Source organism: Anguilla rostrata, chromosome 16 (assembly GCF_018555375.3).
Source record: "Anguilla rostrata isolate EN2019 chromosome 16, ASM1855537v3, whole genome shotgun sequence".
Lineage (NCBI taxonomy): Eukaryota > Metazoa > Chordata > Actinopteri > Anguilliformes > Anguillidae > Anguilla > Anguilla rostrata.
This window is the reverse complement of record NC_057948.1, coordinates 32717078-32831313: the sequence shown is the minus strand read 5'-3', so window position 1 is coordinate 32831313 and position 114236 is coordinate 32717078. Positions and strand designations below refer to the sequence as shown.

Sequence of the window (114236 nt, the reverse complement as noted above, 5' to 3'; positions counted from 1 at the left end):
CACACACGCACACTTACACACACACACACACACACTTACACACACACCCACAGTGAAACCGGGCCAGTGAGTTTTTGGGGATAATATTTTGGGCTGTGTGAGAGAAAACCACCCCACTTGCCTGCTGTGCCATTTTAAAAAGCAGCGTGTGTTGGAAAGACGCAGGTCAGGTAAGAATCCAGGCTGTAATTTGAATTTCCTGCTTTTTCGGCTTGGTGAACTCTTCAGTACTGACGGGTATCTTTAGCCTTGTGTTTATTGTGGCCTGAGTTTTTCTCCTGTCCTTCCCGTAGGCGTTTGTGGCGGAGTCGATGCTGATCATGGCCACCGTGCTCCACCTGGGGAAGTCCTCGCTGCCCAAGAAGCCAATCACGGACGACGACGTGGACCGCATCTCGCTGTGCCTGAAGGTGCTGTCCGAGTGCCCGCCCCTCATGAGCGACATCTTCAACAAGGAGTGCCGCCGCTCGCTGTCCCACATGCTCACCGTCAAGCTGGAGGAGGAGAAACTCTCACAGAAGGTACAGACTCAGTATTGACTCCTCTCCTGCTCAGACTCAGTACTGACTCCACCTGCACAGACTCCATACTGACTCCACCTGCACAGACTCCATACTGACTCCACCTGCACAGACTCCGTACTGACTCCTCTCCTGCACAGACTCAGCACTGACTCAGTACTGACTCCTCTCCTGCACAGACTCAGCACTGACTCCTATCCTGCACAGACTCAGTACAGACTCAGTACTGACTCCTCCTGCACAGACTCAGTACTGACTCCTCTCCTGCACAGACTCAGCACTGACTCCTCTCAGCTGGAAATTGAAAATAACTAAAAATAAAAGCTTGTACATATTCGTCTGTGAGGTCGGTTGAGCGTTGACACATTCTCGATGCCGCTCCGCGTGTCTTTCCCAACGCAGAAGGAGTCGGAGAAGCGGAGTGTGACCGTGCAGGCGGACGACCCCATCTCCTTCATGCAGCTCACTGCCAAAAACGACACCGCCTCCAAGGAGGACCAGTTCCAGCTGAGCCTGCTGGCTGCCATGGGAACCACCCAGAGGAAGGAGACGGCCGACCCGCTGGCCTCCAAACTCAACAAGGTCCGTACCGTTGAGTCTGCCGCAACTGCCCATTTCACTGATCCTGGATCAGTCATAAAGGAGAGAATGCCTGTCTCTCTTTAAGGGAGACCCTCACCTCACCTTGAACTGAGATCAGTCGGTATTGTGGGGCCTTTGCCATATTCTCCTGGCTTACTGCTAATCTTGAACACAGAAGGAAATCATTTTACAAATCTAATTATTTTTTTAAAAGTATTGATGATTATGTGTCTATACCAATGTCTCATGTTACATTTAAGCAAAATTGATAAGATGATATATCAGAGAGGGGATTGGCCTGTTCTGGCTATGTTTTTGGTGGAGTGATGTCATTGGTGGAAAGACAGTTCCTCCCAACTCTGAAAGAGGTCACAGTGCAGTCCAGACGTTCCCTTTTTCACTCCGGGGACATGGGGAGGGTGCCATACCTAGAAGCACCAGCAGGTGGCCCTTGTGATCCAAATCAGACTAGTCTGGACTTCTATAGCCTAATCTACTGAAAGAGTCTGGCTTGCCCATTTCGCCCCAGTCTGCCAGGGAAAGTAGACCGAGACTCTCATTAATATTTCAGCTGAGGATGTAACCCACAGTCTGGCACACTCATGTGTAACTAAGTCCTCAGGAAAGGAACAGCACAAGGTTTTTTGAAAGCCATATATCACTGCCTGACCAGGACCAAGAGGCGTAATGTGAAAAATAATTTGTCATGGTGTTAGTAAAAATGTAATTGGAAAAGTGAACACATCTCAAGTGGGTGTTAAAAGTAATTGGCATATTCCAAAGAATATTTGTCGGGCAGTGTGTGTGCAGGCTGTCAGGTGATCCAGGTGTGTTGTGTTGCAGGTGGTGTGTGTGTGTGTGTGTGTGTGCAGGCTGTCAGGTGATCCAGCTGTGCTGTGCTGCAGGTGGTGTGTGTGTGTGTGTGTGTCGGGTGGTGTGTGTGTGTGTGTGCGGGCTGTCAGGTGATCCAGCTGTGCTGTGTTGCAGGTGGTGTGTGTGTGTGTGTGTGTGTGTGCAGGCTGTCAGGTGATTCAGCAGTGGATGCTGGTGGGTGGTGTGTGTGGTGTGGTGTGTGCGTGTGTCGGGCGATGTGTATGTGTGTGTGTGTGCAGGCTGTCAGGTGATCCAGCTGTGCTGTGTTGCAGGTGGTGTGTGTGTGTGTGTGCGTGTCGGGCGATGTTGTGTGTGTGTGTGTGTGCAGGCTGTCAGGTGATCCAGCTGTGCTGTGTCGCAGGTGGTGTGTGTGTGTGTGTGCGTGTGTCGGGCGATGTGTGTGTGTGTGTGTGCAGGCTGTCAGGTGATCCAGCTGTGCTGTGTTGCAGGTGGTGTGTGTGTGTGTGTGCGTGTCGGGCGATGTGTGTGTGTGTGTGTGTGTGCAGGCTGTCAGGTGATCCAGGTGTGTTGTGTTGCAGGTGGTGTGTGTGTGTGTGTGTGTCGGGCGATGTGTGTGTGCAGGCTGTCAGGTGATCCAGGTGTGCTGTGTTGCAGGTAGTGTGTGTGTGTGTGTGTGCGTGTCGGGCGATGTGTGTGTGTGTGTGTGTGTGTGCAGGCTGTCAGGTGATCCAGGTGTGCTGTGTTGCAGGTGACTCAGCTGACTGGTTTCTCAGACCCTGTCTATGCGGAGGCTTATGTCCACGTTAACCAGTACGACATCGTCCTGGACGTGCTGGTGGTGAACCAGACCAGCGACACACTGCAGAACTGCACCCTGGAGCTGGCTACTCTGGGTGAGCCCCCCCACACAGGCACACCCCCCCCCCCCCCTAATGAGCTCATCAAGCTCTGATCACTGGTTAGACATGGCTGACCTTCACGCCTGGTGTGTTTTGAGGGGTTTTTACAAATCCTATTGCGATTACCCCTTGGCGCAGTTTGTTTACAGTACTATGACCAAGTTGACCTTATGGTACTATGAGCCTGACCAGGTAGATGTGTATCTGACGGACAGTACCTGTGCATTGTGGGAAGGTGTTAACGTTCATCCTGTGAATCTCACAGGTGACCTGAAGCTGGTGGAGAAGCCGTCTCCCCTCACCCTGGCCCCTCACGACTTCGCCAACATCAAGGCCAACGTCAAAGTGGCGTCCACGGAGAACGGCATCATATTCGGGAACATAGGTGAGCGCCGGCGGGCCGGAGCGGTCCCGCTCAGAGCCGTACTGAGGCGGTACCATCCGTTAGGTTCGGTTAGCGTGCGCTCCAATCCAGAGAGACTTAGTGTGAGAGATCGCCAGTGTCAAGAAAGCAGCGCTTAGGCCACAGACAGTGCACACTATAGTACTAATGTGTGTTACTGTGCTGAAGCAGAAGCATGAGCCAGGTTAACTGTGCCCACCCAGAACCATGAACCAGGTTAACTGTGCCCACCCAGAACCATGAGCGTGTTTAACTGTGCCCACCCAGAACCATGAGCCAGGTTAACTGTGACCATCAAGAACCATGAACCAGGTTAACTGTGCTGACCCAGAACCGTGAGCCAGGTTAACTGTGACCATCAAGAACCATGAGCCAGGTTAACTGCGCTGACGTAGAACCATGAGCCAGGTTAACTGTGCTGACCCAGAAGCATGAGTCAGGTTAACTGTGCCCACCAAGAACCATGAGCCAGGTTAACTGTGCTGACCCAGAAGCATGAGTCAGGTTAACTGTGCCCATCAAGAACCATGAGCTAGGTAAACCCCCCTCCCTCTCTCTCTCTCAGTGTACGACGTGTCTGGAGCAGCCAGCGACAGGAACTGTGTGGTTCTGAGCGACATCCACATCGACATCATGGACTACATCCAGCCGGCCGCCTGCACCGACGCAGAGTTCCGCCAGATGTGGGCGGAGTTTGAGTGGGAGAACAAGGTAAGGAGGGCGTGGCCAAGGTGTGGGAGGGGAGGAGCCCCAGAACGGTCCCCCACAGATGGATTGGTTGGAGTGTGCGATTGGAACGTAGGTTGGGGCGCAATGTAAATGTGTTGTTTTGACCTTTCCCTCCAGGTGACGGTGAACACGAACATCACGGACCTGAACGATTACCTGCACCACATCCTCAGCTCCACCAACATGAAGTGCCTGACTCCGGAGAAGGTAACGTGCACCTGCACCTGAATTTACCGTGTGTGTCTGTCACGGAAAAGATCAGCTTCAAACAATGAAAACCAAGGTTCACAGATGAGAAGACATGTTTGGTCTGTTGAAATCGCTCTAATAGGTGTATAGTACGTGACGGTGATGCATGTGTGTACATTTTTTAACCAAACTAACACATATGTAACTAGGGCCTTAGACCAGGCAGTGATATACGAAGGCCTGTGTGCATATACCCCCCCCCCCCAGGCTCTCTCCGGGTTCTGCGGCTTCATGGCTGCTAACCTGTACGCCCGCTCCATCTTCGGGGAGGACGCCCTGGCCAACGTCAGCATCGAGAAGCCCATCCACCTGGGGCCGGACGCACCTGTGACCGGCCACATCCGCATCCGTGCCAAGAGCCAGGTAAGCCCTCTGCACTGATCCCAGACCAGTCCGGGACTCATACTGCCTCAACAGCGGCCACAGTCACATCCTCTGCACTGATCTCAGACCAGCTCAAACTGCCCAACACCGGCCACAGGCACATCCTCTGCACTGACCCAAGACCAGTCTGGGGCTCAAACTGCCTCAACAGCGGCCACAGTCACATCCTCTACACTGATCTCAGACCAGCTCAAACTGCCCAACACCGGCCACAGGCACATCCTCTGCACTGATCCCAGACCAGTCTGGGGCTCAAACTGCCTCAACAGCGGCCACAGTCACATCCTCTACACTGATCTCAGACCAGCTCAAACTGCCCAACACTGGCCACAGGCACATCCTCTGCACTGATCCCAGACCAGCCCGGGGCTCAAACTGCCCAACAGTGGCCACAGTCACATCCTCATGTCACATCCCCAGAGTGAAACATTGAAAGGAAAATAGTTTGACATTTCTCTTTCTCTCTCCCTCCATTCATCCTCCATCTCTCATTTTATCTCTTCATCCTCTACCTTTTTCGTACTGTGCACTTTCTCTTTCCCTTTCGCTGTGTCTCTGTTTCTGTCTCTCTTTCGCTCTTGCTGTCTTGATCTCTCTTTCTTCCCCCCTCCCTCTCTCTCTCTGACTCCTCCCCCCCTCCCTCTCCCCCCTCCCCCGCCCCTCTCTCTCCCCCCCTCCCTCCCTCCCTTCCTCTCCCCCCCCCCCTCCTCTCTCTCTCCCCCTCTCTCTCTCTGTACAGGGCATGGCGTTGAGTCTGGGCGATAAGATGAACCTGTCACAGAAAAGGAATGCTGCGTAGGAAGCTGGCGATGGACAGACCAGCGGACGTGTTTTTGGGCCGGGTGGTATTTCCCCCGCTCCTGCTCGTGGCTATTCCCTCGCTTCTCCTGCTCTCCTGGTCCCTTCTCTTACTCCCTCTCTCCATGGAAACAGCAAGTGTGTTTTTTATTTTTTTGCAGATCAGACAGCTTGTTTTTTTTTGGGGGGGGGGGTGTGTTGGGGGAAGCTGGTCTGCTGTCATTTTTTAAGTGATGTTTCTGGCTGTCCTGCTCTTAACCACTGCACCTCGTGAATAAACCCTCTCAAGCTTCCCCGCCTGTTGTTATTGGTCCTTGTCTGACTCTTGAGCTGCGCTGTGATTGGCCGGTGTGAGGTGAGGTAAGAGCACGCAGAACGCAGAAGAGGCTCCACGCGGCGCTGGGCCGTTTGCCCTGCTGCTGAGGTCACGCTACTCCTGCACGTCTGTAACTCCTCCCACCACCCATCCCCCCCCACCCCCGCTCCAACACAGGGTCCCAGCGCGGGGTTCCGGGCTTTAGGGGTCTCTGCAGGGGGTCCCGGGCTGGGTGTCGGGGTCCCTTGGCTGTAGGGGTCCCAGCACGGGGTCGCAGAACAGAGGCACTGAGGGTCAGCAAGGACTGGGAAACCCCAAATCCTAGGCCACTTCTGAGCCCTGAGTCTGCTGCCTTCCCCCCCTCCACACTGCCCCCCCTGCTCCCCCCCCCCCCCTTGTCCACCATCCCATCCCTCTGCTCCAGCTCCCCACACCAACCCCTCCCTCCACTCCAACCCCCCCCCCCCCCCCCCAGCCCCCCCACCCAACCCCAGGAACGCCACGCCACCTCTGGATGCTTCATGCCACTCTGAGCAGATGGACTGGTAGCTGAGCTGACCGTGCCTCATCTCTATGAACCCCCCCACCCACCCTGAGCTCCCCCCCCGCCCTCCCCCACCCCTCCACTGAGCCTCATTTGTGAAATGTGCTGTATAAATAAAATTATATTTAATTTGATTTCTGATGTCTCTGCCCTTGCTGAGTCAGAGCAGAGCAGAGCTGGGATGTGGCGGTAGTGGCTAACATTAAATTATATTTTCTGTAAACACTTTTCAAATGAGCTTCATCCTGTCAAGCTACACGCGCATATTAATTATGTACCGCTTTAATTGCTGCCAACTCCTACTTCGGCTGCCGTAATTAGCTTGAACACGACACCTCTCAGAAATGCTGCCGTTCCTTTTCCTCAGTCTCGGGTTCTGAGGAACACTGGAAAACAGCCTTCGTTCACCCGCCCGGAGAAGCTGAACTTCACAAGCCGTGCCTCGTGTGTGTTAGCGGACGCGTGACAGCGGGGTGTGAGCGTAGAGCTGGAGCCCACTCCCTGTCAGGTCGCGCTACAAGAGAACTACAACAAAAAAAAAACCCCTCCATTTTCAACATGCACTCTAAGGTAGATTCTGCTTCAGGTTTGAGAACAGCGGCAGAGACCATTGGCTGAGAGCAGCGTAGTGGCAGAGACCATTGGCTGAGAGCAGTGTAGCGGCAGAGACCATTGGCTGAGAGCAGTGTAGCGGCAGAGACCATTGGCTGAGAGCAGTGTAGCGGCAGAGACCATTGGCTGAGAGCAGTGTAGCGGCAGAGACCATTGGCTGAGAGCAGCGTAGCGGCAGAGACCATTGGCTGAGAGCAGTGTAGCGGCAGAGACCATTGGCTGAGAGCAGTGTAGCGGCAGAGACCATTGGCTGAGAGCAGTGTAGCGGCACAGACCATTGGCTGAGAGCAGTGTAGCGGCAGAGACCATTGGCTGAGAGCAGCGTAGCGGCAGAGACCATTGGCTGAGAGCAGCGTAGCGGCGGAGACCATTGGCTGAGAGCAGTGTAGCGGCAGAGACCATTGGCTGAGAGCAGCGTAGCGGCAGAGACTGGATTGGATTACTGCACGTTGTCGCTACTTTGACCTCCTCCTCCGTGGTGGAGCCACATCAGACGGACTGCCACCGCTAATGTCTGCACTTTGAAGACCGAGAGAACAGAGGAATTTAAGGTCACCCCGGTGCCCCCCCCCCGCCCGTCTGAGCACGCTCACAAACTGTCTCCACCCAGGCCAGTCGCCGGTAGGGATCAAAGGGTCAGCCAATTAATGAAGCGTGATTTGCATGGTGATTATAGCGGTTCAGCCAGACATAAGACACAAGATGCGGGAAGTGATTTTTTTTTTTTTTAAACCTGCTTTTAAATAAATAGATGCATTAAAGAGGGTGGAGAACAAGATGGATGAGGAGAGGGAAACACATCTAGACCTGGGTCCTTGCACATAGCGCAAGCTGGTTAAATGTACATGTACTGTCTGTTGACCGTGCTGCCATGGATACTGAATATTAACGACCGGTGCTCCGTTATTGACTTGTCTTACTGGCTTCCTGCTTTACTGGCAGTGCTGCTGTCCGCATCCATTGGTTTCCGTTCGGTCATGTGACAGGTATTCATTGTCCCGTCATTCTAATGAGATATGTGTCACTCAGGCGACCAGAGTGCGCAGATCTGATTCGGAATGGACTGCTTTTAGTTTCCACTTCCCCTCAAATTGTCGTTACGTTGGTAGTAAAATTGGAAGGTCGGGGCGGGGGGTGCCATTATGGCCTATGGAGGAAAGTGGACCCCATGGTCCATGACCCCCCCCACCCCAGCCAGATTAAGGTGGTTATTAAGATTACGGGGTGCTATATGTGGCATAGATGTAATAATAATAATAATGTTCCAGGCTCTGTTCTAGGCAGTGTTTATGGATGCCCTGCTGAGCCTTTCTGGGGTCATCAGGTGAGTTTCTCACCTTTGTGAGCTCTGCTGGTCTCACAGCATCTATAAACAGCTCTCTGTCTGTCAAACACACTTAAAGTCTGACCAGGTCTGCCGATAAACAATTAAACTACACACTTTTGGTTGCTGCCTCTCTGTGGCCACAGGTCAATGGGCTAGAGCAGTAATTTTGCTTGTGACAGTTCCGGGAACTGTGCTCGCTGACAGACTGACTAAGCAGCTCCCCTGAAGGAAAGACAGTGTTCCCGTACACCACTAGATGGCAGTGGTAAATGGACTGCATTTATATAGCGCTTTTACCAAAGCACTTTACAATTGATGCCTCTCGTTCGCCAGAGCAGTTAGGGGTTAGGTGTCTTGCTCAAGGACACTTCGACATGCCCAGGGCGGGGTTTGAACCGACAACCCTCCAACTGCCAGACAATCGGTCTTACCTCCTGAGCTATGTCACCCCCAGTGCATGAATGAGTTCGGTATGTGCCTATAGCATAATAAAAATCATTGCTGCTGCTTTATGACCCTCTCGTGTCAGTATTGTGAACAAGATAATTGCCGTTGGTAAAACAAATGTAACAGTATTTCTCGTTGTTTCAGAGACACCTGTAGATCTCTGCCACTTCAGGGATCTTGTTCAACGTGTGAGAATCAATGGAAAACTTTGGCTTTCCCATGTCTAACTTACAAATCAGACATTGTTTTTTTAGCAGGCTGTCAATAGACATTAACTGTACACACTTCAACCATTGTAGAATTGCAATTCATTAGTCTTCTTTTCAGTGTCTCTGTTTGGTAACCATCTTTCAATGAATAACGCCAAATTTTAGTATAACTTACAAGAGATCAATTACACAGTAAGTGCGGTGTTTCCCAAAGCGTCAGCATATGTCATATTCTGAAAATATTCTGAGTACGTTCTCCTGGTTATTTTTGCTTTTGGATGTATAGGTTTATACTCAGGTGTTTGCTTGAAGCGCATGCGTAGCATTTCCACTTCTGCAATCACGCACTTAAAATGTTGCGTGGGCTGCTTATTTCCCTTATAGCTGCCGAGATTTTTTTCATAAATTCTTTATGAATTCAAACAGCTAGGATGGGACAAGCATAAATAATGTGAGACAATTAATATATTCTGAACGGTAATAAAATTCATTCATTCATTCAGAGGTACACATTTTGACACTGAATAATACAAAGTATAGCTTACTGGTTAGGCAAAGTTGACCTTTAACTTCTGTCAACAGTGCGTCTTATTTTATCACTGAGAGTATGAGAACATGTTGGCCTACCACATTGTCAGTATATTTAGGGCAAGGATCCTACACTCATCCGACACTTCAGTTTGAAAAAATCATATTTAGCTTAGTCTAGGCTATATCCTGTATTGAAGATAAACTGACACTCCTCGCAATTCCACTGTATTTCTCGTGTTGTCTATTTATGTGAATAAATGTCAGTGTATCAAAATACGAGATAGTAATCTTATTCTATGAACTGATTAGATTAACTCAGTTTTTATTCTGTAGTAATTGACGTGCTCTCTGATGCATATTCATAAAAGCGGCGAAACCTCGACAAGGTCCTCTAGCGCCGGCCATTTGTAATTACTGATCGCCGTGTCTGCTTCGCGTCCTGTTCACAGCGTTGCAGTTGGTGGCGTTTTCGCAGGAGGGCGTATGGACTAGGCAGACGTGCAAAGACTGCTGTGTGTACTTTTTTCTGAGACCGAGAAAATCCATTCCGCGATACTGATTCTGTACGGATTGTAGCCTACTGTAACTAAAGAAGACACACGCGTGTTTTTTTTTTCTTCCGTAGCGTTGTTCGATTGAAGGCCTGTCATTCAGGGTAGTGGGCATCCGCTCACTTGGTGTAAGAACAGCGGCGAGTGCGGTCGTTTGTCCCCGATGGCTGGGTGGAAGGACGGCTCGGTGCAGGAGAAGTATCGACTGGTGGTGGTGGGAGGCGGCGGTGTCGGGAAGTCAGCGTTAACTATCCAATTCATCCAGGTCAGTAAGCACTCGCAGGCGAATGTGTGGGAATCCAGGAGAGGGGTGTAGCTCACGCTGGGAGAGGGGGGCTTCATAAACGGAGCATTGGGTGAAATCTGAATGGTGGCCTCTAGGCCCCTGTTTCTGAGACTTGCTTTATGAAACACGAAGATTTATTTTGGGGAGCACACAGCAACAAAAGTTTTGGTCCATGGTGTGGGCTTGTGCGAAGTCGCTCACCTTTAAATATCGTTCAGTTTCGAAGTCGAGCACAGCGTAGACTACGCGATCGCAGGGGTTGCCTATGTGTGTGACATAAGATTTAAAGATTTAACTAGATTCCTTTGCCTTTTTCTGAAGTGTTAATTCACTAGCTTGTGCTCTGGTTTTCACGTGATTGCCGTTTGTTCTCCAGCTCTGCTCACTCGTGTATAGGCAGTTAGGGGTTTCAAAGCCGACAGATCAGCGCATGTTCCTAAAGCGAGAACGACGCGAAACAACCCTCTTAAATTCCCATTCTAAAAAAAAAAAGAGTTTATGCAAATTATGTGCGATTATGGAAGGAAGACCTACTAGTTGCATTTGTCATTAACATTTTCAACAAGTGTGTCGTGTTTTTGTAACTTCTAGACAGGGAGACGTGGAGATTTTTTTTATTTACCTTGACATAAAACATTTGCCTTAGGGTCTGGCGATTCTTGTGTAAACAGTTGTTAAAGCGAAACCTTAGACCTACAAGTGCCTTTTGTTCTAGTGCATTGTCTATTCATGTGGAGAAGGATACAATATAACTAGTACACAAGTCGGGAAATCGTAGTGTTATGAAATGTTACATTTCAAATGCGCAGTTATAGAGCTGCCTAATGTGACCTTTACCGGCAAAAAAAGTTTTTCTCTTCTAAATCACTCTCTACAGTCGAAAATATTTTAAGGGTCAGTTTATATTTAGTCGCGACATCAATTCCGTTGTTAACTCTGTCATTTTATAGGCTTCTGCGTTTTTTGTAAATCACAAGTTAAGGAGTGCCACACCCACATAATATCAGTGGCGTTAAGCTCATACAATACTGTACGCTCGTGTGCCAAAACATATTGGTAAAAATACAAATTGCCTTTGACTAATATTATAATAATGTAGTCTATTATGAGGCAGGCTTTAACTTGCTTATGAACAATATTTCATTTAAATGAATCCGTGCAATCGCCATTAATGTGTCTTTCTTCTTGAATTTGAAATTGGAACGAATTGAAATACATGTAGTTCTGCGGCCGTGACCTTTGTATAGTAACACGAATAGCCTACTTAGGGGTTGGAGATTGAAGTAGGGCACGAAGGGACATTCGTGGTTTTGCAAGAACAATTCCACTTGTTTCTGCATCAAGCAGCTGCGCTTTAAAAACAGCTGTTGGGGAAACAGCCTTTCCCCAGTTGTCATACTGTAGGCTACTTTGCCGCAGACGCGTATTACGGCAGATAGCCACTTGTATCAGCTTTCGCAGACCCACTTATGGAAACAGTTTGTTTAATGAGTCCCCTTTCCCCCTCTTCAATGGCAGTTAAAGGAGACAAATGGTTTCTTTCATCTTTAATGGAGGGATCTGGGTCTCTTTCCATCTCGAACGTGGCAGAGAAACGGCAAATTGCGTCACGTGCCAGTAGTATAACGGCTGCCGCGGTTCTCCAAACCACGTTTCCTAATAGGGTTTTGCTAAAGCCCATTAAATCTATACCGTTTATGTTAGCTGTGAAGGATTACTGAGCCACGCTCGGCCCTTACAACCCTTCGCAAGCCGATCGTTTGCCTGCAGACGCGCAGCATAAAAGATTTGGCAGTCCACAGTACATGTTGCGCTAGCCAACATGTCTTTAATTTTCATCTTGTTGATGGTTATTGTATGGGCATCCGTCAGAATACACAGAAATGTGCTGTTGTTGTATTGGAGTTACAAACTGACGAATAGTCGCCGTATAACTACACATTATTCAGATGTCCCATCATGCGAGAGTATATGCTGGACAGGCATTAGCGATGGATCTGGTAGCAGATGCGTTGTTTATCTGTGTACTTGTCCTCACCTGACTGATGATATTTCTTTGACCGGTAATGCGTTGAACTGCAGTTGGCACGTGCAGTTCTGTCTGTGAACTGGTTATGGCTGAGTGTTCGAACGGACGCTTTCCACAATTGAGCTGAGGGGCTGAGTTGGCTTGTTCCTTCGCAGTGTCCCTCCTCGCTGATAAATAGCTATACTACTCGCGTCTGCCGTGTGCAACGACCCAAAAATCAGGTCCCGTCACATAAATGAATCTGTGCCAGTCGGTCACTTGTAAAACACTTTGCTGGCTTTCTAAGAGCCCCGAGTCAACTGCATTTCCACCGGGTGGCGTGGCTTGTAAGAGAGGGGTCAGGAGATTGTGAAGAGTTGGCACTACCTTTTTTTTGGGGGGGGAGGGGGGGGGTAATTTGGTGTGGGGTAGCTCTTCAGCCGTTTCCTCTGTGAATTCACAGCCTCACCCAACAAGGGGCAGAGTGAATAATGGGCCGTTGCTCATAAGGTTTAACTTTGACCATACTGAGCTGCTGAAACCCCGCACTGTCTCATCTCAGGCAGTATGTTCCTCCTCCCCAGCTCAGCTACCTTTTATTTATTTATTTATTTATTTATTTATTTATTTATTTTAGTTGATACAACATACATGTCAGCTGCAGTTTAGGCCTCCGAAGTGTTGAATTCCCACAGTGTCCTGTCGTGGATTTCGTTTTCCACCGTTTGACCGTGTCATGTTCCGTTGTGAACGGGATCCTGCTTCTGTAAGAGGAGAGGCCTCATCTCTCTCCAGATGTTTCCAGATCTTTCTGCCCTAGCATGAGTCGCACAGCTGCCTGTTGCATGGTTTTTCCCACTCGAGGCCATGTGTTTTTTAAAGGGGCGGGGGGGGTGGGGGTGGGGTGGGGGGGGGGGGAGGTTGGGGGGGGGTGAGGGGAGGGAAGGGGCGCATCTGAGTCTTGTTTGGATAATGACCGTGAAACTGCCAGAATTTTGTTCTTTGGAAAAAGGAAGTGGGTTCAGAGTGGTGATTATTCTCTCTGGGCCTCTTTCTGTGTGTACGGGAAAAATACTGGCGCTAGTTTCACTCTCTTGGTCAGTGTTTTTTTTTTTTTTTCACCCCTGTGTTTTTTAGGGAGGGAGAGGCGTGGGGGGGGGCTCTGTGTGGCTGTCAGTTTATGGAAATAATTTAGTATCACCGTGTTATTCCCCCCCCCCCCCTTTCTTTGCATATCTGTGTTGTTAATGTGAAACCCCTGTAATATTTATATTTTCATTTTTATTTTAAATGAACTGTGTGCGCTAACTCTGGGCTGCACGTCATTATGAAAGTTACCTAACCGAGTCGGTGTGGGTAAGAGGTTACCCTATTGAGCAGTCGGTCAGGCCACTTAACCCCAGGATGTACTGAGAGAGCTTTGCAGCTTGGTATTGGAAACTGCACGCACACACGCTTATGGGCTGAACCTATTTATTGTGATATGCACCATTTTGGCTGTATGGATAATGTACCACAGTGATGCATATTGTCATGAGGAATAACACACTTCCGAATAGCAGAAATGAATGTTAGTGTTTGCAAAGGAAAGGTCTAAACTAAATGTAAAATCCTCTTTGATTCTGGTCTTTTTTTTCGTAATACTGGAACCACCAAGATTAAACCCCCAGAGAGGACAGCCATTTTGGCTCCGCAGTACAGACGCACTGCGGAGACTACGGCTGCTTCCCAAATCCCCATCGGACTAGAATGGTGACTTCACCGTGATGTGAGAACTCTGGGTCATTAACATGAGGGTCAGTGACACAGAGGGTCCCGCTTGCATTGACTCAGCAGTGTTCGAGGTAATGCGATTGGCTGGCACGTAATGACATTGCAGGTCCGGGTGATGTGATTGGCTGGCGTGAGTGACTCAGCAGGTTCGAGGAAGTGTGACGACATGGCTGTGACTCGTCCGATAGCGACTGGGCAACGTGCTGCTGATTCAACCTGGGATGGGGGAGGCCAAGAAAATCCAAACAGAAAAACAGAACCTGTAGGTCAGAGCTTTTGACCCGTTTTCCAGGAATGATGGAAAATGTGTTTGTCATTCATCAGCTGGGGACTAATCGATATTAATCTCTGTGAGTACAATGGCTCCATGGAGGTTTTTTTTTTTTTTCTTGTGCTGGGTCTGCTTGTTCACACTGTTATGGGAAGCTGAGGTGTTTTTATTGCTGTGCTCAGCTGTCAGATTCATGTGCCTGCAGACGGATGAATCCTGTTGCGGACACTTCATCTTTTTTTTATTTTATTGTTTTTTTAACCTTTTCCTGGTCGGAGTTCTACTTCCTTCCTACAGTCTCTCCCTGTGGCTGGAGCTTGAGTTTGTCTATAAAACGCGCTCCTACGTCTAGTATGTCTAGTACTTTATGTGTAATACGCTAACCATTTGGACAAAAGCAAGAGTCCAGCCAATTGCTGACTGAATTTTACAAAGAAAACATTTATTTTCACCAGTGTTCCAAACAAAACATCTTCTGTCATGTGATTGAACATGATGGTTAGTAACGTTACATTGAAGACTTCTAGGGATATGGGCCATCATCAAAAAGAGTTAAAGCTTTCCATATATACATGTTAAAGCAGATTAGATCTGAGCAGGCATTGTGTGGGTTCAGTTAGTCTGGAGGGAAAAAATTATGGAACTCAAAATTACACGAACCCCCACCCCCCCTGCATTTCCAGAACCAATGTGATTAGAAATAGGAATAGACCCAAGACCACACTGTCCAGGTTGGGAATGTTTAATCTGTTTTTGGCGAGAGAGTTTAACATGCTTTATTTGGCTTATTCATACATCACACATTGTGCCAGCACCACTGATATACCAGACAAACAATGCCATTTCTATTTTAGTGTAATCTTTTCTTGGAAGAGAACATGGCCATTCAACACATTTTTAACTGTGCCTGTAAAGAGGGGAAAACAGTCCTGCTATCTATGCGCAAACTACCCTTGCTGATATTCATGCATGGGCAATACAGTAAAAACAAAAAAAAGCTTCATTGTCCAGGGTAGTTTAAAAACAGGATAGCTTTGTTCTTCAGATATAAGCGATAAGACAGGTGTGCGTTCAGGTGTTGGGGTGGATGGGTCACCTGTCCCGCTGACTGAGTGTGTAACTGGATTGGAGCTGCATGTCAGGTGGGCCGTGGGGTGTGTGTGGAGGGGGGGGGGGGTGTGGGTTGGTGGGGGGGGGGGGGGTGGCAGCAGTGTCAACACCTGTAGATTTCCCACAGTGCTGGTGCTCTGACAGAATGTTCCGGGCAACTTCGCCGAGCCTAAACACATAACAGCCCTTTCCGAGCTTCCTTCCAGCAGTCAAAACAGCAGGACCGGCTCTCCACCTGCGACCTTTCTGCAAGGTTTACTCCCACTGAAAAAAAAATGATTCTGACTCTTCTGGTTCTGTCCTTTCTTAGCGGAATATGAGAGCGTTTTTTTGGCGTTCTTCCGCACTTTGGCTCAGTCCCGAGGAGCTCGTTGTGTTTGTGCTCAGAGCGTCATTAACAAAAAATAAATAAATGAGACGGGTCATTTCCTTTCTTCGCCGCTCATCCCTTAAGCACAATTTAATGGCAAATCCATGATTGCTCTTTGTGTTTTCCATATTCCGGTGTCCTGCAGTGATTGGCCGATGTGGTATGGATGATGTATGGCAGGTCAGCCGTAGTTAAAGGTGTTTAGCCTCACGGGGTCGTGTGCATTAAGCTGATGGTATGATAACGGTTGTGGTCATGCTGTGAAAGACCGCTCTCTGCCCTGCAGTGGAAAATGAATCTGATATGGGGAGAAGTAACAGGCCTTGATGGGTTTTCCACATTTTGAAAAGCACACGGGATCATGGTGATTGGAGTCCTGCTTGGTGTAGCTGTCAGTGCTGATGTGCTGACAGACTGTGCAGTTGTCATCCGGTGTAATCGTTTGCATTACATCAGAACTCTCAATTACTCAGCTGTAGCTGAGGTGTCGCATTTACGGATGAGGAAGAAGACTCTTGCACCCGTCCACCTGTCAGTACTGCATACAGGCAGCTGAGCCCTGGTCACAACCACAGATTCTGTATGACACCCAGATGCTCTGCCCCATGTGCAGTCCCTTTACTCTAGACTTACTGATTTGATACATTATGGGACAGGACCAAGGGCAATATTGTGACCTTCTTTTTGCCCTAATATAGCAATGTGAAACTCCAACAGTGTTATCAACCAGAGCCTCCTGTCGCTAAGAAACAGGGAGGACAGAAGGGAACGCAGGAGCCGAGTATCCGGTGTGAAATATCTATGGTGGAACACAGAAGGGGTGGAATGTGCAGTCTAGGCGGGTGCATGATGGGACTGCTGGATGATCGCAGGTGGAGTGTCTGGCGGTTTGATGTGTAGTTGTTCGGCTGTCATGGTGATGTGCGTTTCCGGAGTCATCCATGCCCGTCAGTGTGTGGCATACCCTGTCTGTCAATCAGTCTTGCCAAGGCTGACATGGTAAAAGTGCCCTGATAAAATATGCAGAATAAGGAGGTGCACAGAGGGCTGTTTGACTTCCTTTAGTGACTTCATACCTGGGTGTATGTTTTCTCCCTAGAAAGGATGGGTTGATTTAAAAAAAAAAAAAAAAAAAACATTTTTTAAATTTATATGTACTTTTACATTTCTGAGCATTGTCTTCACTGGATTTATGAGTGGCTGTTTAAAATAAAATGTTTTCTTCTTAATTGTGTGAAATCAAAATACATTGTTTTTCATTTGTGACATGTAAGTATATAGTATAGTAAGGTATACGTAATGAATTATGACAGTGGTACAGTTAAATGCAGAAGTTTTGAGACCGTGACACAGTTTTTGTTGTTTTGGCTAGGTACTCCAGCATTCATTGGGTACGAAATAAAACCCTGAATGTGAGTTCAAAGCTCAGCCTGTCAGCTTTACTTTGAGGGTTTTTACGTCCATATTTGGTGGTCCGTGTAGTAATTACAGCCCTCTGTTATACATGGATCATATTCGTTGTTTCAGTCCAAATCCAATGTGCTGGAGTACTGAGCCAAAAGCAACAAAAAAACTTGTGCCACCGTCCGAATGCTTCTGCACTGACCGGTATGTGTGTGGTGCCAGTGCGCAGTATCTTCAGGAAAAGCTTTATGATGGGGGGGGGGGTGGGTGTCACTTATTTCCCTGCCCTGGAAACAAGTGAATTACCCATAATGAATCAGTTAGGCACGCAGGCACGCAGGCACGCAGGCACGCAGGCACACACGCACGCGCGCCAAAAACAGCCCTGCTGTATTTCTCCTCCGGTTTTTCCCTCTTTCTTCAGCGGGTAACGGAATGGTAGCGGTTAATTAAAGCGGTGACATAAGCGCCGGTACGAAGCGCACTTTTCCCCCCACGGGCACTATAAATAAGCACCTGCAGATTTATTATTACACCCCCGGTGGGTCGCGTGTTCTCGCCTCGCACGCTGAGTGTAGCGCACGGCCTCGGCGGTGAGAGGTCTTATTATTATACCGGTTTCACCGGCGGCCGTCCTCTCTGCACGAGTCGTGCGTTTTTACAGGCTAACCAGGTGATTAAAAATACCCAGCTAGGCCGAAGCATGCTCATCAATAAGAATTCTTCTCAATGAGAATAGTGTAATCATGTCTTAGGGGGCGACATAGCTCAGGAGGTAAGACCGATTGTCTGGCAGTCGGAGGGTTGCCGGTTCAAACCCCGCCCTGGGCGTGTCGAAGTGTCCTTGAGCAAGACACCTAACCCCTAACTGCTCTGGCGAATGAGAGGCATCAATTGTAAAAGCGCTTTGGATAAAAGCGCTATATAAATGCAGTCCATTTACCATTTACCATGTCTTGTACGTGGTAATCTTTGACGTTCATCTCAGACCAGGAGCTGACTTCTTGGAAACATGTTAGCCCTGTTGTCTCAAATCTGAATTAAAGTTTTTTTTTTCATGCATGTGCAGGTGTCATGCATATAAAATGTCCGATGCTGAAGTCACTGGCCAGAGGTAATGGCGTATGGTCACCACTGCTCTCCTGTTAACACTGAAAAACTCGACTGCATAATTAGCAAGTTCGGCAGTTGGCTTCGGACTTCCTGTGGCGCTGTGTTTGGCGGGGTTTTGGCACGTTGCTCCGGCGACACGCAGCGCTCTGTGCTGAGCCGTCACCCCCCCTCCTCTCACCCTGACGTGTCACGTTCGTGTCACCAGAGCGTGTTTTTTTCCTCGATCGAAACGGGCGCGCCAGGCGAGAGCGTGAGTCTTGTGCGGCGGGACCTTTCGACGCCCCGCGCAGGCTGGAGTAAAAACTGAGTGAAAGAGGTGCAGGTGTGTTGACGTTGCGCGCGCGGTGGACGGCCTGCTTTGGAATCGCACGCTCGGCGCTTCAGACGGCTTCGTGCTTCTCTCGAGGCGCCCTGTTTATAGACGCCGTGCGTCTCTGACGTCTCTGCTGCTCAAAAAAAGACTTCGGCACCTCTTGTTCATATGTAAACCACACGCGCACAAACACACACGCGCGCAAAAAAAGAAAGTAGGCCAGCTTTCACGTCAAGAGTGAAAATGTCAGTGTGGAGCCACGCGAGGGGCCTTTTGAAAGAATGAGGTTCAGAAATGTCGGTGTGCGGAAAAATGTTTTCTGGTTTTATTTTTTTTAGTTTGTTTTATTTATTTATTTTTAGCTGTTGCTCCCAAACAAGGGGCTCAGCCTGGGGCCTTAGGAAAGAGGCGGGGGGGGGGGGGGTTCTTTTTATTTTCCCGTCAGAGAGGAGCATGTCCTTGCGTTCAGATAATCACTTCCTGTCGGAGAAGAGCATGTTGTCGCGTTCAGATAATAACTTCCTGTCGGAGAAGAGCATGTCCTTGTGTTCAGATAATCACTTCCTGTCGGAGAAGAGCATGTCGCCGTGTTCAGATAACTTCCTGTCGGAGAAGAGCATGTCCTTGTGTTCAGATAATCACTTCCTGTCGGAGAAGAGCATGTCGCCGTGTTCAGATAACTTCCTGTCGTAGAAGAGCATGTCCTTGCGTTCAGATAATCACTTCCTGTCGGAGAAGAGCATGTCCTTGCGTTCAGATAATCCCTTCCTGTCGGAGAAGAGCATGTCGTCGCGTTCAGATAATCACTTCCTGTCGGGAGAAGAGCATGTCGTCGCGTTCAGATAATAACTTTCTGTCAGAGAAGAGCATGTCACCACATTCAGATAATCACTTCCTGTCGGAGAAGATCATGTCACCACATTCAGATTATCACTTCCTGTCAGAGAAGAGCATGTCACCACATTCAGATAATCACTTCCTGTCAGAGAAGATCATGTCACCACATTCAGATAATCACTTCCTGTCAGAGAAGATCATGCCACCACATTCAGATAATCACTTCCTGTCGGAGAAGATCATGTCGCCGCGTTCAGATAATCACTTCCTGGAGGAGAGGAGCTTATCGCTGCAGGAATACTGACTCAGCAATGGACACTGTCTGTATTTTTGGTTATCTGCTTACTGTTATCATAGATGACTACTTGAAATTGTCTACTGAAAGACATACATTTTATCATGAATCCAGGAATGCCTTACAAAAAATTAAAATAAAATACTGATTTTACCTTTTTCACAATCTCCGCAAACAGTAAAATGGTATAAATAAACAGTAAGTTCTGACGCACAAATGAAAGCAGTCACACACATTAAGCTATGCAAAACGCTTATGCAAAACAGGCGCAAGTTTCAGTTTTTAAAGAATGGATTTGTGATTTGAAATCACTAAGAGGAATTAAATGGTTCCAGCTCAAAGGGGTGTAATAATTAAAAGCAATTTTACCTAACTCTGAATTGGGTCTGAGTACAGTAAGAAATTAATTCATCATAAGACCAAAGGTTGGACTTATTTTGTGAACCTGTTAAAAGAATCTGCAGAGATTGACTGGAAGTTTGCCAATAAGGGTTTTTTTTTTAGATTAAAATGTGCCAGTGTAACCATCTGCACTTTTTTTTCTATACGAAGTTAGGAGAGTGCCCTTGAAAAATAACCTGCCTTGGTTTTCCCAGAATTTTAAACCGGTTAAAGATTGTACGGTTCAACTTGCAGGGAAATGACTCTTGGAGATTCTTAATGGCGTGAGACAAGGAGACGGCACAGGGGTCATCTGCATACGTGGATACTGGCATTTCTTTCTGCAATATTACGGAATAAATGGTCAGCAAAACTGGGCTGGGTCTGCAGAAGGTGCTTTGGTTGCGTGGTCCTGCTATAGTCTAATCCTGTGAGAATCGGCGCATTCCTGCTGAGTTCAGTATAAACCAAAGGGCTGAGAGCAGACCTGAGGGATTCCATGCTGCCAAGTTGTGTTTACAGCATGTCTATTTTACTGTATTTGATTTAAATTTAAAAAAAAAACTTACGAGCACTTAACAGAAGGAATAAACACTTGACTGAGGTAGTTTGTGAGTTTTCTGCGGTAGGGCTAAGCCCGCACACGCGGCTGAGCGGGAAGGCTACGCTAGCTCACGCGGCTGAGCGGGAATGGCTACGCTAGCTCACGCGGCTGAGCAGTAAGGCTACGCTAGCTCATGCGGCTGAGCAGTAAGGCTACGCTAGCTCACGCGGCTGAGCGGGAAGGCTACGCTAGCTCACGCAGCTGAGCAGTAAGGCTACGCTAGCTCACGCGGCTAAGCGGTAAGTAGCTCACGCGCTAGCTACTCGCTAGCTAGCGGTGAGCAGAAGGCTACGCTAGCTCACGCGGCTGAGCGGGAAGGCTACGCTAGCTCACGCGGCTGAGCAGTAAGGCTACGCTAGCTCACGCGGCTGAGCAGTAAGGCTACGCTAGCTCACGCGGCTGAGCGGGAAGGCTACGCTAGCTCACGCGGCTGAGCAGTAAGGCTACGCTAGCTCACGCGGCTGAGCGGTAAGGCTACGCTAGCTCACGCGGCTGAGCGGGAAGGCTACGCTAGCTCACGCGGCTGATCACCTTTGCTGTCAGTTTGTGTGAGACGATGAGGTCCGTGTTTATCATCATATTTTTAAAGGAGCTGAATTTAGCCAATAGGTGTGTGCCAGTGCCTGCCATTGGTGCACTGCAGTGGTGGCTAGGCCCTTATGCCATTGTGGTATTGGAGGGTCTTTGCCGAAGCTCTGAATTGTTTGGGATGGGAATCTGTCCTGTCTGATCAGCAGCCTGTATGGCTTTGTGTGAAAACAGGGCTGACCTCAGATGGCCTCTGCTATGGAGCTGGCACTTTGTGTATGTGGAGGTTTTAAGTGGTTAATCTAAATTAAATGCTTCTTTGTGTAACGCTGCTGACTGCCGAAGGGCAAGTTTACCTTCATAGGCATGAGCAAGCATATTGATTTTCTGTGTGTGTGTGTGTGTTAGCTTGTAAGTATTTCTATTTTTGAGTGCGCGAGTGCCTGCATGTACAGTATGCGTATACAGCATCCTACTCATGCACTGCGCATGCTTCTCCTCAGAGTGCATTCAGCACATGCTGTTCACACGAGGCCCATCGCGCACACAGCCTTGTGAGCGCCGGCAGAGAGGATTGTGGGAAGGCGGTCGTGTGACCGTTTTACGGTCCCCTCTGTGCAGCCTCCTGCTGCCGCTGCTGCTGCGGCTCAGTCCACAGAGAGATGAGTCAGACCGCTCCGAGAGTGGTGATTCATCTACACAGCCCTGCTGGTGATGTTCCAGGGCTATCTGTCATCGTTTGTTCGGGCCTTTCTGTGGTCTACAGCACCTGTTCATCCATTATATTATCAGTTATGCAATCACACAGTTTATTCTTTTAATTCGTAAGGGGACTGCCTCCCACGCAGTCAAGAGTCAGAATCATAATCAGTTTGAGCAGGAGACATGACGGAAAGGGGAAAGTTGTGCAGCTGTGCATTGTGGGACAGGCCTCTTCCCGCCCCCATGGGAGGGGCGGAGTCTGTGAGCATGCCTCGGCTGCCAGTCACAGGTCTGGGATGTCCGCCCCCTTGCTGTTTTGCGGTTGGGGGGGGGGGGGGGTTGGTGGCTTGGTTTGGGACAGCTGATCCTGTTTGGGTTCATTAGAGAGGCACACCTGTTGTGAGAATAGTGCAGGCAGGCAACAGGTGAGGAAGTACAGCTGGGTGGTTTCTCCAGTTCTGCTTAGAGCTGGGGAAGGGGGGTGTGGCATTGGTTCCTTCATAAAAGATTTCTGTGTGTGTGCGTGCGTGTGTGTGTACATGTGCATATGTGTGTGTGTGCGCGTATACGCGGGCTCATGCGCGTGTGTGATTTTTTTGGTGAGCTGAGCCATCAGTTCCTGAGCATGGGTGTGCCCAGTCTCTGTGTGTAGTGTACTGTGATTGGTCCTGTCTCTGTGTGTAGTGTACTGTGATTGGCTAAAAAGCGCTGATCTGATCTCCCACCTGCCTAGGGGGGGAACTCCCATATGTTTCCAGATGCCACATGTCTTGCCCAAAGGACTGTATTACCCACGGACTCCCTGCTCCAGCATGCTTATTCAGCTTGCTCTTAAGACCAACGTTTTGCTTAATTCCTGCAATCTGCTTGAATGCTTACAGAGTCATAGATCAGAACCATTTGGTCTGGGTACATGGGCCCCCAGCAGACCACAGTCACACTACAGCGTGTTTGGGGGTTTCATTATCGCGCGTGCGTCTTGTCTGTTCCACCTCCATCTTTGCTGTGACCTCGTGGCACCTCCTGCGTGGCCGTGCGTGAGATTTCGCAGGGCTCAGTGCCGCGAGGGCCTATCAGAGTGATGCGCTGCTTCGTTTTATTAAGTACACATTTCTTCTTCTTCTTCTCTCACCAGAGCTGTTGTCTGAGGTTCCTCTCTTACTAACCACAGGAAGTCTGACCAATTTCCAGATATATCCTCTTAATTTTCAGATTCGCTTTCCACGGTGGTGGGGAAGTGATATCTGGCCTGTTCCCCTGTATTGTCTGGTAAGCCACGTTTTGTGTTGTGTTTACTGGAACTGCTCTGAGCCTAATGAGCCTTTAGAAAAGAGAGTCCATTTTCACACGCGAAGTGAGAGGAGCTCACACCTGTCTGCGCTGCAGCAACAAGCATTTAAATGATGAGTCGATGGTTTTAACTTCATTTTGACGAGTCATGTTTGGTAAACTCAGTTTTCACCCACAAACTGTGAATGATTTGGGCAGCGCTCACAGAGCGTTGTTTTGTGTCGAGCTGGCTGTGGCTGTGGTCTGTTCGTTAGCGCGCTGCTAGGCTACGCTGCGCACATGCTACCGTACCCCTGCATAATGCTGCGCTGCGCCGCACTGCTGTGGTTTTAATGTTGTGCAGCTGGCTGCAGGTTTGATGTTTCATTCCCAGGTGGGGCACTGCAGTTACACCATCGAGCATCGCTGAACATACGGCTCTTTAAACAGACGCACTCGCATGCACGCGCACACACACACACACACACACACACACACACAGACATGCACACACAAACACACACGCATACACACAGACATGTACTCACACACACACCAGCCGCACACACACACAGATGCACTCGCACACACCAGATAAACACACACACAAATACACCAGATGCACACATGCACACACACACACACCAGCCGCACACACACACAGATGCACTCGCACACACCAGATAAACACACACACAAATACACCAGATGCACACACGCACACACACACACCAGATGCGCGCACACACACGCATGCTCACACACAAAAACATACACACACACACTCTCACAATCTCTCCCAAAGATACACATTACTCACAGTCTCATACACTGAGCAGCCTTCTCCAGGCAAATTTCAGGGGTCACATGGTCCCCTCAGACCATAGGGGCTGAGTGCTCCATGCAGAGGGTGTGGGGGCGGAGTCTGTTCAGCCATTCCCTTTGTGACCCGGGGAGACCTCCCACACGGTCGGGGCCTGAAGGTCAGGTACGTCAGCAGGACGGGCGCTTTGAGTCTTTCCATCTCTGCCCCCCCCTGGACGCTGTCCCCGAGGGGCTTCAAACGGACGAGGGTCGCGCACGTGGAGCAGTCTTTAACTCTGCAATCGAAAAAGCTTTACCGCCCCTCCACCCCTTCCCCCCCAACAGCACGCTGTGGTGGTGCCACACAAAGGCATGAGACAAACAGACGAAAACTTACCGGCCACAGGCCGACCAACACTCACCAGCCACAGACCAACCGAAACTCACCAGCCACAGGCCAACCAAAGCTCTGTCGCCACGGAGACCAACACTCACCCGTTTGCATCAACCATCCTCTCTCAGCCCTGTAACACTTTACCCTCAAAGCCCGAGTCTCCATTTTGGCCACACTTTTAATACATGTCACACCCGTTGAAGGTTTTTTGCAGGGTTATGCAGATTTATGTCTGGGAGGACGAGGGGGGGGGGCAGGGACAAAGAGAGAGGAAGGGAGAGTGAGTGAGAGAGAGAGAGAGAGAGAGAGAGCTTTAGCTCTGTCATCACTGCATCATACACGCCTGTTGATTCTTGTCGTCCTGCTGACAGTGAGCTGTAAAGCTGTTATGTTTGTGGTGCCCCTGTGACACACTATGAGGTGTTTTGGACTCGGTGCAAAAGAGGGTAGGGTGGTTGTTGGGGGGATGTCGTTGGGAAATTGAATTATGTGTTGGCGCAGTTTTGGCGACTTGTTTCTGGCCCGCTGTGGGTCATTGGGCAGGGCTCCGTTTTTGGAGAGGGGCCAGGCCATTGATTGGCTGCTGGGCAGCAGGCCATTCTGTGGGGTGGGGGGGGGAGGGGGGTTGGGGCGGAGTCAGAGATTCAATCAGGGCTCCCTCCTCTGCCACCCCAGGCCCTCAGAGACTTAGCGATCTGAGTGTTGCTCTTGCTGTCGTCCGGGTAACTGGTAACGGTGGCTGTGTAAACCGCACCCTACACGCCATCTTAAGTGGCTGCCGTGGTGATTTATGGAGTACTACCAAAGGCACCAGCGGTTTACATTCATAAATACTCAATGCTCACTAACCATTGGCTTTGACTCACCGTCCATATAGCCCTGGTCACATTGTAGTATAGGCAGTAATATAGGATTAGGATGGTAATGTTGGAGTAGGATAGTAATATAGAGGCAGGGTTGTAATATAGGATTAGGATGGTAATATTGGAGTAGGATATTAATACAGAGGCAGGGTAGTAATACAGGATTAGGATGGTAATATTGTAGTAGGATAGTAATTTAGCAGAAGGATAGTGATATAGAGGTAGGGCTGTAAATGCTGGTGTTGTTACCTTTCACATAGAAACCGCAGAGGAACTCCACTTATCAAGCTCCACCAAATACGCTGGTAATAGGAAACAGGACACCAATGGTGATTGGTAGATACCATATCTCTGTGCTTCCTGGATACTGCCGGGGACCTTGGCAAGTATCCACCATGATTGGTGGTGCTCCTGGTTGTTTATGCTGTGACTCCACCCCTGTCTTAGTCTATGTCCTCTGGTCCTGGCCTGGGACCGGAGAGAGAGAGTGGCATTTTGAGGGGGTACTCTAGGGTGGTATTTTGTGGGGTACTCTAGGGTGGTATTTTGTGGGGTACTCTGGGGTGGAATTGTGTGGGGTACTCTGGGGTGGCATTTTGAGGGGGTACTCTAGGGTGGTATTTTGGGGGTACGGTGTCTTAGGTTGGGGTATTTGTGGGGGTATCTGGGTGGATTTTTGGGGGTACTCTGGGTGGATTTTTAGGGTACTTGGGGTGGCATTTGGGGGGTACTCTGGGTGGCATTGTGTGGGAGGTACTCTGGTGGTGGGGATCGTGGTGGGGTGCATTTTGTACTCTGGGGTGGTATGTTCTGGTGGTGGGGGTACTCTGGATGGCAGTGGCTCTGGGCAGGAGATGCTCATCTGCCTTAACAGACACGCCTGGCCGTGCCGGTGAGCTCAGTGGCGAGGTCATCTGCGTTCGGACGGTACGGCGACATCACCGACTGCGGCTCGGTCCCTTCCCAGAAGCCCCCGCTCCTTCCACGCAGCGCGGGCGATGTTGAGAAATACTGTCAGGCTGATTCCCGGTCGCAGTCCCCTTGAGCTGGTTAGTCATGCCCCTGAGCTGTGGCAGAGGTAGATGTTCCGTGTTGGAGGCAGCGGTTCGAACTTCGCACGATGGATCCAGTAAATGCAAGTCACTGTGGGCATCGTCATAACGCAGCGTCTTGAAATGCATGTGCTTGTGGTCTGATCTGCGGTGCCCCCGAGTTGCTGTCTCAGGCCTGATTGAGATGTGATTGTTCTCCTACGACTCGTCCCCGTTTTCTCTCAGTTTTTCTGGTCTTTGATCAAGTACGGATTGTGGGAAATTGGATTTGTGCAGTTTGGGTTTATTTTAATCTCTCGGTAGATTTTTGAATTCTGTTTGGGGGGGGGGGGGGGGGACGTGTACCCCAGAGGTTTCTCGGACAGATTGTTTTGGAGGGGATCCAAGAGGATTATGAAAAAGTGAGTCCGAGCAAATTAAATTCCCAAAGTGAAGCATGGGACAGTGTTTTGGGACAGTGCTTTTTTGTGTGGACTTGTATCCACCCCCACAGAACCAAAGCCAGCTAGCCAAAATACTTTAATTTAGGTTTCCCCTGACTGTACCTGCCAATGACCTGCTTAACTTTGGACCGCTGTCAAGCATCGGATTGCATGTTACCAGCAAGTTGAGGTAATTAACCACTTAGGGGATTTCTAAGAAGTTGGATTTATCTTATTGTGAACTGTTCATTTGTGCTGTTTACATACATCTGGTTGAAACTGTTCTGTTTGTGGACTCATACAGTGCCTAAGGAATGATATAATCAGTCTCAGATCTGAAAGATAAATGTGTGGATGCATTCATTTCAAGGAAGTGGGTACATGATTGGTGTGTGAATTTTATTGCACGCCTACGTTCACGCTTGTTTTCCCTTTTGAAAGCGACAGATGTGCAGCAGAAAGTGCAAATGTGCTAGCTTGTGTTTGTTGTGCTGAGCTCTAGACCGTTTATAAATGGTGATAGCAAAGCATTCAGCCCCAGTCCATGTTCAGGCTCTCTCAGTGCTCTGAGAGTGAACATAGGGAAGTGGTTGGGAGAAAAAGAGTGGATTCAATGGGCGGGGTGTAGGGATGCAGCAAAGTCTGTGGTTCCAAAGAGGGTGGGGTGAGAATATCCCCTCTGTGACATCATAATTGCCTGGACTAGCTGCCCTGTGTGTAGGTGGAGCTTGCTTCCTTCCTCTCTGTGACATCATAATTGCCTTGCAAGCCTGACTGGACAGCTGCCCTGTGTTAGGGTGGAGCTTCCTTCCTCCTTACTGTGACATCATGATTACCCCGAAGGCTTGGCTTGGCTGGACTGGCTGTGGCTGGCTGCCCTGTGTGTGTGTGGGTGGAGCTTCCTTCCTCAGGCTGGCTGCAATTCAGTTTGTGGGAGGAGCCTCCTGCCTCCTGCCTCTAAGAGCCTTTCCTACATTTACATTCACATGTTAGACCTTTAGCTGACACTGTTGTCCAGAGCAACTTTCAAAGGGTGCAAACCGAGAAAAGGCCTAGTTTTTTAAATCACCAGCATCAGATTAATGAGAAGTGCAAGAGTCGGGGCATAACAGTCCCCCAATAGGTAATTTTTTTTTTGGGGGGGGGGCAGGGGTGGAGGTTAGGGGTGGGGGGAGGATGTGGAATTTTGGGTACATAGAGGCCACCGAAAAGCCGACAGGTTGTCAGAAGCTTCTGTGCGTATGTGAAATATCTTCTATCGCACGCAAAAAACCATGAGCCAATCGAAAGCGTGCGCTGAAACTGAAAGCGCTGAGTAAGGGCGAAGACCCGCCCACCCGGCGACGGCCCTTCGGAGTGAACACCGCCGGCTCGCGGCAGGCCTGCTTTCTGACTGCGCTGCTGTCACGCTTCATTTAACGCGTCCCGTCCGCTGCTCTTCCTGGCTTTGCCACGCTCCGTTTACGCTGTTTAAAGTGCCCTGGGGTTCTCTCCTCGGTCCACGTCCCCCAGCGCTGGGTGCTGGGGGGGGGGGGGGAACTGGGGGCACTGGGAGGGCTCATGGAGGTGTTGTGTTTTTGCTTGCGGTTTTGGTCAGCAAATTTGTCTGTGCTGTAAATGTGTCATAGCCCAGTGCTGTGCAATGTGCATTTTTTTCCCCTTTTCTCTTGAATTTTGAAAGTGTTGTATGTGTTGAGTGTGTGTGTTTTGTGAGAGTGTGTGTGTATGTGTTTAGTGTGTGTGTGTGTGTGTGTTTTGTGAGAGTGGGTGTGTATGTGTTGAGTGTGTGTGTGCATGTGGTGTGTCTGCGGTTTAGTAATAAGTGTACCCACTGAGGTGCTAAAGATGAGCCCAGGCTTATTTAGCGAATTAGCACTCCCCGTAGCCTACATCTGCTTTAACAAGTGCACCTTTCACCAGTGTATCTGTCACGGGTGTGGTCTGCAGCCCATGTGAACGGGCCGGATTGTTGCTGTCCTTGACTTTCTGTTTTCTTTTGTCTCGCCAGTCTTACTTCGTCACCGACTACGACCCCACGATCGAGGACTCGTACACAAAGCAGTGTGTGATCGACGAGAGAGCCGCTCGCCTGGACAGTGAGTCCCCCAGACGCTCTTCTGTGTGGCAGGGAGAGCTGCTCAGTGTGATAGATGTGATAGATGTGAGCCGCTCGCCTGGACAGTGAGTCCCCCAGACGCTCTTCGGTGTGGCAGGGAGAGCTGCAGTGGAGCTCAGTGTGATAGATGTGATAGATGTGAGCCGCTCGCCTGGACAGTGAGTCCCCCAGACGCTCTTCGGTGTGGCAGGGAGAGCAGCAGTGGAGCTCAGTGTGATAGATGTGATAGATGTGAGCCGCTAGCCTGGACAGTGAGTCCCCCAGACGCTCTTCTGTGTGGCAGGGAGAGCTGCTCAGTGTGATAGATGTGATAGATGTGAGCCGCTCGCCTGGACAGTGAGTCCCCCAGACGCTCTTCTGTGTGGCAGGGAGAGCTGCAGTGGAGCTCAGTGTGATAGATGTGATAGATGTGAGCCGCTCGCCTGGACAGTGAGTCCCCAGACGCTCTTCTGTGTGGCAGGGAGAGCTGCAGTAGAGCTCAGTGTGATAGATGTGATAGATGTGAGCCGCTCGCCTGGACAGTGAGTCCCCAGACGCTCTTCTGTGTGGCAGGGAGAGCTGCAGTAGAGCTCAGTGTGATAGATGTGATAGATGTGAGCCGCTCGCCTGGACAGTGAGTCCCCCAGACGCTCTTCTGTGTGGCAGGGAGAGCTGCAGTGGAGCTCAGTGTGATAGATGTGATAGATGTGAGCCGCTCGCCTGGACAGTGAGTCCCCCAGACGCTCTTCTGTGTGGCAGGGAGAGCTGCAGTGGAGCTCAGTGTGATAGATGTGATAGATGTGAGCCGCTCGCCTGGACAGTGAGTCCCCAGACGCTCTTCTGTGTGGCAGGGAGAGCTGCAGTGGAGCTCAGTGTGATAGATGTGTGGCTGCTGGACTGAAGCTCAGTGGATTGATGCTGAAATGCCCGCCGTGTTTCTCACATGATTGTCCAGTGAGAAATGAATGAATTTACGTTCATTTCCTGATTGAAATGGATCTGACTCCACATCTGGTGGCAGTGCTCGAAAGGATGTGCATTTTGGCTGGTCAGGGCTCAGGGCTGCTCTGTGCGTGATTATTCTGGACTGTGTTAGATCCAGGCTGGTCTGTGAGTGATTATTCTAGCCTGTGTTAAGTCAGGGCTGCTCTGTGAGTGATTATGATGTCCTGTATTAGGTCAGGGCTGCTCTGTGATTGATTATTCTGGACTGTGTTAGGTCAGGGAAAATGCACTTCTTGTACGTCGCTTTGGATAAAAGCGTCTGCCAAATGAATGTAATGTAAGGTCAGGGCTTCTCTGAGAGTGATTATTCTGTCCTGTTTTATGTCAGGGCTGCTCTGTGAGTGTCTATTGTGGCCTGTGTTAAGTCAGGGCTGCTCTGTGAGTGATTCTTCTGGCCTGTGTTCAGTCTGGGCTGCTCTGTGAGTGATTATTGTGGCCTGTATTAAGTCAGGGCTGCTCTGTGAGTGATTATTCTGGCCTGTATTAAGTCAGGGCTGCTCTGTGAGTGATTATTCTGGCCTGTATTAAGTCAGGGCTGCTCTGTGTGTGATTATAATGTCCTGTATTAGGTCAGGGCTGCTCTGTGAGTGATTATTCTGGCCTGTGTTTGGCCAAGGGCTGCTCTGTGAGTGATTATTCTGTCCTGTGTTAGGTCAGGGCTGCTCTGTGAGTGATTATTATTTCCTGTATTAGGTCAGTGCTGCTCTGTGAGTGATTATTGTGGTCTTGCCTTGTTTGTCAGTTCTGGACACAGCGGGACAGGAAGAGTTCGGAGCCATGAGAGAACAATATATGAGGACGGGGGAGGGCTTCCTTCTGGTCTTCTCCGTCACCGACAGAGGAAGGTGAGCATGCGCCGCCCCCCCGCACTCTCGCTCACACCCCCCCCCCCCCTCACCCCCCTCTACAGTACACAGTACACCCCCACCCACCCAAATCCTTCCCCTTCCCGTACCTCATGTGGATGCTGTGGGCTGCAAGTGAAAGTGAAGTGGTCTCCTTTTCAGCACTGCTGTCCGTTTGTGTGCCTGATATGTGTGTGTGTGTGAGAGAGAGAGAAAGAGAGAGAGTGAGCAAAACACACACACACACACTCGCACACTCCCATGCTCTCACACACACACACATTCTCTCTCTCTCTCACACACACACACATATACTCACTCGCAAACTCCCATGCTCACGCACACATACACGCACACTCTCTCTCTCTCTCTCTCTCTCTCACACGTACACACACACACCCTCGGTCAGACAGGAAAGGCCTGTCCCAGCACCTCATGAGGTCATGGCTGTGTAGTCTGTTCTGCCGTGTGTGTTTAACATGGGAGGTGATGACCGGATTTTCCAGATTAATTTGTTACTGATGCTGGATCGGCAGCATCTTATTAAAGACGCTAGCCCGTCGCACGCTAACCTTTCTACGCCTCGCGCTCTCCGCTCTCTCTCTGCAGTTTCGAAGAAATCTACAAGTTCCAGAGGCAGATCCTTCGGGTGAAGGACCGAGATGAGTTTCCCATGATCCTCGTGGGCAACAAGGCGGACCTGGAGCTGCAGAGGCAGGTGGGTTTCGCGGCCGACGATTGGCCGTCCTGCAGCACAGGACCTCTGACCGTTAACAGAGAGAGACTTCCTGTGCATGCCCCTCCCTCATTATACATTCAGCCAGTCAGCACGCCCGCTTACCCAGGACAGCTTACAAATGCATTTCACATGGCTAGTCCTGGAAAATATGTAATCCTTGGTCAAACATTTACTAGACTTGTACCTCACTCAATCTAAAGTCAGGCACATAGTTGTGTTCTACAGCCTATATACTGTATTAGACCCTGTCCAATGGGTTATGCGTAGAGACCCCTGTCCTATAGGATACGGGTAAAGACCCCCTGTCTTATAGGATATGGGTTGAGACCCCCATCCTATAGGATACGGGTGAAGACCTCTGTCCTATAGGATACGGGTTGAAACCCTTGTGCTATAGCGTATGGGTTGAGACCCCTGTCCTATAGGTTATGGGTAGAGACCCCTGTCCTGTAGGATATAGGTTGAGACCCCCCTGTCCTGTAGGTTCAGCTGTTTTTTTTTCTCAGAACAGGAAAACTCCCCCCAAATTGAGTGATTCAGTACATTGTGAAGAAAAGGGTGTAGGTGGGAGTTTTTTAAGTTTCCATTTGTTAATCTGAAACTGGGCAGCTGTTAGGCCTGCAAGTGTAAGGTCTCTCTCCCTCCAGGGAGTGGGTGGTAGTAACGGAATGTCTGCTTGCTCTGCCAATGCAGCGCAGTTGACGGCGGCTCTAGACTGCCGCCTTGTGGCCAATGAGAGTTCCGTCAGCCGGGCCGAGCGGCCGCTATAAACGCTGTGAGATCACCGTGTTTTTTAGTCCCTTATAAGGAGACTGCTGCGTTCGCTGCCGGTCATTTTAGCCGGACTGCTCACGAATCCGCCACGGTGGAGCCGTTAAAGTAATGGCCGGTCTGACGAGCGGTTACCTGACTCTTATTGACTTTGTCTGGTGACATCACGGGGCGGTGAGTACACAGTGACCCGCGCGGTATCGTCCATTGGGTTATGCTCAGTCAAATCAATCCTATCGACCCGCGTTTAGCCTGTCTCTGAAGCAGGATTTTTTTTTTCTATCTCTCTCACGGTTCATTACCTCAGCTGCGTTTATCTGGCGGACGTCAATCGACATCGATCACCGAAAAAGGTTACTTCGGCGACAGAACCGGCGCCGCACAGAACGTCCTAGAAATACCGCCGAACGCAAACGTGCCCTCGCTGTTTTGACGGAAGCTGTGTGTTGAGAGCTGGGTTAGCGGGACGCTAGCCAACATGTGCAGTAAAAATGCATTTTTTTTTACTGTATGCCTGATAACTGAGTTTAACTGAGTCAAGGCTCATCCTGGGTGACAGTGGGGGGGGGTAGGAGTGGGGGGGGTGGGCCGTGGGCATGGAGTGTCGACGCTTCCAACGCTCTGGCGTAGGCCATGTGGTGAGCGTCGCCTGACCATCCATACTGGCCAGTGCTGGTCTTGCTTGTTTGTTTTCACTTAAAAATCAGAAAACGGTTCAGACCCAAGGAGCCCAGCTAACGTGAGGTAACTGTGCGATCAGCCGTTTCAGTTGATCGGTGAAAACCTGCAGACCCTGCAGCTCTCCAGGACCGGGGTTGGGGACCCCCAGTCCCATTCTTACAGATATGAGATCTCATAAACTGCAGTACATTTTCTGGCAGGCAGAGGGCAGGCTGTTGCCGGTACTGCGCCTAGCGCGGAGGGAAAAGCAGCAGCAGCAGCGTGCCAGGTTTGGGCTGCCAGTTCTCAGGGCTGCGATCTCTTCTCTGCAGGTGACCCAGGAGGAGGGCCAGCAGCTCGCCAGACAGCTCAAAGTCACCTACATGGAGGCTTCTGCCAAGATCCGCATGAACGTGGACCAGGCCTTCCAGGAGCTGGTCAGAGTAATAAGGTGAGTGATGAAGAGGAGGAGAGATGCTCTGCTGGTTTTTTTTTTTTTTGCTTGTTTTTTACATTACATTACATTACATTACAGGCATTTAGCAGACGCTCTTATCCAGAGCGACTTACATTGCATCCGTTTATACAGCTGGATATATACTGGAGCAATGCCAGTTTAAGTACCTTTGGTCAAGGGTACAACGGCAGTGTCCTACCGGGGACACTGCCTGTGACCTTTAGGTTACAAGACCAACTCCTTAACCGTTATACTGCACTGCCGTTTTTTTAAGTGCTGAAGCCAAGCATGTGCTCTCCTCCAAAGCAGACGCCCTCTCTCGCGTGTGTTTAATGTGCCACTCCACCATTTACCTGCTACCGAGGGGAGGGGGGGGGCAAAAAAAGATGAAAATGCCTGAAACAGGAAGTGCTGACCGCGGAGTGTTTCCTCAGCAAGTCGTAGAGTTCCGTCTGAGCGCTCTCTGTCGTTCCAGAAAGTTCCAGGAGCAGGAGTGCCCGCCGTCACCGGAGCCCACGCGCAGGGACCAGGACAAGAGCGGCTGCCACTGCGTGATCGTCTGAGTGGCCCCGCCCACTTTCCCACCACGCCCGCCCCGGCTGCTGTCACCGGGCCCCGCCCCCTCCCCCCCCTTGCCTTCTGACGTCCATCCCGTTGGTGGACCGGCGCTGCCTTCTACACCTGAGTGATTTTTCGGCTGAAGGCTCGAGGCGTGTGACAGCCTTACCTGGGGATCCCTGCCGAGGCCACGCCCACCGAGGCACCTGAAACTGAAACTCCGGGAACACACACACACACACACACACACACGCACGCACACGCACACACACACACACTTGGAGAAATCCAAACATACGAGACTTACAAACGGAAGCCCCTCCCAACACTAAAAGCTGCTTAAATGGTTACGGGATTTCAGTTTTTGTACCTGGAAGGACCTTTTCTTGTCTCAGAGAGACAGTTGTACTTTGTGACAAGATGGCGACAACAAACACGTTGATTTAAAAAAAAAAAGAAAAAAAAAAAACGAAACAATTTTTAGCTACATGACTTTTGCGCCTTACGGAGGGGGGGAGTTGTGATGGGACGTCCCATATGTTGTGCCATATCCTTTTCTGACATTGGTGTGCTAATCGTCTACTGTACATAAGTAAAGATTTGCTGTGATTTTAAAAGCGCCTTTCCGATGAAGTCCATTCTGTGGGAATGCAGTGTTGTTGAGGGTGTGAAGGCCTGGCGATGGGCCTGCCTCACTGGCATTTACACCAGTGGTCTCCAACCCTGGTCCTGGAGAGCTACAGGGTCTGCTGGTTTTTGTTTTCACCTTAAAGTCAGTACCCAATTGAGATCCAAGACACCAGGTGAGTCGATTTAAATGTGTAATCAACTGCTCTAATTGATTCATGAAGTGCAGAGTCACTATGAAATCCAGCAGACCCTGTAGCTCTCCAGGACCAGGGTTGGAGACCACTGATATACACGCTCGCTGTGTGCTTGTGGGGCAGCCAGAAAGAGATGCCAAATTTAGGGTTGTGCAGGGTTTGGTACAGTAGCTTCATCTTGGGTGACTGATGAAGCATTGGATGCACCGCGGTCTAAACTCCGGTCTGATTATCTTTCCCGTGATTGCAGGTCATTGGCAGCAGGTCGGTCTAATGTAACGTAGTAATGTGGCCTCACGTCGAACTCTGTTGTCTTAACGTCGTACCTCTGTCTGTCTCAACTTCTGTTGCTGCTCAGGTTGACCAATGCTACTAAAATGCAACAGAAAGCCGCTAGTTCAGGCACTAATCGACCCTTTTGGTTTCACTCTCGGACCCCCCCCCCCCGTGACTGTGGTGGGGGGGCATGTGTGCCTCCTTCAGACCTTAATATTTTAAACAATGCTTCTTGTTGTGTTATCTGTTTTTAAAAAAATATTTTTAAAGCATTATTTTCTTGGTTGGAAAGTTCTGTAGGCACTTGTAATGCTGAAATGTGAAACAGATTAATGCTACAGTATATAGCTTTGTTTGGATAACTCGGAGTCTTTATTCCTTTAAAGGCAGTCAGTCTAGTCACTGTTTGCTCTGTATGAAGGCCAGTGCTGTCAGACTGCAGTCCTGGAGTGCTGCAATGTCTGCTGGTTTTTTGGTGAGTCCACATGCCTTGTTTTCCAGTCCTAATTTGGTTGCTTTTTGAAAGGAAACCACAAAAATCTGTGGACACTGTGGCCCTCCAGGACGAGTTAAACCTGCAGGCACTGTGGGCCTTCAGGACTGGAGTTAAACCTGCCAACACAGCGCCCCCTCCTGGACTAGAGATTACCTGCAAGCACTGTGGGCCTCCAGGGCTGGCATTATACCTGCCAACACAGCGCCCCCTCCTGGAATGGATGTAAGCCTGCAGGCACTGTGGACCTCCTGGGCTGAAGTTTGAGAAGCCTGGTGTAGTCCACTGGTTCTTGGCTCTTCTCACATAACCCTCCTCATCTTCTTTGGCTCCGCTGCTGACCTCAAAAGCTCAATCCAGTCTAGAAGTGGGCGGGACTTGAGTTTGGGTCATCACTATGTCACTCACCTTAGCACACAACCCACCTGAATTTCATTCAGTGGATTGCATCACTGTTAACTGATTTCACCATTTTGTTGGTCCTTTTTTGATCTGAGTAATAAATATAATTAATATTTTAGTTTTGTTTTTTGTTTTAATGTTCTAAAAGGAAAAACTATGAAAATGATCCATTGATTGAGATTATTAAATGTTTTTGTTGATATATGCCTTTATGTTATTTCCTTATAAAGATTAGTTTAGAAGTACTTTATATGTTTGTTAGCCAATGTGCTCTCTTAGCATAGCTGTCTTTGAAGACAAGTATTTCATTCTGTTTTTCTAAACTGAAGAGATTATAGTCCTGGTCTCTGGTGCAGGTAATTTCCTTCCTTCTATGCCAGTCTGGAACTCTCTATCCCAGCATCCCCTGCCTTTCCCACAATGCAGTGCTCCCACTGTTTGTCAGCCTGACTGATTCTGCAGTCTGTTCCATGCCTGCAGTAACATGGTTGATACCGATTTGTGAGGGTATGTGTACTTAGGTATCTTTGCTTGTGCTTTGTTTGTGTCTGTATGTGTATGTGAATCTTTTGCTTTGTATGTGTGTCTGTGTTTGTGTGTGTGTGTGTGTGTGTCTGTCTCTGTATGTGCCTGCATCTGTGTGTGTGTGTGTGTGTGTGTGTGTGTCTGTGCCTGCATCTGTTAGTGTGTATGTGTGTATGTGCGAGTGTGCGTGTGTATGTAGGAGTATGTGTGTCTATGTGCTCATTCAAAAGTCCTCACAATTCCCCTATCTCACGGCTCATGCACCTCAGACGCACGCTGGATTTCTGTTTTACAATCATTACAAGTGCGACATCTGTCTCCGCACGAGAGACTCCCGTTTCAGATTCCACATGCACACCCATCCTTCCCCCTGATGGCTTACGGCGCTGCATTAATAAACCAACATACTTGTTTAAACCACTGGAATCAATTACCCATGCATTTCTGTATGCAGCTCATTTATTTGCTAGTGATTTTTAGATTAGGGGTTTTGGCTTGCCAGCTGTAATTTGTCTCCAGTTTTTTTTATTTTTTATTTTTTTTTGATGTTTCCCTACTGATCTCAGATCAGCAGTAAAACGGGAGAACACTACTGGCACGTACCCAGTGATGTCATTCTGACCTCCGAGCTTCGTGGTGACGTCACAGTAGGCACTGTTGCTCGGGAAACGTCCGCAATTTAAACCTGCTTTTGCCAGACGTGCCCCAACCGTCACCCCATTTTCAAAGACACATGAGGTCCTCCTCTTCCGGCAATACGTGCTTGCTGAGATTTTATTTGCTTAATTTAATGGCTGAGCCATAGCTGTTTAGTAGCTTCTGTTTTCCATTTACCCCAGTTGTATCTATGTTTGACTACCTGAGTTTTATATGTGAGTAATATTCCATCAGCACAGGAATGCACGTTTGAGCAGGTGAGTGATGTTCAGATTTTTTAGCTGTTTCTGAGATGTTTTTCAAAAAGACCTGTATTTTTCATCAATTTGAATGGCTTTTTTTCCCCGGCAGAATGACTTCGGGAATAATTTCCAACGTGTTTCTATGCAATAGTGACTCACGGCCTCTACCAGAGGAGTGTGCATATCTATGCTGAAGTTTCCAGTATTTCACCTCATTGAGATGTCTCTTTTTCATGGAGGGCCAAGGCTGTGCCCTGCTCACCTAGAAAACAGGAAGCAGGAAATTTCCGGAAGCATTACACCTTGTACGGGTGCTCACAGTATCTTCACTCTACACCTTTTATCAGAGTAGGCCCTCAGTTCCTCTGCCTACGTGCACTACGCGAGCCAAAGTGACGAACAAAAGTCAGCAATTTGGAAAAAAAAAGAAAAAAAAAACATTGTGCCATTGAGTTGCATACTAGAATCATAAGCTAATTAGCTTATGATTCTATTATGCAACTCAATGGCACAATGTTTTTTTTTTCTTTTCAAATTGCTGACATTTGTCTACTTGGAAAGCGCTAATAATGTAAGTCATCATACAGTAATTATGTGCAGTCAAACCAATGGATTGAATGCAAGGGGTCTGCAAAAAGGTCCTAGCATTAGCGAGGCTCAGACATGGCATGCCCACTCATGCCACCGTCAATGGACTCCCATTGGTTCTCTGGGAGTAAAGCAGGCATCCATGGCAGCAGTGCACTGGTTTTTCCACCAATCAAATCACACGGGCAAAGCAGCGGAACCAATCAGGCACAGGCCCTTACTTAGAGGCTCGCGTAGTGCATGCAGGCAGAGGAACTTTGGATTTAGCATAGTTCTATGGTGTGTTTGAGCACTGTCATTCAAAAAAAAAGTGTAATTATGCAGAGTTGTGTAATAATGGGACATTTCTGGTCCCAGGGATATATACGCAGTAATTAAATGCACTTTCCACCCTTCCCTAAATAGCCATCATGCAGAATTTAGGATTAACTTTAATTGCACACATTTAAACATAATTGGTATTTTACGAAGCCTGTAATTACAGATGCCTACACGTTACTGGCGAAAACCTGCACATTATTTACACAAACAGCGCAAAAGCTGCCATCTCATTCCACAGACCTTTCCAGTTTGACACGTATGTAACTGACACGTGATCCTGATATCGCAGGTGTTCACGTCCCTCAACACAGGCACCTGTGTTTGTAAATATATTTTGGTGTATGAAAATGTACCATCTTTATTCATACCAGCCCCAATGATAGGCACCCAATTCACACACACACTCTCAGCTCATTAAAATCTCAACGAACTTTGTTTTGCCACTCACATTTCCACCGGCTCACATTTTAAAACTCTTGAGCTTTATTTGGTACCATATCTTGGCATTTCAGTTTCCAAACTTTAAGAGGCATGAAAGTCCTCAGGAGTTATGATGTAGAGGACCAGCTAATGACCAAAAGTAGCCATTGGGGTGGGAATCTGACGGGTGTCCCCAATAAGTCATAAATCCTTATCGGCCTGACGAAGAACTTTTTTCTGTTGGTGTTTTTTTCCAGCCCGTGTTATAAATTATATTTCCCCCCACATCTATGCGGTCAGATAAATAGAGGAATCGATCTTAAGAGGCGCGAGAGTTCATCGCGATCCGAATACGCTCCACTGTTTATCCTCCTGGAGGCCCTGTGGAACATGACATGTACAGAATGTTAATGTGATCACGGTGTAAAATATCTGTGTGCCTCTAGGGGGCACTGCTGGATTCACATGACCCTTAAGTAGGACAGTGGCTTCCAAAACTTTTCAAGCCAGGATCCTCTTCATAAGAATATACATTTTCTCCGACAGACCCATTTTTAAAATAGTGCCGATTTTCAGAACTGGGTTTTATTTTATTTTTACATGTAATTGGAAAAAAAAAAAAAAAAAACTTAATGCAACCTGCTAAATCCAGTGTTTCAATTGACTGGAACATCTTTGAAGAGTGTCATATAGGGTAGATAATATTTTTTCCCCATATGTGGTCTTGCCTTGAACCACATTTTGAAACCGCTGCCGCATAATTCCGAAATTGAAATCATGGCCCCATACAGGTATTATTGCCTGAATCTGCATCTGCATCTGCATCCGGGTGAGTCCAGGGGCATCACTGGATTGACAGATGTCTGATGGAGCAGTGCAGTGACAGCGGACATTGGATGTGGGCCAGTGCACAGAAAGCGCATCTATGAACAAGGGTGAGACCATTGCATCAGTCCAGTTCACTGATATTTGTTTTACCTGTCCAGCGTGATCATGACGTCGGAGGCCTGGTTTAACGCTACAAATGAACAACGCAGATATTGTTCAGCAATGGAACGGCGCCTTGTGAGTAAACTATAACTCATCACCTTCAAAAGTAACACACGAGAGGCTAGTCTACATTACGGTCGCGTTGCCCTGGAAACGAGGATGTCTGAGTCCTGTCCCGTGAAACGCGGCCTCTTGTGAATTGATGTTGTACTTGACTGATAAACAACTCATTATATAGTTATATGTGATTGATGATGATCGGGGAACTTCAATGTACTGATAGTATGATCAGCCGTGGCACGAGACCAATGTTAGTTAACAGTAGCTAAGATTTGATTTTCAAACATTTTTCTTTCTGTTCGCCGTTTGTTATCGTTAACCAAATATGAAAAGGTATCAAAAATGGCTGCAGAAGGGAAAGACGAACGTTTCTATCAGATCTATCCACAACAATCGAAAAATCATCGTCATTCTCCTTGTGGTTTACAACTAAGCCAAAAATCGCCATCGGTGGAAAGATAGAACCATACATTTGGCGTAGTTCACAGGATTTTGGGCAAATCTGGATTAAAAAAATAAAATAATGAAAAGTGTAATTTTCAAATGTTAGCCATGAACGTAGGCTATCTAATTAACTAACTCTGAAGTATGCATTAACCCTCTGCTTATTATTGTTGTTGTTGTTAATAATAAAAGTAATAATAATAATAATAATAATAATAGTTGTAGTAGTAGGAAAAGCAATTTACAAATAAAATGTATTAAAAGTGCACAGACGCCTTACAACAAAATCAAATAACGTGTAAAATCAATACTGGAAAAAGGCCCGCAACAATGCAAAGAGAACAATACCGTACAGCAATAAAATCAAACAAGCCCGAGAAGAGCAGAATGAGCACAACACCAGGACAAGAGAAATAAGTGACTTACTGTCGGTAATTAAAGTAGCAGGTGCAGTATATGTTGAAGACGGCTTTGAACAGGTGAGTTTTAAGAGCTCTTTCGAAAGTGGGCAGTGATGGAGAGATATGTTTTTAGTCTATGTAGTCAATAATGTCTATGCAGTCAAAGTGACAGCCTTATACAGTTTGTTAAATTGAAATTTTGTTTCCCCCCCATTTTGTCTCCAGTTTAGAAACCCCAAACCACACTCAGTGCTCCAAAACCTCATCGCAACCTCCTGACTTGTATTGTCTGGGAACAGGATGCTAAATGAACCAAAGGGAGTCTGAAATAAGCATTTTTAATTAGCTTGCCAGCAGTTGGAGGAGCATTAGGCACATTGAATGATGGACAGCAGCAGTACCTTCCACCTCATCATTAGTCCCGGCCCCCAGGATCATCGATCTTATTGATTTTGTGGCAGATATAATAAAACGTGTTGACTGACAATGTACGGAGCATTCCAGGGGAAAGCCCTGCTCCCGCTAAGTGCCGTAAAGCTTTCTGCATTACTCTCTCCAAGCAGGAGTCAGACGCTCTGGTTACTGAACGCTGACAGTGAGGTCTTGCCATTGCTCTCTAAGCAGGAGTCAGACACTACAGCTACTGAGAGTGAGGTGTTGTTATCTCTCTCCAAGCAGGAGTCAGACACTGTGGCTACTGAACGCTGACAGTGAGGTCTTGTTATCTCTCTGTAGGCAGGAGTCAGACACTACAGCTACTGAGAGTGAGGTCTTGTTATCTCTCTGTAGGCAGGAGTCAGACACTGTGGCTACTGAACGCTGACAGTGAGGTCTTGTTATCTATCTGTAGGCAGGAGTCAGACACTACAGCTACTGAGAGTGAGGTCTTGTTATCTCTCTGTAGGCAGGAGTCAGACACTGTGGCTACTGAACGCTGACAGTGAGGTCTTGTTATCTATCTGTAGGCAGGAGTCAGACACTACAGCTACTGAGAGTGAGGTCTTGTTATCTCTCTGTAGGCAGGAGTCAGACACTACAGCTACTGAACGCTGACAGTGAGGTCTTGGCATCGCTCTCTCCAAGCAGGAGTCAGACACTGTGGCTACTGTACGCTGACTGTGAGGTCTTGTTATCTCTTTGTAGGCAGGAGTCAGACACTCCGGTTACTGAAAGCTGAAAGTGAGGTCTTGCCATTGCTCTCCAGGCAGGAGTCAGACACTGCAGAAACTGAACACTGACAGTGAGGTGTTGTTATCTCTTCGGCACGACTGCCTGCTTTCAGTGTGAGGCACAGTTTCGCTTTCTCTCTCTCTTGTGATGCCCCGTCACTTCTGGTCTCCCCTGGGAACAGGAAGAACAGGAGTCTCCCAGCTTGGGCGAACGCTATTAAAACGGAAGCCCTCCAGTGGCATCGATCCGCCCCATCCCGGACCAAGCAGGCTTCATCTGCAGCCTCTGCGTGCTTCGTCCCAAAAAAAACCCCAAAATGTATTCAGACCTCATCTGGCCTGATTGTGTTTGGGTCTGTGGGACACCATCGGCATTGGCCTCACGCCCCCCCCCACCCACCCCCTCCCCACTGCATGCTGGGCTCTTTGGCTCCAGTGCCAGAGTCGGGCTCTTTGTTCATTGAGCTTCGGTTTGACTCAGAGTGTCTCTCACCACCCCCTGCCCCCCCCCCCCCCCAGCTGGCCTGGGGGGAGGAAGCCAGAGGCACCAGCGCCCCGGGCCATGCCAGACCCTCCTCACTGTCTCTATTGAGGGACCCTCACTTCCTGTTTGGCGCGGAGTCGCGTTGCTCAGTCGATGGAAGGCAGCTGCTTCGGAAGTCTGCCCAGTTCCTCTTTTTTTCCCCATTTTTTTTTTCGGTTTCGCCCTCCCTTCTCAGTAGGAGTCCACATTCCTTTAAGCTCCCTGCCTTTCTCAGCCTGGCTAAAAGAGAAGGCATTCTGCAAAGGGGTGATCTTGTGCACCTTTTTTTTTTTTTTCACTGACTGCCCCAAGGCTGTTTGGGGCTCTGAACATGTTTCATTCCTGTCTCCTAGGAGACGGGAGACCTCTCGAACGGGCGGGGATCCTGGTCTTTGACCCCTGCATCTCATACCCCTTCCATGCCCCCAAAACTCAGCCTTCTTAACCAAGACTTTCCAAAGGTAACTGGCCCTCACCTTTACCTGCCTTAAAGGAGCATAAAACCTCACCTTTAACCTGCCTCTGCCTTAAATGGAACCTAAAATTTGTCTGATGATGAAAGACCCGAAACACCCAATAACCCCAGGTTCCATCTCTGATGGTGTGTTCAGGAGCATCGAAAGATGTATGCAATCAACGGCTCAGGTTCCTCTGTCCGTAGCTCGACTAAATCCCTTACGAACTAAAGGGCAAATCTGATAGAACGTAAAGGATGAGATTAGGATGTGGACAGTGGAGAGCTGAGTCTAGGTCACGACTCCTTCCCTGGGGTGCTTAATGACTGTGGGGCCTGGTCTGATTTCGGAGTCTTTAGCTGAGCCCCCCCCCTTATTGCAAAGGCCTGCTGGCGCCTTGTTTCACACAGACAGGAAGTGACTTCTGAGGTCTAGCGGACCAGATGAAAAGGATTTTCATCACAAAGGCGCGAGGACCTCTCTCTCTCTCTGGCGTTCCCGCCGCACTCGTCTAAATTATTCATTTCATTTCGCCGTCTCTGAGGAACGGGCCAAAATGTTCAAGTTGACGGGTCGGGGGGGGTAAAGCCAGCATTGTGCGATGGAACTGGCAGCTCCAGATGCCGCGGGAGGGGCGTGAGGGGCTCGGAGAAGCCGCGGCGTTTGGGGTGAGCAAGGCAGACATCGGGCCTCTGGCGGGGGGGGGGGTGGGGGTGGGGGGCTGTGTTTGAGCCAAGCTGTGCTTTCAGGGCCCCAGTGATTAGGGAAGGAAACCGGGCGACATTCTCCTGGACTCTGGGGTCTTTATCTCTTGCATATGGTCTACAGCAGGGCTGCCCAACCCTGTTCCTGGAGATCTGCCGTGCTGTAGATTTTCATTTCTACCCTAATTTGGTACATCTGATTCTACTAATAAGCACCTCAGTGAGATCTCTAGCTGTTGAATGAGGTGTGGCTTTGTTAGGGTCAGAGTGAAAACCTACAGGATCGTAGATCTCCAGGAACAGGGTTGGGTGGTACTGCTGTACAGGAAAATGGCTGTGATGTGATGGATGCAGTCATGAACTTGCATTAATTTAGTTTTGTTTCAATTTTACTGTTGTGACAGACTGGATCTAACCCAGTCGTGGGCAAGGAGAGCGACATAAATTTCTGGGTTTTGTAAGGGGAAAAAAAAGGCCCAATTTGTTTTACGATCTTCGTGGAAAAGATGAGTTTATTTCCAGGAACCGCAGTTGTCAGAGATGTGTGAAATGCACCCTGGGCTCAGCGGAGTCAACGCGAACCCCGAGCATCTAAAATCTGCACAGTATACGCAGTTTTACGCCACTGTTATTTCTGCCAATGCAGTTCTCACTTCTGATGTAAATGAAATTCCACTCCCGGTGTGATCCATTGTCACCCGAGACGGTTTCCGTCACCCTCTCCCGGTCCCATTCTGTGATTGATGACTGTCGCTCCGTGACTCATCAATCATCTGTTTCTTTGTAGCCAAAAATGTGGAGGCGACACCGAGTGTAGACACGTCCTGCCCCTTAGTAGCCGTGATAATTAAGCTGGTGAGTGCGGCACCCGGCATCCTCCCTGATCCGATTATGTCTGATCGGAATTCGCACATCAGGGCGGAATTGTGCGGTAATTCCTTGCAGTTTCATAATCACTTTTGCTGTTAATGATTTCATTTGCGCAGTCGTTTATTTGTTGATACTTTGCTAAATGTTTTCGTGTGCTTGTGAGAGACTGTTATCGTGCCCTTGTACGAAACATTGCACTGCGGACCATAAACTACAGCTGGGAGCCTCGTCCTAGCAAGCCGCTCTTCTAGTGCACAGGTGGAGCCCATGGTCTGGGTTCGAATCCAGACTGTGCCAGTGCATAATTGTGCTGGGCAGACCTGGTTGCCTATTATTATGGCTAGCGTGGCTAGAAGATGTGACCTCAGTGACCTTGAAAGAGTGCTGCTTTTTTGGGGGTTAGAGTTTGACTAGAGCTAACGAGATGAAGACGGCCGAATTTGCCCACTGTCGCGTGGAAGTGTGCCGACTGTCGCGAGGAACAGTGTTTAAGGTGATATTGGCGTGGAATGCTGAGGGAATTGCATCGTCAACACAGGACTAGCAGTAGCGCATATAGGCTACTACTGGGCGCGCGACTCGAAATTGATTGACACATTTTAAGTCTGGTGAGTGGGAATGCAGTTTTATCAGCAACTGCAAATTGAGAAGTCTGCAGAGCTGGATCCAGTAAACCGGCTGCATTGTACAAACCGCTCATCGCATATTGTAGTGTACGCTTGCGAGTACAGTAGAGCAAAGAGCGCAGGCAATGGACTACCGAACAGTTGAGAAATGTGATATATCATGTGACTTAATATTAGTGTGTACATCTTTTTGGCCTCTGCCTTTACATACACGCGTGCACACACGCTCCTGCGCACGCACGTATTCAACGTTCAGATTTCATTTACGAATGACAGCAGAGCTATGTAGCTATATAAAATGGCGTATAAACATAAAAAAATGTAGCATTACATTATTCATGTTTTTATTTAATATGATGCTGTGTTTAAGAGGGATATTGCTATATTTTGTTTTTACTGTTTTCCTTTTTTTGTGAAATTTTAAAAACCTGTCCGAACCATTATTATGCCTTGCTTTGAATTCCCCAAACGAACGACAATTCTCTCAAAGAACGCGGTACCTTACGATATGTTATACATTAAAATGCACCTCCCATAAAAGCACTTTTAATATGAGAAACGATTTGCTATAAGATGCGCAGTCTGGTTTGAAGCAAGGAAAGAATGAGAAGCTGATTTCCCAAGCCTATGAGGACAAAAAATTTTAACTTTGGAAACATAAATAAATAAACAAGACTGTGGGTCCGTTTCTGCCTCCTGCGCGCGCGACATGCATACATCACTTCGCTGACAGCGAGCAACTTGAAGCGGTTCATTTCCCTTCTCTCCCAGAATGGTACATCCCTCCGTTAGACCCCATCTCATCTTGAGCGTCTTGCGGCGGGAGATGGATAATTCATTCGGTGCTGGTGCTGTAGCTACTTCTACAGAAGCAATTTGCCAGCGTACGTAGATAAGAGGCTGATCGGGTCAGCCCAGCGCTCACTGCGTCTTGGCCAAAGATTTATTCCATTCGCGACGCACGCACCCGCGCTTCGCCACGGGCGCAAGGACGGTCATGGATGGAGTCGGGAGCAACAGGACCATGTCCTATAGCCGGTGGAGTTACGACAGGTAGGCTGCGTTTTATTGAGTGTTTTGCTCTTACACACTTCATAACCTGCCTCGGTTATGAAGCCTCGGTGATTAATATTGTATTAATGGTGCCGAGTCGTTTTGGAAAATGGAATACTTCACTACTGTTTACTTTAGTGGAAATAACAATGTTTTTCCCCCCAAATAAATATATAAACACAGGCTGCTTTGGTTTCAGCACCCTTATGTGATTTATTTGAGCCAACGATACAGTAGTTAGCTGCAGACTAAATGCAGCAGTGGTTCTGTATTACGCTCTGACTACTTACTGCTCAGTCCTACAGCGTTGTCTCCAACCAGTCACCTCGTACGTGTTCGTTATTTTAGTGTGGCTGCTAATGGACGCGATCCCCATTTGCGGACCCCAGTCGTTTACGCTGCCTCCAAGTCTATTTGTCTGTTCAGTATATGATTTAAATCGGGGGGTAGATTAAATAGGTCCCTAGTGTATCCGTACGTTTTCACACCGCAGACAGGCTGCATCCATGCGTGTACTTTGTTTTCCCTTTTCTGTGATCCTGGGAATGTTTTTTGTTCTCGCTGTTAAGCAATCGTGTGCAAAGGCTATTTTGAAAACATATTAGTGTGGAAATATTTACTGAATTTAAACGCACTCTGACTTATTTAAGGTCTTCCGTCCTGTAGACTGGCATTGCACGCTCGCAATGAACGTTATTTAAAACACCATGTATTGCGATAGTCACTACATGTAAAACTTTCACGAAACGAAATCAATGGGCACAGTTTTGAGGTGTGATGAGTCTTATTTTGTGGAGCAACTACTTAGGGAATGGTTGTGCATCTATTACTGTTGTCATGGAGTTTAGATACGTTAGGTGTGTATATTGTATATATTTATTTGTCTGTACTTGCCTTTTTATGTTTTATCACATTTTTTATTTATTTATTGTGAAGCACTTTGGGATGCAATTCCATGAAATGTGCTATAAAGGTAAACATTTACATGGTGGGAACGGTCAGTTAATCCATAGTATGATGTTGAATTTGGTGTTAAAACATGTTCAGTCTGCCACGTATAGAAACTGCAGCAGGAGGCGGCTTCTCACTCGGGTGATGTACACTGGCAGGGCCTTTGGAGTGCTGCGTGACAGCTGGATTTATCCTTCATTTCTCCGTAATGACAGTTTGAGTGGTATGGCTCGAACCTGAACCCGGAGGGGGGAGGATTGGGTGGGAGGTAATCCGCGGGCGCTACTCTCGATACTCCCCGTCTCTGCTGCGTTTATCCCCGGGAAACCGAGCAGGAGCTTTGAAGCGGGGAGAATGTTCCGCGAGGCGTCGGTTCCCCTGCTCCGCTGTCTCATTAGCGAGCGTTGGCTTCTCTCATTGACTGGTTTGGCGCAACCGTTATGAATAGTCACGGTGAGTTGGGATATTTCGTAGGCTAATGTGCTTCGCGGAGTGTGTGGATCTGCACGCTCTCAGCTCTCTGGGGGCCGTATCAATCCTGTCCATGTGAAAACGGAGTTCCCCCTGATGTTAATATCACGGTGGCCTCTGAAGCCCCGCAGGATAATCGGTTCCATGTTCTTAACATTGAGAACGTTCTAATTTGATGCATTGTGGGAAAGTTCATGCGGCGCCCAGTGCAGTACCCAGCAGTGGACGTTCTGGAATGCAGCAGTAGAGCCTCCTGCAGTTATAGAAGCAGAGAGGATGGAAGGAAAGCTGGAGCTGAGTATCTGGTTGATCCGTAGAATCTGTGATATCACACACTGACCCTGTGCCACATCCCCACACGATGCACACAGACTGCATCTAAAACCTGACAGTAATCTACTGTCCCGAAACTTTACTGTCCCAATAATCTACTGCCCCACTACTCTACTGCCCCAACACTCTACTGCCCCAATACTCTACTGCCCCAACACTCTACTGCCCCAGTACTCTACTGCCCCAACACTCTACTGCCCCAATACTCTACTGCCCCATTACTCTACTGCCCCAACACTCTACTGCCCCAATACTCTACTGCCCCATTACTCTACTGCCCCAACACTCTACTGCATCAATACTCTACAGGCCCATTACTCTACTGCCCCAACACTCTACTGCCCCAATACTCTACTGCCCCATTACTCTACTGCCCCAATACTGTACTGCCCCAGTACTCTACTGCCCCAACGCTCTACTGTCCCAATTCTACTCTACTGTCCCAGTGCTCTACTGCTCCAATACTCTACTGCCCCAACAATCTACTGCCCCAGTACTCTACTGCCCCAATTCTACTCTACTGCCCCAGTGCTCTACTGTCACAATAATCTACTGTCCCAACAATCTACTGTACCAATAATCTACTGCCCCAACAATCTACTGCCCCAGTACTCTACTGCCCCAATGCTCTACTGCCCCAATACCCTACTGCCCCAACAATCTACTGTCCCAGTAGTCTGTTGTCCCAATAATCTCCTGAATGCTGTTTAATGCTCCCCATGCGCAGTGACACCCCCCCCCACACACACACACACACTGCTCCCCATGTGCAGTGACACCCCCCCCCCCACACACACACGCACACACTGCTTCCCATGCACAGTGACACCTCCCCCCCCACACACACACACTGCTCCCCATGCGCAGTGACACCTCCCCCCCACACACACACACACACACTGCTCCCCATGCGCAGTGACACCTCCCCCCCACACACACACACACTGCTCCCCATGCGCAGTGACACCTCCCCCCCCACACACACACACGCACTGCTCCCCATGCGCAGTGACACCCTCCCCCCCACACAGCACACACTGTCCCATGCGCAGTGACACTCCCCACACGCACACATGCTCCCCATGTGCAGTGACACCTCCTCCCCCCCACACACACGCACACACTGCTCCCCATGTGCAGTGACACCTCCCCCCCACACACACGCACACACTGCTCCCATGCGCAGTGACACCTCCCCCCCCCACACACACACACTGCTCCCCATGCGCAGTGACACCTCCCCCCCCACACACACACACACTGCTCCCCATGCGCAGTGACACCTCCCCCACCCACACACACCACACACTGCTCCCCATGCGCAGTGACACCTCCCCCCCACACACACACACACGCACACTACTCGCCATGCGCAGTGACACCTCCCCCCCCACACACACACGCACACACTGCTCCCCATGTGCAGTGACACCTCCCCCCACACACACACGCACACACTGCTCCCCATGCACAGTGACACCCCCCCCACACACACACGCACACACTGCTCCCCCCACAACACGCACACACTGCTCCCCATGCGCAGTGACACCTCCCCACCCCCACACACACACACGCACACACTGCTCCCCATGCACAGTGACACCTCCCCCCCACACACACACGCACACACTGCTCCCCATGTGCAGTGACACCCCCCCCCCCACACACACACGCACACACTGCTTCCCATGCAGTGACACCTCCCCCCCACACCACACGCAACACCTCCCCCCCCCACACACGCACACACTTCTCCCCATGCGCAGTGACACCTCCCCCCCCACACACACACTGGCTGTGAGGGACACTGCTCCCCATGCGCAGTGACACCTCCCTCCCCCCCCACACACACACACGCACACACTGCTCGCCATGCGCAGTGACACGTACACTGCTCACCATTGTTTGTGTAATGACCCAGAATGACCGGTAGAAAAAATGACAAATGCTCTGTGGGCAGAAATACAAACCTGCTTAGTTTCAACTGTGGATGGAGGAAATGTTTCATATCTTAAACATAAGAAGGATTAAAGTGATCTGAACATGCATAACCTGGATTAAACTTATCAGAACATGCGCTTAACTTGTTTTAAAGTGATTTAAACATGCTTATCTAGACGCGTGTAGCTGCTTATCTTGACTTACCCTTGCCTGTAATTTGGATATTTTTGTACCTTATCCTGTTGTATTAACTATCTGGCTGAATTTCCCGAAATTCTCAAAAAGCGAGGTACCTTGTTTGCATCTTTGTCACGATTCGTAGTTAATCGGTTACCACCAGACACCATGCAACGGCGCATTGCGTACGGCTGATTTCTAATTTTGCTGATGGCACGCTCAGGCGTGTTTTCATGATGCAGTTCGCATGGCGTGCGCGGCGCTGGCTGTTGTGTGTATTTGAACGTGGATAATGTTAGAAGGGCAGGCGGATGATTGGCGGGTTCCAGCAGTGCTGTGTGTGTGTGTATGTGTTTGCCTGCCTGTGAAAGGGGCTTTGAAACAGAGCTGAGTTTGAGTTGAGCGGCTGATTCACGCTCTCTCTGTTCTGCTGACGGCTGCCTGCTTTATCTTTGGCTTCCTCCTCCAGGCTGACAGATTTATGAGTGGCTGAGGAAATAACAGCAATGTCTCTTATTGGCTGAATGAATAACAGTAATGTCTCTTATTGGCTGAATGAATAACAGTAATGTCTCTTATTGGCTGAATGAATAACAGTAATGTCTCTTATTGGCTGAATAGACAGTAATGTCTCTTATTGGCTGAATGAATAACAGTAATGTCTCTTATTGGCTGAATGAATAACAGTAATTTCTCTTATTGGCTGAATAGACAGTAATGTCTCTTATTGGCTGAATAGACAGCAACATCTCTTATTGGCGGAATAAATAACGGTAACCTCTCTTATTGGCTGAATAAGTAGCAGTGATGTTTCTTATTGGCTGAATAAACAGCAGTATCATCTCTCATTGGCTGAATAGACAGTAATGTCTCTTATTGGCTGAGGAAATAAGAGCAACAACTGTCATTGGCTGAATAGTCAGTAGCGTCTCTTATTAGCTCAATAAATAACAGTAAGATCTCTTATTGGTTGAATAAATAACAGTGATGTCTCCTATTGGCTGAATAAATAACAGTGAGGTCTCTCACTGGCTGTGAGGGACAGAGGCCTCTGTGAGATGGAGAAAATGAGATTTAGGAACGATGCGTTGGATGAGATTGTGCGTTACTGGCAGGTGCTGTTGGAGACGTGGTTCAGTGAAGCTGCGTTTGTGTAAATTGTTGTGGATTCAGTTGGGATAGGTGGGAGCATTCAGTAGGCATGCGTGGGGGCATTCAGTAGGCATACCGCATGCGTGGGAGCATTCAGTAGGCATGCGTGGGGGCATTCAGAATGCATTGAATGCGCACCGATTCCAAACAAGGCATGTGTATCTCCTGCATGTGCCAGACAACCCTTCAATGCATATCTTTCAAAATGCTTTCTCCCATAATCCTTTGTACTACAGATGCTTAAGAAAATGAACGCGGCTCTGGTATGAATTTAAGAAAAGAGAAAGCCGCCCCCTCCTCTTGTAGACGGCCTACGAGCGTCCTTTTCTATGTCATCTGCCAAGTCCCCTCTTTATATTGAGCTGATTCTCTTTGGTGTGAATGATGCAGATTTATGCCTCCTCTTCCTCTCTTTCCCTCTTCCTCTCTTCCTGTAGTAGCCTTTTCTGCAGTCTGGGTGTGAGCTGCCTGAGTTTCAGCTGCTTGTGTTTGAGCTACCTGTGTTTGAGCCACCTGTGTTTGAGCTACCTGTGTTTGAAATCCCGGGGTTTCAGCTACCTGTGTTTGATCTACCTGTGTTTGAAATCCCGGGGTTTCAGCTACCTGTGTTTGATCTACCTCTGTTTGAGCTACCTGTGTTTGAGCTACCTGGCTTTCAGCTGTCTGGCTTTCTGTCACCTGGCTTTCAGCTACCTGTGTTTGATCTACCTGTGTTTGAGCTACCTGGTCTTCACCTACCTCAGATTCAGCTGTTTGTTCATGGCATTCGTGATGAGTTGTCAGCTGCAATGCTAATGTCGGTGCTTACATACAACTTCAGTTTTCGATACTGAGTGATGAGATATTACAGGTGATACAGCACAGTATTATTCTACTCTAAACAAAATACTGAACAAACAGCCATGTTGTGTGGACCATCTCTGTAACTGGGGTTACAGTTCAGAGGTGCTGCAGACTTCAGAAGATTATATTCAAACTCAGCACACCTTTCAGGCAGTACTCTCCTCATTATCATTCCCAGTGCATTTTTACTGGAAATATAGTCTCGAATCCCCTTGCAATTTGCAAATGAGCACATTACAATATCGCAGTGCACCAAATGACTCGGTTTTCGTGAGCTCCAACTGGATTGTTGAAGCGTTTCCCATTTCCCCTGCTTTATGAAACTTCCAGCCTTTCCTTCAGCGGAGGACCATGAAAGAAAGTGTTTTTGTGTGTGTGCGTGTGTGCGTGTGTTAGTGTGTATGTTTGTGTGTGTGTGTGTTCATGTGTGTGCATGTATGTATGTATGCATGTGCATGTGTGTGTATGTGTGTGTGCGTGTGCGTGTGTTAGTGTGTATGTTTGTGTGTGTGTGCGCACGTTTGCGTGTTCATGTGTGTGCATGTATGTATGTGTGCATGTGCATGTGTATGTATGTGTGTGTGTGTGTGTGTGTGTGTGTGTGTGTGGGTGTGCGTGTGTGTGTATGTATGTGTGTATGTATGTGTGTGTGTGGGTGTGTGGGTGTGTGTGTGTCCATGAATGATTGAAAGACTTCATGGAGGCGGCTTTGGCGGTTAGTATGTGAAAGGAGTCACCGTTCCCCCCCCCCCCAAACAGGCAACTCGGGGGGAGTGAGAGCCGCGCTGGGGGTTTGATTGAATGACCCTCGGCGTGTTGGACGACCTCTCCAGCGGCTGGAGAAGCTCGGCTCAGCCATCAGACACACACAGGCCGGCCCTCTCCTGCTGATGGCCACTGGTTGCTGTGGTTACTGTGTGGGTTTGCCATTCCGCCCACATCCACTGTCAGCCGAAAGATCTCCTTTGGACGCGGGGCCTCCTCGGGCCCCTGGGGGGGGGGGCTGTTGCATTCTGGGTATGTGGGGTGCACTGTGAGAGGCTCTCAATTCTCTGCACAGCGCAGGGACACATCCACGTTGGCGCAGCGTTTCTGCAACGTTTCTGCAACGTTTAGTGGAACACCTGTCACGGCAGCTGTGATTACATCACATCAGACCCAGCCCTGAGTTCACTGGGGTAACAGCAGCGAGATGTGCCCTGCCATTCTTCTGTTGGCTCTGTCACTTTTTTCAGTTATATTCCATGTCAACATTCTCTTTCTCTCGCTCTCTCTCTGTCACTCACTCACTCATGCACTCTCTCTCTCTTTCTCTCTCTCTCCCCCTCTCTCTGTCCCTCTCACTCTCACTCTCTCTCTCTGTCACTCACTCACTCATGCACTCTCTCTCTCTCTTTCTTTGTCTCTTTCTCGCTCTCTCTCTGTCCCTCTCACTCTCACTCTCTCTCCCACTCTCTCTTAGGTTGTCACCAGAGTGGCGTTGAGATGCTTTATGTGTCAGACAGGGGGCTCAGAGCTTCTTGGAGATGAACGTCCAGGTACTGGCTGTGCCGTGCTAATTGCTGTTCTTAATCAGGGAATGGGAGAAGGTGCTGATCTACCTGCTAATGGACATTAAACTCTTGATTACTGAGCCAACACAGTGAGTGTGGCGAACAAAAACATGGATACAATGGCCAGGGAGGAAGAGGCTGAGACAGTGATCATGTGTAATATGTGTAATACATTGACACCTGGTGTGTAGATATAGGCTTTCCTGCATAGACACACAATTACGCAAGCAATTGTTCAGCATACGTGGTTTATGTTATTGTTTTATGTAAAGGTCAAGAAATCACATTTAAAGGGGCATAATGAGCAGATTAGCTGACGCACAGCATGCTTGGACAAGTAATGAACCAGTAGAATTATTGGAAAGGTCAGAATTCTCAAAATTCATGGACAGCTAATGCAAAACCATTAACATTAATCTTTCTGCGTTCGTCATTAAGTCCATGAATGCAGGACATTCTGACTGGTTAACATGAAAATATCAGGATTGATCTTTTTTTAATGAATGGGTTTGGAACAATTCATGGTCAGAAATGAATATTGATCTACATGACAATGGCAGGGGTATTAAAGCTGCAGTGGCTATTTTCATGCTGGTATACAGATGGAGCAGAAAGTGGAGAAAATTTGAGACACTGGGCCTGGTACTGTGTGCTGATTGGTGCTGGTATTGTGTGCTGATTGGTCCTGGTACTGTGTGCTGATTGGTGCTGGTATTGTGTGCTGATTGGTCCTGGTACTGTGTGCTGATTGGTGCTGGTATTGGTGCTGGTATTGTGTGCTGATTGGTGCTGGTATTGGTGCTGGTATTGGTGCTGGTACTGTGTGCTGATTGGTGCTGGTATTGGTGCTGGTACTGTGTGCTGATTGGTCATCATACTGTGGGCGTGCTGACCGTAATGCAGCCGCAGGTGTAACGTAACGACGACCTTGAATCATGAACAGTGTCTGCCTTCGGATGTGCGGTGCGTGGAGCGCTGCAGCGTCTGCTGGTTTTCAGCGCGTTTCTGCACCGGTGATCCATTTAAATCAGGGCTCGCTCATTTAACAGCGCCCTGTACCCTCTCAGCCGTGTGACGGGAGGAGTCCGGGATGGGCGTGACATCACCGCTCATCGCTGCTGCAGTTGAGCGTGAAGGTAGGCCGGCCTCCCGCTGGGAGGGTTCAGGTTGAAATCGAGTGAAAACTCCGCCCAGCAACTACGTCACCTAGCAACCAGGAGTCCCTAATCGATCACGCCCTCAGCGATTGGCTAAGGAATCCACACACCTTGCTCTCAGACCCCCTCAGTGAAGGACCTGTGCCCTTGCAGGTATCAGAGGAGAGGATCGTTAGTCGGTCATCGATAAACACTGCTCAGCGCCTAGAACATTTAGTTTTATTTCTTTCGCCAGCTGTGTTTCCGGGTTTCTACCGTCCATTCAGTTGAAGCACTGAGGTCTGACATCCGCACCTCCAAAGGAGTGGACTTCAGTTATCCACCTCTGTATCTGTTGGGATGATTGCATTTATCTGAAGAAAGGCACAGTGGTCTGTCATTTTTCTCAGATGATATTGTTCCTGAGAACAAAAAAGTAATGTAGTGTACTTTCGTGCACTACAAGCATCTGAAAAACAAGGCCAATTATGTTTTTCATGAAACAGTTTTCAGAGCGTGGAGCGCAACCACAAGACTAACATTACTTTTATGGCAGTAAGATATTTTGTGTGATTTGATGTGTAAATGTAGAAATTAGCAGAAAGTACATTGAAATGGATTCAGATGTAGACTAATAGCTGGGTTTGTCAGTTTTGTTTTAATTCGACAGGCAATTCAGAGGTAATGTCATGCCTTCGACTCTGCCTACAGCTAGCCACAACGTTAATGGACCACAACATTAATACTGTAAGCCATTAACCTTTAAACAAGTGCTCCTTTGGGCCAGCTAGTTTACCGTGCAGCATACTTGTATTCTGGAATGAAAATGAAAGATAAATTGGATAAATCAACCTGAACATTTTACAAACAGATGGCGTATATAGATCCCTGAGTCATTCTGTTGAAAAACATCTTCCCCAGGGTTTGTTTATGTGTATCTCCTCTCTGTGTCGCGTATCTTCAGAAACAGGATGTATCGAATGAGTCGTTGCCTAATTGGTTTTGTGTTTATGCTGGCGAACGGACCTCGAACGGAGCGGTCTCTGCCTCCGAGGTGGTCTGGCTGTTTAGCCTCTCGGTAAATTCATAAACCTGCTCAGTTTTTTTAAAAAAAAGGACCTTTTCAGCATGTTCTGTACGTTCATTAATCATGTGTTTCCTAAATCTGCACAGTGTACTGGCGGTGTGCCACACTCCCAGAGTGAAAGGAGAGACGTGGGAAATTATCTATTTAAGCCCACCTTTCTAAATCCCTAATTGTGAACTCCTTACTGAACGAACGTAGGCTGTGCATTTGGATTCCGGTTTGCACCAAAGTTCTGAATTTGGCATTTATGAATTTTGAAATAGTCTCTCATTGGAGTTAACCTGGCTAGCTATAGTGGAAAGCACTATTTCTTTGCGTTGTTTATGGGACGAAACGCTGTTTGCTTCAGGCGAAGCAAATGATTCAGAATGACTTGCTAATAAACCCAGATTAAGTCTGTAATCTCAAATAATTCCTTTTGTAGCTCTTGTCCTGGTTAATGAATTTTCATTCACATATTAATCCCTGATGGCAGGTCCCATGCATTATCTGTGCCAGCCGCTGCTCATTCTGGCGGTAGCATCAGGACTGTGATGTCTGGCAGTACAAAGATGCGTTCCTGCATTTTTAGGGGTGACGGGGACGTGTCTGAGCCCCTTCCTGGCGGGACGTCAGCACGTTTCTGTCCCGTTTCAGTGTGTCAGTGTGTATGTTTGTGTGTGTGCGCACGTGTGCGTGTTCATGTGTGTGCATGTATGTATGTGTGCATGTGCATGTGTACGTATGTGTGTGTGTGTGTGTGTGTGTATGTATGTATATGTGTGTGTGTGGGTATGCGCGTGTGTGTGGGTGTGTATGTGTGTGTGTGTGTGTGTGTGTGTGTGTGTGTGTGTGTGGGTGTGCGCGTGTGTGTGTGGGTGTGTGTGTGTGTGTGTGTGGGTGGGTGTGCGCGTGTGTGTGTGGGTGGGTGTGCGCGTGTGTGTGGGTGTGTGTGTGTGTGGGTGGGTGTGCGCGTGTGTGTGTGTCCATTCTCTTTGTATGAGTATTAACCTGCGTTCCTGGAGATAATGTAGTTAATGAATGATTGAATGACTTCGTGGAGGCGGCTTTGGTGGTTAGTGTGTGAAAGGAGTCACCGTCCCCCCATCCCCCCCCCAGTGTTAGCCGTTCCCCTTCGTCCAGTTTCCCAACAATCTTTCCTGTTTATTTACACCTACGTGTCCAGATGCCCACTGTAGTCAACATTACATTCCATGTGTGTATACCACAGTGGTTTTCTCTTCAGTGTCTCACTCCTGCATGTTTAAACTGAGTAAATCTCTGAGCTGTTTAAGTTATTGCCAGCGCGGTTTGTGCTTGCTTTGGCTTCAGTATCAGAACTGCCTTCATTTTATTTGCAACCAGCAGACCCCAGTAGACCCTGCAGGTCTCCAGGACCAGGGCTGGGGACCCCAGTAGACCCTGCGGCTCTCTGGGACCAGGGCTGGGGACCCCAGTAGACACAGCAGCTCTCTGGGACCAGGGCTGGGGACCCTAACATACCCTGTGGGTCTTGGGGACACCGGCATTACTGATTCACTGATGTCATTTCCCCAAACATAAGAGCAGTGATAAGCTGGCTGCCGCCCCTGCCCCCCACCCTCGGGAACCAGAAGCATCAGGGCACACTGCTGTAGAAGGATGGCACGGGGTAAGTGCCCTGTTGGACGGGTCTCTTTTTGGGTGTGTTCATACGGGTCACGTTTCTTAAACTGTTCCCTTTAAATCACCCCGGCTGTCATTTTGGCTTCCGTCCCTGGCCTCCGCCCACGTCAAGCGGTTCTGACAGCGATGATCCATCGCTCCAGAGAGAGTCAGACACCCCCTCCCCCCACACAACTCAGAACACATCTAAGGTCATTAATCACTGGCCTAATGACTTTTTTCTTTATTTTGCTGGAAGCGATACGTTGATTTGTGTGTAACACATGAACATTCTTTTAGTCTCCTCAGGCTTCAGAGAGTTGAGTTGGGTTGGTGGTGGTGGTGGGGGGTAGAAAAAGAGAAAGAAAGGGGGAGGGAGAAGGAGGGGGAATGAGAGAGGGAAGAGCAACCAGAGGGAAGGTGAGAGTGTGAGGGGACTATCGATGAGCCAATGGGAGCATGTGTCTGATTCTGGTTCTAGAGGCTGGTCTTCTGTGTGCGTTTTGTACAGAATCCCAGTGTTCCTGTCCTTGTCATTCTAGCACTTGTTGCGAAGGTATTTCAGTTGGACGAAATATGGAATATTAATCAGCATACTGTGCACCAAGAGACAAGCTACTGATTATCAAACTGCCAAAGCTGCATTTAGGTTCCATGCCAGTAAGAGGCACTTAGAATCTGAGTGAATAATTTTGTGTTATTGCCAAAAATGTTTTAGAGAGTTCTGTGAATGTCAGTGAGTCATTAATTGGCCATGTTTAAAAAAAAAAAAAAAAAAAACTTAATAGTTAGTAACTGGTGACAAGGATGTGTGTGTGTGTGTGCGTGTGTGTGCGTGTATGCAGTAATTTATATTTATATAACAATTTAAAGAACAATTTGAATTTTTAGTTCAAATTATGCCAACTGACATACATTAGTTCAGAAAACCTTATAATGCTGTAATTTATTATTATCAATTTTTGCTCTCCTGCAATCCATTATCAGATCTTGCATTCTTGCAATCTAACACCTAACACTCGTGCAATGCTTTATGAAACCTTACACTCCGACTATCCATTATCATACCTTACACTCCGACTATCCATTATCATACCTTACACTCCGACTATCCATTATCATACCTTACACTCCGACTATCCATTATCAAACCTTACACTCCGACTATCCATTATCATACCTTACACTCCGACTATCCATTATCAAACCTTACACTCCGACTATCCATTATCATACCTTACACTCCGACTATCCATTATCATACCTTACACTCCGACTATCCATTATCATACCTTACACTCTGACTATCCATTATCATACCTTACACTCCGACAATCCATTATCAAACCTTACACTCCGACTATCCATTATCATACCTTACACTCCGACTATCCATTATCATACCTTACACTCTGACTATCCATTATCATACCTTACACTCTGACTATCCATTATCATACCTTACACTCCGACTATCCATTATCATACCTTACACTCCGACTATCCATTATCAAAACTTACACTCCGACTATCCATTATCATACTTTACACTCCGACTATCCATTATCAAAACTTGCACTCCGACTATCCATTATCATACCTTACACTCTGACTAATCCTTATCATACACCTTACACTCCTACACACTGGACATTATACCATTATCATACACCCTTACACTCACTCCCCTTACACTGCCGACACATTCCATTACAAACTGTACACTCCATCCTGTGTCACTGCACTCTGTTCCGACCACCGTGACCCTAAAAGGGTCCACTCTACTCGATCACGTCTCTTTAGTATCCTCAGTGGTGGAATGAGCTCCCTGCTGAAGTCTGGACCGCACAGTTACTGTCTGTACCTTCGGCTACACACACCTGTGTATATGCCACTACACACACCTGTGTACACTGCACTACACACACACCTGTGTACACTGTGCTACATACACCTGTTTACACTGTACTACACACACCTGTGTACACTGCACTACACACATCTGTGTACACAGCACTACACACACCTGTGTACACTGCACTACACACACACCTGTGTACACAGCACTACACACACCTGTGTACACTGCACTACACACATCTGTTTACACAGCACTACACACACACCTGTGTACACTGCACTACACACACCTGTGTACACTGCATTGTGGCTCAGCAAGCCCTGAGCGTTTATTATGGGCTTTCTCTGTCCCCATGTGCTGCGTCTAACACAGGGCCCTCGAAACCATCTGCTCCAGAGGAGAGCGCACCAGCGTGTGATCGCACAGTGATGGGGAACGGCAGAGGGAGCCAATCGTAGTCCTTCAGCTTCACCTCATAAAGTTCTGCCTGGGAAACGTAGATCCTGGGCCAGCCGCACATGTAATTGCGTTTTTATGGCAAGTATTATGGGGATAATATCAACAATGCATTCCCTTCCATTTTATAGTAGTTTTAAATCTACAGAAATGTCACAGTCTTTTTTTTTCACAGTCTACAGCCATGGCAATGCCTTTTTAAGGCTAAATTCTTTTTTTTTGTAATTAAAAAAAAAAAAAATCAATCAGACTTATTGCAGAAAGTTTGAATGCTTGTGGAATTTTGTGGGCTTTTAAATTTTCACATTTGATCTTATTGGATATGGTAGTAGTATCTGCCTGCTGAGATATTGCCATTTTTTATACCGTGGATTCAATGAAAGGAGACCTGGGTTTATTCATTTAATCTGGCTTTCAGCTTTCAGTAAAAGTGGGTATACAGGAAAACCCTGACACAGCTATAACTCTGTTCATTTCAATTTTTAGGGATGTTTCACGAGCTAGTCTAATGGCTCCTGTAGAGTCCTACTTGTTTTTCTTTGTTGAAAGAATTGTCTGACTGATTGTCCGACTAAAAGACTGATTCAGCAGTGGTGTGTTAAGGCATGTGGTTTAATGCGTTGGTGTATCACACAGAGCCATATCTATATTCAGGGTTCGAATTACGGGCAGAATTTGGGGGGGGGTCGGACCCCCCCCCAAAAGAGGTAAAAACAACAGGTCGAAGGTGTCAAAACATTTATATATCCTTCTTATCCAACCCTAGTGACTCCACTGATGGGAAATATATTGTAATATTTACGATTACAGGTAAGAAGAATATATAAATGTTTCGACACCCCCAATGTTGTTTCCCATATGAGGGTCAAGTCTTATGGGTCACCCCAATTCGCATAATTCGAACCCTGTCTATATCGTATGCTGTTACTCTCTTTATTTACCTTATCACAGCCCACACACCTGCTAATCAGCGACGCGGTGTTTGGCCTCGTTAGCGTCCTAGCTGGCGCCGACGCTAATGGGCGGGGCTGGGTTAGCTCTCCCGCGCAGCCAGGTAACGGGCGGGGCTGGGTTAGCTCCCCCGCGCAGCCAGGTAACGAGCGGGGCCGCGCGCGGCGCACGCGGCCTCGGTCGGGCCGTGCCAGCGTTGAGAGCGCCGGCGGGCTCCAGCGCGAGCTGGGTTTAAAGAGGGGGGGGATTAGCGACGACCGAGTGACATCCAATTTCCCCCAGCGTGCGCTTTGCCGCGTGCTCTCTCTGAATCCGTTATGCGTTATACACGCCCCCCCCCCCCCTCCAATGTTCCGTACTTCGTTTTATTACGAGGATCTGAAGCAGCTGTACCTGATTTCGGGGGGAAAATTGATTCGCGGCAGAGCGGTAGGGTTCCTTAATAACACAGGCAGTTACTTCGTCACGCTTTCATTGTCTGGGGGGGGATTTAATTTATCGTAGCAGGTGCGGCGGAACACCTTAACAGAACCGTACGTCCTAAAAAAAAAATACGTAGGCCTAATACAGATATAATAATAAAACCAAGATGGTGAAACTGGAGATGGTGTCTGTGTCTGTCACGGACGACCAGAGAGTTAGTTTAGCGCTGTTGGAACGTCCGCTGCTCGGCTGCACATCGGGACCACGATAAATCACCCGAGCGACGCGGCGAATGGCAGGCGAACTTAAACTGGGGATCGATAAGGGTGGCGGGGGGGGGGGGGGGGAACCGTTTCGCTACGCCACTCCGAGGCGCTAACGATAGCGCGGCTGGTGGATTTATCGCGCGCCAGCTCTCCCGGTTCCCCCCCTGTCCGATCCACGCTCTTCCTCCTCCTCCTCCTCCTCCTCCGCCGGCGCTCTGCGCAGCAGCTGGGCGGATAATTGCACAGACAAGTGGAACTAATGGCGGCGCGTGGAGACGCGCACGATCCGCACGCCGCGAGTGGCTTGCGTAAGCGCGGCGCCTGCCTCCTCGAGCCCGCTGGGAATTAGCAGTGATGTCACCAGCGTGTGCTGCCTAATGGGTGTAAATTACTGAGGAGGGAGGGAGGGGGGGACGTGGGGGATGTAGTCCCCTGTCTCGTGCTCTGTTAGGAGTCAGCCAGTCCATTTATATAGCTGTTGAGGTTGTATCAATTCAGTTAATCAGGGGTCCAACAGCAGTGCTCACCTGGGGATGAAGTTATACCCTAAGCCCGGTTGCCTACCCTCCACACTCCACCGCGGCACGTGTGAAACCTGTTGGTCCGGGCGGGAGGTGTGAATCACTGCACGGGGAACAGCGACGCTGGAGCTCACTTATCGGCGGTGTCCAGGTCTTTGTTCAGGCTCCCTTGTTCACACGCGCCGGCGGGACAGAGCTGGAGATGCTGACGGCTGATACGGCAGCCGGGGGCGGTGGGGAGAAACTGCCACAGTGAGACTCTGGGACTGTGAGCAGTTGGGTCTGTGGGGTTCAGGGTTTGTGAGCCTCACGGTCCGTGGACCTTAGGGTCTGTGAGCCTTTGGGTCTGTGGACCTCAGGGTCTGTGAGCTTCACGGTCTGTGAGCCTCATGGTCTGTGGACCTCAGGGTCTGTGAGCTTCAGGGTTTGTGGGCCTTTGGTTCTGTCTGCTGCAGGGCCTGTGGGCCCCGGGTGGGAAAGCATGCCTGGCCGTGTGGGGGAGTTGGTATGGGAGGGGGGGCTTCCATTCAGAAGCAGTGGCCTTTGTGAAACCGGAGTAAATACAGGTCACGGGGGAGAATGCTGGTACGGAACAGCCGGTACTCCAAAGGGAGAACAGCAGTACGGAACAGCCGGTACTCCAAAGGGAGAACAGCAGTACGGAACAGCCGGTACTCCAAAGGGAGAACAGCAGTACGGAACAGCCGGTACTCCAAAGGGAGAACAGCAGTACGGAACGGCCGGTACTCCAAAGGGAGAACAGCAGTACGGAACGGCCGGTACTCCAAAGGGAGAACAGCAGTACGGAACGGCCGGTACTCCAAAGGGAGAACAGCAGTACGGAAAGGCCGGTTCTCCAAAGGGAGAACAGCAGTACGGAAAGGCCAGTTCTCCAAAGGGAGAACAGCAGTACGGAAAGGCCGGTTCTCCAAAGGGAGAACAGCAGTATAGATCGCTCGGTTCTCCAAAGGGAGAACAGCAGTACGGAACAGCCGGTACTCCAAAGGGAGAATAGCAGTACGGAACAGCCGGTTCTCCAACTCGTCTCTGAAATGGCTCCCTGTCTCGGGGTCAGGCGGGACAGAGGCGCCAGTGGCTCCACTTAGCTGCGATCGGCGCCTGTCACCTGACACTGCGCCCAGCTCTACGGGCATATGTCTGATTTACAGCGGCACTGTCGCTCTGGGTTACTGTCACTCAAGAGCAGTGACTGGGTTCTGACACTCCCTCACCTTTAAATTTATGTAGTGGTACAGTAGCTGTATAATCATAAAGCTCTTAATCTCAAGGGGCTCAATGCTTCATCCTATCCGTTTCAGCAGCAAATTGACTTCCATTATTTTTTACTTACCTGCAATATTTCTAATTCCACTTACTGATCCAGGAGGTCAGGATGATAAGCGAAACTGATAAGAGCAGAATGTTATTGAGGATATATTGTTTATCTCCCACAGAGTGAGCTGAGCTGTATTCAGGTTTTGAATCAATGACTGCAGCTTATCTTTGCAATACTGCAGCTGAGAAGATGCTTAAATTTGATATGAATGGGGTAGCACACATTTCCCACTGATTTTTGTGAGTGCAGGGTACGTGTTCAGTATCTGTAAGGATTACCTAAAAAATAATTTAAATGCATTAGCCTAAATGGATTAATAGTCGTGTAAGATAAACATCACCTCTGTTTTTGTAATTGGTTGTGTTTTAAAAAAATCTGTATTAAATATTACAGATTTTGAACGTTTTTATAGACAAGCCATTTTTCACTAATTGTCACTTTACCGTTTCCGTGGAAACTGGGTTAAAATTTTTGACTGATCATTTCTTTCCAAAACCTTTTGTTTTTCACTCTTAATGAACCACTTAATTTTTATGTCACCAAATGTATATTGCAGTTTACCACATTTCACATTTAGGACAAATTTGATTCAATTCAGTTACATTTCTTTGTATAGCGCTTCTGTCAAAGAACCAGTGTCTCAAAACCCTTTACAGGCTTTTTGTCCTCAGAGCCTCAGGGCATAAAGCTTCCCCACTGTGTTTTGGTTGGGATTTGTCCCAGATATCCTTCTGTGTTTTGGTCAGGATGTGTCCCAGATCTCCTGCAGAGTTTTGGTCGGGATGTGTTCCAGATCTCCTTCTGTGTTTTGGTTGGGATTTGTTCCAGATCTCCTTCTGTGTTTTGGTCAGGATGTGTCCCAGATCTCCTGCGGGGTTTTGGTCAGGATTTGTCCCAGATCTCCTTCTGTGTTTTGGTCAGGATTTGTCCCAGATCTCCTTCTGTGTTTTTGGTCAGGATTTGTCCCAGATCTCCTTCTGTGTTTTGGTCAGTATTTGTCCCAGATCTCCTTCTGTGTTTTGGTCAGTATTTGTCCCAGATCTCCTTCTGTGTTTTGGTCAGGATTTGTCCCAGGTCTCCTTCTGTGTTTTGGTCAGGATTTGTCCCAGATTTCCTGCGGGGTTTTGGCCAGATTTTGTCCCAGATCTGCCTGCGAGGTCGCCAGCAGCCGCAGGAACTCTGCAAACAAAGATCAAAAAATGTTTGGGTAGGAGCGCTTCCTGGACTCAAATTGAGTTTGTTTGAGGTACTCTTTGGATGGGATATGTATCGAAATCAAAATCAGAATCAAAGAAAACTCCAAGGCACTCTCTTTTTCAACAATGAAAATGCCAGCATCAAGCTTTCGTCAGGGAGTCAAAACAGTTCTCATGGAAAAAAAAACAAAAAAAACTGACGAAAGCTTGATGCTGAAACGCATCAGTTTGTTTTTGAAGGTTTAATGTGACCATGCCACGATAATGAAGGCATTTTAATTGTTAAAAAAGAGAGTGCCTTGGAGTTTTCTTTGATTTTGATGTCTGCAAACAGAGAGCTGGACATCGGCACTGGAGCCAGTAGAGTAATTGACTGCTTTCAAAAAGCCATTCAAGAGCGTGTGGCTAACATGTTCATTCCCCGCAATCAGGGCCCTGTAAATGTGTTTCTCTTGCATTTACATTTTGGTATATAATGAATGCTTTTATACAACTGCATTTGCATTTCATAAATTTATACAGCTTGATACTTACATTAGCGATTCAGTGCGTTGCTCAAGAGTGCAACAGTAACCATCGTAGTACATTGCAGTTAACGTGTAGCACTGTGCCTAACATACACTACATGGCCAGAAGTATTTGCACACCTGACATCCAACTGCCACTTTTCTAAGAAGCCTTTATACTAGATGTTGGAGCATTGCTGCAGTGATTTCCTTCCATTCAGCCAGAAGAGCATTAGTGAAGTTGGGCGCTGATTGGGTGACTTAGGACTGGCTTGCAGTTGACTCAATTGATCCCAAAGGTGTTGGATGGGGTTGAGGTCAGTGCTCTGTGCAGGCCAGTCAGTTTCTTCCACACCGTTCTTGACAAAACCATTTCTTTATGGACCTCGCTGTGTGCCCGGGGGCATTGTCATGCTGAAACAGGAAAGGGCCTTCCCCAAACTGTTGGGTATGCACAGATTCATCTAGAATGTGATTGTATGCTGTAGCATTAAGATTTCCCTTCACTGGAAATAAGAGGCCTAAAACCATACCATGAAAACAGCCCCAGACCAAGGGGTGTCCAGATACTTTTGGTCATATAGTATATGTAGCGCTGCAGCTAACGCTCATATCACTGCGATTAAAGGATAATTTATTCTTTGGGGACGAAGTGTCGTCCGATGAAATGTCCGTGGGAAACAATGATGCAAATTCGACAGCGTTGATGTCAAGCCGACGCTTTTGAGGGTTGGCGACGGGTGTCGCGTACCTGCTGATTTTTGTAAGGTCACAGACGCCCGCGAGGAGTGTCGCAAAGCTGTGATTGGTTGGTTTGAAACGACAAAGGCAAGAGGTTGCCATTGTGACGAATGCTAATTCACCACTAATTACTTTTATGAACAATGGGACAATGTCGTCCGACAAAATTCTGTCAGCAGGCACTTAATCAACTGAAGCATAAATTAGCCTTAATGTGGATAGCGCCGCAGTGCCGTATGTGTACAGATGGCAGTGGATTATAACTGCGCAGTCTGACTGTCCTTCTCATGCGCTTGAACTCTGGGCCTGACCTCCATCTGACCTCGCACCCCCGTGACCCTAGGTTTCGTGACAGTGGCAGCGCATACAGAATATAAAGTTGCCTCCGCCTCGATTTGGTGGTTCCGTAGGTCTGATCAGCATGGTGTGGGCTGCTCAGTAGGGGTGTGTCAATAAAATCTATTTTTTGTGTGTCACATTTGATTGCTTTCATTGTGTAACTGTGTTAATTATTGCTTTTGCAGTAATCCTAGGTAATGACGTATTTTTCATTTGTTAAATTTAGATACTGTAAGGCTGTGTTTTTAAAAAATTTAGCTGTAGTGCTGTGACACGCTCATTTGTGTAATCCTGATTGTATTTAGGTTTGTCATAAATTGAAAATGATTTGTATCTGCCCTGTGATGGACTGACAACCTGTTCTGGGTGTATTCCTGTGTCTCACCCAATGCGTGCTGGGATAGGCCCAAGGACCTCCCGTGACCCTGACCAAGATAAGCGGGTATGGATAATGAATGGATGGATTGTGTCTATTTAACGCTGACCTTTTTTGTCTCAGTGTTTTTATTGATTGGGCATAATTGCATTGCTACTTTGGGTTTCTTAGGGGTTTGACCGACTGCAATGGACCGTTGGCTGTGGACCATCGCAGAAGCATCAGTGAAATGTAATTAAACCAGAGAATATGGATTGTGTCTGTTAAGCAGTGCAGTAAACTGCAGAAGTAGTGCAGTCTATATAAAAAAGTTATAGTACAATAGATTGTAATAAATAGTGGGGGGGGGGGGGGGGGAAGACAAATAATAAATCAATGCTTTTAGGTTTATGTCCAGCTAAGATGAAAAAGGTGCATAGTTTGCAGCCTTTTTTTGAGGGGTAATGAATGTGCATGGGGTGACTGTGCAGACAGGTGTATCGGATGTGATGGAACTGACAGTTCCTTATGGCCTTTGATGCTGTGGTGTTAAATGGAAAGAGAACGGGCAATCTGATTGGCTGTAATGAAACCACAGCTCCACCGCACCTACAGGTGATGAATTCCTTGTGAGCCAACCTCTTAGTAAGTGGACTGCAGGTGCGCTGCAGTCTCTAGTCTTATAGACTACTGTGCTTTGTGCTACTGCTAGAGCTTTACATTTTGGCCTTGACTGCGAAAACAGGGCCCTGTCTTAGCTCCAGCCCACACCCCCCCCCCCCCCAGCCAGCTCAGGGTTACTGTAAGTAATCAGGGTTCAGGGCTCAGTGATCTGGGTTCAGGGTTTGGGGTACAGTGGTCAGGGTTTAGGGCTTTGGGTTCAGTGATCAAGGTTCAGGGCTGAGGGTTCAGTAATCAAGGTTCAGGGTTCAGGTTTCAGGGTTCAGTGATCTGGGTTCAGGGCTTGGGGTACAGTGGTCAGGGTTTATGGCTTTGGGTTCAGTAATCAAGGTTCAGGGTTCAGGTTTCAGGGTTCAGTGATCAGGGTTCAGGGCTCAGAATTAGGGCTCAGGGTTCAGTAATCAAGGTTCAGGGTTCAGGTTTCAGGGTTCAGTGATCAGGGTTCAGGGCTCAGGGAACACACCACCCTTGCAGAAACAGGATATTGTACGCAGCATGTCCTCTCCTGCTTTGTTTAATGAAGGAAACGGAAACACAGCAGCCTCTGTGTGCTTTTGTAATGCAAATTCGTGTCTGCACAAAGGTCTCTTCCACATGGCTGGACTCTCATTTCAAAGGTCAGTTTGCTCTGCTGACACGTCCCGCTGCTGACGGTGCCCTCACTTTGGACCAGCGGTAAAGCCGCTGTCTGTCACGAGCTCGAGATCAGCGACACGTCAGCTGTCAGCCGGGCTCGTCTCCGGACGCGATGCCCGTCTGACAGGAGCATATGACGCCATGAGCGCTGTGATTGGTGTGGTGCGGTGTTTGATTCCGGACCTGCTCTCAGCTGTAACCATGTGTTCCTTGTTCAAACTGTGTGGTGAGAAAAGCATTGGGCAGAAGGCCTGGTACGTGCCTTCAGCCAGCAGATTTACCATGGAACCCGTGGAGCCTGTTGCCATGGTGAACTCTCTCCTCGTGGCGCTGAGTTGACGGGAGGCTACATGGTACTTGAAAGGGAAAAGTGAGAGGCGCTGTTGTAAATGGTTGTGATGGGTATTACGTAAGAAGCTGCTGTAAAAGGATGAGGTACGCGGTACTCTGCTGATTTGTGTTTATGAGGCGGACTCTGAGTCTGTGCTGTTTCGTGCGCACGGAGCGGCCGATGCCCTGCTGTGTGTCCTTGTTTAATTCTCTCATCAATATTCAATGAAACTGCATGGCTGACCTGCCCCTGGGAGACCTGTCAGTCTATCGCCACGGGAGACCGACGGATGTACAGCGGGAGAAATGCTAATGAGCCTGAGTGCACGTGTGGATGTTAGTGCACGTGTGGATGCTCGTGCATGTATGGATGGTAGTGCTTGTGTGGATGCATGTGCATGAGTGGATGCAGGTGCATGTGTGGATGGTAGTGCATGTGTGGATGCAGGTGCATGTGTGAATGGTAGTGCTTATGTAGATGGTAGTGCTTGTGTAGATGGTAGTGCATGTGTAGATGGTAGTGCATGTGCGGATACAGGTGCATGTGTGGATGGTAGTGCTTATGTAGATGGTAGTGCATGTGTAGATGGTAGTGCATGTGCGGATACAGGTGCATGTGTGGATGGTAGTGCTTATGTAGATGGTAGTGCATGTGTAGATGGTAGTGTATGTGTGGATACTGGGGCAAGCCTGGATGGTAGTGCAAGTGTGAATGTAGTGCATGTGTAGATGGTAGTGTATGTGCAGATACAGGTGCATGTGTGGATGGTTGTGCTTATGTAGATGGTAGTGCATGTGTGGATACTGGGGCAAGCCTGGATGGTAGTGCAAGTGTGAATGCTAGTGCATGTGTGGATGGTCGTGCACGTGTGGAGGCATATTGCATAAGGTTCCATGTATTCCAGGTGTTTTATACTGTGATAAAGTACTTAGTGTAAGTAACATGACAGTTACCCACTGCCTTACACCTTCTGCAGTCACACTCACTCTTCATTGTGAGAGATAAACTGCCTGACCAGTAAAATGACCATATATATTTTTTCTAAATGGTAATTTTTCAATTTTCACAGTTTATGATAAGCTGAAAACAAAAATATTATTAAAAGATAACTGTCAAATAAACCACTGAAAGCTGTCTCAGAGAACAGCCCCATGGTTCACTTTAAAGCCGCTGCGTGCTTCTAGAAAAATTAGCAGAACAATCAGTGACGCGTCAAACTGATAAGTTAATGGCTTTGTGAGATGTAGGCTATGTGTGATTCAGTGTGGCCTCAGTTTGGATTAATGTTAGCAGAAACAGTTTTTCAGATCGCTGGGGTCTAGCACATTTTCAGTGCAAGGGCACAACAGTGTGGTCAAAGGCAAAATAGACATCTTGGTCTTAATTATTGGTCTGTAGCGCCCTCGTGTGGCTTCAATAGAATATTGCATATGGTGCAGTATTCTGTCAGATGGTGCTGTGCTGAGCAAAGGTGACATTCTCAATACATAGAAACGTGAAATGGCTTACTCTCAGTAAAATATGACTCCTCATGTCATCATCCAGAATTTGGAAGGGTACCAGGCTGTTCTGAGAAGCCCAGAGTTAATCAAACAGTGTACTGACAGGATGTATATGTAGACTCTTTATAAAGACATGTATACTCCTCAAACATCGCGCCAGGCTCCAGTTTTGTGTTGTGTAGGTGTATTTCAGGGACTTACGTTGCCTGCAATTTTGTTATTATCAAGGTTGTGTGACGGCCCCGTAGAGGCAGGTTAATTTACCTCAGTTCACCATAACCAACCTCCGAAGCAAAAAGAACAGTAATATTTACATCACAAGACACACAATCAGAATGAAAAGGAAATGAAGCTGTTGCAGTAAATCCTTCCATCCATTGTCGAATAAGCCGATGCTGAATGTAATGTGATGCGAATGGTCTGAATGTGATGTGAATGGGCTGAATGTGATGTGAATGTGATGTGAATGGGCTGAATGTGATGTGAATGTGATGAATGTGATGTGAATGGGGTGAATGTGATGTGAATGTGATGAATGTGATGTGAATGGGCTGAATGTGATGAATGTTATGTGAATGGGCTGAATGTGATGTGAATGGGATGAATGTGATGAATGTGATGTGAATCGGCTGAATGTGATGTGAATGGGATGAATGTGATGTGAATGGGCTGAATGTGATGAATATGATGTGAATGGGATGAATGTGATGTGGGAGGATCCAGCCTGCCTTGCAGGTCCCCAGCTCCCCTCCAGGGGGCACAAGGCTGCAGCGGAGACTGAAAATACCTGAGTGCATTTTAACTAGATGAACGTATGGAGTACAACTGAGACGACAGCTTCTCTGCCTTTCCACAGTGTGGAGGATGGCAAAAGTGTGACTCTGATGAAGACGCAGTAGCGTCGAAACGTCGGTCGTGTTCGTATAATAAATATTTAAAAGAAGATCTGTGTGCTCCAGTGCCTTCCTCTGGGTAAGTCCTTTTAAGTGAAGTTACCCAGAGTGTCTTTGCTGTTATCTAACCCAGTCCGGTCAGTTTAAGAGTGTATTGCACGTGGCGGCAGTGTAGTGTAATGGATAAGGACCTAAAGGACATGGGTTCGATTCCCAGGTAGGACACTGCCTTTGTGCCCTTCAGCAAAGTACTTAACCAGCTGTATAAATGGATGCAATGTCAATGCTGTGGAAAAAAAAGTTGTGCACGTTGCTCTGGATAAGAGCATCTGCTAAATGCCTGAAATGTAATGTAAAACTCCACGGGCTAAACTCTTAGACCGGCTGACGGTGGCACCGTACAGACGGAAACAACAGGAACAAAAGTCTGTGGGCACTGGTGAAAGTAAGAGAATAGTATAAATTATTTTTTGAAGTTACATTGATTAACACAAAGGCGTAACATTTGTGATAAAGGATTTCCCTCTCAGTCTCTGGATGCTCACAGCTGTACACTTCTGAAATACTGTCTCGACTGCATTCAGTGTAGCTTATGTTCCCCACTAGGTGTCACACTGTCTACACTGATGCTCCACAATAAAAGCAGCCGTGGAACGAACTGTGTTCTGCATCTGCTTGTTAAGTTTCATCTTCTCATAGGTGACAGTGACTCTGTTTCAATAATCAGGTAATTTGCAGTTTAAGGGCTTTAATTAGGAAATCTATCATTTCATGCTTGTCTTTCAGACAACTGAAGAGTCCCTGTTTTCTGTTAATGCTATTCAACATGTTACCTTAGCAAGCAGCCCTGTGCAGCACAGAGAGTTCGGGTACTTTACAGAGTTTCCCCACAGAAATTGCTACAATTCATTTAACATATCGTTGAAGAACATCGCATTGCAAAATTCCTGTGGTAAATGAAGGCCATATTTAGTTGCATTCTGTTTTCCGTTCAGTAATTTAAACTTTAATGCAGAACATCATTCTAAATGATCTCTGCCATTTCAGAAGGCTTCTTCTTATACATTTAATTTCACATCCTGACAATTACACATTATTTCGGTATTGTTGTCATGGTAACTGCTGTTTACCTAAACTGACCTAAAGTAAATGCAGCTGCTGTGTTCTGCTATAATTGATGGTAATAATAAATTAAGAGTAAGACCAAATGTATTATTCTAAATGTATCTTCTGCAATTCTGGTAATATCAAAGCTAATATATATTTTTGGTGTTCAAAAAGATACTCTGGTAGGTTGAGTTGCATTTGGCTGTAAATATAAGGACATACTCAGTTAAGGATATACTTGCTTGCTGATGTCTACAGTCCAGTTCAATTCAGTTTTATTTGTGCAGCGCTTTGTATGAAGGGCATTGCCTCAAAACGTCTTCACAGAGATCCGGGCCTGAACCCCCCCCCCCCGCCCCCACCCCAAGCAGTGCCTTTGGAAATGCGAGATCAGAGGAGACTGCTCTTCCACATCCTCCCTCTCTGGCTGTGCTGATCTGAGTGGCTAATTCGTGCTTTATCGCGGGATGAGCTCTCCAGCAGGCACAATGTGAGGGGCTCCTCTCGAACCCTTTGCACGTCAGCTGCTGTGTTCTGCTCTTTAGCGGGTTTCCTGCTGACTCCAGAGTGGGCTGACTGTTTGAAAGGAGCGATGTGAGCGGGAAGATTTAATGCTGTTGGTGTATTTGGTCAGATTGCTTGAAAGCCTCTGAATGCCGTGCAGTTTTTTTTATTTTTTTATGGTGGATTTCAAGTGCCCAGCACAACAACAAATGTGACTGCCATTCCAGTTTGTGATTATGGATTGGTGCTGAAGGTTCTTGTACATTTTTCCCAAGGTTCTTTGTGTGTTTGTGTGTTATGATTTGTTTGCACATTTCACATTTGTAGTTGTGTTTTCGGTTTAAGTCCCACTGTAAAAACCACACTGTTTGTTTTCGTGGTTTTAAAATGACTTAACACAGTGTGGCAAGTTTTTGGTCATCGCTGAAAGCTACTCAACATGGTGTGCTGTGTGCTTGGTCATTTTTGAAAGGTGTTCAGGGGCTCCAGCCCCTGGTCCCTTGGGGGGGTCCAAGCGGTTCAAGTGACTCAGGCTGTGACTCAGACTGTGGCAGCATTGACAAAAAAAAACTTTAAAAAAAACCCAATCAGTGCCAAGGTGGAGAGAGGGGAGGACATTCCAGGAGCTGATAGATGAATGTGTTCTCTCGATCAGCACGGGAGCAAAGACATTCACCCCCCTCCCCCCCACCCCCAACTTCTTGGCCTCAGTGCCTTTTCATAAACAGCAGAGGTCAAAGGTCAGAGCCCAGGGAGTGTGATTGGCTGCTGCCTCACACTGTTGCGTGACCACAGTCACCGCTTCTGTGTGTAAACCAGAAACTTTTCTGTGAGCTCATGTGTTCCCCAAACTCCTCTTCTGTGTGTAAACCAGAAACTTTTCTGTGAGCTCATGTGTTCCCCAAACTCCTCTTCTGTGTACACTGCAGCAGTACGGTAAATATCAGTGTGTTCATATGCCGAGTCTCTGAACTGGCTGGTCAGTGTATTACCCACCACCCCCCCCGCCCACCCCCAAACCCGCCGGGACAACGTTGCACTGCTGTTTCCGGTTGCCTGACCTTTCAGAAGCCTGTGTGCTGGCAGCCTGCCGTCATGGTTTATGCATACGGCTGCCACTTAGGGGAGAGGTGCAAACGGGGGGGGGGGGGGGGGTGTTTGTTTTGGGGGGCCGTGTTGAGCCTTGCACGCCCCAATGTGACCCTGCTTCCTGGTTGCCATCACGACCCTGCAGCCAACAAATTGGGTTAAAATGAGTCTACCTGAGTTTACCTGCATAGTATGCCTTTAATACATGCATTCCTTGTGATCATTTCAGTAATTAGTGCATGTAAAGATTATTTTATGTGATGTAGTAAATGGCGGTTGATTGATAAATCAGCACGGTGATCAATAGGCCGATATTGAACTTACCAGCAGCAATTGGCAGTCAGGTTCACGCTTATTTTTTCAAGAGTTGAATCCAATTTTTCTGTGCTTCCACAAAACTGTCCCTAGGCAGCAATAAATGTTCTAAAGCCTTTGACCTTTAACCTTTTAAACCTTCTCTTTCTCGTTTTTCCCTCAGAGTAAAGTAATATAACGCTCACCGATGTGTCTTAATAACAGACTCACCTCTGAAAGTCACCTGAGCATCTGTCCTTCAGGAAGCGAGTTTGACGGAAACGTCACACCGTTGCACTTTAAATCAGGTTTATCCTGCAAATTTCTAGCCGTGTAATACGCTTTTATTGGACCAAGGAAATTTTAATGGGCTCCCTGCTGTCAATCATCATATTCCCTAGAGTGTCTGATAGGAATGGACAACCTTGGACAGAGACAGCTGCCATGCAGCTAACCATGCCTGTCGTTCTTCAGTTTCATAAAAGGGTAATTGCACCAGGCAAATGTAATCTGGGAAGCATCTTTTCCAGTTTCTGTGTGTGTTCCGGCAGTGTGAGAGGCTTGTCCGTTGGGATTAAAACACAGGATGTTATCCACTCATGCTGTAGGCGAATAGATGCTGAAATCTGGTCGTAGAATCCAAATCCGGCCCTGGTTTTCTTTTTCCCCAGGTAAATAACTAAACAATTAGTGCTCTTGATTGGCCAGACTGTGTTCTCAGCTGACTCCCAGATAAAGGGAGGGTGGAGAACCAGCAGCTCTTGGACCTTGTGGGCTGTGATTTGAGTATAAAAAAATCCCATAAACCCTCAGGCTTGTCTAAACCCGGAAGCGGTTAGTAATGGTATCGTTAGCTATGATACCCTTAGCATCATATCTGCAGGTGTTAATGATTGTGTCATTAGCATTGTGTCTGCAGACGTTAATGATGGTATCGTTAGCTCTGTGTTCGCAGATGCTAATGATGGTCTTGTTAGCATTGTGTATGCAGATGCTAATGATGGTCTTGTTAGCATTGTGTATGCAGATGCTAATGATGGCATTGTTAGCAGTGTGTCTGCAGATGCTAATGATGGTATCGTTAGCATTGTGTTTGCAGATGCTAATGATGGTCTTGTTAGCATTGTGTCTGCAGATGCTAATGATGGTATCGTTAGCATTGTGTCTGCAGATGCTAATGATGGTCTTGTTAGCATTGTGTCTGCAGATGCTAATGATGGTATCGTTAGCATTGTGTCTGCAGATGTTAATGACTGTGTCATTAGCATTGTGTTAGCCGATGATAATGATGGTATAATTCGCATTGTGTTAGCAGATGTTTGTTATGGTATCGTTAGCATTGTGTTCGCAGATGGATCTCGGTTGATATTTGCAGTACTTATTGTGGAGTCTGTGACATCGTTAGTTCCTTCACCAGCAGCCTGGCACAGTGGAAGGAGGGGGGGGGGGTATTTTTAGAGCTGTGAAAGTGCATCTCCTCCAGCTGCCTCTGACACCTCAATTCATATGAACCCCCCTGAACCCCACCCCCCACCCCCCCAGCCAGCCTGGAGGGTCTTTCTCCCTCCCTCTAGAATTCAAATTCAAACTCTGTAAATGTACTGCAACACAAATAACACACAATGCAACCAACAGTAGCAGAAGCAGCAACAGTTAATGTACATGTAAAAATATGCAGTGATGTAATAAAAGAGTGAAGAAAATAATAACAATAAATAAATAGATTTATCTCGCTATCTCTCTGTTTCTGTGACTCCTCGTGCTGCATATCACTCTGTGTGTGTCTTTTTCTCAAGTTTAGGGAATGTGATATTCTCCCTCTGACCATGGCTTTTATTTTGAAGGCTGGTGTCCCTGTGATATTGGTGCTGCTCTGTAAGGACAGGGTTCCCACTCGTTCTGGAAAACCTTGAAAACCTGGAAATTTATCGACTAGTTTTCCAGTCATGGAAAACACCTGGAAAATGAGAAAATCTACTGTATGTCCTGGAAATATTTGTGAGGTCCCGGAAAATTGTAGGCTAGGCTGTAAGTCAAGCTATTAAACAGTATATTTAGAGTTGAGATTACATATTTTTCTGTATTTTTCTGCACTTTTCTCATTTTTATTAGCTGCTGAGATTATACGGAAGCACAAAGTTTTGAATGGTTATGGTACTTGCACATTGCCCCCCATCCACCACCGGCTTTGGGCTACCATTGTCCATGTTTAATGTCTGTAAGTCTAAGTCATGGAAATTGTCCTTGAAAAGTCCTGGAAAATGATTTCCTAAAATGAGCGGGAACCCTGACACTGTGACATCACACTCCTTACATTCAGGCCACCTGAGGCTGTGCTGGGGTGGGTGGTTCGGTGTGGAGGTGTCCCTTGTGCTTCTCAAGTCCTGCAGCCACTGACGCAGTGCAGTGGCGATGCCCGGCGCAGTTTTCCAAACAGCTTGGCACCTTGAAAATGGGCTTTTCATTTGACATTCAGTGATGTGCTCAAGGTCATTGCCAGCTGTCCTTTCAACATGGAGGGGGGTCCTTCTGTAGCTTCCATTAAAATAATATCAGATTGTAATCGTGGTTACGGAAAACAACGATGTTAACGAAGATAGTGGAAAAAAAGTAGATAGTTAACTTGTAACTTTGCTCCAATGGCAACGTGAATGCAAATCACTCTTGTTATTTGCAGGGCTAATTTAAAAATCCATTATATAATGGCAATAAAAAAGAGCATAAAAGCCAGAGATAAGGGTGAGGGCTGGGATGGTAATTGCAGTAATGCAGATTTAAATGCAGCCGGCGCAACGGCAGAGTGGTTGTGTTAAGAGACTAATTAAATCTCCAGAAAAGCATTGTGACGCAAACTTTTTAATGCAGTCGGCCAGGAACCAAATGAGAGGCAGAGTTAAACAATATGATTGTTTTATTTTTGGTGGTTGCTATGCGTAACGGGGGGGGTGACAGCGGAGCGTCCGCGAATGACGCGCCGACCCCTTTGAGGGGGCCGACAGACCCCTACGTGTCACTTTGCGTGTGACTGAATCTGACAGGGTCTGTGCCCCCCCCCACACCCAAGCAGCGCTCATTCAAATCTATTCTATTTTATTTGTATAGCGCTTTTTTAAACAAAAATTTAACAGAGATATTGTCCACAGAGACTTGCTTTACAGAGGAAACGAAAAGGAAAACTGGGCAAAAATCAAACCTGAACCCCCAAATAGCAAAAAAAAAAAACTCCCCAGTGGGAAGAGAACACTGAAACTGAAATGGTGGCGAGTAAAAATTGCCCCCCCCCCCAGTGGGAAGAAATCTTGGCTGGAACCTGGCTGTAGAAGGGGAGTCCATTCCATTTGCTTGACAAAAAATGGTTGACAAAATGGCTGGAAGAATCACATCATTGTGTCCACTCCAGTCTCCATTCTGAGCCCTGAGTTTGGTTTGAGATAAAACCTGACTAATGCACCATGAATATAATTTATCACTGATGTCGCCTTTGCAAACTATGAGCTTCACACCCATTGGACGTGTAGCTGAAATAGATCTTCTTATAAATAGACAATATCTGTCAAAATGATTGAAAGTGGAATTATTAAAATGAAGTCAATTAAATATCAGGGCCTCACAGTCAGTCTTCACTTTCTAATCCCTTCTGAAAACTCATATTTTAAGACTTTTATTCTCTGTAATTGCTTTCTTATTTATCTTTTATCCTTGTTCCTTTTATTATACTGCCTTTTTTTACCAATTTATTTTCATTTCTCACTAGACTAATCCTGGCATGTTTTATTTTTTAAACTTGTATTGCACTGACTATTGGGGAAAGTACTTTTTCAACAGGTCTGATAAGCACTGTGTGAATAGATTATTATTATTATTATTATTATTATTATTATTATATTGTAGTGTGTAATATTTCAGTAGTCGGGGGGTGGTTCATAAATAGGTTGAGAATCGGCCGCCCAATGTGCTTTGTGAGATGGCCTGTGTATTTCCAATCTGACTTATACTCTTATACTTTATTCAGTATCTTATTTTTTTCCTCCTCGTTTATACTCACTTTCTGTTATATAAGGTTTGGCTGCAATGCTGATTTGACGTAATTAGTTAAGAACATCTTGTCTCAGACAGTGTCATTTGGACCATTAAGTGCCAAGGCAGTCGCTGACTCAGTTGCCATTATCTCTTTCTTAGGAATTTCTGAAGCTCTCGTGTTCTTCTGAAATATCTTACCTTTTATAAAGCTTGGCAGAACTGCATCGGACCAGACCGTGCGCATTCTGTTTAAACTGTGAAATACTCAAGTTTAGCTCCGTAAAAAGTTGATGTTACGTTATCTGTTTTCTCTAGTTGACTCATGGGTGATTAAAATGCACAGCATCCAAAAGCTATACGAGTCCATACTATTGTTCCTTGTTTCAGGGAGGCTATCCCGCTGAATCTCCCATCCTGCTGCCTCCATCGGGCCTTTTCCCGACCCTGTCCCAATCCTGTCTGAGATGAGAGTGCTGCTCGCGTCCCTGGGAGTGAGCAGCTGGAGTCTTAAATAACTGGCGGCCATGTTTTTACCTCAGCTGCACCTTCACCGTGTAGAGGAACGCAGCAAAGCCTCTCTCCTGTGCTGTGCCACCAGTTCTGGTGTTTTGATTGGGCAAACAGTTTAATAACCATAAAGGTTTTATCATACAAGGATTAAATTGGAACATCGTAAATTTTGATTGGTAAATGCAGTAATGGCTAGTGGAATGACTTCATTCACAAAATCAGGGCACGTTTTCATATGTATTCGGAGTCTGCCGTTTTATTGCTGTGAGCGTGTTGTCTCATGTTGTCCCGAAGCCCTCGTTGGAAACAGAATTAATATTTTCGAGAAATCAAACCTGGCTGGCTTAAATTCAACTTCCTGTATTTCGGTGTCCCATCCACTTCACTTCTAGACTTTGTTAATTTTTCAGTGTTTCTGTTGTGTATTCTCAAAAATACCACCCCCCCCCCTCCACACACACCAGTTATAGCAGTGGTGGGGTGGGTGTGGGGGGTATTAGCCTCACACTGTCGTTGTGTGTTAGCCTGTTCCGATTGCCTCTCCTGCTGTTGATTGAGCCATTTTTACTGCTTACACGTTAATATTGAGATTGGCAGCAGGAATTAAATCGAATAATCCTTTCCCGACTGTCTGCCGGCTAATTCTTTGAGGATACGGAAATTGTATTCGTCTTAATTTCTCAAAAGGTTGTTGCCTCTAATCAGAGCGTGGAGGACTCACGGAGACGTGTCCCGGAGACGTCGAGGGTGGAGGCTTTGTGTGCGAGAGGAGCGCGCCGAATCAAAGGCAATTAGCACCGCCGAGCACCGGCACATGCTAATCAACCGCGCGCTCCGAATAAATTAATACATCGCGGCTCTGAGAACACGTGCGAGGAGGAGGGATGTTCAGAAAAAAGAAAAAGAAAATAAAAACAAAACGAACGCCTTGAAATCAGAGGTCTGAGACGAGAACGGGAACAAAAAGCTAAAAAGCATCGCCTTCGAGGCCGCCTGCGAGACTTTAACTAGAGAGAGAGAGAGATGGAGAGGTCTGATAGAAAAGAGAGAGAGAGAGAGAGAGAGACAGATGACAGAACGGAGAGAGGTGGGGGAGAGAGAGAGAGAGAGGAAGAGGGAGAGACTAGAAGTGATCAAGAAACTAGAGCGATAGAAGGGAGAGGAGAGAGAGAGAGCAAGAGAGGACGCACACATGCGCACACATGCATGTACGCACACACGCACAGATAAGCACGCACACACACACACACAGCCAAGCACACACATACGCACGCACACACACACACAGATAAGCACGCACACACACACAGCCAAGCGTGCACATACGCACGCACGCACACACACTCGCACACGCACACACACATTCGCATACACGCACACACACACATACACACACACACACACACACACACACGCACACACACACACACTCAGAGGAAGAGGATAAAGGAGAGCGCGTGTTTTTCTGCACAGTGAGAGAGAGAGCAGGGTGAGGAAGTTGGGTCTGTTGTGCATACGCGTGAGTGCTCAGCGTCTCTCAGCCGGGATTGTGAGTCCCAGTTAAGAGGAGGCTGCACAGCTCCAAGGTGCTTCAGGAGCAGTGTTTGCGGAGAGGGAGAGAGAGGGAGCAACACAGGTTCTCCAAGAGAGAGGGAGCAACACCAAGGTTCTCCGAGAGAGAGAGGGAGCAACACCGGAGCTCTCAGAGAGAGAGAGGGAGCAACACCAAGGTTCTCCAAGAGAGAGGGAGCAACACCAAGGTTCTCCAAGAGAGAGGGAGCAACACCAAGGTTCTCCGAGAGAGAGAGGGAGCAACACCGGAGCTCTCAGAGAGAGAGAGGGAGCAACACCGGAGCTCTCAGAGAGAGGGAGCAACACCGGAGATCTCCGAGAGAGAGAGGGAGCAACACCGGAGATCTCCAAGAGAGAGAGGGAGCAACTCCAGAGCTCTCCGAGAGAGAGAGGGAGCAACACTGGGGTTCCCTGAGAGAGAGAGGGAGAAACACCACAGTTCTCTGAGAGAGAGAGGGAGCAACACCGGAGTTCTCTGAGAGTGAGAGAGAGGGAGCAAAACCGAGGTTCTCCTGGAAAGAGAGATAGGGAGCAACACCGGAGTTCTCCAGGAAAGAGGGAGACACTGGAGTTCTCCGGAAGAGAGAGAGAGACACCAAGGTTCTCCAGAAGAGAGGGAGAGACACCGGGACACTCGTGTTCGGCCGCCCCGCTGTCCCCCACAGGATGGCCTCGCTGGGTCTCTTCAGCGGCGTCCCCCCCCCTGCCCGTCTCGGCCACCGGCCGTCCCGCTGAACCCCCCCAAATCTAGAGCCGCACTCAGACATGAGCACCTGGCACAGCTCAGACTGGATACCCTACAGGTACGAGGGCCTGAGGGGGGGGTGTCAGGTAATGGGGGCTGGGCGGTATCAGGGCCAGGCTGGGGGGCATCTGTCTGCCGGGGCTGTTTTTTTTGAGACGGGGAGCTACCTGGGGTCGTGAGACAGTATTTGGGGGATACGGGCGAGTCTGCGATCTTCACTGGCTCTTTTATTGAGTCTTAAGTAGCGAAGGAGGAATGCGTTTCTCCTGTGGAACATTACAGGTAAACCTCTGTCTGTGGCGATCACTTCACATGGGTCTCGTCCACGATCTGAGTGTTTTTTTTGGTGTGCTGTGAGTTTTCTCTGAGATTTATTCCCTGGAAGCGGATGCCATTCATAACTCTGCCTTGTGTTCAGATGCTGACAAGATGTACAAAAATAGCCTCGGAAAAAAAAGATTGTGTTTCAGAATGTCAGGCGTTTGTTCACTTATGAACATGCAGTACAAACAAAGCAAGCAATCAATGAATCAATCGGGCTCATGGTGAGGGGGCTCATATGGGCCCATCAGTCCATCTGATCAGTTCAGGACGGGTTGTGGGGTCCTGGGGGTGGTGGGCAAGTAGGCAGCGGGGTGGGGAGGGGGGGGGGTTTGGGGGTGGTAGGCAGCATTTGGGGTGGTAGGCAGCAAGGGTACCAGGATGGGGTTTCAGGGTGGTAGACAGCAGGCTTGGGGGGTTTGGGGGTGGTAGGGGCGGGGTGGTGTAGCAGGCTTAGAGGTGACTCGGGGCTCAATGGGGAAGATACCCCATTGGTGGAATAGGGAAACAAGAAGAGGGAGTTGGGGAAGAGCTATGGACAGGAAACAAAGATACAGAGTGCGGATGACAGCATATAACCCCTACCAGGAGAGGAAAGATGCTCTTTATTTTTTGTCCATTGCAGATGTTGAAAGCTGCCTTCAGTTTTTGAATTTAACAAGCCTACCCTAACCCCCCTCCCTTAAGAAGTAACTGCTACGTAAAGACCTGTGTGCAAGTACTACTTTGTTTGTTTCCTTTTATGGTCCTTGTTCTTTTCTTTGGGTACAGCCAGGGTAGAGTAGGTGCATCATTCCGACTTAGAATTCCGGCCCAAGTGGTCAATGACGTCAGTATCATTTTGAGAACCAACCAGCCAGCATATTTCCTTAAGTGGAAAAAAGGTGTGTGTGTGTGTGTCTCTGCTCTCTGTGGCATTGTTGCCACTGCTGTTTCCGTGAGCAGCTCCATTGCCATGGTTGCAGTGCTACCTTTGCTCCCATTGGTTCCTGGTTGCCATAAGTTACAGAACTAGCTTGCCTCTTCCATTGGGGGGACAATGTCTGGAGAAGTGGCCGCCGCTTGTGGGGTGAAAGAAAGCAGCGTTGAAGCCAAGAGCCTTCAAGTGATTGGGTGGCTATTTCTGAGACCTCCCAGTGCATTCTGGGCTCTGTGTGTCTGTGGTGGGGAGGACTGGAGGTTCATTTGAACGCAACAGCCAATCAGAAACCATCATTCTACATAATGGCTTTTTTTTTTTCTTTTCCAATTACAGGAGATGACTGTGCTCCTTAGGGTTGATAGGAGATAATGAAAGTATTCCGGTTCTGGGAAAAAGGATCTCCTCAGTGTGGAGGCAGACACGCTCGGCTGTACGAGCGCATTTGCAAGGCATCGGGATCATGCCACGGGGATCTGGCCTCTTTGTGTTCCCTGCACGTTATCAGACTGGTGCTCGTCTGATGCAGTTCTGCTTTTGCAGGCTATTAAAAAATAGTCAAGAGTCATTTTTTAATTCGGTTTAATCTGATCAAAAATGTTGAGCCTTGTATTGTGTCAAAACTGCATGTGTTTGTCACCTCAACATATCCTTACGTTAAAATGTCTATATTATGCAAGTATTAATCATATATAATTAATATTATGTAAGAATGAATCGTATGGCATCATACTCATTCATGAGGATATTATTGATTGGCTTCTGTGGTTTTGCCTCTGCACCAAGCATCAGGCTGTGGATCTTGCAACTGTCACTATATTTAAGATTTTGTAAGTTTGTGCTTAAAACACCACTGCCGTTTTTATTACTGATCTATCAGTCAGTGGAATTCTACACTGCCTTTAACTGAAACAGGTTAAAATGGACATATGAAATAAATAATCTAAACCTAAAATAAAAGAAAAAACATGTCAATTGCATTAATAAATTGAATTAATAACTAAATAAGCATCGCACCCTGATGAAGGCTCTCTTGACTACATCTTTCTTGCTGACCCTTCCTCTTTCATATGAGTCTTTGTTACATCCTTGATTTTTAAAAAGCGGAGGAATTCTTGCTGTTTTTACTCGTAGCTGATATTGTGCTTAACTGCAGGTCATTTAAAGACGGGCATTTACAGTACATTTAAGCAGAATTTTGCACGAAAGCACATGGAATGAAACTATGTAAACAAAATACGATTATTAGATGTGATTAATCATTAAAAAGATTTTAAAATGTGGCGACAGCTTTTTTTTTGGATCGCTATTAAGGCTGAAAAGAGAGTGTAAAGTGTCCTGTAGATAAACCAGACTTTACAAAAAAAGGAAGTTGCATCTTTATAAGTGTTTTTATTGGGAGGTCATATCTCATAAACGTTTTTTATGCTCTCCGCCGCTCTCTTGCCATGGCAACAGACCCCCGAGCGTAAGCCTGCCGTCCGTTCTTTCAATGACAGAAGCACTACTTGATAAAGTATTGATGCGTGGCACTGAAATGCAGGCAGAATATCAGGGAGTGTGACTCAGAGTGGAGGGCATTATGACATTCGGCATATGCATCACGCTTTGCTTCCTGGTCTTTGTGAGTTTCAGTGAAGATGGTTCTGTCAGACACAGGGCTGGGCTGCTCCCTGCCCCGCTGCTGCCGACGTTTCAGCCGCGCTCCCCGTGTCGTGTGAGATGGGACGGAGCGGGTGCTGGGGTTTATTCGGGGGAACGGGGCCACTGCACACACTGTGTGCTCTGTGGTTCCTCTCTGCTTGAAGTGAAAATCGGCTACCATGTAAACTTTTGAATAATCTGTTTTTTTTTTCCCCTTTATGGCTGGGGATTGCCAGTGGTTGCTCTCTCTCAGTGTGATCCAGCGGAGCACACACACCCACACACTGACATGTGTGGGTGTCTGCCTTACAGCTAGGGGGCGCTGATGCAGCACAGTCTCGTGGAACCTCGTCCTCTGCTGCCGGGGAAGAAGCCAGACACTCCCCTGATCTCGAAGGCTCCCAGTCGTAGATAAGGAAGCGCAGACTCGAGCTAGCGGTGTGTGGCTGGGCCTAGCACGCGCTCGCTAAGAACATCGTCCCCAGCTGAACCGCTACGGGATGTCGCCGTCCGTGTCTCAGTAAAATGGGGTCTCAGGCTCTAATTATCAGCCTTTGAAAGGTAATTACACGGAGGCGTATTGATCATCCTCTGGCAGGATGTCCTTTTTTAGCCTTTGACCGAAATGATTGATGGTTTATCTGAGAATGAGCTGAGGATTAGCGCTCGTCTGAAAGCCTCTCTGCTCTCTGAAGTGTGATGTATTATTCAGGGGCTGTTGCCGCGCGCTGCGGCTCTTCCTCTGATTCCTCATTCTGCCTGGGGGAATATGAGAATACAGGCTGTGCCTGTGACCTCACAGCCTCCGCCTCTGACCTCACAGCCTCTGCCTTTGACCTCACATCCTCCGCCTCTGACCTCTCTGCCTCTGACCTCACAACCTTTGTCTGTGACCTCACAGCCTCTGCCTGTGATCTCACAGCCTTCGCCTGTGACCTCTCAGCCTCTGCCTCTGACCTCTCTGCCTCCGCCTGTGACCTCACAGCCTCTGCCTGTGACCTCACATCCTCCGCCTCTGACCTCTCTGCCTCTGACCTCACAACCCTTGTCTGTGACCTCACAGCCTCTGCATGTGATCTCACAGCCTCTGCCTGTGACCTCTCAGCCTCTGCCTCTGACCTCTCTGCCTCCGCATGTGACCTCACAGCCTCTGCCTCTGACCTCACAGCCTCTGCCTGTGATCTCACAGCCTCTGCCTCTGACGTCACAGGCCCTGCCTGTGACCTCACAGCCTCTGCTGTGGTGTGTGTCATGACAGATGGTATTAAAACATCTATCAAGAGGGTAGAATCTATTCCACTTTCTCACTCCCTGCAATGATCACTGGTCTCGCTTCTGCCTAGCTCTGCAGTGGTGGAACGACCTCCCCATTCCTCCACGAACCACTTAGTCACTGCCTGTTTTCCATCAAGGCCTTGAAAACACATCACTTCAGACTCCACCGTGACTAACATTCACACTACCCTTCCCTGCAGGCCTACCCACCAATCAAGTAGCACTTTCATGTAGCACTTGTAAATTGATCTCGATGATGTCGTTTTTTTATTGGGTCTAGTAGTAATTGTGCCTCACTTCTACTGTGTATAAAGATTTCACCACAGCCTTACTGTCTTAAGCCGCGTTTCCACCGCAGGAACTATACCCCGGAACTAGGAACCTTTTGAGGAACTCAGTGCGTTTCCACCGCAGGAACTAGGGTCTAAATTTAGTTCTGGGGGCTTTGTTTTACCCCCCAAAACGTTCCTGCTCGGGGGGTAGTACTTTCCGAAAGTACAGGAACCTTTTGGGTGGAGCTTGCAGCGCTGAACATTTCTGATTGGTCGAGTACTCGTAGCATTTGTGTTGTATTTATTTTCCGCCATTACCCGCCATGTTTGAAAATATGCAGCGGCAAACCAATTTATTTTCATAATAACTTCAAATCAAACTTGTATGTTATGCGGCGCAGTAGCCTACTTTTGGTTATAGCCTGTCAACGTCTTGGAATTATAACGTGTGCTCTTCTGTTCTTTTCTTGCTTTAGTATTCGTTTTATAAAATGCTAAGCATTCGTGCTGGGACAGCATATTACGTACTAAAACATTCAAACGGATTAATTCGGTTGCTGAATATTTTCTTCCGGATTTTCTTTGTTAGCCCGTTGTAATTGACTCAAAACGTTTGATACAGTTATGTGAGGTATGCGGTAGTTCTGCATAATTAACATTGGTGATACAGTACAAGCAAACTGGAAATCACCTTCCGCACTTTTTATCCGGGTAAAATAACAGGTTAATTCTAGTAATCTTCCCTTTAGCTTTTTCAGACTGCCGTAATTTTACTCAATTTTACTGCCATTTTTCAATTCCACGAAAAGACCAGGAAGACTATGGACTCATTTATGGTGCATGGTTCGCATCTGGAGGGCACACTTCGCTGCTCGGCTAGCAGTAACTTCGAAGGAAAGCAAACGGTGGCTGTACCACTACTAATTTACATTTTCACGCAAGTCCGAGTTTTCGTTCTATTCTTGTCATTTTGCGATTAGCCTATATGGAATTGACGACGAGAAAGTAATAAAACAGCAAATTGTTTACAACGTGTGCATGTTTTCTGCTGTTAATGAATGTGTTTGAGAGGATATATGAAAATCAATAAATACAAAAGTAACCATATATAGTCATTGTTGGTAACCCGTTGTATATACGTGGAATAAACCCCTCCGGGCTGTCCCGGTTATTAGAAAATAATGTAGGCTACTTCGGTGGTAGTATGGGGTTACAGAAGAAATAATATGACAGATGGACCGACGACAACGTCAGTGCGCTAATTTGCCTAATCTTCGCGGTACTTTAGACCCCGGTGGAAACGCAGACAACCATTGGCTGAAGGAACCTTTTAGTTCCTGGTAAAGTAGTTCCTGGGACTGAAAGTTCCGGGTAATTTTGGTGGAAACGTGGCTTTAGTTAGCCTGAGCACTTAGCCATAGCTTTACTGTGTGAACTAGACTTGGTGTTCATGGCTATGGATAACTGCTACTCCATGACAGAACTGGACTTTATCTGACCTGTGTTCTGTATTTGTTCCAATGGCCTTCAGTTGTTGTACATCACTTTGGATAAAAGCATCTGCCAATTAAATGTGACGCAATGGGCAGTAATCAGTTCTTTTTTGTCGCTGTTGTCATTTTTCCATTAATTATGATTCGGCAGCCTGAATGAGCTGCAGAGCGGAGGTAACTAGCACCTGGACTAAGAGGTGGGCAGAGCGGGAGGGGACGGGGGACGGGGGGGGGGTGAGGAAAGGTCAGATTCCCTGTGCCGCTGTGCAGGAGGACTCTTCCTTCTGCCCATATTATCCCGGAGACAAATGTGGTGGTGAATCATCTCACTCTGTCTGCAGTGTGCCAGCTTTCTGAATTATGTGGTCATTATGTGTTCTCTGGTTAAATATAGTGATCACATCTGAGAGATACGGTTATGTGTGAATGTTTAATGTGCCGAGCCTTTACTGAACGTCCAGTGAGCAGGGCTGTTACTGAACGTCCAATGGGCAGGGTTGTTACTGAATGTCGAATGAGGCGCTGCTGCTGACGGCACCAGTAGTGTCCAATGAGTAGCTGTTGCCAACAGCACCAGTAGTGTCCAATGTAGGGCTGTTGCCAACAGCACCAATAGCGTCCAATGGGAGGCTGTTTCTGATTGTCCAATGAGGGGCTGTTGCCGACAGCACCAGTAGTGTCCAATGAGAGGCTGTTGTTGATTGTCCAACGATTGTTCGTCCTGGGACCCAAAGGGAGGAACGTGTGAAGGAAGGTCGGTGCACAGGGAGGAACAGGCTCCCTTACAGCCCTCCTGCTGTCTGAATGAGGGCACCACCAGTGAGCTGCCGGGCTCTCTCTTACTCTCTCTCTCCCTTTCAGTTCAGCTCAGTGACTTTACTGCTGTTGCTGTCAGAGCCAAAGTGTACAGAAAACATGCAATAATGATGTATGAAATATTTATCTGCCAAACTGTCCTCTCACCCTCTCTTCTCCTATCTCTCCCTTTCTCTCTCTCCCTTCCTTTTTCTCTCTCTCTCTCTCTCCCTCTCCTCCTTTTCTCTCACCCCTCTCCATCTTTCTCTCCCTCTCTCTCTCCCTCTCCTCCTTTTCTCTCACCCCTCTCCATCTTTCTCTCCCTCTCTCTCTCCCTCTCCCCTCCTCTCTCTCTCTCCCTCTCTCTCTCTCCTCCTCTCTCCCCCCTCTCTCTCTCTCTCCCCCTCTCCCCCCATCTCTCTCTCCCTCTCTCTGTCTCCCTCCTCCTCTCTCCCTCTCTCTGCAGTGTTCTGGATGATGAGGGCGGTGCCCTTCGGCAGCAGAAGCTGGACAGGCAGGTGGGTGTGCTCATACGCTGGAGGGGGGAGGGGGGGTGATGTGGCTCCACCCCTGTCCTGAAATAACCCCCATCCCCCGTGCCCCACCTATGACTCAGACACAATCAGCGAATCAACTGAGAGAGAAAGAGGGACAGGGAGACGGGAGAGAGATGGATAGATAAAGAGTGAAATAGAGCGATAGACAGTGTAAGAGAGTTAGAGTGTGTGATAGACAGGCAGATAAACTGTCAGACAGACGGACAGACAGACAAACAGATTGATAGATAGATAAATAGACAGATAGATGGATAGACAGACAGACAGACAGACGTTGAGTGGGAAAGACAGCGTCTGCTCGCCTGGCCTCCCAGGACGTTGGACAGGAAGCCATCTGTCAGTCTGTAGAAACATCACATGCCGCAGTCCCACCAAAACAAAATAATCCCTCCTGACGGAGCTCCTCTGGTGTGGTGTGCCTGTAATAACCCTTGGAAGGGGGGGGGGGGGGGGGGTAGTCCTGGCTGTGTCTTGCACTGCACGTCTGAGCTGCTTTTTTTATTTTACATATACAAACTCACAAAAAATCTGAATGGCTGAAAAGAAACTAAACGTTTTAGAGTCGCCTAGTCTTTGATTTGAACCCAATAAAGATGCAGTGGCAGGACCTGAAAAGAGCAGTTGATGCTTGAAAACCTACCGATTTGTCTGAATTAAAGCAGTTCTGGAATAAAGAGTGGGCTAAAATTCCTCCACAGTGATGTGAAAGACTGATATCAAATTATAGGAAGCGTTTCATTGCAGCAAAAGGTGGTGCAACCAGCTATTACATTCAAGGGGGCAATTGCTTTTTTCACATGTGGGTGATATGGCTGTTTGATAACTTTTTTCTTTGAAATAAATGAAATAATAATTTTGAAAATGTGTTTTGTGTTCGCTCCGTTTCCCTTTGTCTGACACTACATTTTGTCTGAAGATCTGAAGCCATTCAGTGTGACAAATGTGTAATAACAGAGGAAGCCAGGGAAGGGGCAAATATATTTTTCACGGCACAGTTCATCGGGAAAATAAAAATCACGTTTTGCACAATAAACGGTTACTTGGCTCGGCTGTAATTAAAATGGCTCCTCTGATTTAAAAGGCATCTTTTTTTAAGCATTGTGTTTAAGAGAGCGGTGCAGCGATGCTGGTCTGGGGGGGGGGGGGGGGTTCACACCGTGGAATGTGTGACGGAGGTGCTGACGGAGACGCTGACGCAGGCTACCGCCGCGTGACTGCCCCCCCCCCACCCCCACCCCGTTTCTCGCCCATAGCGCCTTAGCGCCTTAGCACCTTAGCGCCGCGGCTGGTTTGTCTTAGCGAGACCGTTCTCTCCGGCGAAGCCGCTCCGCGCTTCTTCACACCTGGCGCTGTGATTGACAGGTGCCGGGATGGCGTGTAATTCACGGGCACATTGTCTGTCTTCCTTTTTCTTTGGGGGGAGGGTGGGGGGAGGAGTAGTGAGGCGGGGGTTGGGTAATATAGAGTGTGTGTGTGTGTGTGGTGTTGTGGTGTGTTGTTGTGTGTGTGTGTGTGATGGTGTGTGGTTGTTGTGTGTGTTTGTGGGGTGTCTGTATGGGGTATGTATGTGTGTTTTGTGTGTTGTTGTCTGTTTTGTATTGAGGGGCGGTCATGGGTCAGGGGGAGGCGGGGCCGGGGTCAGGGGGAGGCGGGGCCATGGAGTCAGTTGGAGGCGGGCCTCGTAGGGAGCGGCCGTGAGTCAGGGGCGGGCATGCAGTCAGGGGAGGCGGGCATGCAGTCAGGGAGGGCCAGGTCAGGGAGGCGGTCTCATGTTGAGTGGCATTAGCAGGAGATGAGGCGCAGGGTTCAGCTGAGGAGGTTTGCCTGAGGACATAAAATGGAAATAATTTCAGAGCATCAGACCAGGGAGTTTAAGGTTATGACGTATGAACATTCATGTTCAAATACATTAATACATACATTGTGACGTAATGTTAATCAGGATCAACATAGTCATTGAACACATGAGATAAGCCTTTACTATGATGCATACAAGTAACAGTGCGTGTGTTTGTGTGTGTGTGTGTGTGTGTGTGTGTGCGTGTGTGTGTATTTGTGTGTGTGTGTGTGTGCGTGTGCGTGTGTGTGTGCGTGTGTGTGTATTTGTGTGTGTGTGTGTGTGTGTGTGCGTGTGCGTGTGTGCATGTGTGTGTGTCTGTGTGCGTGTATTTGTGTGTGTGTGTGCGTGTGCGTGTATGTGTGTGTGTGTGTGTGTGTGCGTGTGTGTGTGTTCGTGTGTGTGCGCATGTGTATGGGGTGTATGTGTGTTTGTGTGTGTGTGTGTGCGTGTGTGTGTGTGTGTGTGTGCATCTCTCTGTGTGTGCAGCGCGCCCTGTTGGAGCAGAAACAGAAGAAGAAGAGGCAGGAGCCGCTGATGGTCCAGTCGAATGTGGACGGTCGCTCACGCACCCGCAGGGCCAAGCAGTCTGAGGAGCAGGCACCCCTGGTGGAGTCCTACCTCAGCAGCAACTGCAGCACCGTGTACCAGGGTAAGCCGGTCCCCCTGCAGGCCCCCCCTGCAGCCCCCCCTGTGGTCCCCCCTGCTCCCCCCCTGCAGCCCCCCCCCCCATGGTCCCCCCTGCAGGCCCCCCTGCGGCCCCCCCCTGTGGTCCCCCCTGCTCCCTCCCCGCCGTCCTGTGCTCATCAGGACACTGTCCACTGCCCACGGAACTCGATCGCTGTTCGACTGAGAGCTCCTCAGACCTAAAGCCTGGTTACTCTGCCTGTGTACAGGCCCTGAGGACAGAACCGGGCCCGTACAGAACAGCCACCAGGTCCCCGTAGGACAGGCCCAGGGCCTGTACAGAACAGAACCAGGGCCTGTACAGAACAGAACCAGGGCCCGTACAGAACAGAACCAGGGCCCGTAGAGAACAGGACCAGGGCCTGTACAGAACAGAACCAGGGCCTGCACAGAACAGAACCAGGGCCTGTACAGAACAGAACCAGGGCCCGTAGAGAACAGAACCAGGGCCCGTACAGCACCAGAACCAGGGCCTGTACAGAACAGAACCAGGGCCCATACTGAACAGAACCAGGGCCCGTACAGAACAGCGCCAGGGCCCATACTGAACAGAACCAGGGCCCGTACAGAACAGAACCAGGGCCCGTAGAGAACAGAACCAGGGCCCATACTGAACAGAACCAGGGCCCATACTGAACAGAACCGGGGCCTTTACAGAACAGAACCAGGGCCCATACTGAACAGAACACCACACTGGACCTCAGCTGCAGAGGCTCCATTGTTTTCGCAGGTGGAAGGAAATGTGCCCAAATTTACCAAAAAAATAAAATAAATAAAAAGAAGCTAAACAGTCAACACCAACAGCAAGGGGCAGAATTTCCCACAGCCTCTTTAATTAAATTAGTCTGAGGACGCTGCCATTTCCATCCTGCCCCTAATTTAGTCTTGATTGGATGCACCAAGGTGCCCACTCATGCTGATTGTGTTCTGATTGGCTACTTCAACGCCTGTCACAGTGCAATGCTGTCCCCACGCCCATGGGACATAGTGTGCTCATGAGAGCCGGGGGGGAGCTGGTGTGGGCCTGGGGGGAGTAAATGATCTCAAGGTCCAATGGGGACTTCATTTTGGGGTGGAGCCACAGAGTCTCCCAGGAAACCCATTAGCCTCAGCCAGAGCAAGACAGAGAGAGGTTTGGGGGGGAAAAAAAGAAAATACTGTTAAGTAATTGGTAATTTTCTGTTTATTAAGTTCCTGATTGGTTGATATTCATATTTAGAGCAGACACTCCTGGCAGTAACAGCAGGCTGAAGGCAGCTCTGCAATGCTAGCTAACCACGTAGCCGCTAACGCTGCTATTCTGCCGGCTGGGGCGCTGCGATCAGGGGATCCACTCACAGTGTGGAGCCACAAAGCCCTGCTCTGGGAAAACACAGGGAAAACACATAGTAAACACAGGTAAAACACAGGATAAACCCAGGGAAAACACAGGGAAACCACCGGATAAACACGGCATGTTGTCTCTTCCACTGCACTTGCTAACATGTGGAGAGATCGACAGTCAGAAGCCCCAGTTCCAGTGAGGACACCAGGGTGAACGGGGCCAGATGTGATTAGAATTTCCCAGCTTATGTGTTTATTATGGAAAACTGGAACAGTCTGCTGCAGCCGAACTGTCCAAATAGCATTTTTTAATAGTTTAAATTGTAATGCAAAGCAGGGCTCATTAATTGGCCCTCCAGTCCGTTGAGCAGAGGTGTGAACCCTGCCCTTTCCCTGCTTGGTCTCTGTGTCCTGCCCCCTCCCCCACCCCACCCCGACCTCCAGCTTGCATTGTGCCCTTTGCTGACTCCTTGGCTCCTCCTTGTTTCTTCGCCGTAACTCTACTTATCTTTCCTCCCCTCCTTCCTCTCTCCTTTTTTCTCTTCCCCTTTCATTCGTCTCTCCTCTTGTCTGCCTTCCGCTACCTGCATCCTCTTACCTTAACCCACCTGCCTACCCCCCGCCCCCCCCCCCCCACACACTCCCCTGCCCCACCTACCTGCCCCGCCCAGTGCAAGAGGCTGAACAGGAGGGGGTAAAGACGGATCCTCAGGCTCCCTGTTCAGCCAAAAAGTCTGCAGCTTCCACCCCCCAAACGGGCAGCACCCCACGAACAGGCAGCACCCCGCAAACGGGCAGCGCCAGGAAGGAGAGAAAGGGGAAGCACAAAGGTCAGCGCTACGTTACCTCCATCACCTTCTCCAGCCGCATCTCACCTGCTCTCCAGCCCACCTGCCTGTGTCTGTCTGGAGCAGGGATCTCAAAACTCCAGTCCTGAAGGGGGCGCTGTGCCTGCAGGTTTAACTCCAGTCCTGGAGGGCTGCAGTGTCTGCAGGTTTAACTCAAGGTCCTGGACCGGTGCTGTGCCTGCATGTTTAACTCCAGTCCTGAAGGGGCACTGTGCCTGCAGGTTTAACTCCAGTCCTGGAGGGGTGCTGTGCCTGCACGTTTAACTCCAGTCCTGGAGGGGCGCTGTTGAGCGCTGTACCTGCAGATTGAACTCCAGTCCTGGAGGGCGCGCTGTGCCTGCACGTTTAACTCCAGTCCTGGAGGGGTGCTGTGCCTGCACGTTTAACTCCAGTCCTGGAGGGGCGCTGTTGAGCGCTGTACCTGCAGATTGAACTCCAGTCCTGGAGGGCGCGCTGTGCCTGCATGTTTAACTCCAGTCTTGGAGGGGCGCTGTTGAGCGCTGTACCTGCAGATTGAACTCCAGTCCTGCAGGGTCTTCAGGTTTAACTCCAGTCCTGGAGGGGCGCTGTTGAGCACTGTACCTGCAGATTGAACTCCAGTCCTGGAGGGTCTTCAGGTTTAACTCCAGTCCTGGAGGGTCTTCAGGTTTAACTCCAGTTTTGAGTCTTGTGATTGTGGCAACCGCATGAGCAGTTGATGCAGTTGGTGGGAGGGGGGGGGGTTGAGGGTCTGGGCTGCCAGCGGTGAAAGAGCATCATCCCTGACAGATAGGTGGCATGCGGGGGCGTTAGTGCGGTCGCTGCTGAGAGAGGCACTACGACGCCGTCTGCATGAGGACCATCGCCTGTGTCGCACCTTTTCCTGACTTGCGGATGATTCGTTTGAGCATGTCCTGCAGGATCCGCTGTGGATTCTCTTAGCTCCAGTGTCCTCCCGGTGCTCAGCTGCCTTATCACCCTACACAGCTCATCTGCTTTGTGCTTCTGGAGTATTAAACTGTGGTTAAGGTTACACTCTGCGATTTCCCATTGCCTTTACATTACAGTCGCCTGCGATGGATTTGGCGACCTGTGCAGGGTGTATTCCTGCCTCTCGCTCCAGTGCATGTTGGGATAGGCCCCACTGTGACCCTGACTAGGAATAAGTGGTTAGATGATGGATGGATGGATGGATGGATGGATAGATGGATGGACATTGCAGTCACTTAGCAGGCACTCTGATCCAGAGTGGAGAACATCTGTGTTCATCTCAGAAACACAGATTGTGTGATATCACCAAGAAGGCACTGAAGTCCCATTTACAATCAAGAAGTGTAAAGTCTGCCGAACAAACCAACAATTAGTATTGTGAATAAAAGTAAACACCACTGTACACCTAGCCATCTTTACACAGCTATACCTATAATATTATCCAAAAAGGAAACCCAAAAACAGGATGAAAGGAAAGAAAGGATATCCTAAGGCAGTGGTAGTTGACCATGTTCCTGGAGATCTACCGTCCTGTAGGTTTTCACTCCGACCCTCATTCAAAGCACACCTCAGTCAACAGCGAGACATCCTGTTGAGCTACTAATTAGTAGCGTCAGGTACTGTATGCCAAATTAGGGTTGGAATGAACCTGCAGAATAGTGGATCTTACAGGAAAAAGGGTTAGCCGCTGCTGTCTTTAAAAGGGCTCAAGGTGGAGCCATGGCGAAATCTGAACAGGAGAGTCTTCAGTCTCAGCTCTTCACTTTTAGTGTCCGTGCTCTCTAAGCGGGAGTAATTTACACCGTCCCTGCGCATAGACTTCCTGTCCGTTTGGTTTTAACTGGGTTGATTTTGGCTGTTGTCGGCAGCGGAACAGGCCGCTCAGATGCGCACGCTATAACCCCCTGGGTGGCACGTGCCCACCTCCTTCCAGCTCATTGGGATGAGGAGAGAAGGAGGGAGAGGGAAACGGAGAAAGAGAAAGGCCTTATCGATTTGCCCTGCGCGTTGGCGTGGAGGGCACAGAGCAGTTATCTTAGCCCAGGGGCGACTGGAACACTGTGCACAGCAGATGCTGACCCTTTGTTCGGGGCTAATTGAATGAAAAGGAGATGGAGATGGAGACTGATATTTCTGAAAGCGGGATGAGAAAATGAGGGCTGTTCTGGAGACGTGCGGAACAGATTGCCTTTGCAAATGGTACACCGGAACTCTGACCCGCCAGTGGGCACAATGTCCTCTCTCTGTTTGAGTAGATGCACCCGAGGCAGGTAGACACACCCAGCTGCTCTGTGTGATTGGAATTGAAGGCACAACTGAGGGTGCTCTCGGACTCTTTGCAGTGCATGAGTGGGATTTGACATTGTGCAGCGCATTAGAGGTCACGAGAGACTAGAGCGCAATTTGGGGAGTGTGCATGCAGAGGTGCATGTGTGCGTGTCCTAGCGAGCATTTACCTGTAGCACGTGCATGCGCGTGAACGTTTGTGCCTGCCCAAGACGTTGTGCGCGGAGCACTCGTTGTGTACGTCAGTGTTAGTACACAGTCGGTGTGGGTGCATGTGCGGGAATACGGATGGAACATGGATGCTCGGGCGTGGCATGCAGCATGTAGCGTGTGGCATGTAGGGACGCAGGTTTGTGGCGGTGGTGGCGGCGGCTGCTGACAGGAAGCGCGGTGCATTGTGGTCCGGCAGGGATGGAAGGGCCGGCGGCCGCGGCGCAGGACGAGGTGGCGGAGCTGGGCGGGCAGATCCAGATCCTGCCCGGGGGTCAGCCCGCGGGGCAGGAGGGCGAGGGGGAGGCTGTGGGCAGCGTACTGCGCCAGGGCAAGCAGGATCTGAGACTCACCATGCTGAAGAAAGGTACCGCCGTCTGCTACGGAACCACTGCCTGCTATAGAACCACTGCCTGCCACAGTACCGCTAGTCTGCTACCGTACCGCTAGCCTGCTATAGAACTACTGCCTGCCACAGTACTGCTAGTCAGCTACCGTACCGCTAGCCTGCTATAGAACTACTGCCTGCCACAGTACTGCTAGTCTGCTACCGTACCGCTAGTCTGCTACCGTACCGCTAGCCTGCTATAGAACTACTGCCTGCCACAGTACTGCTAGTCTACTACCGTACCACTAGTGTGCTATAGAACCTACTGTCTGCCACAGTACTGCTAGTCTGCTACCGTACCGCTAGTCTGCTACCGTACCGCTAGCCTGCTATAGAACTACTGTCTGCCACAGTACCGCTAGTCTGTTACCGTACCGCTAGTCTGCTATAGAACCTACTGTCTGCCACAGTACCGCTGTCTGTTACAGTACCGCCCGTCTGCCCCAGTACCGCTGTCTATTACAGTATCGCCCGTCTCCCACAGTACCGCTAGTCTGCTACAATACCGCGATCTGCCACCCGTCTGCCACAGTACCGCTGTCTGGTACAGTATCGCCCGTCTCCCACAGTACCGCTGTCTGTTACAGTACCGCCCGTCTGCCACAGTATCGCCTGTCTGCCCCAGTACCGCTAGTCTGCTACAACACCGCGATCTGCCACCCGTCTGCTACAGTACCTCCACAGTACGGGCCGTCTGTCACAGTACAGCCATTTCCCACAGTACCGCCGATCTACCACAGCATCACCACAGTTCCACCCGTCTGCTACAGCACCGCAGGTCTGCTACAGTTCCACCCGCATTCAACACTGAAATATTTATTCGGCAATGAAAACACATTTCATTAGTTTTTCTCACACTGTAACAAAAATATATTGCAAATTTATTTTCATGTTACAGCATTTAAATAAGTCTGTAAAATGCCTGCATTCGTCCTACTTTTGGACCTACTTCTGGAGTTTAGTCACTGTTGCTGAAGCCTCTCAGATCAGCCCAGACACCCCTCCCCCCTGCCATGCCACCAATGATGTCATTCTGTCATAAGCTCAGGACCTAATCCGTCTCACAGCTAACAGCTAACACGTCTCACAGCAACACCCAACATGTCTCACTCTCTCTATCCCTTCTCTCTCTCATTGTCTCCTCTCTTCCCATCACTATCTAAGCCCTCTTTTTCCTCTTTCCCTCTTCATCCATCTCTATCCATGTCTCCCCTTTCTCTGTCTCCTCCCTCTCTATCTTTCCCAATATTCATCTCTACCCTTGTCTTTTTCTCCTTCTCCCTCTCTTTCCATTTTTCTCTCGGCTCTCTCCCCCTCTGCCGTTGTTTCCCCCTCCCTTTCAACCCTATATCCTATTCCATCTCTCTTTCTGTCACCCTCAATAACTTTCTCTCTCCTTTCTCTTCATCCCCCCCTCTCTCTCACAGTCTCTCACTCTTACTTCCTCTGCTCTCCTAACGAGCAGCTGTATGTCCTTTCACCTCGCTGGCTCCCAGGGTGCACTGGGAAGGGAGTCCTCCAACTGCTGTCCTTATGGCACCCTTACCCACGTTCACTCATTTCAACACACATGGGCCTGGTTGTGCCCAAACATCAAGAAAAACACTTGGCAACTTATAATGATGAAAATACATCTTCACATCTGATTTTTTATTTTGGTTTTCTATTCTTCTATCCTTCTATTTTTTACTCAATTTATGTACTATACTAACTTTTTGATCCCCTAATTTGGAATTGGCAGCCGTGACACTCACTGCTTCACATACAGCATTACGGAGGAAGTATACCCTCTACATGCACTTTTTCTTTCCCAACATGCACATCCTTTCTTCATGTGCACTTCCTGTTTCACCACATGTACTTTCTATTTCTCCATGTGCACTTCCTGTTTCTCCATATGTACTTCCTCTTTTTGTGTGCAGTTCCTGTTTGTCCACATGCGCTTCCTCTTTCTCCACATGCACTTCATGTTTCTAATACTGTAGCCACACAGTGCTGCAGGAGAGAGCCAGTGCTGACTGGAGAGGGGTGTGTCTCACCTGTGTTCACTTATTGCATCAATGTGGGAGCTAATGCAGCAGTTGCCATGGTAACACTGGAAGGGTGCTGTGGACATCTGCTCTTAGTCTCGATCATAAAGCCAGGAAGGAGCGTGTGGCTGGCAGGTTGCACAGGGACCTGGTCAGCTGCTTGGGTGTTTATTCTGTTCTCTGTAAATGAGCTTCATTCATCTGTGAACCAGAGCACAGAGCTTCTCAGAGCACAGGCTGTCCCAGCGCACGCGTTGTCTGAGAGCACAGGCTGTCCCAGAGCACAGGCTGTCCCAGCACGCAGGCTGTCTCAGAGCACAGGCTGTCCCAGAGCATGGGTTGTCTGAGAGCACAGGCTGTCCCAGAGCACAGGCTGTCCCAGCGCACGCGTTGTCTGAGAGCACAGGCTGTCCCAGCGCGCAGGCTGTCTCTTAGCACAGGCTGTCCCAGCACGCAGGCTGTCTCAGAGCACAGGCTGTCCCAGAGCATGGCCTGTCTCAGCGCGCAGGCTGCCTCAGAGCACAGGCTGCCCCAGCGCGCAGGCTGCCTCAGAGCACAGGCTGTCCCAGTGCACGCGTTGTCTCAGAACACAGGCTGTCTCAGCGCGCAGGCTGCCTCCGAGTACAGGCTGTCCCAGTGCACACACACAGTTTCTCAGAGCACAGGCTGCCCCAGAGCACAGGGTTCCTCAGAGCATAGGGTCTACCAGAGCATAGCGTGACACAGAGCCTTTTCTTTTTCTGTAAAGGCATTTCCAGCAGTATGAATTTTGACGAAGAGGAGGATGATGAAGATGAAGACAGTTCCACGTCCTCCCAGCTTAACAGCAACACCCGGCCCGGCTCAGCCACCAGCAAAAGATCCAGCAAGGTACCGCCTCATTTCAGCAAGGTACCGCCTCATTTCAGCAAGGTACCGCATCGTTTCAGTCTACATTACCTGCAGCAAGGTACCGCCTCATTTCAGCAAGGTACCGCCTCATTTCAGCCTGCATTACCTGCAGCAAGGTACCGCCTCATTTCAGCCTGCATTACCTGCAGCAAGGTACCGCCTCATTTCAGCCTGCATTACCTGCAGCAAGGTACCGCCTCATTTCAGCCTGCATTACCTGCAGCAAGGTACCGCCTCATTTCAGCCTGCATTACCTGCAGCAAGGTACCGCCTCATTTCAGCCTGCATTACCTGCAGCAAGGTACCGCCTCATTTCAGCCTGCATTACCTGCAGCAAGGTACCGCCTCATTTCAGCCTACATTACCTGCAGCAAGGTACCGCCTCATTTCAGTCTGCATTACCTGCACCAAATCGTACCCGTACCGAATGACACCTGTGCCCAATTATACCTGTACCGAATAACACCTGTGCCCAATTATACCTGTACTGAATAAGACCTGTGCCCAATTATACCTGTACTGAATAAGACCTGTGCCCAATTATACCTGTACTGAATAAGACCTGTGCCCAATTATACCTGTACTGAATAAGACCTGTGCCCAATTATACCTGTACTGAATAACACCTGTGCCCAATTATACCTGTACTGAATAACACCTGTGCCCAATTATACCTGTACTGAATAAGACCTGTGCCCAATTATACCTGTACCGAGTGAGACATTTAACCTCCCGATTTTACACCAAACGGTGTCCTTCAGCTTCCTGTAATGGGGTGTGTGTCTTCAGGGGACACTGCACTAATGAGGCCTTAGGGAGTTAGAGGAGTGTTTTAATGGAAGGGGGGGTTAGTGCAGTGTTTAATGGAAAAGTGGGGGGGGGGGGGGAGGAATGCAGTGGTGAGTGACAGAGGTTACTTGGGGATAAAAGTGCAAGACTGTTGGTTTTTTTTTTTTTCATTCTCAGTATTTCATTCCCCTACCTCCCTCTCCTCCCCACCCTTCTGCACCCCCCCCCACTCCCACCCCCCCCCCCAGGACGTGGCGTCGGCCTGCTCCCCTCCGGCCAGCGAGCCCGTCATTGACGTGGACGACCTGGAGGAGTTCACCCTGAGGCCTGCGCCGCAGGGGGTGACCGTGAAGTGCAGGATCACCCGCGACAAGAAGGGCATGGACCGGGGCATGTACCCCACCTACTACCTGCACCTGGAGAGAGAGGACGGCAAGAAGGTCAGGCACACGCAGCCCCGCCCGTTTCACTCAACCAATCACAGCCTGGAGTCACCGCACACTCCCCCAGATTCTTTAACGCTTCTGATACGATAATGCAGAACGTGAGTCAGAACCTTTAGAAGGAAGTATTCATGTTTTACACTGTCAGTAATGGTTTGGAAATGCACTGAAACACAGGACAGCACTTTTACGGTTTCTCCTCACTGAGATGTTTTATTTATATAGGCACTTTTTACAGAGCTACTGTCACAAAGATGCTGTAGAGAGTACGCTGAAAGGAAAATTGGGCAAAAAAACAGGACTGATCCCCCATAAAGCAAGCGACTGACCTAAAAAAAGTGTAGAGAAAAGCACTCAAATTGTGGTGAGAAAAAACTCAGTGGGAATAAATCTCAGGAGAAACCCGGCTATCCATGCTTTCTGATGCACACTGGACAGGGTGTGCCCACAGAACTGTATAAGAACATTCTCATACAACATTCTTATGCTGTTCACACACAGTTCCGTGGGTGGCGCCCTCCGGTGGAATGGAGGGTCATTGCTGTGGTTACGCCGTGGTTATGGTTGTGCCTTTGGTGATTCAGGGCTGTCTGGAACATGGCCTGCTTGTTTGTGGCTGCGCCCGGTGCTTGTGCCAGGTGCCCTGTGCCAGGTGCTTGTGCCGGGCAGGTGCTTACCATCTTCTCTGGTGTGTGCCGTAAGGTGTTCCTTTTGGCCGGCCGGAAACGAAAGAAGAGCAAAACTTCGAATTACCTCATCTCCATCGACCCGACAGACCTGTCGCGCGGCGGCGAGAGCTTCATCGGGAAGCTGAGGTACGAACGAGGCTCCGTGTCTCTACAGTGAGAGAGAGAGGCTGTGTCTCTACAGTGAGAGAGAGGCTGTGTGTCTCTACAGTGTGAGAGGCTCTGTGTCTCTACAGTGAGAGAGAGGCTGTGTGTCTCTACAGTGAGAGAGAGGCTGTGTGTCTCTACAGTGTGTGAGGCTGTGTGTCTCTACAGTGTGAGAGGCTGTGTGTCTCTACAGTGTGAGAGGCTGTGTGTCTCTACAGTGTGAGAGGCTGTGTGTCTCTACAGTGTGAGAGAGGCTGTGTGTCTCTACAGTGAGAGAGAGGCTGTGTGTCTCTAGTGTGAGAGAGAGGCTGTGTGTCTCTAGTGTGAGAGGCTGTGTGTCTCTACAGTGTGAGAGGCTGTGTGTCTCTACAGTGAGAGAGAGGCTGTGTGTCTCTAGTGTGAGAGAGAGGCTGTGTGTCTCTAGTGTGAGAGGCTGTGTGTCTCTACAGTGTGTGAGAGGCTGTGTGTCTCTACAGTGTGAGAGAGGCTGTGTCTCTACAGTGTGAGAGATGCTCCGTGTCTCTACAGTGTGTGAGAGGCTGTGTGTCTCTAGTGTGAGAGGCTGTGTGTCTCTACAGTGTGAGAGGCTGTGTGTCTCTACAGTGAGAGAGAGGCTGTGTGTCTCTAGTGTGAGAGAGAGGCTGTGTGTCTCTACAGTGTGAGAGAGGCTGTGTGTCTCTACAGTGTGAGAGAGGCTGTGTGTCTCTACAGTGTGAGAGAGGCTGTGTGTCTCTACAGTGTGAGAGAGGCTGTGTGTCTCTACAGTGTGAGAGAGGCTGTGTGTCTCTACAGTGTGAGAGGCTGTGTGTCTCTACAGTGTGAGAGAGGCTGTGTGTCTCTACAGTGTGAGAGAGGCTGTGTGTCTCTACAGTGAGAGAGAGGCTGTGTGTCTCTACAGTGTGAGAGAGGCTGTGTGTCTCTACAGTGTGAGAGAGGCTTCAGTGTGCTGCGCTGGAGGAATGTGCCGTTTCTCTCTTTCTCCTTTTCTCCCTCTCTCTCTTTAACTCTCTCTCTCCCACCTCTCTCTATCACTCGCTCTTTCTCCCTCTCTATCTCTCTCTCTTTCTCCTTTTCCCTCTCTATCTTTCTCTGTCTCCCACCTCTCTCTATCTCTCTCTTTCTCACTCTCTGTCTCCCCCCTCTCTCTATCTGTGTCTCTCTCTGCCCCGCTCTCTATCTCTCTTTCTCCTTTTATTTCTCTATCTTTCACTATCTCCTACCTCTCTCTATCTCTCTCTCCCTCTCTCTCTCTTTTCTCTAGCTATTTCTCTCTTTTCTGCCTGTGGTTAGTTTATTAATTGTTTTTCTCTTTATGTTGCTTGTATATTATTTTTATTTTGAAGTACAGTCATTTCTGTGGTTGAACAATGTCCCAATAAAAGGGGTTTTAAATCTCAAAATCTCTTTCAAATTCAAATTCAAATTCAAAATGCTTTATTGGCATGAAATACACTTGTACTTATTGCCAAAGCGTACACATAGAAACAGGAACAGGAAACATGAAATACGAACAACATTTTGGAAACGACAACAATGCAATCAACAGTGTGGCAATGGCCACAACGAGTAGGCTATACAATAATAACAATAATAAAATCATAACAACAATAATAATAACAATAATAATAATAATGTAAAAAAAAAAAAAAAAAATTTTTTTAAAGATAGAAATTAATAAATAATTAAAATAAATATATTTGTGGTGGTCAACCAGTGTCCCTCAGATTATGGCAGGCCGAGATGTACTTTGCTGCTAGTGGAGCCGTTGGCCTTTCTCCTAGCAGGATTTGCATTTTTTCCTCATTTGTTTGGGAAAGGAAGTCTTTTATAATTAGAGAAAATTTGTTGAAATAATGTGTCCTAATTTCTGAATATTTTTCACAATGTAGGAGAAAGTGCATCTCTGTTTCCACCTCTCCTGTCTTACAGTGACCACATATACGTTGTTCTTTTGGTAACCATGTATTCCGGTGTCTGCCTTTTTCAATTGCAAGTGCGTGGTCACTGAGCCTGTACTTGGTCAGGATCTGCCTCTGCTTTGTATCTCTGACAGAGAAGAGATATTCAGCCAATTTGTAGTCTCTTTTTAGGTTCCGATAGCAATCTAGTTTGTTTTGTGTTTTGGTTACATTATCCCAATATTCCAGATAAGAGATTTTGGTCTGTTTCATTACTTGGTTTACTTTGATTTGTTGGTAAGCAGTGCTGGTATGAAGCTGGTCTGTGATTTGTGTTAGTTGGGTTAATGGGTTAGTCAGCTTCATTACCAGCTGACTGAGGGGACTCTTTTCATGACTGAGCTCTTGGGCTTTCATTGCCTTAAATTGCAATGTGTCTTGAGGACTTGAATTGAGGTGCATCCAGAATTTTAACGCTCTTTTTTGGATGTGAATCATTAATGGATAATGGCCTAATTCTGCCCTGCATGCATTATTTGGTGTTTTCCTTTGTACTTGTAGGATGTTTCTACAAAATTCTACATGCAGGGTCTCTATTGGATGCTTGTCCCATTTGGAATAGTTCTGCTGGCTGAGTGGACCCCATACCTCACTTCCATACAGTGCAATGGGCTGAATTACACTATCAAATATTTTTAACCAGATTTTAATTGGTATAACAATTTTTTGAAGTTTTCTTTTTATAGCATAGAGTGCTCTTCGAGCTTTTTCTTTAAAGCATTCACTGCCATGTTAAAGCTCCCTGATGCTGTAATTGTCAGACCAAGGTACGTATAATTTAAAGTGTGATCTAGGGCGGTGTTGCCTAGAAAAAACTGGAACCTGTTTTCCTGACATCTGGCTTTTTTCTGGAAGATCATTATTTTTGTCTTTTTTAAGTTTACTGTCAGTGCCCAGTTCTGACAGAAATCCTCTACCAGAGCTAGGTTCTGCTGTAACCCTTCTTCAGTGGGAGACAGCAGAACCAGGTCATCTGCATAGAGTAAGAATTTTACTTCCGTGTCATGTAGGAGGAGGCCCGGGGCTGTAGACTGTTCCAACTGCACCGCTAACTCATTAATGTAAATATTGAACAGTGTTGGACTCAGACTACAGCCCTGCCTTACTCCCTGTTTTGGTGTGAAGAACTCTGTTCTTTGGTCGCCAATTTTCACTCCACATTTATTTTCTGAGTACATTGATTTAATTATATCATAAACTTTACCCCCTACACCACTTTGGAGAATTTTGTAGTATAATCCGTCATGCCAAATCGAGTCAAATGCTTTCTTGAAATCAATGAAGCATGCAAAGATTTTACCATTTTTGTTTTGTGGACGTGTTTATTTATTAGGGTGTGTAGGGTGTAAATATGATCGTGGTACGATGATTTGGGAGAAATCCAATTTGACTTTTACTCAGGACATTGTGCTCGTAAGGAAGGTTACAATTCTTGAATTGATGATACTACAAAATACCTTCCCCAGATTACTGCTTACACAAATGCCTCTGTAATTATTGGGGTCTAATTTGTCTCCACTTTTATAAATTGGGGATATAAGCCCCCGGTTCCAAATGTCAGGAAAGCATCCTGAACTCAGTACTTGGTTGAACAATTTAAGCAGAGCGTCATGCATTTCTGGGGTGCTATTTTTTAGCATTTCATTTCTAATTCCATCAAGACCACATGATTTTCTTGATTTTAGAGACTGGAGCTTTTCGATCAGTTCTTTGTGGGAAATTGGTTTATCCAGTGGATTTTGATTATCCTTGATGGTTGATTCCAATTTGTTTAGTTGTTCATTAATCATAGTATGGTGTGTTTTCTGACTGATTTCACAGTATAGATTTTCAAAATATTGTTTCCAAATGGCTCCATCACTAATGGCTAATTCGTGTTGCTTTGCTGTGCTTAAATTGTTCCACAAATCCCAAAACTGGTTTTGATTAACTGATTCTTCAATATCATTCAGAGTTTTATTCATGTATTTTTGTTTTTTCTGTTTTAGGGTGTTTTTATATTCTTTAAGAGTTTGACAATACCTGAGGCGTAAATCAGAGTTGTATGGTTGGTTATGTTTTTGGTTTGATAATTTTCTTAGGTTTTTTCGAATATTTTTGCATTCAATATCAAACCAATTTTCATTTTTGTTCAGCTTCCTTTTATTATGAACTTTTAGTTTAGCTTTATTTGCTGTTTTCTGGAAAATATAATTGATATTAGTAACAGCCAGATTTAAGCCTTCTCTGTTATTTTGGTAAGGAGTATTGATGAATGTGTTAATAGAGTTAGTTAATTCAGCGGATCTCATTGCTTTTGTGAATTCATCTGTGCTTGTTTCAGCCCATCTGTACGATTTATTAAGTTTATACAGCTTACAGGGCTGTGTGTTTGAGTTTCTGGATTGTTCAAATCTTTTCAGAAATACACTTATTTGATTATGGTCTGAAAGGGGGTTTGTTGCCTGACAGTGAATGCACTAAAGGAGGAAGGGTCCATGTCAGTGACAGCATAGTCCACAACACTAGTCCCAAGAGCTGAGCAGTATGTGAACCTTCCTAAAGAGTCCCCTCTGATCCTGCCATTAAGGATGTACAGGCCTAAGGCTTGACAGAGATGCACTAACTCCCTACCATTCTTATTTATTATATTGTCCGGATTATTTCTTTTTGTAGTGGTTGGTGTAATGTACAAAGGGGTGTTTCCAAATATATGATTGTTTCCTTGGGGATCGATACAGTCGGGTTCTGCTCCTGTTCTGGCGTTAAGGTCGCCACACAGTAGCACATTTCCCTGGGCCTGGAAATGGCATATTTCTGTATGCAGAGCATTGAAGAATTCCTCATTATAATAGGGGATTCATGTGGGCAGCGTAAGCTGCACACAGGAATATATCTTTTTCCCAATCTGCAATTTCTTTGTTCAATTTTAACCATAAGTGGGATTGTTCTTTTTTGGTTACTGTGATGAATTTAGCCAGTTCCGCTTTGTACCACACCAGTATCCCTCCGGAGTCTCTGCCATGTCGCACTGTTTTTAATTTTATAGAGGGCACTATAATTTCGCCATAACCTGAGGGGCAGTGGGTGACGGTATCTTCTCGGCACCAAGTTTCAACAAAAATTAAAATGTCAGCATTAGAAATGTTTTTGAGGAATTCAGGGTCTGTGCTTTTCAGCCCAAACACAGAAGACCACAGACCCTGTATGTTCCAACAGCTTACACAGAATGAACTCATTTTAATCATTCACAGCATTTCGAGTGAAACAAAATACATAGTTGATAATAAACTACTGTCTTTTTAAAATAAAAAATAAAAATTCTTTTTTTTTTTTTATTTTTTTAAACTTACTATTTGTATAGTACACAGTATAACTGGTTTATACTGTATACTCACATATTAGATTATATATTCACATCACATATATATTCACAGATATGAATTCATATTAGTTTAGCAACCTATCGCACAGCACACTGAGCAGGTGTTTGATCTCACCTAGCTCAGAAGGAGGGGCAGGTGGGACAGGGGCCATTGTGAGGGCTGCAGCGTAGCTGGGCTGGTGTTGGTGGGGGTGAGCCCTGGGGGTCGGGGGCCTTATGGGGGACTGCGGGGTGCTGGGTGGGCGCGGGGTTTTGGAGTGATGACCGCTGCTGTCAGGCCGATGTGGGGCCCGAGGATGGTGACCGATGGCGTGGGGGGGCTGATGCCTGAGATGGGGCCTGTTGATGGTGGAGGCGGGGCTGGATGGATTGCGTCCCAGTGCCACGTCTTTTAGCGTTTTAGCAAAGACTTTGATACCTTCCTTGTCTAGATGCAATCCATCGTAGAGGTACCAGGGGCCGATGGTGGGGTGGCGAGCCAGGTGCACATTGGGCAGTGCAGCGCAGCCTCTGGCGATCTCCGCATTAATGTCCCTGATGACATGGGGGGGGACATCATTCCGTGGCAGCAGTGTGGAGATGACCACGCGAGATTCAGGGAACTCTCGGGAGGCTTTCTCTGCCATCCTCCTCACTGCGTGGGCGGTGTTTTGGCGCAGGCGGGCAGGTCGTTGGTGCCGGTGTGCAGTATGACATAGTGAGGCTTCCCAGTGTGTCCCGCTTGAGCAGCTCCAGGGCGCGGGCTGTGTTACTGCAGCGGGTCGCCTTTACCTGCTTACCAGGAAAAGCCTATTGGGGTCAATAAACTTCCCATTTGAGTCCATGAGAAGGACCACTTGTGGATCAGGTGTTCTGCTGGTGGGGGCTGTGTTGCAGAAGGGGGCTGTGCCTTGGGGGTGGGCTGTGCGTCAGAGAGGGGGGGAGTGTCTGAGGGGTGTTGGTCTGTGTGCTGGGGGGGTTTTCTGGCGCTGGTGAATGTTGTGAGTCAGGGGGGGCATCAGTATGAGCCTGCAGGTCAGCTGGGGGTGGGCTGTGGTTTGGAGGGGAGTGGAGTGTTTGTCAGTATCTGCGTTTGAATGGGCAGTACAGGGTGTGCATGTGTGTGTCTGTAGCTGCTCTCTCAGATCCTGTAGCTCCATGATGAATGATCTTTCCCTGCGCTGCGTCTCCTCTTTCACAGAGGCCAGCTGGGCTCTCAGGGCCTGGTTGTCCTGCCTCAGTTCTGCGGTCTCTGCTCTCAGGGCAGCGATGGCTGTGCTGATCTCTCTGCTCTGCTGGTTCTGCTCTTCCTGCTGCTGCAGAGGGAGATATGCCTCGGAGAGCCTGGCCATAGTGAGCTCTCTGAACTCTGCAAACTCCAGCTCAAGCAAGGCCAGGGTCTCCCTCATGTGCTGGGTGTCAGATCGGGGAGAAGCGGGGGCAGCACAGGGCAGGTTAGGTACAGTGGTGGGTGTGGTTTCCTCTGAATCTGAATCCTCTCGCTCTGTGGGGAGCGTGAGGGGACACTTTTCCTTCTCTGCCTTCTCTTTCAGGGCAGGGAAGTGTTTCTCAAAAGCATCCAGGTTGGCCTCAGTAGCACTTTGTATGAGAACAGTCCCATTTGTGTAAATGTTCACATTTAGCACTATACTGTCCAAATGTTCGTCTTCACAAACTGTTATTTTGCTCCCCTTTCCTATCCCTCCCTTCTGAATATGAGGGTAGTGCTTACATACAACACTGTGCCAGGCCTTGGTGTTATTTGTGAAAAAAATTAAATTGTTTTTAACCTTATTGTTTGCCTTTTCAGCAAAGTCCACATATAGGGTTTCGGGGTTGTTTCTCATAACAGTTAGTTTATGTTTCTTTTTAGCCTTTGCACTTCTCAGCTTAGGAGGGTACGGAATCTCCACAGCAGCGTGCTTGGTTACCATGGTGACAGCTCAGAAAATTGATACTTTTCAACAGCTTTAACTGCCACTCCTTCTAGCCTTGGGTTGAGCTATTGAGCTATGCTAATGCTATCAGATCAGATTTTTACTTTTTACTGTATTAAATATTATATTACTACTTTAATTAAAGAAAATATGTATATAGTTATCCAAATGTTCTAATTTATGACTAATGTATACAGTTTCTCCCAAGGCTTACCTTTGCTTTTTATTTCCTTTAACTTTGGCTTAGCTTTGCTCCTAGCTTTCTCCTAGCTTTGTACCTTCCCTTGTTATGTCCGTATTTAAGTTATTTTCTATTCTTCTTTTGTTTTTTTATTATATTCCCTCCTTCTATGTTCTTCTTCTTTTCTTTAATTCTGCTTTTTTATCAATTATATGTATTTTGTTTCACATCTAAACACTATTTGTTTGATATTTTTAAGAGCTCATTCTTTAAGCAGCTCACTTCTCTCTCTCTCTCTCTCTCTCTTTCTCTCTCCCTCCCTCCCTCTATCTCTCTCTCACTCTCTGTTCTAGTTGTGAGGCTGCTCGTGTTGATAATGTTCTATTCATCATGCATTATCTCTTTCTTAATAACTTTTTTTTTTTTTATTATGTCAAAGAAGCAATGGTACTTTTCTCTCTGAAAGCAGAGAATGGACGTGTGGTGTCACGTTTCTAATGATTAGCCTTGTCACGCGCAGTCCAGCGTCGTGCTGGAAATGTACCCAAGTGAATCACTGTTTCTTGAAGGCCCATCCATTTTCATTTCAATGAGGAATGAGCCTGCTTGCAGATGGCCTTGATTAACGTAGACAGTGAGAGAGGGAGGGAAAGAGAGAGAGAGCCTGCATGCTGTTCTCTGTGATGTAAGATGAGGTGATTATATTGCAAAGCGCCATTCGCTATGATGTCATTTGAGGTGATTGTATTGCTTAGCACTGTTCACTGTGATGTCATGTGAGGTGACTGTATTGCTAAGCGCTGTTTGTTGTGACGTAAATTGCGGAGATCATATTTTTAGTTCTGTTTGTTGTGATGCAAGTTGGGGTGAGTGTATTGCTTTGTGCTGTTCGCTGTGATGTAAATTGAGGTGATTAATTTTTAGTGCCATTTGTTGTCATGTAGGTTGAGGTGATTGTATTGCTAAGTGCTGTTGGCTGCCATTGCTGGTCAGTGTATTGTTTGCCCCGTGGCGATCAGCGTGGTCATCAGTCTTAGTCATTAAGATTGACTGGGAGGTGGTGGGAGTCCGAGGCTGGCTGAGGGTGACTAACGCACATTTAGTCTTAATGGCGGCTAATCCTCCCTCCCAACAGACAGATTAATGGCAGCCAATTACCGCTTCTAATGGACAGATTAATGGAAGCCAGTTACCTCGTCTTAATGGACGGATTAATGGCGGTCGCCGTTCCTTCGACAGATCAAACCTCATGGGCACCAAGTTTACGGTCTACGACAGCGGACTCAATCCCGCCAAGACGCCCTCCAGCCTAGAGGCCACCAACCTGCGTCAGGAGTTAGCCGCCATCTGCTACGTGAGTGCACGCGGACGCCTTGAGCGAGCGATCGGCTCACTTCCCTTCAGCGGAGAAAATGTCCGGAGAGCCGGCGCCGTAGTCTCAGGGACGCGTGAGTGAGAACAGGAAGATTCCACGCTAAGACATGGTCTCCTGAGCTTTTGGCAGACAGCGGGGCTGAGCTCGGTGAAGAGGACGCGTTTAGTAAGACAGAGAGTGACACCTAGTGTCCACATTGGCAATTGCAGTACTGGAGCGATTTGGGTGATCAGTCGTACTCTTCACTTCACTCAAAATTACATGGAACTTTTCTTACTTTCCTCAAAACTTACGTCATGATCAAACTTCCAAACTGCATTTCCTGATGAAAAATGAATACTTTTTATTGTGACAAAAGTTTGGCCCATATATGAATCTGGCACTGTTCAATGAAAAATCATTTTTATCTTTTGCTGAAAATATCCTCAGATTTAGATTTGAATTAACTTTAGTTAAATTTGTATGTAGATCATTTAGGCTTGTGTTCTTCTGTTACATGATCTGTGATGATGATAATAGAAGCATAATTTGCCACACTGCACTGTTAGTGTTCACCTGCATTAATTTAATAAAGTAAATGCACTCATCTCACATGCTGTTTATATAAATTAATATTTGCAATTATAATACAGCAATCTGAATCACATGTACTTTGCATCATGTGTGTCTGAATTTTGTGTATATTTATGAACACAGTGTATTTTTAGGAATATGTATTTGAGATGTATATCATTTTTGTTTTAGGAAACCAATGTTCTGGGTTTCAAAGGACCGCGAAAAATGAGCGTGATCATTCCCGGTATGAATATGGACCACGAGCGAGTCTCCATCAGACCCCGCAATGTGAGTGGCTTTCGCCTTTTCCCAAAAAAAACGGGAGGTTTAAAGAGTAACTGCACTAACTGTGTCAGCCCGGCTCCACCTACTACACAGTTTAGAAAAATGCATCCTGGGATGGGTGGAGTAGGTGCCTCCATCTCATTGGTCTAAAGTATTTTTTTAAATATGCAAATTACATATTTAGTACAGATTCCTGAAACTCAGATCAAACTGTCAAACTAGGCGTTGCAAATGTATGAATCAAGTTTCAGCAATTACATGCCCTATTTCTCTGCACAGATGTTTTCAGAAACATGTTTTATTGAACTGTTTAGGTGGAATATGAGAGTTTATGAGCAGGCCACCATGTTTCTCCAGTCTGAAAAACTTTGGGCCGAAACCAATTAGGTGTCCGTGGTGTTCAATTGTATTAAAAAGTAAACGGACAAATTTGTGGGCGGCAACAATTTTCTTTAATTGACATCTACATGACGTAGCAGTGCCACCAAAGTGGTACTCTGATATCACAAACGTGGCGGGGCGAGAGTGTAATTCCGAAAGCAGTTTTTGAACACTAGAGGGCAGCACCAACATGTTTTTTTGGTTTTTGTTCTGATAAAATGCGATTACTTCAGAAATGTTGAAATATGGCACGGATTAAAATGTTATAAAATCATTATAAAGTAGGCATACAAACACGTTTACAGCAAAAAATTATTATATATTTTTTAAAGTGGTCTAGGGTGTAATTACCCATTAAGGACCTTAATCATAGGGCGGGGCTCAGAGATTTGAGGGGGGGCGGGCCTTTTACCCTCAGGAGTGCAGATGGGCGGAGCTTAGTCCCTGTGTCATGCCCCCCCCCAGGACCACGAGTCTCTGCTGGCGCGGTGGCAGAATAAGAGCACGGAGAGTGTGATCGAGCTGCACAACAAGACGCCCGTCTGGAACGACGACACGCAGTCCTACGTGCTCAACTTCCACGGCCGCGTCACCCAGGCCTCCGTCAAGAATTTCCAGATCATCCACGACAACGACCGTGAGTGTCCAGCCTCACCCTGACCCAGCCTGGCCCTGAACTTAACCCAACCTCACCCGAACCCTAACCCAACCTCGCCCTGACCCAACCTCATCCTAACCTAGCCTCACCCTGACCCAACCACACCCTAACCTTAACCCAACTACACCCCTAACCCAACCTCACCCTGACCCAACCACACAATAACCCAAACTCACCCTGACCCAACCACACAATAACCCAACATCACCCTGACCCAACCACACAATAACCCAACCTCACCCTGACCCAACCTCATCCTAACCTAGCCTCACCCTAACCCAACCACACCCTAACCTTAACCCAACTACACCCCTAACCCAACCTCACCCTGACCCAACCACACAATAACCCAACCTCACCCTGACCCAACCACACAATAACCCAAACTCACCCTGACTCTAACCCTAACCCTGCAGGCTTCTGTGTGCAGTTAATTTGTTTTTAGTTTACATTAATGGAGGTGCTGCTCTTCCCCCCCCAGCGGACTACATTGTGATGCAGTTTGGTCGCGTGGCTGAGGACGTCTTCACCATGGACTACAACTACCCCATGTGCGCCATACAGGCCTTCACCATAGCGCTGTCCAGCTTCGACAGCAAGCTGGCCTGCGAGTAACACCGGGAGCTGGACGTGGCCTGCGCTTCCTGTTTCCTGTCTACCCAGTGTCCGCGGCGTGGGCCTCGATGGCCTGTCCCGCCTCTCTCCCCCCCCTGGAAAGGGGGTCCTAGACCTGACTGGACTGGAGCTAGCCTCATGAACTTGGCCGCTTCAGAGAGGATGGTGGGCCATGAGGGGGTGTGAGCATTCCCCCCCCCCCCCCAACCCCCTGCCCTCCAGAGGGGACCCGCTAAAGCTGCATCTCTCCATCCGCTATGGAGGTAAGCACAAAGGACACTGCCGCTGCGATGGACCTTTTTTTCTTTCTTTTTTTTTTACAGATCATGTGACAAATGGAATTTACTCAAGTTATTAATGTTGTACTATCCACAGTGAGTTATTAATACCGCACTATCCACAGTGAGTTATTAATACCGTACTATACACAGTGAGTTATTAATACCGTATTATATGCAGTGATTTAATACTGGACTATCTGCAGTGAGTTATTAATACGGTACTATCCACGATGTTATTAATATGGTACTATCCATGCATAAAGCTTATTTTCATGGTTTTGAATAGAGCACTCAGTCAAGACTAATACTGTGTTGCAAAGGCCTATCCTGTAGGTTGTTCTGAAGCTTTCTCATTCCTTTCTTCATTTTGCTTATTAAACTGGATGGCGGTCACACCAAAACATCAGTAAATCATGTTAATTTCCCCGAACCATTTTATTTATATTACATCATTGCTCATATGTTCATCTTTTTGCAACAACAAAAAAGTTATGCCGCTAATATTGGCAGGAATATGGATTGGCCAGCTCAGCGTGTGATTGGTTCCCTTGACCTTTGGTCCTCAGCAGCCTAATCGTGTCTCCTGTTTTGTGACTTCAACCCACAGTAGAAGTCCCCCGATGACATTTGCATGTAATAACGTGTAAAGCCACGCATGGAAGTGCACACCACATAACTTTATATTTATTTATAATTTTATTTATTTATTTATGTTTTCTCGCAGTACTTGCTAAACATTACTTACGTTCATGTTTCACCTGAGCACTCTGTGGTTAACCTAAGCGTTAATTCTGTATTTTGGAACGTAAAGCACATAACTACATTTGACGGACGGGGCTGTCCTGTATTTTTAAATTACACGGAGTGGGCGGAGAGTGAGGAGGTGCATTGTCCTAGAATCCTGTCAGACAACACACACTACTGTCCACTGGAAGGTTACTGGTTGGAGCACTTTAACTGGAGTTTACTGGCCGTTGTAAAATATCTGTAAATACTGTGCCTTTGGAGACAAAAATCATACATACTATGCTTGAAATTCTGTGAAAATCTCGGTCCAAAGGTGACTGAGTGGTCTTGGGTCAGAGCTTGTTCACAAATCCCCAATGACTGCACTGGAAGCAATCCTGCAGCTGAGAGGCATAGTCGGGTTCCCTAGCAACAATGTATTAACATGCATTTCTAATCAGGGCTTGGTGCAAGTGTGGTTCCCAAAAGCAATGCACAGTTGACATTTTAAAACAAACCCGAGGGGATGTGCGTGATTGGATATCCCACAAGTACGCCACAGAAGCGGTGCCTCATGGGACGGATTAATGCATCATGTGCCCAGCCATTTAATTTCCCCGGCTGGTGTTTCCCCGGAGGGCTGTTCCAGGTACCTGTTCACTTGATTTTGTTTACCCCTCCATTTTGTTTGTCTTTGCGTGCAGGTTAAATGATTTTTATGTTGCTCTGCGTACGCCGAAGCAATTACAGCATCTTTATGTGCTACCTTACGTGCTTATTGAGGAACTCGACCAGACCTAACAGAACCATGTTTCCCCAACACCTAATCACTGTAAAATTTAAAATAATATTAATAATTGTCTGCTTCATCTTTCTTAAAAATAATATACCCTCTTTCTAAGATCAGCCAGGGCCTTCCACATTCAAACTGCGAAGATTGTAACAGGACTGATTCATTGGCTTAGCTCTTCACAATAATAAAACCTAACATGGCAGCAAGTACAGGAAGTGACATCACATGAGACAGGGCAGATACGGTGGGAGCTCCCGGCTGTCCTCCTTGTTGCTGTCTCCGCCCCAGTTCCATTTCAGGTCACATGATTCCCCTGGTTCAGTAGAGGTGTGTGGGTGTGGCCAGATGACTCAACCACACCAGTGTTCGCATGTCATTTTTAATTAACTTTTTATCACTGAAACATGACTAATAATTTCCACCACCTGTATCCTAGCCTTTTAAGATAACAAACATTCTGAATCTAGTTTTTCACCCAGTTTTGTAACCTTGACTAATTCCCTTAATATATTTTTATGCTGCAATTCAAAATCTTTTGGCAAAAGATATTCAAAAGGTTGTTTACTTTCAAGCTCATTCATGTTTTCAAGCATGACAAATAGCCTACAAAGCTTATAAACAAAGAACAATCTGCAAAGAAATTCATAGCTGCTGAAAATTAAGATTACTAATTATTATCTTTTCTATAACTCTAATTGAATGAATACTGATTTTTTCACAAATGTGTCTTGTTTAGTAAAGTCTTGTAATGACCTGTGGAATCCTTGTTGAATATTTTAGCATTCAAACTGGTTTTTCATGATTCTTGGTTTTCAGGAACAAAAAGACAAGCAGTCTCATTCTGTACCTGTAACAGAGCTGTCATACTGTAATGGTGTAAAATGTGTGTGTCGTTCTATACGCAGTGTTAGTTTACACACAGTTACTACAAATATGACAAATAAAGTTATTCCAGTGAACACTTGTGATGTCCTTTTCTTTCATTATGTTCATATTTTGGTGTGAACACAACACAACTCATGCAGTTACCCAGGTAACACAATCTGTCATTTTTTATTAAAACCACATAATTTGTCAGAATAAAGTTATTTGTGTTTTTTTTTTAATTGAATACATGATTCTTGCTCTCTGTAAGATTATAGTTGACTATTACTATTGGTTGTGACCCAACAGCACTGTTGGTTAAACTTGTATAGCAGCTTGTATGGTGACCTTAAATATTTACGTGCTTGGTGGGATTGCTGCACCCAACACCATCGGTGGAAATCAGCACACACAGGATACATTTCGGAACGCAAAAACATTGAATTGATATTGCTAGAAA

General features: G+C 47.8%; 3 protein-coding genes across 16 annotated transcripts in view; all 3 read left to right on the top strand.

Annotated features, from left to right (window-relative positions):
* The window catches only part of LOC135241948 (coatomer subunit beta), a 14798-nt gene extending 9106 nt beyond the window's left edge, over nucleotides 1–5692 (top strand). For all 4 annotated transcript variants that reach the window (XM_064312752.1, XM_064312751.1, XM_064312749.1 and 1 more), the window contains exons 15-22: nucleotides 294–521; nucleotides 924–1103; nucleotides 2686–2830; nucleotides 3102–3221; nucleotides 3805–3950; nucleotides 4086–4175; nucleotides 4425–4580; nucleotides 5341–5692. In XM_064312752.1, coding sequence (XP_064168822.1) covers nucleotides 294–521; nucleotides 924–1103; nucleotides 2686–2830; nucleotides 3102–3221; nucleotides 3805–3950; nucleotides 4086–4175; nucleotides 4425–4580; nucleotides 5341–5400 — 1125 coding nt within the window. In that variant the 3' untranslated portion in view covers nucleotides 5401–5692. The remainder of the gene's footprint in view (nucleotides 1–293; nucleotides 522–923; nucleotides 1104–2685; nucleotides 2831–3101; nucleotides 3222–3804; nucleotides 3951–4085; nucleotides 4176–4424; nucleotides 4581–5340) is intronic.
* A 4046-nt stretch (nucleotides 5693–9738) lies between these two features.
* Nucleotides 9739–36062, top strand: LOC135241950 (ras-related protein R-Ras2-like). 3 transcript variants are annotated; one of them, XR_010326178.1, is made up of 7 exons: nucleotides 9739–10201; nucleotides 28744–28831; nucleotides 30578–30680; nucleotides 31290–31398; nucleotides 33183–33301; nucleotides 33783–34578; nucleotides 34752–36062. XR_010326178.1 is itself a non-coding variant. In XM_064312754.1 (7 exons), the coding sequence occupies exons 2-7, from the start codon at nucleotides 10100–10102 to the stop codon at nucleotides 33868–33870; spliced, it is 609 nt and encodes a 202-aa protein (XP_064168824.1). In that variant the 5' UTR covers nucleotides 9744–9897; nucleotides 10011–10099; the 3' UTR covers nucleotides 33871–36062. The 3 variants fall into 3 exon arrangements, 2 of the variants coding, with proteins under 2 accessions (XP_064168824.1, XP_064168825.1); XM_064312754.1 differs by having other exon boundaries at nucleotides 9744–9897; nucleotides 10011–10201; nucleotides 33783–36062; XM_064312755.1 differs by lacking the exons at nucleotides 9739–10201; nucleotides 28744–28831 and adding an exon at nucleotides 29544–29650 and having other exon boundaries at nucleotides 33783–36062.
* Nucleotides 36063–39515: 3453 nt separating this feature from the next.
* Nucleotides 39516–113871, top strand: tub (TUB bipartite transcription factor). 9 transcript variants are annotated; one of them, XM_064312706.1, is made up of 13 exons: nucleotides 78798–79426; nucleotides 79487–80071; nucleotides 87199–87250; nucleotides 89616–89778; nucleotides 91808–91966; nucleotides 94650–94817; nucleotides 97617–97738; nucleotides 98797–98988; nucleotides 99694–99806; nucleotides 108483–108597; nucleotides 109363–109461; nucleotides 110305–110476; nucleotides 110979–113871. In XM_064312706.1, exons 2-13 carry the CDS (start codon nucleotides 80034–80036, stop codon nucleotides 111110–111112), a joined length of 1527 nt encoding a protein of 508 aa, XP_064168776.1. In that variant the 5' UTR covers nucleotides 78798–79426; nucleotides 79487–80033; the 3' UTR covers nucleotides 111113–113871. The 9 variants fall into 9 exon arrangements, with proteins under 9 accessions (XP_064168774.1, XP_064168777.1, XP_064168773.1 ...); XM_064312704.1 differs by lacking the exons at nucleotides 78798–79426; nucleotides 79487–80071 and adding an exon at nucleotides 39516–39678; XM_064312707.1 differs by lacking the exons at nucleotides 78798–79426; nucleotides 79487–80071 and adding an exon at nucleotides 42541–42661.
* Nucleotides 113872–114236: the final 365 nt, after the last annotated feature.

What these genes read in the sequence shown, in the direction of transcription:
- LOC135241950 (XM_064312754.1), top strand. Translation starts at nt 10,100, where the DNA reads ATGGCTGGGTGGAAGGACGGCTCGGTGCAGGAGAAGTATCGACTGGTG. An exon ending in TCCGTCACCGACAGAGGAAG is followed by an intron (nt 30,681 to 31,289) that starts GTGAGCATGCGC and finishes CTCTCTCTGCAG; the next exon opens with TTTCGAAGAAATCTACAAGT. An exon ending in GAGCTGGTCAGAGTAATAAG is followed by an intron (nt 33,302 to 33,782) that starts GTGAGTGATGAA and finishes CTGTCGTTCCAG; the next exon opens with AAAGTTCCAGGAGCAGGAGT.
- tub (XM_064312703.1), top strand. Translation starts at nt 45,853, where the DNA reads ATGGATGGAGTCGGGAGCAACAGGACCATGTCCTATAGCCGGTGGAGT. An exon ending in AGAGAGAGGACGGCAAGAAG is followed by an intron (nt 98,989 to 99,693) that starts GTCAGGCACACG and finishes GTGTGCCGTAAG; the next exon opens with GTGTTCCTTTTGGCCGGCCG. An exon ending in GATCATCCACGACAACGACC is followed by an intron (nt 110,477 to 110,978) that starts GTGAGTGTCCAG and finishes TTCCCCCCCCAG; the next exon opens with CGGACTACATTGTGATGCAG.